The 144,179-nt window shown below is 45.7% G+C and overlaps 3 protein-coding genes across 4 annotated transcripts; 1 reads left to right on the plus strand and 2 right to left on the minus strand.

Annotated features, from left to right (window-relative positions):
- Nucleotides 1–8,781: 8,781 nt before the first annotated feature.
- LOC128056853 (N-acetyllactosaminide alpha-1,3-galactosyltransferase-like) lies at nt 8,782–25,970 on the minus strand. The gene is made up of 5 exons (XM_052649671.1): nt 25,891–25,970; nt 24,150–24,182; nt 21,487–21,540; nt 13,738–13,875; nt 8,782–9,475 (listed from the first exon to the last, which is right to left on the minus strand). The coding sequence occupies exons 1-5, from the start codon at nt 25,968–25,970 to the stop codon at nt 8,782–8,784; spliced, it is 999 nt and encodes a 332-aa protein (XP_052505631.1).
- A 4,560-nt stretch (nt 25,971–30,530) lies between these two features.
- LOC128056502 (calcium load-activated calcium channel-like) lies at nt 30,531–31,344 on the plus strand. The gene has a single exon (XM_052649280.1). It carries the CDS (start codon nt 30,571–30,573, stop codon nt 31,135–31,137), a length of 567 nt encoding a protein of 188 aa, XP_052505240.1. The 5' UTR covers nt 30,531–30,570; the 3' UTR covers nt 31,138–31,344.
- An 11,403-nt stretch (nt 31,345–42,747) lies between these two features.
- Nucleotides 42,748–115,435, minus strand: GGTA1 (glycoprotein alpha-galactosyltransferase 1 (inactive)). 2 transcript variants are annotated; one of them, XM_052648480.1, is made up of 8 exons: nt 115,401–115,435; nt 77,372–77,487; nt 65,341–65,429; nt 58,296–58,331; nt 56,595–56,660; nt 55,943–56,035; nt 49,556–49,693; nt 42,748–45,221 (listed from the first exon to the last, which is right to left on the minus strand). In XM_052648480.1, exons 3-8 carry the CDS (start codon nt 65,418–65,420, stop codon nt 44,528–44,530), a joined length of 1,107 nt encoding a protein of 368 aa, XP_052504440.1. In that variant the 5' UTR covers nt 65,421–65,429; nt 77,372–77,487; nt 115,401–115,435; the 3' UTR covers nt 42,748–44,527. The 2 variants fall into 2 exon arrangements, with proteins under 2 accessions (XP_052504440.1, XP_052504441.1); XM_052648481.1 differs by lacking the exon at nt 65,341–65,429.
- Nucleotides 115,436–144,179: the final 28,744 nt, after the last annotated feature.

Raw genomic sequence — 144,179 nt, forward strand, 5'->3', positions numbered from 1 at the left:
GACGTTGTACAAGAGGCAGTGATCAAGGCCATTTCTGACAGGGAAACAGGCAGGAAGGCTAGGGGGGCCCCAAGTGGAGGAAATGGGCTGCGATTGTCAGACTTTTTAAATTTCTCTCATAAGCAAAAGAAGGAAACAAACTACAAGTGTCAGACTTTTTTCCCTTCTCTATACAAAATTAAAAGGTTTGTTTTAAAATTCTGTTTTGCTATGATAACACCTGGTTCCACCCGAAATTAACTTTTCTCAAACCTTGAGCTAACCAATGAGTTTTTCTTCAGTTTAGTTCAGTTCAGTTGCTCAGTTGTGTCCAACTCTTTGTGACCCCATGGACTGCAGCACACCAGGACTCCCTGTCAATCACCAACTCCCAGAGTTTACCCACTCATGTCCATCGTGTCGGTGATGCCATTAACCATCTCATCCTCTGTTGTCCCCTTCTTCTCTTGCCCTCAATCTTTCCCAACATCAGGGTCTTTTCCAATGAGTCAGTTCTTCACATCACGTGGCCAAAGTATTGGAGTTTCAGCTTCAGTATCAGTCCTGTCAATGAACACTCAGGACTGATCTCCTTTAGGATGAACTGGTTGGATCTCCTTGCAGTCCAAGGGACTCTCAAGAGTCTTCTCCAACACCACAGTTCAAAACCATCAATTCTTCATTGCTCAGCTTTCTTAATAGTCCAACTCTCACATCCATACATGACCACTGGAAAAACCATAGCCTTGACTAGATGGACCTTTCTTGGCAAAGTAATGTCTCTGCTCTTTAATATGCTGTCCAGGTTGGTCATAACTTTCCTTCCTAGGAATAAGCATCTTTTAACTTCATGGCTGCAGTGACCATCTTCAGTGATTTTGGAGCCCCCCAAAATAAAGTCTGCCACTGTTTCTACTGTTTCCCAATCTATTTCCCATGAAGTGATGGAACTGGATGCCATGATCTTAGTTATCTGAATTGTTGAGCTTTAAGCCAACTTTTTCACTCTCCACCTTCACTTTTATCAAGAGGCTCTTTAGTTCCTCTTCACTTTCTTCCATAAGGATGGTGTCATCTACATATCTGAGTTTATTGATATTTCTCCCAGCAATCTTAATTCTAGTTTGTTCTTCATCCAGCTCAGCAGTTCTCATGATGTACTCTGCGTATAAGTTAAATAAACAGGGTCACAATATACAGCCTTGACATACTCCTTTTCCTGTGTGGAACCAGTCTGTTATTCCATGTCCAGTTCTAACTGTTGCTTCTTGACCTGCATACAGATTTCTCAGGAGGCAGGTCAGGTGGTCTGGTATTCCCATCTCTTTCAGAATTTTCCACAGTTTATTGTGATCCACACAGTCAAAGGCTTTGGCATAATCAATAATGCAGAAATAGATGTTTTCTGGAATTCTCTAGCTTTTTTGATGATCCAGCGGATGTTGGCAATTTGATCTCTGGTTCCTCTGCTTTTCTAAAACCAGCTTGAACATCTGGAAGTTCACCATTCACATATTGCTGAAGCCTGGCTTGGAGACTTTTGAACATTACTCTGCTAGTGTGTAAGATGAGTGCAATTGTGAGGTAGTTTGAGCATTCTTTGGCATTGCCTTTCTTAGGGATTGGAATGAAAACTGACCATTTCCAGTCCTGTGGCCACTGCTGAGTTTTCCAAATTTGCTGGCATATTGAGTGCCACTTTCATCTTTCACAGCATCATCTTTCAGAATTTGAAATAACTCAACTGGAATTCCATCACCTCCACCAGCTTAGGTCATAGTGATGCTTCCTAAGGCCCACTTGACTTCACATTCCAGGATGTCTGGCTCTAGGTGAGTGTGAGTGATCCAATCATTGTGGTTATCTGGGTCATGAATGCCTTTTTTTGTACAGTTCTTCTGTGTATTCTTGCCACCTCTTCTTAATATCTTCTGCTTCTGTAAGGTCCATACCATTCTGTCCTTTATTGAGACCATCTTTGCATGAAATGTTCCCTTGGTTTCTCTAATTTTCTTGAAGAGATCTCTAGTCTTTCCCATTCTATTGTTTTCCTCTATTTCTTTGCACTGATAACTGAGGAAGGCTTTCTTATCTCTCCTTGCTATTCTTTGGAGCTCTGCATTCAGATGCTTATATCTTTCCTTTTCTCCTTTGCTTTCACTTCTCTTCTTTTCACAGCTCTTTGTAAGGCCTCCTCAGACAGCCATTGTGTTTTTTTGCATTTCCTTTTCTTGGGGATGGTCTTGATCCCTGTCTCTGGTACAGTGTCACGAACCTCCATCCATAGTTCATCAGGCACTCTGTCTATAAGATCTAGTCCCTTAAATCTATTTCTCACTTCCACTGTATAATCATAAGGGATTTCATTTAGGTCATACTTGAATGGTCTAGTGGTTTTCCCTACTTTCTTCAATTTAAGTCTGAATTGCCAATAAGGAGTTCACTATCTGAGCCACAGTCAGCTCCCGGTCTTGTTTTTGCTGACTGTATAGAGCTTCTCCATCTTTGGCTGCAAAGAATATAATCAATCTGATTTTGGTGTTGGCCGTCTGGTGATGTCCATGTGTAGAGTCTTCCCTTGTGTTGTTGGAAGAGGGTATTTTCTATGACCAGTGCGTTCTCTTGGAAAACTCTATTAGCCTTTTGCCTGCTTCATTCTGTACTCTAAGGCCAAATTTGCCAGCTACTCCAGGTGTTTCTTGACTTCCTACTTTTGTGTTCCATTCCCCTATGATGAAAAGACATCTGTTTTTGGTGTTAGTTCTAAAAGGTCTTGTAGGTCTTCATAGAACCGTTCAACTTCAGCTTCTTCAGCTATACTGATCAGGGCATAGATTTGGATTATCGTGATATTGAATGGTTTGCCTTGGAAATGAACAGAGATCATTCTGTCATTTTTGAGATTCCATCCAAGTGCTGCATTTTGAACTCTTTTGTTGACTATGACGTTGGATCATCAAAAGAGCAAGAGAGTTCGAGATAAACATCTACTTCACTTTTATTGACTGTGCCAAAGCCTTTGACTGTGTAGATTACAACAAGCTGTGGAACATTCTGAAAGAGATGGGAATACTAGACCACCCTACCTGCCTCCTGAGAAATCTGTATGCAGCTCAAGAAGCAACAGTTAGAACTAGACATGGAACAACAGGCTGGTTCCATATTGGGAAAGGAGTACATTAAGGCTGTGTATTGTCACCCTGCTTTTTTAACTTATATGCAGAGTACACAGTGAGAAATGCTGGACTGGATGAAGCAAAAGCTGGAATCGAGATTTCTGGGAGAAATATCAACAAACTCAGATATGCAGATAACAGCACCCTTATGGCAGAAAGTGAAGAACTAAAGAGCTTCTTAATGAAAGTGAAAGAGGAGAGTGAAAAAGTTGGCTTAAAACTCAACATTCAAAAAACTAAGATCATGGCATCTGGTCCCATCACGTCATGGCAAATAGATGGAGAAACAATGGAAACAGTGACAGACTTAATTTTGGGGGGCTCCAAAATCACTGCAGATGATGACTGCAGCAATGAAATTAAAAGAAGCTTGCTTCTTGGAAGAAAAGCTATGACCAACCTAAATACCATATTAAAAAACAGATACATTACTTTGCCAACATAGGTCCATCTAGTCAAAGCTATGGTTTTTTCAGTAGTCATGTATGGATGTGAGAGTTGGACTATAAAGAAAGCTGAGCACCGAAGAATTGATGCTTTTGAGCTGTGGTGTTGGAGAAAACTCTTTAGAGTCCCTTGGACTGCGAGGAGATCCAACCAGTCCATCCTACAGGAATTCAGTCCTGAATATTCATTGGAAGGACTCATGCTGAATTGGAAATTCCAGTATTTTGGCCACCTGATTCGAAGAACTGACTCACTGGAAAAGACCCTGAAGCTAGGAAAGATTGAGGGCTGGAGGAGAAGGGGACAACAGAGGATGAGATGATTGGATAGCATCACCGACTCAATCAATGGACATGAGTTTGAGCAAGCTCTGGGAGTTGGTGATGGACAGGGATGCCTGGCATGGTGCAGTCCATGGGGTGACAAAGAGTCGGACATGACTGAGCAACTGAAATGAACTGAACTGAGCTGAGGGCACAAAGAGGGGCTTCCCTGGTGGCTCAGTGGTAAAGAATCCGTGGCCAATGCATGAGACCCATGTTTGATCCCTGGGTTGCGAAGATCCCCCTGAAAATGAAATGGCAACCCACTCCAGTATTCTTGCCTAGGAAATCCCATGGACAGAGGGGCCTGGCAGGCTACAGTCCATGGAGTTGCAGAGTTGAACATGACTTAGCGACTGAAAAAAGTTAAGGAAGGAATGAGGGCATAAAGAAGGCGTGTTTCCACCAGGAAACATAGTGATGGTCCTGTTGAATTGGAATCGGACGCTTTTTTCTGAACTTTTTATCTTTCCATCATGCTGAGTCAACAGCCAGAGAAGGGGTCTGGGTAGGGCTACTGATAACAATTATCAAAATAAAAAAGATTTCAACTACATGATAGTAGAAGGAGGACTGTATTCAGAACTTAAGGTGTTCCCTTGGAGCTTCTTATTAGACAGTCTTTATGAGAAAACAAAGGTCCGTCTAGCCAAGGCTATGGCTTTTCCAGTGGTCATGTATGCATGTGAGAGTTGGACTGTGAAGCAGGCTGAGCCCCGAAGAATCGATGCTTTTGAACTGTGGTGTTAGAGAAGACTCTTGAGAGTCCCTTGGACTGCAAGGAGATCCAACCAGTCCATTCTGAAGGAGATCAGCCCTGGGTGTTCATTGGAAGGACTGATGCTAAAGCTGAAACTCCAGTACTTTGGCCACCTCATGAGAAGAGTTGACTCACTGGAAAAGACTCTGATGCTGGGAGGGACTGGGGGCAGGAGGAGAAGGGGACAACGGAGGATGAGATGGCTGGATGGCATCACGGACTCGATGGACGTGAGTCTGAGTGAACTCCGGGAGATGGTGATGGACAGGGAGGCCTGGCGTGCTGCGATTCATGGGGTTGCAAAGAGTCGGACACGACTGAGCGACTGAACTGAACTGATGAGAAAACCAGCAATCCAGTAAAGACCCACTAAAGAGTCAGATACCAGACAACAAAGGTATAACGCCACCGCACTAGATAAAGAACCATATATAGATGAGCTTCTAACAGAGGGCAAGGTACATAAAATCAGTGATTGAAGGAAGAAATGATAAATGTGAATTTGACTCTGTAACCAGCTATAAAAATGAAGACTGCCGCAGGCCTGCACATTTTTCTTATATTTATATTACAAATAGAAACTTAATATATATAGTTATATACAGGTGTATGTCTTTATATGTTAACCAAAGGAAATGTCAATCCACTCCAATAGTGGGAAATTTCATGGACAGAGAAGACTGGTGGGCTACAGTCCATGGAGTTGCAAAGAGTCAGACATGACTGAGTGATTAGCACACGCACAATTATTTTCCCTATTTCTTTCCTCTACAATTTCTTTCTTAATGAGGAGTGGTTATTTTTTTTCTTTCCAATTTACATCAGAGTTCATCAAACTATGAAGAGTCATGTACCATTCTGAGGGAGGAGAACTCATATTATCTTGGGTTCTTGAACATGGGGAGGGAAATAATGTCAGATGGTAATTTGTGTTTCACCTTTTTGAGAAGAAAGTGATTCTTTACTTGTACAATAGTTAGTTGAATTCTGCAAAGTGGAAACATAAAGTTGTTTTATGAGAGTTAGGTATGGGGGGAAGAATGAGAATGGCCGTTTCACGGCAGAATGGGTGGGTGGTGGTAGCCATTTGTCTGCCAGCTGTTGGGTCTTTCATTTTTCTCATCTGCCCAGTGCAGCATATTTCCAGACTCTGTTACCTCTGATTATTGTATAGCAACAGAAAATGGAAAACAGTGGCAGAAGAGAGCAAGGTAGAAGGGAAAAGCCCATGTGTGTGTGTGTGTGTGTGTGTGTGTGTGTCTGGTCTCTGTCTTTCTCTGTCTCCTTTGGGTGGCATCTCTAGCAGTGACTAAAAATCCTCTTTGTTGTTTCATCTCATGCCAGGCAGCTCATGTTAGGTTCTAACACTTTCTGGACATCCTACAATTTTTTTCCTCAGTCCCAAGAGGGCTGCTGTCTTCATTGAATGAATGTATACATATAATTTAAAAGTCTACAAATAATAAATGCTGGAGAGGGGTAGAGGAAAAGGAACCCTCCTATACTTTTGATGGAGATGTAAGTTGTTGCAACAGCTATGGAGAACAGTATGGAAGGTCTTTAAGAAACTGAAAATAGAGTTATATGATCCAGTAATCCCACTCATGGGCATATATCTGGAGAAAACTCTAATTCGTAAAGATACATGCACCCAGTATTCATAGTAGCACTATTTCCAATAGTTAAAACATGGAAAAAACCTAAGTAAGTGTCAATCGACAGAATGGATAAAGAAGATGCATATATACATATATATCTCATTTTGTCCTCAACTCTTAATCACTTACATATGTCCAATCCCTTGCGTTAAATTCCCATTGTTTGAAATACCTGGAACAGTAGTTCTATTTTCCTAAATGCATTTAAGCCACTTCAGTCATGTCTGACTCTGTGCGACCCCACAGACGGCAGCCCACCAGGCTCCCCCGTCCCTGGGATTCTCCAGGCAAGAACACTGGAGTGGGTTGCCATTTCCTTCTCCAATGCATGAAAGTGAAAAGTGAAAGTGAAGTCGCTCAGTCGTGTCCAACTCTTAGCGACCCCATGGACTGCAGCCCACCAGGCTCCTCCATCCATGGGATTCTCCAGGCAGGAGTACTGGAGTGGGGTGCCATCGCCTTCTCCGATTTTCCTAACTAGACCCTGACAATTGAGAAAACGTGTATGCATGCATGCATGTGTGCATTTTGTGATATGTTAATTTATATAAAATAGTGTATAAGCATATATGCATAGGCACACATACATGTGTGTATATATTCATGTGGTGGGTATATAAATGCATATAAAGGAAATATTGAGTGATAGCTTTTTTAATATAAATTTATTTATTTTAATTGGAGGCTAATTACTTTACAATATTGTATTGGTTTCACCATACATTGACATGAATCTGCCACTGGTGTACACGTGTTCCCCATTTTGAGTTTATTTTTGTGTATGGTGTTAGAAAGTGTTCTAGTTTCATTCTTTTGCAAGTGGTTGACCAGTTTTCCCAGCACCACTGTTAAAGAGACTGTCTTTTCTCCATTATCTCTCTCTGGCAGGGGATGGGCCAGTCAGCAGCCAGCTAGCTCTGGTCAGTCCTTTGTTAGCTGTGAGCGGGGCTGGCGGTGTTTTAGTTTAGGGCTTTTCGCGGGGTAACTATTTCCGCAGTCTGGTTTGTTAGTTAGTTCCCTCAGACTGCTCTCAGGGCATTCAGGCCCAGTCCTCACTCTAAGCAATGCAGCCCGCGCCTCCCTGCCCAGCCCCTGCTTGCTAGTGGCAGATGCAGGCGTCTGCACTGTTTCTCCGCTGGGAGTTACCACTGGGCATGTAATCTGTAGCTTTTAATTATTTATTTATTTTCCCTCCCGGTTGTATTGCCCTTTGAGGTTCCAAGGCTCGCCACAGACTCGCCAGTGAGAGTGTTTCCTGGTGTTTGGAAACTTCTCTCCTTTTTAAGTCTCCCTTCCCTGAATGGATCTCCATTCCTACCTCTTTTGTCTCTCTTTTTATCTTTTATATTTTTTCCTACTTCCTTTTGAAGACAATGGGCTGCTTTTCTGGGTGCCTGATGTCCTCTGCCAGCATTCAGAGGTTGTTTTGTGGAATTTACTCAGCGTTCAAATGTTCTTTTGATGAATTTGTGGGGGAGAAAGTGGTCTCCCCATCCTGTTCCTCCACCATCTTAGGACCACCCCCCCAAGTGATAGGTTTTCAAAGGGAGAGTATAGGAAGACTTTCAGTTTTCTCTCTATATTTAAAATTTCCTTATTATTTTTTACAACAGATAACTTTGTAGTTTTAAAACACATTTTGAACTTATGGCCGCAGGTGGGAAGGAAGGGCAGAAGGGATAGTTAGGGAATTTGGGATGCACATGTACACTCTGTTATATTAAATATAGATAAGCAAAAATGACCTACTGTATGGCACATGGAACTCTGCTCAATGTTATGTGGGAGCCTGGATGGGAGGGGAGTTTGGGAGGGAATGGATACATCTATTTGTATGACTGAGTCCCTTCACTGTTCACCTGAAACTATCACAACATTGTTAATAGGCTACACCCCCAATACAAATTAAAAAGTTAAAAAGAAAAAAAAAAACAGTTCTTTTTGAATAACCCGGTTTTCTAGTAACTGTCTGCCCATCTGGTGGCAGCTTTAATGTCCTCAAAATTTTACATAGAGAGTAGATTAGTATAGTTGCACCGATTTCCCTTATCCATACCCCTAGATTATCCCTTTCCTTAAGCAATGTAAGAAATATATATCTAGCTGGATCAGTGAAAATATTTCAGATTTCATTTTCTCCTGACAGATTCTATTTTGTCCAATGTGATCCAAAAAAAATACTTCCTCAAAATTCACACGAGATATGAGAACACTATATTTCCATCTGATGTCAATATATTCCTTCTGTTACTGCTATACCCTATGCTATATGATTCAAAGAGAAAGGTGATGAAAAGTATGAATATAATTGTGTTGGTGAGTTTGTCATTCTATTAGTGATTATTTTTATGGTGCTAAAATTTGTCAAGTACTAATTTTTTAAAGACAAGACCAAATGATGCTTTTAAATTCAGCAACACAAAGAAAGGACTATAAAATTACACTGACTGTCTAAGAAAATCATAGTTTTTAAAAGCCCAATAGAGTTTGAAAGTGCCATTCTTAATACTATTAGGTCCAGACTGATCCCAGCAGTATTCTGGTGACAAGATTTTAGTGGGTTTATGGAGGAAAAAATACTTGTTCAAGTGACTTTCATCATGCCACACTGCCTCAATGTTATTTTTCTTGTCATTCATGATTCCTCTGAAGCACTCCCTAGCAATATTGAGAACCTGAACGGGAGTACCGCCAAATACAGCAGCATGGTAATAAAAGTCCCCCTTACCAATAGGTATATATGCTTCTGATAATTGACTCCTCTCATAAGGTAACTCTGTAGGACTCGTCTTATACCAATGAGCGTGTAACTGACCTACTGATTCCCCCAGAGTCTCCAGTCCATATTTTTGTACAAAGATTTGATCCACATCCATGCAGAAGAGGAAGTCAACTTCATATTGGATGTGATCCGCAACGTGTTCACTGATGGTCTTCATGCGCATCATACTGATGTCTTGCCATCTCTTCTCTTGCTTTATTTCAAAAATTTTCAGCATTCGGAGGGGAGCCAGATCTACCCAGGGCACCTTAGAGAAGTCATCTATGAGGACGTAAATGATGACTTTCTGGCCAACCATAAAATATTTATCAGCTGAGTTTATAAATGTGTGCAAATAACGGTCAACGTATCTGTGAAGTAAATAAGAAGCAATTAAGTTCATTTTCTTGTATGTTAGTGAAACACATACTATTTAAATTACACTTACTATAGTTTTATCGAAAAATGCTACTAAGGAAGCAAACATTAGATATGCTTCTTGAGTTGTATTTAAGTAGTGTAAAAGTGAAATTGTCTGCCTTTCCTCTCCCTGGTGAGGTTTTATGGATCAGAGGAGAAAAGAGGAATTTCTCACAAGAGGGAATGAAACTTGGTGAGATCAGAAACCTGAACCGTGCCCAGCACAAAACAAAAGCCTGAATTTTCAGGGTTATCAGAGCAGTTGGGACTTGCTTTAGAGGTTGTAGGCAGGAAAGGTCATAGGTCATTGCAAGAGCAGTTACTGATGCCTGTGGCTTACTTAGAGTAGTTAGTTATGCATAAAAAGTCAGAGGCGACACACTTTGTGTCTGCTGTCAGCACTGGTTTCTTATTTTGCCCTATGCCCTTTAATATGGTGCTAAGATTGCTGGGCTGAAGGTAAACTTTCTCATTTCCAATCTCTCCAGCCAGTTAAGGATTCTTGTAGTAATAAATGGCCTCAGGTAAATTCAAAAAAGAAAAGGTAATACATGTGACTAGTTCAAATGATGCTTATATATATGATCACTAGAAATAAGTTCTGGATATTGATCAGAGTCTTAAGAAATACGACAGATGGAGTCAGGAGAAAACTCTAGTTTGGAGTATCTAAAATTATTAGGTACATTATGAAAAAATATCACTTAAAATATTATATTGAGCTGGAAGCTAGCAACTCAAATCCAAAGTCCATATTTATCCATATTTATTTTACGGTTAGTGCTTTTGTGTCATACTTCAGGAATCTTTGCCCCCTCAAAGTAGTGAAAATACTCTCCTATATGTTTTTCTAGTCACTTTCTTGTTTTATCTTTCATATTTAAGTCTATTATCCATTTGAGTTAATTTTTGTCTATGCTGTGATATGGGGCTGTTTTGTGTCAGTCTCTGCCTATTGATAGTGATGTTATCAGCTAGGAGTGCCTGGGGGCACTCACTGGAGTCCCTACTACTTGTGGTAAGAGATCCCTACTTCCCACCAGACATCACCAGAGCCTACATTATGGCTGGACCAGTCTTTGTCATTCTTATTATAATCTCAAGGAGCACCTCAACAGCAACCATAGGGAACTTTGAGAAAATAAGCTTTATTAATCACAAATCCTAGAGGATACGTGGCATGCCTGGGGCCACACGGTGAGGTCAAAAGTTGGAGGTGGTGGGAGAGAGAGAAAGAGAGAGAAACACAAAGGCCCTAGGGTTCTGCCTTTACTGGGTTGAGGGTGGGGTGCCTAGGGTTTTGCAAGTTCACTCTGTTGACAAATTTTAAACGTAAAAGCGGAAGTTAAAGCAAGGGAGGGGAAAAATGGGGTCATGCAAGTGGTCATTTATGTAGATCAGATCACTCAGGACTTTCTAAAAGGAAGATTTCATGGGTATGGGGACTTGGCTCTTTATCTAGTTGTTTAGCTAGTAAGCAATATTTCTATTTGAGATGGATGTCTTTAAAGTGGATATCTCAGGGGATTCCCTGGTGGTCCAGTGGTTACGACTCTGCCCTTTTATGGCACAGGGCCCAAGTTTTCTCCCTGGTCAGGGAACTAAGATCCCACAAGCTGTACATTGTGGCCAATGAATAAATAAATAAAATGGATGTCTCAGCAATCAATCAAAAGCTTAATATCAGGCGTTTAGAATTTTAAAAAAAACTTACTGTCGCTACAGTGGCAAACATTTTTTCCCCCAATTTTTAAAATATTTTCTGTGTTGAAATGCTATTAGACTTCCTACCCTGGATCTTAGCAAGGCCTGCTTCCCAGTTGGTGCTAGTGGTAAAGAACCTGCCTGCCAATACAGGAGACTTAAGAGATGTTGGTTCAGTCCCTGGATTGGGAAGATCCCCTGGAGAAAGAAAAGGCAACCCACTCCAGTATTCTTGCCTGGAAAATCCCATGGACAGAGAACCCTGGCAGGCTACAGTCCATAGGTTCGCAAAGAATCAGACACGACTGAAGCTTAGCATAGCATTAGATTTACAGAAAAGTTGCAGATATATTACAGAGTTCCCACATATGCTCTACCCACCTTCCCCTAATAGTAATATATTATATAACCATAGTACATTTGTCAAAACTAGGAAATTATCAGTGGTAAACGACTATTAGCTAAACCACAGATTTTATGTGATTTTCACCAGCTTCTTCCCTAATGACCTTTTCGGTTTCCAGGATCCAATCCAGAACACACTGCATTCAGTCACTAGTCTCTTCTAGTCTCCCTAGTCTCTTCCACGCTGTCAATTTCTCTTCTTGTTAGTCATGACCCTGACCGTGTATTTTGTAAAATGGCCTTCAGTTTGTGTTTCTCTGATTTTTTTCTTCAGTTCAGTTCAGTTGCTCAGTCGTGTCCGACTATTTGCGACCCCATGAATCGCAGCACGCCAGGCCTCCCTGTCCATCACCAACTCCCAGAGTTCACTCATAAGCAGTCAGACTTATCAGTCTTTTCCTTTATGATTAGTAGTTTCTATGTCTTGATTAATAAATCCTTTTCTATCCTGAGTTCGTGAAGATACAGTTTTTCTTTTAACTATTGGTCTTCAAACTACCTAGTAATTGATGTTTGTATGTTTGTACATGATATGCTATAAAGGTACAATTTAAGTTTTCCTGTGTTGACATTTTCTCCAACATCATTTATGGAAGTCTTTCCCTACAGGTCTCTACAGTGCTATTGCCAATAAACAGGAAGTCTTTAATATTTGCATGGCATTTTTCTGTTTTATTTTATTGGCTTAATTGTTCATTCCTGTAGCAGATATTCATGTTGAAATTTTCCATATAGATACTTTAAATCTATCCTCCTAGTTTCAGTCCCACCTATACTCCTAATTTCAGAGGAAATTGATGCCATTTATTCCTGAGCTTTCAGAGGTTCTTTAAAACAGAGTCAGGGTTTCATGGTGAGGTTACTGAAGCTGTGGTTTCAGTGCCCCTTCCCTTATACAGTACCCTTTTAAGACCCTGCGTTCTATTCAGGAGGGTGAAGGAAGGAACCAGAAACTCCATCTGTGTCCTGAAGGTAGAAGTACTGCCCCAGAATAGGGTCACTCCCCGGGATCTTGTTACAGATCCTGGGGCAGCAACTTGAAGAGACCACAGTGAGTCTCGGGAGGAGGTCATGGGAAACTTCTTCAGTAAGGAGTCTTCCCTTCCTCCTCCCTTTCTTCCTCTTTCTGTTTTCTTTTAATTAAACAATAAATTACTACCAATATTTAACAGCAAGTTGCTATAAAGCTGATAACTTTACCATTTTAATGAGTGATAAGTATTGTTCAACTTAATACTTTTTTGTACTCTTTTTGGTATGATTTTGATATCAAGGCAGAATTTGCTTCATAAAATGATTTGGGATGTGTTCCTTTCTAGTCTCTTTTCTGAAAAAGATTGTGTAGAATTGATGTTAATTTTTCTTTAAGTATTCGGTAGAATTCTCTGATGAAACTATCTGCGCCTGAGGACTTTGAAAGTGAAAGTCCTTTCTTTGTGACCCCATGGACTATATATAGTCCATGGAATTCTCCAGGCCAGAATACTGGAGTGGGTAGTTGTTCCCTTCCCAAAGGGACTATCCCAACCCAGGGATCAAACCCAGGTCTCCTGCATTGCAAGCAGATTCTTTACTAGCTGAGCCACCAGGGAAGCCCCTTTGGGAGTTTTTAAAATTATACATTCTATTTCCTCAATAGATATAGGGTTATTCAAATGATCTGTTTCATGTTGGGTGAATTGTGGTTGTTTGTGCTTTATACGATCCGTGTCCTCTAAGTTGTCAGATATGTAGAGAATGTTATACTGTTTCCTGATTATCCTTTTAAAGTCTACAAGGTCTGAGGTGATATACCCTGTTTCTTTCCCAATATTTATAATTTGCATTATTTTTTTTTCTTGGCTAGTCTTCCTGGGTGATTATGGATTTTATTGAGGTTTTCTTTTTCCCCAAAGAACCACATTTTTGTTTCATTGATTTTTCTCTAAGACTTTTCTGTTTTCAATTTCATGGATTTCTGCTCTCACCTTTATTACTTCCTTATTTCTGCTTTCTTTGGCTTTATTTTGTTCTACTTTTTCTAAATTCTTGAGGTAGATTATTGATAATCTCCCATTTTCTAAAATAAAACACCTGAATATAAAGGTCATTCAGCAATACCTACCTTCCCACAGCAAACACAGTCAACCCCACAGTAATTTTATGACTTGCGTAATAATTTTCCAGCACCACTTCATCATAAGTGCCATGCCACACAACTGGAGCTGCCCAGCTGGTAGTTACGTTTGAGCGATTTATGGCACTGTAAGGAAGATATAAGAATTATGAGCAAAATACTTTTAATAAAATTGTAGTAGATATTGCTAATGTATAAAGCCTATGTCTGATTGCAGTATTTCCTTATTTCTAACCCAGAGCCTTGATGGCATGATAAACAGAAGAAACAGTTTATCAGAAATGACTCAGTTCAGTTCAGTTCAGTCGCTCAGTTGTGTCCGACTCTTTGCGATCTCATGAACCGCAGCACGCCAGGCCTTCCTGTCCATCACCAACTCCCAGAGTTCACCCAAACTCATGTCCATTGAGTCGGTGATGCCATCCAATCACATTACCCTCTGTCGTCCCCTTCTCCTTCTGCCCTCAGTCTTTTCCAGCATCAGGGTCTTTTCAAATGAGTCAGCTCTTCGTATCAGGTGGCCAAAGTATTGGAGTTTCTTCAACATCAGTCCTTCCAATGAACACCCAGGACTGATCTCCTTCAGAATGGACTGGTTGGATCTCCTTGCAGTCCAAGGGACTCTCAAGAGTCTTCTCCAACACCACAGTTCAAAACCATCAATTCTTTGGTGCTCAGCTTTCTTCACAGTCCAACTCTCACGTCCACACATGACTACTGGAAAAACCATAGCCTTGACTAGATGGACCTATGTTAACAAAGTAATGTCTCTGCTTTTTAATATGCTGTCTAAGTTGGTCATAACTTTCCTTCCAAGGGGTAAGCACCTTTTAATTTCATGGCTGAATCATTAGGGTGAGATCATTACAAAAGTACATGTACTGATTATATTATTGTTCCAACATCTTTGAGGATGCATAGTTGAAATATCACGCAAAGTCTAAAGTAACAATTTCTCTTACAGTTGGACAAGATCTACCGTCTTAAGCTATGGACACTGATTCTTTTCAGAAGCACTATTTTAAAACGCAAACTTCCCAGTTTTCATAATCTGAAATGCTGCCAGTGTTAACATTGTTGCATACTATCAGAATCAACTTTGTCAGAACTTTGGAAGATAGCCAAATATTTAGAGCAACCAAGCAAATGTTATCTCAAAAAGAAAAAAAAAAAAAAAGACTCAATATGGTAGGACTAGAAAACCTTTGAGGTATTCTAACCTAGCCTTGCACCAATGCTCTTCCTAGTATAACAGTGGCATTGAAAAGACAAAACCATACTATGTTCTCAGTGTGGGTATCTGACTCAGTGGGGAGAAGAGTGGATCTAATTCCCAGCGATTGTGTTTATCTTTTTAAGCTACCTGAGAGTTCCTTGAAGGATTGACTCATAGTGCTTTTTTTCTTGTACTTAACATTCTCTGAGAATTGAAGGGGAGGGTATTCCTTGAAAAAAAGTTGTAAAAGAACAAGCCCCTTTCACCTGAAACAAAAGATTTCAGTTAAACACTAGATATGCTGAAAGCCTGGGGAGGAAACATTTGAAAGACAGTTCTTTGGGAAGTAAGGGCTTTGACAAGATCCCATGCGTCAATCAGACACACACAGAACGAGGAACTGAGGAATCCATGCACACGTTCAGGGCAGAACGAACATTCAGGAAAGACCTGTGAAGATCCTAGGCTTTCACCTCCGACAGATATTTAGGCTCAGGGCACACAAGAAGTGAAAGCTAAGGCAGAGTTATAAGCGACTGGGCTGTGTTGAAGGCGGGCGCAAACACAGAGCCAGTCTTTAAAGAATGTAAGTGTCTTCTTCTCTTTGTTTTGTTTTCCTCTCTTTTCTGTTTTTTTCCTTCTCCTTCTCCTCCTCCTCCTTCATTTTCTCTTCCTCCTCCTTCTCCCCTCTAACACCTCCCTCTCTCAGGTTTTAGGCACTTATAGGAAATCTCTGTCAAACAACTTGCTGGCTACAACCTAAGGGTAGCTCAGAGACTTCTGGGACCAAACAAGAAAAAGAATACAGTCTTTTAAAAAATAGTTTAGAAAAGCCACTAAGCAAACAACCATAAGAAAAGAAAGATCTCATATTAATAGCCTCACCTTCCACCTTAAAGGGAAAAAGGGGGGAAACTAGAAAAAAAGGGAAAAACAAGACCAAACAAACAACCAAGAGCAAATAAGAACAACAAACTCTGAGAAGGCAAAAGTATCTGATTTTCAGAGAAACTATATTATAATACTCAAAATGTCTAGTTTTTAACCAAAATTTAAGAGTTATCCAAATAAAGAAGAATGTACAGCCCATTCACAGGAAAACAAATAAATGAGAACTGTCCAGACATTGACTGAGTTTTTCTAAAAAGACTTTAAGTCCACCTTTTAATATATGCTTAACATGCTAAATGGCAACCCACTCCAGTATTCTTGCCTGGAGAATCCCACGGACGGAGGAGCTTGGTGGGCTATAGTCCACAGGGTTGCAGAGAGTCGGACGCGACTGAGCGACTTCACTTTCAACGTGCTAAAGGAAGCCACGGACAGAGAACTAAAGAAAACCAGAAGAACATTGTCTTAACAAATAGAGAATATTAAAGATACAAATTATAAAAACAAATGAAATAGAAATACTGAAGTTGAGACGTGTATAGCTGAAAGGAAAAAATTCACTTTAGGATGTCAACAGAAGATTTGAGCAGGCAAAAGAACAAATCAGACACACACAGAACACTTTATCCAACGACAGAGTACATGTCCTTCTCAAACACACATGGAATACTCTCCAGGATAAATCTCATCTTAGACCATAAGACAAGGCTCAATCACCTTATAGTGACTGGAAACATACAAACTATCTTTTCCAAGGATACTGGAATGAAATGAGAAATCAGTAACAGAAATAAGTCTAGAACATTCATAAACACCTGGAAATTAAACAACCCACCTAGACAACCAATGTGCCAAAGGAAAAAAATCATAAGGGAAAAAAACAAAAACAAAAAACTCCAAAATCATGAGGAAATTAGAAAAGAAATTGAGATAAATCAAAATGAAGGTATAACATGCTAACCCTTATGGGAGACAGTGAAAATCAGTACTCAGAGGGAAATGTATGGCTGTAAACATCCATGTTTTAAAAAAGAAAGATCTCATATTAGTCACCACACATTCCACCTTAAGGGGAAAAAAGGGGGAAACTGGGAAAAAAAAAAAGGGAAAAACAAAACTAAAGGCAACAGAAAGAAGAAATAATAAAGACTGGCTCAGAGAGAACTGAATAGAGAAAAAAAATGACAGAATCAATGAAGCCAAAAGTCAATTCTTTGCAAAGATTAATGAAACTGGCATACCTTTAATTAAACTGACCAGGAGAAAATCAGAGATGACTCAAATTATTAAAATCAAGAACAGAAATGGGGACATTTTTATAGACCTTATAGATGAAATGGATAAATTTCTAGAAAGACACAAACTACTAAAACTGGTTCAAGAAGAACTAGAAAATCTTAGAGACCTATAACAAATAAAGGTAATTGAAGATCTGCTAACAAAGAAAGACCAGGATCAGATGGTTTAACTGCTGAATTCTACCAAACACTTCAAGAATTAACCCCAATTACATTCTCAAAGTCTTCCAAAGAAATAGAACTTTCTAACTCATTCTGTGAGGCCAATATTACTTTGATGTCAAAGCCAGACAAAGACATCTCAAGATCAACATCATTAGTCATTACAGAAATGTAAATCAGAACTATAATAAGATATTTCACATACACTAGAATGGCCATAACATAACACACACCCCCAGCAAAACAAAAAATAGCAGGTGTTGGAAAGGATGCAGAGAAACTGAAACACTCATACATTGTTGATGGGAACATAAAATGATGTAACCGTGTGGAAAAGAGTTTGGTGGTTTCTCAAAAAGTTTAATTTAGGATTACCATGTACCCAGTAAACCCACTTATGGATATATACCCAAGGAAACTGAAAGTATGATTTAAAATGAAAACTTGTGCATGAATGTTTATAGCACCATTACTTATAATAGCCCCAAAGTGGAAACAACCTAATATCCATTTACTGGTGAATGGATGTGTGGTGTATCCATACCATGGAATATTATTCAGCTATGAAAAGGAATGAAATACTGATATATGCTACAATATAGATGAATCTTTAAAACATGCAAAGCAAAAGAGACACAGATGTATAGACCAGTCTTTTGGACTCTGTGGGAGAGGGAGAGGGTGGGATGATTTGGGAGAATGGCATTGAAACACGTATAATATCATATAAGAAATGAATCACCAGTCTAGGTTTGATGCAGGATACAGGATGCTTGGGGCTGGTGCAGTGGGTTGACCCAGAGAGATGATACAGGGAGGGAGGTGGGAGGCAGGGTTCAGGATTGGGAATACGTGTACACCCGTGGCAGATCCATGTTGATGTATGGCAAAATCAATACAATATTGTAAAGTAAAAAAAAATAATAATAAAATCTGGAAAATAAATAAATAAAACATGCAAAGTGAAAGAAGTCAGACATTAAAAAAATAACAAAACATACTATGCTCCCTTCATAGGAAATGTCCAGAAGAGTCAAGTCCAGAGAGATGGAAAGCAGATTTGTGTTTGTCAAGGAGCAGGGAATGAGAAGTTACTTCTTAATGGGCAGAGCTTCTTTTTTTCTATGATGAAGATATTCTGGAATTAGATAGCTAGAGCTGTACATTTCTAAAGGACTTATTTACTCAAGTTTTTGGTGGCGCTAGGTCCTGGTTGCTGCACAGGCGTTTCTCTAGTTGAGCAGGGGCTGCTCTTCATTGTGGTGCATGGGCTTCTCATTGAGTGGCTTCCCTTGCTGTGGAGCACAGGCTCCAGGCTCTGCGGGCTTCAGTAGTTGCAGCATGCGGGCTCAGTAGTTTTGGCCCATGGGCTTAGCTGCTCTGCAGCGTGTGGAGTCTTTGTGCATCAGGGATTAAGCAAGTTCCCTTGCATTGCAAGACATATTCTTAACTACTGGACCACCGGGAAAGCCCCAAATTGTACATTTTTAAACAATTAAAATAGTGAATTTTATATTATGTGTATTCAAATCTATAAAAAAAAAAAAAGACAATCCATTGTGTGGGATAAAGAGAAGAGATATAAACAGGCAGTTTACAAAAGTGAATGTCTAAGTGGCCAATATTCATATGAAAATGTGTTCAGCTTTAATGATCATCAATGAAAAAAATGAAAAATGCAATAGGAGTTGACATGCAGCAAGAGAAAGATTCCATTAGCTGTTTCAGAGCTTGTTATGGACTGAATGTCTCCTCCAGATTCATGTGTTGAAGGTGTAACCCCAGTCTGAATATTTGGAGATAGGGCCTTTAGAGAAGTAATTAAGGTTAAACGGGACTTCCCCGGTGGCTCAGATGGTAAAGAGCCTGACTACAATGCAGGAGGCCTGGGTTTGATACCTGGGTCGGAAAGACCCCCTGGAGAAGAGAAAGGCAACCCACTCCAGTATTCTTGCCTGGAGAATTCCATGGGCAGAGGAGCCTGGTGGGCTACAGTCCATGGAATCGCAAAGAGTCAGACACGACTGAGCAACTAACAGGTTAAGGTTAAATGAGGTCATAAGAACAGGGCCAAAGCCAACAGGGCTGGTGTCCTTATAAGAGTAAGAGACACCCGGGAGGTGTACACAGAGAAAAAGCCTTGTGAGGACACAGCAAGGAGACAGGCAGCTGCAAGTCAAGAAGAGAGACCTCAGAAGCAACCAAACTTGCCAACACCTTGATCTTCTATTTCCAGCCTTCAGAAACAGGAGAAAATAAATCTCTGCTGTTTAAACACACACACACCCCGCCAAAGAAAAAGGAATGGAGATCGAAACTTAAAAGTAGCCCACTGAGGCCAGTTCATTCTAAAGGAGATCAGTCCTGGGTGTTCTTTGGAAGGACTGATGCTAAAGCTGAAACTCCAGTACTTTGGCCACCTCATGTGAAGAGCTGACTCATTGGAAAAGACTCTGATGCTGGGAGGGACTGGGGGCAGGAGGAGAAGAGGATGACAGAGGATGAGATGGCTGGATGGCATCACTGACTCGATGGACATGAGTCTGAGTGAACTCCGGGAGCTGGTGATGGACAGGGAGGCCTGGCATGCTGCAATTCATGGGGTCGCAAAGAGTCGGACACGACTGAGCGACTGGACTGAACTGAACTGATTTGGAATCTACTTAAATGATTATATGGTTTTGTCCTTTTTTCACCTGTTGTGATTGATCAGTACCTTGAATTATGAGGCTATAACTTACCTGTCTTATTAGGGGGATGCTGTATCAGTTATTAAGCTATTGTCTTTCAAAGTTAAACCCACCACAGTATACCCTGCTTTATTATGTTGAGCTGGGACACTGCAAATCACATTTCTCCTTTGCCAATGGGCACCCTGGTAGGCTCTACTAATAGAGGGCATTGGAGGAAAATTACAAGTTTGGAGGAAGAAGAAACTTGCTCTTTTCTGTTTCCTGTGGGCTTCTTGTCTGCATCCTGTTCCTGCAAGTCCCATTCCAGGAATGCATCTTTACCACAGCAATAGCAGTTCTTTTCCTGAGCAATTGAATCCAACTTTCAGTTTTTGCAACACGTGCAGAACCAGTCTCGCCGTGCTCCTCCTTAGAAGGGCTGGTTCTCTGCCCCAAGAGGCATCCCTGGAGCTGAGAGGCACCCACACCAGGTAAGCAACAGCGGAGTTTAAGCCCTGTGAGATTTGTCTCTAAGTTTTTAAGGTGTAATAATTCCAGTCCCTTCCTTTTCTTTCTTCAGAACCAGGGAAAATAATTACTTCCTATAGCTGTTCCCTCTGTGACACCTTAGAGCTGTATTTTCCATTTTTCAGGTTACCTAGTTAACGACTTTATGGCTGTCCATGGGTGCTAAGTTGTTTTAGAAGTGTCTGACTCTTTGTGACTCCATAGCCTGCCAGGCTCCTCTGTTCATGGGATTCTCCAGGCAAGAATACTGGGGTGTCATGCCCTCCTTCAGGGGATCTTCCCAACCCAGGGATCAAACTGACATCTCTGAGGTCTCCTGCATTGGCAGGTTCTTCCGCTAGCATCACCTGGGAAGCCCCTTAACGACTATATGGTAATCAGCAATTCTTTATACTTAAAACTCTGTTTAAATAGCTGGTATGCTTTGTATGATCTGATTAGATCAGACAAATGTAGTGATATTGTGGGAGGATGAGTCATGGATCATTATCCAGTAACTGGATGTCTCCTTTCAAAGTTTTAATTGAGACAGGTCCTCAGATCTACAGCATCAAGGTGAAAGACTGGTGCATAGAGTAAGAAGATGGAGGCAGAGAGCCCAGAAGAAAGCTGTTGTATTAAAGCACGAAGTGCACAGACAGCCCACCCACATGATCTGGGCTTTGGTTCTCTCATTGGTGAAATGAGGAGAAACAATCAAACGATCTCAAATGTACCCTTACATCTGGTGACTCTCTGTCATTCTAGGGTGCTTTGTGTTTCTATCATCTAAATTCTCATTCACAGAGGACATAGGTCCTAATGTCCATTTCCAGTTGATCTCGGCTACTGCTTATTTTTTTAAATAACCATCAAAGATCTATCTGCTCTCCAGCATTTGGAATGCCAGTCACAGTATTTTTGCCATCTGTTAATTCCTATTGAGCAATCTACAGATTAATCTCACATGTATTAGATCTGAAATTCTTACTTGGGAAAAAACCAGTCTGATAGCTTTAATTCTTCTGTTTGAGTATTCACAGACCTATTAGGAAAAATAATGCAAAGAGTCATATAATATAGAGAGAGTTTGAGATGTATTATCAAATGTAAAATGCAAAATAAGCATGAAGCAGAAAATTAATAATGAACTTTGATGGTTGTGGCATGGAAAAATCATGATTTCCACCCTGAGCGTAATTCTCTGTGCTTCCCAGGAGTCTATCTGTTCCCACAAGTTCTCATTCTCATCTTCTAATTCACAGAGAAAATGGCAATTATCAGACGGAAGCTCCCTCAACTTTCTGCAACCTCATCCCCAAATTTACCTGTAGTGACTTCTACCCCAATGAGAATATATTCCTTTTTTTTTACCTAAGGTTGCCCTTAAATATCCGATCTGCTCAGCGGCCCTGATGCGATCATTATTCTCAGAAGGATTTTTCTTAAGTTCTCTGTTTGCTCAACTGACAATCTTCTGGGCATTTTTCTGTGGCTTCAAGTTCTTATATATAATGATACTTCTCCCATAAATTTAGTATACCCAACTGTGTTCTGAAGTCTTCTACTTGAATTTTGCACAGATGCTACCAAAGGAAGACGTTCAAAGTCATCATCTTTGCCCCAAAGTAGGTCCTCTTCCTATGTCGCCATAGCTCACTGAATCTGCTTGGATTTGCACGGCAGAAACAGGAGCGTCATTCTCCACTCAGAGCCCCTCTGAATCCCAACATCAAACCCACCATTAAACCCGGATGGTTTTACCTCCAAAACATCTCAAATCCATCCCCTATCTCCATTCCCTGCTAGCATATGACTTCAGGTCAGCATCGTTCCTTGTCTGGGCTACTACCAAAGCCTCCTCATTGGCCTCACTGTTCAGTTTTTAAAAGTTCGTGTACCTTTGAAAAGGTACACAAATGGAAAGAGCACGATATAATGAACCTTCCTTCATATTTCTATCCATGTAATTAGCGATGCGCTGCCCTCTGCTTATCCCTGCATTTTCCCTTTTCAACTGATTCACATTCTATTTCTTGGAGAATGAAATGGTAAACCACTCCAGTACTCTTGCCTGGAGAATCCCATGGACTGAGAAGCCTGGTAGGCTGCAGTCCACAGGGTCACAGAGTCGGACACGACTGAGCGACTTCACCTTCACCCATGCTCTATTTCCACTCTGCTTCCAATAACATGTTTCTGAAGCTCCAATGTTACCAATCATTATTCTATTTAACAATGTCCACTGTCCTAAGGATCATGTCCATATTCCTTATAGAGCCATGATATTCTGCATGATCTGACGCTTCACACTGTTCCACCCACCTCTCCTACCTAGCCCCACATTGACAGTTTTTCAGACTCACTGGCCTTTTGTTAGTCCCTTAAACACGCCACAGGTTCCACCAGCTAATTCCCACATAGCATTTAGGTCTCATTTAAATATCCCTTCTTAAGGGGAGTATTCCCTAATTTGCCAGATACATTTAGATTTCTTTCATTAATACTTATTGAATACTTTCCTAAGTATTATCTAATTCAATCCACTCCTATGAAATAAACTGAAGCACAACTTTTATTATCTTGTCCATAGTCACATAGTAGGTGAAAAGACCAGCAATTGTGCCTGAGCCCTTGCTTTTCCTCTTTCATAAAAGCTCTATGGCACTCTTGCTAAGACACCCTGGGAGAGCTGATTCTGGACTGAGATAAGGGGATTAGACAGCTGTGGAGCTGAGTCATATGTCACGAGATTGTTTTTGTGCCTATGTACACAGACGGGAGTAACTGCAATGTTGGAATGTGGCCGAGATGTGACATTCTACCAGGCACCGCTTCCATCAATAACAATGCCTTGGATGATAAGTATTACTATGCTACAGCTATAGACTCCTGATGCTAAGGAGAGCTAATATTAATAAGAGGATGATTGTTAGGTTGTATTGCACTGAATACATTTTGGCAGAAAGCATTTTAATCCATTCTTTCTCGCAGCATCTGCTGTAGCAGGCTTTCCTTGAATGTTCCCACCTTTGCCTGGGATTTTCCTGCCTTTTTCAGGTGATGGAGAGTTCCGATGCCCTGGTCTTAGTGGGGATGTTGCAATCGTGGAACCATGAGAGAGACAAGGACCCTAAAGGCAACAAGCAACACAAAGGAAAGTTGCTTTCACTTCACTATGTGTGTTTCCGTGAGCACAGGGAGAAGTAGAGGAACACCTGATGATACTGAATCTTGGACAAACTTTGAGGAAGCTTCCTCTCTGCACACACTCTGATGGCATGGTTTTTCGGGTGGTGTGTGATTCATACCTGGGGGTCTTTTAGCCAATACTCAACTCCCATGCGTTTCCCCAGAGCTTTAAAAGATCCAGGGTTCCTGTAGGCTGGCTTCTGGCTTCTGTAACACGCTTCCTCTAACCAGGTCTCACTCCTCTATCAGAGATAGCACCCTGCCAGACTGCTCTTTCTTTGACTCCTGGTACTCCGACCTTAAACAAATATCTCCACTTGTAAATACCTTAATTTGTAAAGTTGCTTGGGTTTGCCCTGCCTTTTGGTTTACCCTGCCAAGGACTTGCAGATAGTCCACTGCCCTCCAACTGATTTAGTCTTCAAAGAAGAAGTCATTGCCTATTTGTGGATAAAGACTTACCAGCACTGATAGATCCTCTGTACTTTCTTTGTGCTTAGAATAAATGAAAAGCATTGTATTAATTTCAAACTTATATAAAGGGTTTCCACATTTAATATAATTAGAGTTATTTCCCTGGGACTTCCCTGGTGGCTCAGCGGTAAAGAATCTGCCTGCAATGCAGGAGACGTAGGTTCAGTCCCTGGGTTGGGAAGATCCCCTGGAGGAGGGAATGGCTACCCACTCCAGTATTCTTGTCTGGAGAATTCCATGAACAGAGAAGCCTGGCAGGCCATAGTCCATGGGGTCGCAAAGTGTAGGACATGACTGAAGCAACTTAGCAAGCAAACAGAGTTCAGTTCAGTCCAGTCGCTCAGTCATGTCCAACTCTTTGCGACTCCATGAACCACAGCACGCCAGGCCTCCCTGTCCATCACCAATTCCCGCAGTTCACCCAAACTCATGTCCATTGAGTTGGTGATGCCATCCAACCATCTCGTCCTCTGTTGTCCCCTTCTCCTTCTGCCCTTAATCTTTCCCAGCATCAGGGTCTTTTCAAATGAGTCAGCTCTTCGCATCAGGTGGCCAAAGTATTGGAGTTTCAGCTTCAACATCAGTCCTACCAATGAACACCCAGGACTTATATCCCTATAAACCTATTCATTTTATTACCTAATTTTGTTATCTAATAGTACCAAATATTTAATGAAAATGTAATGTTATATATGAAATATTTGCCTACCCCTCAAATTCGTATGTTGAAGCCCCTAACTTCTAAGGTGATGGCATTAGGAGGTAGGGCTTTTGGGGGTGATTAGATCATGAGGATGGAGCCCTCATGAATGCGATTGGTGCCCTTGGAAAAGAGACCCCATGGCAGAGACTTTTCTGCTCCTGAAGGACACATTGGGAAGAGCTGTGTATGAACTAGAAAGTGTGTCCTCAACAGACACCAAATCTGTTGGTGCCTTGATCCTGGACTTCTCAACCTCCAGAACTGTGAGAAATTTCTGTAGTTCATAAGCCAACCAGTCTATGGAATTTTGTTAAAGTAGCTTAAAATAGACTAAGACACACAGTAGGTGCCAAATACATTGTTGGTTATAGAGATACAGGAATGAACACGATAAAAATCATTACAATCATGACTGCATGCTACATCGGAAAAAAACAAGTAATTATTCGAGATACAAATGACAGAGAAGTTTACTTAATAACATTTAAACAATGGCATTTGTGGGAATTCCCTGATGGTCCAACGGTTAGGACTCTTCTTTCACTGCCAAAAGCCATGCAGCACAGCCAAAGAAACCAAGCAAAAGAAAAAACAATGAAATTTCCTAATTTCCAATGAACGCTCTCCACTTGCTCAAATATGTGGAGGACAAATACCACACCTAATGTGAGAAGTCACCAATACTAGGGACTTTTTTTTTAATGCCACCCATGTAAAAATGGCAGTTTACAACATGTACTAACATTACACTGTCATTAATTACATGGTAACTGTCTTGGTAGCTTCACATTGCTTCTCCGAGTACATATGGACTTACAGAAATTACATTACCTTTGATCACGTTAGAAAGAAAGAACTTTTATGCTGAAGCCTATGTTTATGCTAATATATTTGGATATAATGGGGCATATTTGGATCAATATATTTGGAGGATGATTCAATCAGGGGGAAAATTTATCACCTTTCTGAATACCCTAGATCCTTTACCAACATGAGAATAAAATATCATTAATTTTTTAAAGTTACCTGAAATGGTACATTCTCTGAAAGGTCCACAGAAACAATAAAAATAATAACAATTGAATTGTTTTCCTTTGGTATCTCATTCTTTCCTGGGAATAAAGAGAAACAGATGAAACTAGATTAAATAAAGCAGAATGCACAGAGTATGCTGTGCTGACTCCTACTTCTCCATGACTGAAACTGTAATAAATGAAGTGATACACATTGGTTGGGGTGGTGTAAGGCACCTCTGATCCTTGGATATCTCCCCGTATGAAAATGTAAAGTCAGTAGAAACACAATTTGAGCTAGCTTCCCAAAGACTTAGGACATTAGCTGGCCTAAGCTGGCCTTAATACAAGAGATCTTAAAACTTCACATCTTTTCTGACGTACAAAGGGTTCTTTTCCTACAGAAATGAAAAATATAAAAGCCACTTCCAAGCCTAACTCACAGGGTGGGTGTCAGAGAAAGGGACTGTTATGAAAATACTTAATTGGACTCTAAAAAGTTGTATAGTTATGAAGGAATTAATTATTTTAATTAAACAGTATTATGAAGATCATTCTAAGAAAGGTGATAGGATCAGTAACAGCATAAAATATATGCTCTTTCTCGAAAGTATTTGAATATAAAATTGATTCAGATCACTGGCTGGTGGTTAAACTATCATTTTTAGATTATTTGTATACTGACCTTGGAATTTGAGCCAAGTTTACAAAACTCCTTTGTGATACTTAATCTAAGGAATATGAAATCCTCTGTGTACAGAAAAGGAACTTGATATGACTCAATGGTTGACATTAAGGACAAACTCTTACCTTTTGTTTCACAAAGATTACATAGGAATTTTATACAGCTCTTCTCAGAGACAATGTTTATGGTATAGTGGTTTGGGGATTCAGGTAGCGAATCCTAAGAGAGTAGACAGTTCTCAGGCAGAACATTTTGAGATCTTTGAAAAATCGTGAATCAGATAACCAAGTATTGGTTCTGTGATGCCCACCAGTTTGTGTGTTTATTATTTCAGTCTCCTGTGATTGATGATGTCATCAAATTCTCTCTTGATGATGAAAGAATTAGACATTGTTGCTCTAACAATTCATATGCCAGTAGCTTCTCTTTGTCATTACCAGGGGACTAGCTTTTGTCCAACTAAAAAAACATGACTTAAGTTTCTTTCTTTCCTTGGGGATTTTTTAAAGGTTCATAATACAGTTTTAACTGGTGTATAATTTAAACAAAGTAAAACACATGCAATGTAAGTGTACAGTTCATTGGATTTGTAACAAATGTACATGTGTATGTAAAAACTTCTTTAAGAACATCTCCATAACCCCAAAACGTTTCCTGTGCCCCATGGAGTTACTACCTTCCCACACCCAGGAAACCAGTTTTCCGATTCTATTACCATAGCTGAGCTAGTCCTGCTCTAAAACTTCACGTAAATAGAATGGTACTGATTCACTTGTTGTATTTGGCTTTTCTCACTCCAAATTTTGCAACTCATCACTGTTATTGTGTGTATTTCACACCATGCAAAAAGTTAATTCAACATGAATTACAGATCTAAGCATAAAAGCCAAAGTAACAAGTTTTCTAAAAAGATATTTTGTTTATTTTTATTGGAGGCTAATTACTTTACAATACTGTAGCGGTTTCTGCCATACATTGACATGAATCAGCCATGATGTACATGTGTCCCCCCATCGTGAACCCCTGTCTCCCCTCCCTCCCCATCCCATCCCTCAGGGTTGTCCCAGGGCACCGGCTTTGAGTGCCCTGTTTCATGCATTGAACTTGGACTGGTCATCTATTTCACATATGGTAATAGACATGTTTCAATGCTATTCTCTCAAATCATCCCACCTTCACCTTCTCCCACAGAGTCCAAAAGTCTGTTCTCTACATCTGTGTCTCTTTTGCTGTCTCGCATATAGGGTTATTGTTACCATCTTTCTAAATTCCATATATGCATTAATATACTGTATTGGTGTTTTTCTTTCTGACTTACTTCACTCTGTATAATAGGCTCCAGTTTCATCTACCTCATTAGAACTGGTTCGAATGCATTCTTTCAATGGCTGAATAATATTCCACTGTGTACATGTACCACAGACTTCTTATCCATTCATCTGCCGATAGACATCTAGGTTGCTTCCATGTCCTAGCTATTGTAAACAGTGCTGCGATGAACATTGGGGTACACGTGTCTTTCTATTCTGGTTTCCTCGGTGTGTATGCCCAGCAGTGGGATTGCTGGGTCATAAGGCAGTTCTATTTTCAGTTTTTTAAGGTATCTCCCACACTGTTCTCCATAGTGGCTGTACTAGTTTGCATTCCCACCAACAATGTAAGAGGGTTCCCTTTTCCCCACACCCTCTCCAGCATTTATTGTTTGTAGATTTTTTGATAGCAGCCATTCTGACTGGCATGAGAGGTACCTCATTGTGGTTTTGATTTGCATTTCTCTGATATGAGTGATGTTGAACATCTTTTCCTGTGTTTGTTAGCCATCTGTATGTCTTCTTTGGAGAAATGTCTGTTTAGTTCTTTGGTCCATTTTTTGATTGGGTCATTTAATTTTCTGATATTGAGCTGCATGAGCTGCTTGTACATTTTTGAGATTAATTCTTTGTCAGTTGCTTCATTTGCTATTTTCTCCCATTCTGAAGGCTGTCTTTTCACCTTGCTTATAGTTTCCTTCGTTGTGCAAAAGCTTTTAAGTTTAATTAGGTCCCATTTGTTTATTTTTGCTTTTATTTCCATTACTCTCAGAGGTGGGTCATAGAGGATCCTGCTGTGATTTATGTCAGAGAGTATTTTGCTTTTAGAGAAAAGCATAGGAGAATATCTTTGTAATTTGGGGGTAGATAAATGTCCCTTAGGTGACAGAAAACAACAGCTGAAAAAATGATAAAGTATACTTCATCAAAGTTAGAAAATCTTTAGCTCATCATAATATACCATTCAAAAAAAGAATAAGGAAGCCATTATTGTTCACCAATGGTTTACAATTACCTGAAATAATACAAACAGGATTCAGGGCTTCCCTGGTGGCTCAGATGGGAAAGAATCTGCCTGCAATGTGGGAGACCCAGATTCACTCCCTGCATTGGGAAGATCCCCTGGAGAAGGGAATGGCTGCCCACTCCCCTATTCTTGCCTGGGAAATCCCATGGACAGAGGATCCTGGAGGGCTACAGTCCATGGGATCTCAAAGAGTTGGACACAACTGAGTGACTAACACTTGGTAAATTGATGCTTTTGAATTGTGGTGCTGGAGAAGACTCCTGAGAGTCCCTTGGACAGCAAGGAGATCAAACAAGTCAATCCTAAAGGAAGTCAATCCTGAATTTTCATTGGAAGGACTGATGCTGAAGCTAAAGTTTCAATATTTTGGCCACTTGATACAAAGAGTTAACTCATTGGAAAAGACCCTGATGCTGGGAAAGCTTGAAGGCAAAAAGAGAAGAGGGGGGCAGAGGATGAGATGCTTTGATGGCATCACCTACTCAATGGACATAAATTTGAGCAAATTCCAGGAGATAGTGAAGGACAGGGAAGCCTGGCATGATGCAGTTCATGGGGTCACAAAGAGTTGGACATGACTGAGCAACTAACACTTTCACTTTATACATGATTCATATACAAAATAAAAGCTGTATCAATGTTAGAGATTTTCTGTTGATTTCAGTTCTTCCTAGAAGAAAAAAAGAAGGTGGTGAAGGAGGATAACTTAGTTAAATTAGTGCAGAATTAGAATCTCTTTTGGATCACAACTGAATACGTTATACCAGACTAATGCTCCCATATATTATATAATAGTCATATGCTCTGGGTTAAATTTAAAGAAAAAGTTAAATAAAATTATCAGTGTCTGAAGGTAAATGAGAAAGACTGAAAATATGCCAGTCCTTGAAGGGAGGGAAGTATATTGGGTAAAATTCACATTTATACAGCTTTTCATCTGAGGTTATCCCTCAATTCACATAGAGCTAAGTGGCTAGAACTCAATAGAAAGACTTGAAGAGTCAGAGGATAGAGTTGTTAAGGAGGCTGAAAAGCGTAGGGAAATCCCAGAAAAACGGATACACAGAATGAGGTACCCCAAAGTTGGCATAGAAACTCTTACCAAAACCTTGGATGACAATTTAATTGTCCATGCATAGGAAAGACTTCAGTTTCCCCAGGAGATAGCAACATTTACAAGGCTATAAAAATTGAGTAATTTCAACTGATGCCTCCTGCAATAGAAATAGGTTTCGGACTTTAGGTCCAGATCAGTTAACTAACTGTCCAAACCAAAATCATCACTCTACAGAGGGAAATAACAGATCCAGAATTTCTACATGCCATCCATAATGCCAGATAGGAATATGTGACACATACTGACAAGAAATGAACCCCAATATAACTCAAACATTGGAAATGGTAAATAAGGACTTTAAAGCAGCTTTTATTAAAAAAAAAAAATGTTTGAGCATTTAATGGACAGCTTGTTCAAAATGAGTGAACAGGTAGGAATCAGCAAATGAATGAAAGCAATTAAAAACTAGAACTTTAAAAGTACTATATTTGAGCAGAGTCAGTGTGTTACTCCGCGGTCCTGAAATCTAGGAAAGTCGTTTTCGCTTCGCTTTCCCTGGCTGTCAAGGGCTTCCCCCCTGGAGGGTGGGAGTGCAGAGAGTGAACCGACGCGAGATGAGCACGATGTTCGCAGACACGCTGCTCATCGTTTTTATCTCCGTGTGCACGGCTCTGCTTGCCGAAGGTATAACTTGGGTCCTAGTGTACAGGACAGACAAGTACAAGAGACTGAAGGCAGAAGTGGAAAAACAGAGTAAAAAATTGGAAAAGAAGAAGGAAACAATAACAGAGTCAGCTGGTCGACAACAAAAAAAGAAAATCGAGCGGCAAGAAGAGAAACTGAAGAATAACAACAGAGATCTGTCAATGGTTCGAATGAAATCCATGTTTGCAATTGACTTTTGTTTTACTGCCTTAATGGGAATGTTTAATTCCATATTTGATGGCAGAGTGGTGGCAAAGCTCCCTTTCACCCCCCTGTCCTATATCCAAGGACTGTCTCTCCGAAATCTGCTTGGGGATGACACCACAGACTGTTCCTTCATCTTCCTGTATATTCTCTGTACCATGTCAATTCGACAGAACATCCAGAAGATTCTTGGCCTTGCCCCTTCGCGAGCTGCCACCAAGCAGGCAGGTGGATTTCTTGGCCCTCCACCTCCTTCTGGGAAGTTTTCTTGAAATCAAGAAGAACCCTATATTTCTGTCATTCTTTTCAGATATTCAAATCAGACCCAGCAACTATTTTACAGCAAGAGCCATAGGCAGCCTTAGCACTTGGGCTAATTTCTAGATTTGAGTTATTTTTAGGCTTTTGGGGGGGTATAATTTGAATAAGAACGGTACCTAACAAACGTGATGGTGCTTTTGGTTACAGACTAATTTTTTTTTAAACAAGTGTGTTGATTAAATAAGCCCAGGTGATGTTTATGTAATGAGAAACAAATTTGTATTTTGCTTACATTAATATTTCTGTGGGGTCAGCTTTCAAGTATGTGCCATGTGCCGTGTATCGTGGAAGTTGGCTCTCCATGGGCATTTTGAGATCTGGAAGAAAAATTTAGTTTATATGACTCTTAATTGAAACTATATATTGTGTTTTGTTTTGTTTTTTAAGCCGAATACATGACCTGAGATCTAATAAAAGAGGCTAGAATTTTACTTATTTCATTTAAAAAAAAAAAAAGTACTATATTTGAAATAAAAATGTTAGCGGGTGGACTTACAAAGAAATTAGACACTGTGGAAGGAAAGGTCAATGAAATGAAAGGTAGATCAATGTTAATCACCCATTGTGACAAAGAGAGGAAATTAAAATTTACTTACAGTTAAACTGTATTCAGAAGTTATCTTCACTACTCACATAGGGAAGTTTCTCTTTTTGTGAGAACCTCTCCAAGATGGGGGCCATCGGGAGGCAGGTAAGAAGGTGGCGGTGGTGGAACCAGGGGATGCGATGCTCTTTAGTTGGACAAATAGGGTGGTGAGGCATGAATCAGTATAAAAATGTTATGAAACCTATTTTAAAGCCCATCTCCATTCAGGAATTGTTTCAGATGGCTTACAATTAAGAAGGTGCGGTTGCAATAAACAGGGAAACGATATAAGAAGAACACACAAGAACAGACAGAGACATTTATTTAGTCACTCAGGCAGGGATTTTCCCGTGACATTGTTCATCCAGTCACTACATGAGAATAAATGTTTTACCTTTATTTTTATTTACATTTAAAGTGAAGTACTGATAGGGAGGGACCTAACTTCTGTCGTTTGGCTGTCTGCTTGCTATATGCCTTATAGCTTTCTTTGTGTCCCTTACTTCCTGCATTACTGTCATCCTTTGTGTCTAGTTGATTTTTCCATAGTGAAGTATTTGAGATTATTTCTCATTTCCTCTTGTTTGCATTCTATAGCCATTGTCTTTGTGGTAATCTTGGGGTTTGCATGTAACATCCTGAAGTAATAGCACTCAAATTAGAATTTATACCAGCTTGACTTCATAAACACACCAAAGTCGAGTCTGACTCTTTGCAACCCCATGGACTGTAGAAGTTGCTCTATCCATGGGATTCTCCAGGCAAGAATACTGGAGTGGGTAGCCATTCCCTTCTCCAGGGGATCCTCCTGACCCAGGGACTGAACCCCAGTCTCCTGCATTGCAGGCAGATTGTTTCCCATCTGAGCCACCAGGGAAGCCCAGACACATCAAAACTCTGTTCCTTTTCAGCTCTGTCCCCACCCCTTGTGGCAGCTGATGTCATGAAATTACACACCTTTATACACTGCATGCCCCAAAACATAAACTAATAATTCTTTTAAATTTATTAGTCTCTTAAAGTATGTAGAAAACAAAATTTGGAGTTACAAACCAAAGTTATAATAATAATAATAGTTTTTAGACAGGTAATTTAAAAATATATGTATATGTATTTATCTGTCTCTTTAATAATGTAGAAAACAAACAAAAGTTATAAAAATACTAGTTTTAGACAGGTAATTTTAAAATATATATATGCATGTGTATGTCTCTTTAACAATGTAGAAAACAGAAAGTGGAGTTACAAGCAGCTGTTATAATACTAGCTTTTATAATCGCCCATATGTATACTTTTATGCAATCTTTTATTTCTCCATGTAGGTTTGGGTAACTGGCTAACGTCCTTTCATTTCAACCTGCAAGACTCCCTTTTGGCTTCCAAAGCTTCTAATGAAAAATCTGCCAATAATCTTATTGAGGTTCTGTCATATGTGATGAATCACTTCTCTCTTGCTTCTTTCAAGATTTTCCCCTTGTCGTCCAAAAGTTTGATTATCATGTGTCTTGGTGTGGGTCACTTTGAGCCCCTCTTACTTGGAGTGTATTGAGCTTCTTGGATGTTTATAGTTATGTCTTTCATCAAACTTGGGAGAGTTTCAGGTGTTATTTTTTCAAATACGTTCTCCTCTCCTGCTGGGGCTCTTCCAATGCATATATTGCTCAGCTTGCTAGTATCCCACACGTCTCCTAAGCTCTGTACACTTTTATGCAATCTTTTTTCTTTCAGTTTCTCAGACACAATAATTTCCACAGTCCTATTTTCAAGTTCATGGATTCTTTTTTCTACTTCCTCAAACCTGTCTTTGAATCCCTCTAGCAGATTTTTTATTTCTGTTGGTGTAATTTTCAGCTCCTGGATTACTTTTTGGTTTATTTTTAGATCTTCTCTCTATTGACATTTCCATTTTGTTCATACTTCATTTTTAAATTTTTCCACCTCTTCCTTTAGTTCTTTGGGCATCTTTGACAGTTATTTTAGAGTCTTTATCTAGGATATTTTCCATCAAGTCTTTTTTTTTATTTTTAGGAACAGTTGGTATTTGTTTTTTCCTTTGAATGGTCCACACTTTCCTGTTTGCTTGCATGACTTATGATTTTTTTTCTGTTGTTACTGAAAACTGGACATTTGAATCAAATCCTGTGGTAACTCTGGAGAGCAGATCATCCTCTTTCCGCTGCAGTTTGCTGTTTTTTGTTACAGCTTTCAATTATTATTTTTGCTCTTTTTGATTGTTGTAGGCTGTCTCTGTGTTAAGAATCAGTCTAACTTATAAACGTAAGGTCTTTGAAGTCTTTTCTGAGCCTTTCCCTGGGTATTCATGGTCACTTACTAATTTCCCTTTATATGTATTGTTTTTGAATGTCCTTGTCTTTAATATCTAGAACCAATGGGAGAAAAAGAAAACACAATGAAGGGAGAGGTGATAGTTGTGGACCCTTTAAGGTCCCCTGGAAGTCACTTCAGCTGGAGGGGGAGGGACTTGCAGCAATGATGGGAAGCACATCATTGTTTGCCTCTCTGCACCTCTGTGATCAGAAGCAATCAGAGCACAGACACCCAATATTTGGAAGACAGGGTCCTTTTTGCCCACCCTGGCTTCCGCAAGCTGTGAGTAAGTCACTCCAGGAACACATGCACAACGGTCTGTCCAATGGCTGGGAGAAGGGCATGAGTGGCTGCTATGTGCCAAGAGCTGAAATCCATTGCAATTAACCTTAATCTGGGCTTCCCTGGTGGCTCAGTGGTAAAGAATCTGCTTGTCAATCCTGGAGACTCGGGTTCAATCTCTTGGTTGAGAAGATCCCCTGGAGAAGGAAATGGCAACCCACTCCAGTATCTTGCCTGGGAAATCCCATGGACAGAGGAGCTTGGCAGGCTACCGTCCATGCGTTACAAGAGTTAGACACAACTTAGTGACTAAACCACTATCACCAACAACCTTAATTTACCATTCAAGCCCTCCCCTGGAAGACGCAAGCATTCAATACAATCCAGGGTTCCAAAACAGTTACCCTAGAAAATTCTGCCAGTCTAGGTGGAGGGACAGCTTCCCAGTGCTTCACGAAGCTCTTGAAAGTCCCAGTACCCACCCATACCAACTGAATCAGGATTCCTGGGGTTGGAACCAAGCATCAGTATTAGCTCTCCAGGTAATTCCAGAAAGCAACCAAGTTTGAGAACCAGAATGCAGCTGTAAGTCTCCTACTACCAAAGAGAGACATAACTCCTATGTCATACTTCGAATTTTGGAGGCAGTGTTCCCACGCATAAGGGTATCCAGCAATCTCCCGCTTGTCTGATAAGTGTAAAAGCAGTGAGCTTCCACTAGGACCTCAGACAGGAGAAAGCACGCCAGCTGGTCCATGATTCAGACAGTTGCCCTGCCACTGGACTCTTATGACCTTTAAATTTTACACATTTAAAAGGGTCTGAAGCAAACTGGGATGATGGATGAAGACTGTTGTTAGCCTTGATAGAAGACTTACCAGCAGAGGCCATCTGAATTCTGGAGTAAAGAAATGTCCTCTTGAGCAGGTAACCATCATTCCCTCCTTTTATTTTTATTTTTTCCTTCTCTGGAAAGATAGGAGTTACTGTAATGTTTCCCCCTCTTCCTTCCTTGTCTTTTACTGCTAATTCTCATGTGACCTAAATTTACTATTTATTTTAAAGATTGCAGAACAGTCAGATGGGCTTTCTAAGGAACCAAAGGTAAAATGGTTATTACCTGGAGACAGTAGACTCTGAGAAGCTTGGCCCTCTGATGTTAGCTGTGGATTCTGCGGTCTACTCGTCTCATCCCTGGTGGCTCAGATGGTAAAGAATCTGCCTGGAATGCAAGACACCCAGGTTCAATCCCTGGGTCTGGAAGATCACCTGGAGAGGCTACCCATGCCAGTATTCTTGCCTGGAGAATTCCATGGACAGAGGAGCCTAGCAGACTACAGTCCACGGGGGTTGCAAAGAGTCGGACATGACTGAGTGACTAACATTTCCACTTTCTGAGGTCGATTAGGTGAGGGAGGCTGTGCTAGAATTGTGCATAATGGCTTTGAATCCTGGTAGCAGGGAATAGTTTAGATATCTGGAAAGAACTGATTGACAGCCAGACGGCTATAAGTAAATGTCGTAGATACTTTTAGTGACATCATCGCAGCTCACAACAGCATGTCCTTCTCTGAGAACCACCCCAGAGAGCAATCTATCCTCCAGTAAACCTGTTCCAAGGTGCAGCTGCTGAAACCATGAATGGATGCTATGCCATTTGGCTTTTCTTTTCCAGGAATTTAGAGTTTTGAAGGAAGAAACCTTGAGTCTGGAGATAGTTGGAGCTTGGTCGTATCTGCAGACCTTTAGGGGAAGTTCACAGTTTTCAACTCTTGAGGCCCTTGTACTTCCCTGGCTCTTGCTTATGGCCTGATTGTAGTGACGTGCTAGTAAATTTTTACACAATCCTTAAAACACACACACACGGAAATGGAAAGGAAGAGGATGAAACCCTGATTTCTAGTGTTTGCTGATTTCCATGGTGCAAATAGTCCCACTGTGGCCGATATCAAGCAACCACATGAAGTTACTGAACAGGGAGTAGGGAAGTATTGCACTCAGCAGGTTCTGACAAGCAGGTATGAACCGGCCTCAGTGTACTACTATCTGGCTGTCAACTATCCCTTGTATTCAGTAGAACTCTCCAGTAGCCTCCCAGGAACCTCCCTTTGGCATTTACACAACTCAAGGGGAATGTCAGTCCTTTGCAATGAAAATATCTTTAAAACACCTAGCTCGCATAACCTCCTTTTATTCTGAACAGTTTTGTTGTTATTGTTGTTCTTCAGTTGCTAAGTCGTGTCCCACTCTCTGTGACCCCGTGGACTGCAGCATGCCAGGCTTCCCTGTCCTTCACTATCTCCTGGAATCTGCTCAAATTCATGTCCATTGAGTTGGTGATACCATCCAACCATCTCATCCTCTGCTGCCCTCTTCTCCTCCTGCCTTCAGTCTTTCCCAGCATCAAGGTCTTTTCCAGTGAGTTGGCTCTTCACATCAAGTGGCCAAAGTATTGGAACTTCAGCTTCAGCATCAGTCCGTCCAGTGAATACTCAGGGTTGACTTCCTTTGGGACTGACTGGTTTGATCTCCTTTCTGTCCAAGGGACTCTCGAGTCTTCTCCAACACCACAATTCAAAAGCATCAATTTACTAAAAGTGTGTTCTAACGTTGGCTGATTTTTCACAGCCACATACTTTAAATATTTATAGCGATCTTCATTTCTATGCAAAATTCATATACATTTCTACAAATATGCAGTTCTCTCCAGGTTCAGAAAAGAATGTTTTTAATCATCTTTAGTGTTTTCATCAGCAGCAGTTGCCTAGGATTAAGTATTGTCTTTGGAAATTCCTGCCCTCTGGTGTCCAGTATGGGGAACTACTTTCGTCTTAGCTGTGAATGTTCAGTTCAGGTCAGTTCAGTTGCTCAGTCCTGTCCAACTCTTTGCGACCCCATGAATCGCAGCATGCCAGGCCTCCCTGTCCATCACCATCTCCCGGAGTTCACTCAGAGTCGCGTCCATCGAGTCCGTGATGCCATCCAGCCATCTCATCCTCTGTCGTCCCCTTCTCCTCCTGCCCCCAATCCCTCCCAGAATCAGAGTCTTTTCCAATGAGTCAACTCTTCGCATGAGGTGGCCGAAGTACTGAAGCTTCAGCTTTAGCATCATTCCTTCCAAAGAAATCCCAGGGCTGATCTCCTTCAGAATGGACTGGTTGGATCTCCTTGCAGTCCAAGGGACTCTCAAGAGTCTTCTCCAACACCACAGTTCAAAAGCATCAATTCTTCAGAGCTCAGCCTTCTTCACAGTCCAACTCTCACATCCATACATGACCACAGGAAAAACCATAGCCTTGACTAGACGGACCTTAGTCAGCAAAGTAATGTCTCTACTTTTGAATATGCTATCTAGGTTGGTCATAACTTTTCTTCCAAGGAGTAAACATCTTTTAATTTCATGGCTGCAGTCACCATCTGCAGTGATTTTGGAGCCCCCCAAAATAAAGTCTGACACTGTTTCCACTGTTTCCCCATCTATTTCCCATGAAGTGATGGGACCGGATGCCATGATCTTCGTTTCTGAATGTTGAGCTTTAAGCCAACTTTTTCACTCTCCACTTTCACTTTCATCAAGAGGCTTTTTAGTTCTTCACCTTCTGCCATAAGGGTGGTATCATCTGCATATCTGAGGTTATTGATATTTCTCCTGGCAATCTTGATTCCAGCTTGTGTTTCTTCCAGTCCAGCATTTCTCATGATGTACTCTGCATATAAGTTAAATAATGTCAACGTTCACTCTTGCCATCTCTTGTTTGACCACTTCCAATTTGCCTTGATTCATGGACCTGACATTCCAGGTTCCTATGCAATACTGCTCTTTACAGCATCAGACCTTTCTTCTATCACCAGTCACATCCACAGCTGGGTATTGTTTTTGCTTTGGCTCCATCCCTTCATTCTTTCTGGAGTTATTTCTCCACTCATCTCCAGTAGCGTGTTGGGCACCTACTGACCTGGGGAGTTCCTCTTTCAGTATCCTATCATTTTGCCTTTTCATACTGTTCATGGGGTTCTCAAGGCAAGAATACTGAAGTGGTTTGCCATTCCCTTCTCCGGTGGACCACATTCTGTCAGACCTCTCCACCATGACCCGCCAGTCTTGGGTTGCCCGGCGGGTATGGCTTAGTTTCATTGAGTTAGACAAGGCTGTGGTCCCAGTGTGATTAGATTGACTAGTTTTCTGTGATTATGGTTTCAGTGTGTCGGCCCTCTGATGCCCTCTTGCAGCACCTACCATCTTACTTGGATTTCTTTTACCTTGGGCATGGGGTATCTCTTCACGGCTGCTCCAGCAAAGTGCAGCTGCTGCTCTTTACCTTGGACGAGGGGTACCTTCTCACCGTCGCCCTTCCTGACCTTCAACGTGGGATAGCTCCTCTAGGCCCTCCTGCGCCCGCGCAGCCTGGCACTCTCGGCCGCTGCCCCTGACCTCGGACATGGGGTAACTCCTCTTGGCCGCCGCCCTTCGGGCATGGTGTCCTCCCAGCTTCTGCCCCTGACCTCAGACCTGGGGTAGCTCCTCTCGGCCGCGCTTAGTGCGCTGGTCGCAGCCAGCTGTGAATGTTACCAAGAACTAAGAACAGATGAATTGGAAGCTTTTGGTACCGATCAGGGAATATTCCCTGGGTATAGACAGGTGGGTATTGTGCATATTGGCTCCCCATGTTTCTTTCTTAATGAAGTTCAAGGGAATTTAACACCAGATTTTTCCAGCTCATCAGGATTGACATTTTGAGTTAGATAATGCTTTGTTGTGAGGGCTGCCCTGTGCACTGTAAGGATGTTGAGGAGCATCCCTGGCCTCTGACCACTATATGTGCATAGCAACCCTCCTCCTACAAATTGTACAACCAATAAGATCTTAAGACATTGCCAAATATCCCAGGAGTTGGTGCAGCAGTGGGTGTGTGTGTGCAGCAGTGGTGGTGATTGTGCAAAATCATCCTGCTTGAGAACCGCTGTTCTACTCTGATGGAGGAAGTTTGTCCCCTGCATCACTGACCTCGAGCAACACTGAACCCAGAGCTGCAGGTTACAGCCTGAAGCTCTAAAAGAAATAATTCCAGGTACCAGATAGAAAGGGCTTCTCCAGTGGCTCAGATGGTAAATAATCTGCCTGCAGTGCAGACCAGGGTTTGATCCCTGAGTCAGGAAGATCCCCTGGAGAAAGGAATGGCTACCCACTCCAGTATTCTTGCCTGGAGAATGCCATGGACAGAGGAGCCTGCTGGGCTACAGTCCATGGGGTCACAAAGAGTTGGAGAATTGGACACGACAGAGAGACTATCACCTCTCACTCTGACCAGGTAGAAAGGCATCTACTTTGTAGTAGGACACAGAGTCCACAATCAAAAACATTTTTCTTGATTGCAAAAAACCACTTCTTATGAGGCATGACGCGAGTGGAGGTGATGATTCATTTATTCATCCATCTAATAGACACTCTTTTAGCAGTGCCTATGAGCCAGGTGATGTAATGGGTGCTGGAGCTCACGGAAAGGCAGACTCTAAGGAACTAATAATGCTAGAAGGGTTCGTTCAATGGGGATATTTTTAGTTCTAAGAGAAACCAGATTCCAAGTGTCTTAATGATGGGACTTTGTTGGCTCACACATTCAAGAGCCCACAGGCCACGCAGGCTTTAGATAAGGCTGGAGGCCCTGGCCCAGGGCTGTCATGGAGGACTGCGGTTCCTTCAGTGTCTCTGCTCCTAGGATCCTGTTGTCAATTTCATCCTAAGGTTGACCTACCTTGTGGTCCCCAAAAGTGTTGCATGCATGCTAAGTCGCTTCAGTCGTGTACAGCTCTATATGACTTTGTGGACTGTAGCCCACTGGGCTCCTCTGTCCTTGGGATTCTCCAGGGAAGAATACTGGAGTGGGTTGCCATTTCCTCCTCCAGGGGATCTTCCCAACCCAGGGGTCAAACCCGCGTCTCTTATGTTTACTTGCATTGGTAGGCGGGTTCTTTACCACTAGCGCCACCTGGGAAGCCAGACGTGTTAGCAGCTTCTAATGTCATCAGTATCATCCTAATGCATCCACATTTCCAGTAAAAGGCCTGAGATTCAACTTGATTGGACTAGTTTAGATCATCTGCCCCCCTGGGGAGTGGGGGGAGGGAAAATGTTGATTAGCTTAGTCTGGGTCACTTGGCCCAACCATGGCATTAGTTGCCATGGAAACCACATAGACTCTACGAAGGAGATAAAGCGAGAAAGAAAGGCACAGATGCTGGGCAAATGTGCAGCTCCCAACCAGCCAAAGCCTTTTCAAGCTCTTTGCTGCTTTTCACACAGGCTCTCCTATGAGATTTCATCCAGGGTCTCCCTAAAAGCCTCAGAATAGTCCTCCGTGCTTCGTACCTGCTGTTCCTCCCTCCAAAACCTCATTCCATTTCCACTTCTCAGTGATCCCTTTCTCTTCTCTCAGTGCTTAATTCAGAAGCAGCCCCTCTGAAACTGTTTCCACCTCCCAGACCTTCTCTCCTCTGCACCCCCTCAGCCCTTGAACTTCCCTGAGCCTCGTATCACTCAGGTTTTGTTTGACTGCTTTCCAGCCAGGCTCCAGGATGAGTTTAGACCATCCATCTGTGAAGTTTGAGTCTACTAAGTTCTCTTTCTTTAATGCTAGTACAAGAATTGAGAGTTCTTGGTGGTGATTCCTTGATGCCCTCGGTTTCAAAAACAAAATGGTTAAAGTGTGTGTGTGTGTGTGTGTGTGTGTGAGTGTGTGTGTTTGAAAGAGAAAGACTTGAGCTGTGGAAAGAACAAAGGATTTAGAGTCAGACAGTGCTGGGTTTGAATTCCTGAGACTTGAACAGTAGATCCCCACTTACCCTAGCTTTCTCTCTTTAAAAGGTATGCATCATTTATTATGTATTCATGCCTTCTATGGTGTTTCACACTTGTGAGTATGCTACATGCCTGTGTTATTCATGTACATAAGGTACATTTAATAAATGGTGATTTAATAGATTCCTAGAACTGTCAATATTGCCACTGCTATCAGTAAATTACATGGTGACTTTGGCTGAGAGGAAAAAATGAGTCGTTACAAGACAGACAAGCGATGACAGCCCCTTCCAGCCTTAGAGCAGCTTTTCTCTCCAGCTTCCTGGGACCCCCAGAGTGAAAGAAGAAGGCATGGCTGTCCCTTTCACCTGCCCCTTCACCCAGCTTTGCCCTCCAAGGCAAAATGCCTTGGCATAACAGCTTCTGTGTGCCCATGGGGCTTATAGTGGTCCTGCAGGCACAAGCTAAAGTTAAGAATGATCACAGTCTTTTATTTATTTTTACATGATACATTTAAACTAATTTAATGCCCTTGGGGCAGGTTTCGGTGTCCCAGGTGGCACTGGTGGTAAGGAACCTGCCTGTCAGTGAAGGAGATGGAAGAGACGTGGGTTCATTCTCTGGGTTGGGAAAATCCCCTGGAGGAGGGCATGGCAACTCACTCCAGTATTCTTGCCAGGAGAATCTCATGGACAGAGGAATCTGGCAGGCTAGTCCCCAGGGTCACAAAAAGCTGGACACAACTGAAGCAACTTAACACGCATGCACGCGTGGGGCAGGTTTAGTGCAGAAAAAGCGGGAAGTGGTGTGAGCCTAGGAGCACACCTGGTTTCTAAAATATTAATTCTTACGGCAAAAATTCCCCTTTATTAGATTCTTCCATATGGCCCTCTGTGTGTGGGGGGCCACTTGAGGAGCCTAAAGTGGCTCAACACATTTATCCTTGTCAGCTTCTCTGATGTGAGCTACAGCTCAGATGCCTTCTGTGTGATTTAACCTTTCTGAACCTCACTTTGCTCATCTGCAAAATGGCAATAAGTCTCTACTATGAGGGAATCATGCCCTCTTGTATATCCCACGCACCACACTACATCAGCCTGCTCTACTTTGACTTTGTATTCATAACAAACACACCCACCCAGTCATGCTAGAAATTCAGCAAGTCTGTCTTGGGGCTCCCTTGGCCAGATATATTCCCCAGAGGTCAGGACTAGTAACCACCAGAAATGGTTATGGCATGGTTTTCTCCCTTTGCCCTCTTGCCCACCCTGAACTTCACGGGCAAGCCGAATCCTACTGGCACTTAATTACTTCAGTGCATCACTTTGGGAAGCTCTACATGAGCAGGCGTTGTTATAAACATTAGCAAATCTCAGCCATGCCCTTTCTATCTTTGTACATATATTTTTTTAGAAGGACCCAATGACTTTTTGAAGTCTAAGTATTTAAAATTCTGTTACTGACAGTCCTGAACATCTTTGAGAGAAAATGCACAATCCATGACAAAGACCAGAATATACTGAGAAAATAATTTATTTAATTGTAAATCAGGAATTTTATTTTAGCTTTTCAACATTGAACTATTGATTTTTGAGTTTGTCCATTTGGATTTTAAATTTAAGTGAATTAAAAAAAAAATCAAGATCCTTTCAAAAGGAAACTTCATTCCTTTTCTCTGATCTTTGAAGAAACGTCATTTCTTTGCTTTCAGACTTAAACCATGAACTCTCCCTAGTCCAGAATGGATCCCCCCAAAACTTGAATTATACAGAAGCAAGAGTCCTAACTGACCTTTGATCTCGCTTTTCTTCTACAAGCCCAATTCTTCAGGATTTTTGTTGGTTTTCTTTTGTTTTACTGGGTTGTAAAAAATTTTGGCAAGAACGGAAGAGTAGGAGGCACAGTAAAACAGTCGAGAAAATGAAGGTTTCATTTAATCAAAGACGCCCACACTGCTGAGCATCAAGCCGGGGAGGCGGCTCTTTAAGTCAATCGCTTGAAAATGTAAAGCAACGACATAAACTGGAACACGAGCAAAATATAAACATGCCTGCAGATATAAATGTTGCCTCCTTTCTCCCTTTACACTGACTTGCTTAACTTTAAATAATATATAAAATTTCATAGCTTCTCTCACAGAAAGGAACTGAATGGTAAGGTGTTCAGTCACAAGGACTGGATCTCCCATCGCCACCCCTCTACTTTTGACATAAAATCAGCTAACCATTTTATTAAACACATCTGGTTGTTATACTTCAGTAGTGCAGATGGGGCAAGGGGAAACAAGAGGTTCCTTGATGTCAGCCCTGCAACGTGGGGCTTGCTGGGCTGAGGATTAGGGCAGATGGTGGCAGGAGTTTCTGACAACTGACTGTCATGAAGCCCAGGTCAGGGAAATGGAACCCCTGGCAATTCTCTCCAGTCCCCTGCAGGATTCTGTTTCCTCGGACACCACCCACTTCCTCTGGCCAAGGATCTGAACACTCAAGTTCCAGAGTCCAGCATACTGAATATGACTTGGCCAAAACAAGAAGCATCTTACAAGACAACACTGCTCTGGCCGTCATAATGGCTGAGTTCACTGGCAACCACCCACACTGCCTGGATCCGTGCTGTATTTATATGCCAGCCGCATGCCCTGTGCCCCTCAGAGAAGGCAATGCCCCACAGGGATCAGCTCCCTGTCTTTCTACTCTCTCTTTGCTTATTTCATGGCCAACTTACTTGGAGACTTTGTTTTCATTTTGTGCTGAGCACCCACTGACTCACTCAGATTGCCTGTGACTCCCAACATCTTCACCATATATCCTGGGAATCTTGACTAGTCCTGGCACAGAAGCCAATATCTTGATAAGGAAAGGACATTGACTAAACCATCTGAGGATCGCCAAGGTAGACTATGTCCTACTAAGAGTTCTCCTGCTGCAAAAGCAACTCTGTGTTGCTTCAGACCCAGCAGAGACAAGAAGACACTGAAATCAAGAGGACAGCCCCTCACAATCGTTCTCTTGTTGCCAAACACTTCCCTTCTCTCCAGTAAGTTAATTGGCACGTGTAGAATGTTTCTGGCTTTTGTCTATGACAATTTTTTTCTTTTTTGGTTCAACTGATAGTGTATCCATTCCCCTCCCCCACAACTGAGAATAGGTAAGAAATCACTGGGAATTTACATCCGATTACCACAGGTTCATTCTCCCGTATTACAAGGCTCAAAGTTACAAGGAGAAATAATATGTACTTGCTGTGTTGGTCTTTTGTTAGTATTTTTTAAGTTAAAATTAAGTGTTACTTTTCTGAGGAAGTAGCCAGAATAATACTCTCTCAAATTCAAAAATGTACTGGCACAAAGTCACACGTTATTTCTAACCACGTTATACTCTTTTGTCTGCCAAGACATCTTGACAAGCTTAATATCCGCAGGCAGGCCTATATGATAATCCCAGCAGTATTCCGGGGATAAGATTTTAGTGGGTTTGTTGAGAAGGAAATACTTGTTTAGATGGCTCTCATCATGCCATTGGGCTTCTATGTCATTTTTCTTGTCCTTGAGGATTCCTTTGAAGCATTCCTGGGTGATGTTAAGGACCTGAGTGGGTGTTCCCCCAAAAATGGCTGCGTGGTAATAAAAATCCCCTTCGCCAAACGGAATGTATGCTGCAGACTCCTTGCGCCTCTCGTAGGTGAACTCATCGGGGTCTGCCTTGTACCACCAGGCCTGTAGCTGGGCCACCGACTCACCCAGGGTCTCCACCCCGAACTCGTCTTGGAAGACCTGGTCCACGTCCATGCAGAAGAGGAAGTCAACCTCACGCTGGATGTGGGCCACGATGTGCTCCCCGATGGTCTTCATACGCACCATGCTGACATCCTGCCACCTCCTCTCAGGCTTGACCTCAAACACTTTGAAGGAGCGCAGAGGGCCCAGCTCTATCAAAGGCATCCTGGAGATGTCGTCCACCATGACGTAAAAGATGACTCGGTGGCCAACCATGAAGTGCTTATTAGCAGACGTTAAGAACTCCTCCAAGTAATGCTCAATGTATCTGAAACAAAGAAGAATGGGATAAACGTAACCTCTGGCATTTCTGCAGGCTTCTCCGGTGGGTCAGTGGTAAAGACTCAGCCTGCAATGCAGGAGACGAGGGAGACGCAATTCGAACACTGGGAAGATCCCCTGGAGGAGGAAATGGAAACCCACTCCAGTACTCTTGCCTGAAAAATTCCATGGGTGGAGGAGCCTGGCAGGCTACAGTCCATAGGGGTCTCAAAGAGTCGGACATGACTGAGCGAGTGAACATACACACTGGGATTTGCTGTACTATTATTTCTGGCCGCTCTCCACCACAAAGTCACTCAACTTTGAGGAGATAAAGTGACTTACCTGATGATTCTGAAAGGTGACCGGGCAGGCCAGCCCCTCCTCTCTCACTCTTGGAAGCCAGTCAGGTGGAGAGAACATGTATTCTCAACTGCTCTGGGCCCTGCAGTGTAGCTAAATGATACAGGCCCTTCTCCAACATCCAGACACCTGCAGTTTCTCGTGCTATGGATGAAGGATGCCTACGTCTTTCTAATTCTGTGGTTCAACATCAGGAGGCCCAGGGCCTTCAGTTTTATAACCCATATTCTTTAATATCAGCTTTCACGGCAGTGAAGATGATCATCACTACCATCTACCTTATTTATCCCTTTGTCTTATTTATCAGTTGGTTCAGACTCTGGGTAGGCGAAAGCGTGCTAGTCCTTTTTTTTGTACTGTTTTATTGAGATATAATTGACATATAGCATAGTTTAAGGTGTGCCAAGTGTTGATTTGGTATATTCATATATTATAAAAGGGCTTCCCAGATGGCTCAGTGGGTAGAGAATCTGCCTGTGATGCAAGAGACGCAGGAGATGCGGGTTTGACACCTGGATCAGGAAGATCCCCTGGAGGAGGGCATGGCAATCTGCCCCAGTATTCCTGCCTGGAAAATACCATGGACAGAGCAGCCTGGTGGGCTACAGTCCATACAGTCACAAAGAGTCAGACATGACTGAAGTGGCTGAGCATGAAGCACACATATATCACAAAATTACCACCACTGTAGCATTAGTTCGGAGAAGGCAATGGCACCCCACTCCAGTACTCTTGCCTGGAAAATCCCATGGACAGAGGAGCCTGGTAGGCTGCAGTCCATGGGGTCGCTAAGAGTCAGACATGACTGAGCGACTTCACTTTCTCTTTTCACCTTCATGCATTGGAGAAGGAAATGGCAACCCACTCCAGTGTTCTTGCCTGGGAAATCCCAGGGACGGGGGAGCCTGGTGGGCTGCTGTCTATGGGGTCGCACAGAGTCGGACACAACTGAAGCGACTTAGCAGCAGCAGTAGCATTAGTTAACACCTTCATTGCATCACATAATCATCATTTCTGTTTTGGGGAGAAGATTTGAGATTTATTATCTGAATAACTTTATGAATATAGAAAACAATATTATTAACAATAACCACAATGCTTTACATCAGATCCCCAGAACTTGCTCCTTTTATAACTGGAAGGTTGTACCCTGTGATCAACATCAGGGGGCGCTAATTCTCAGGCATCTCTCAGAAACCCCAACATCCACTCCAATGTTATCCTGCCCTACCAGATGAAAGGGTGACACGCCTCTTAGGTCCTTTGGGGATGCCTTAAGACTAAGCATCTCCACTCTCTTCTCCTTCTCTGGGACCCAGAGAATGGGTTATGGGGGACATGAATATCCTTCTACATTATACATTCACTTTAAGAGTTTTCCAGTGGTTACCCCAAACACCAATACATTATCCAGCTACCACCATTATAAGACCCATCCAAATACCAGAGCAAACACCCTCTGATTTAAACTTATTTTAAACTATCTCATTTCCTTTTCTAAAAAAAGTTCACTCTTAGTTGTGTGTATTCTATGGGTTTTGACAAATATATAATGACAAGTATTTTTCACTATGTATGATATCATACAGAGTATTTTCACTGCCCTAAAAATTCTGTATTCTGCCCATTCATCCGTTCCCCTTTGCCGACCCTTGGCAACTACTGATCTTTTTACTGTCTCCATAGTTTTGCCTTCTCCAGAATGTTACAAGGTTGGAATCTGACAGCAGGCAGTCTTTTCAGATTGGTTTCTTTTACTTAATAATATGCATTTAAGGTTCCTCTATCTCTTCCATGGCTTGATAGATTTTGTGTTTTTTGCACTGATAATATATTCTACCACCTGACGTGCCACAACAGTTTATTAATCCATTCACCTACTAAAGGACATCTTAGTTATGTCCAAGTTTTAGAAACTATGAATAATGCTGCATTTAAACATCTGTATGTAAGTTTTTGTGTGGCTATAAAGTTTCAGCTTTTTTTGGTGAATACCAAGGATGCAGTTGCTAGGCTGTATGATAAGAATATGTTCAGCTTTCTTCCAAAGCGGCTGAACCATCTTGCCTTTTCGCCAGCAGTGAATCAGAGTTCTGCTTGCTCCATATTTTTGCCAGCAGTTTGTGTTGTCAGTGTTTTGGACTTAGGTCCTTCTAATAGATGTGGTATTTTAGCTATTTACTTATTCATTCAAAAAACATGTTCATGTCTTTTGTGAGCCAAACTACACACTTATCACGTGACAGCATGGGGATGATAGAGAAGGAAAGGGGGAGTTGGCTTAACACAACTTGCATCACCCCCAGACTCATGCTCAGCAGATGTGGACTAAGTTTAATTTACTGATCACACTCACGGCCAGTTATGACATTTTATGAGTAATAATAACTGGCATTTGTTTTTGCTCCTTAGTTGCAGTTTGGATTCCCGTTCGTTTCTACAAAAATAAACTGTGGTTTTAATATTGGTCTCTGGAAAAACCCCGGGGTTTACAGTAGAATATATCTGAGCAATATGAAGAGGGACTTTGCCATGGCTCTGAAAAAAAAATCTATTGTGCCCTGAAGCTTGGGAGACAATCCTAGGGGGAGGGGAGGGGGCCCTTGTGGGGTTTAACATTATTTAGAGATGAAAGCATTGCAATTGGCTCCGGGCACTGTTATTTGAAAACAAACCAAACATCACACCTCGTAAAAGTCCAGATCCACTCTTGGGAGGATTTATTGCTGCAGAGTACAAGCAGTCCCCTCCTGCCCCCAAGAGGAGAGCTCAGGGTGTACAATTTACTGTTTGGTTCTGTGAAGCTGCGAATACGAGGGTGAAGCCATCGTGGAACCGCAGGCCACATTCTGTTCTTTGTGGAAACATCAGGAGTAAATCAGTCTACAGGGTGGCTGGCTCGTCCCCTCTCATACCAAAGGATGAGGTGAGCTAGGCATCTGCTCCAGACTCCTAACAGTACAGATTCTTCCAGTAAAAATGTCAAAATTCCAGAGTCACCCTTCTCCATCAGAGATGCCCCTGGGATCAGCACAGGTGGTGACATCAGGACTTGACCAGTAGGATGAGGGCGATGGCTTCTGGGCTCTGGGCTGGGGACGGTCTTGGGAGTGAAGACGCACAGATCCTCACTCAGATCCACCCGGGCCTTCACCGCTCTCTGTACAAGCGAGCAGTCAACTTCCATGTGATGCTCGGAAAAGATACAGATGGGAAGGCCCGTGGGGGGGGGTTGCAGGGAGGAGGCTAATAGGAAAAGTACACCTTTGCTTTCGTTTTGATAAAGAAAAAAAAAAATCACCGAAGGAACAAAACGGGTTATATTTTAAACTATTATCACAGCTCCGACTTTTAAGTAAGAATGATTGCGGTTTGGGGAGAAATGTCATTCTAAACAAGGAAATGGAAGCAGAAACAGGAACCCATCCAACCTCCAGAAGAAGTAGTTCTGGCTGGCCAGATCTCCGGGGGCCAAAGCCTCTAGGAGGAGAAGGGCAGAGGCAGCTGCGGAAGCCCGGGGAGAGTGGTCAGCCAGGCTGACGTGGGGAAGCTCCGCGCTTAGTCACTTCTGTCCTTGGTTCTCAGTTGGGGTCTTGAGCGTGTGGGAGAAACAATGACACACGATCGGGCTGTCTAATAGCTGGCATTTTTGGAATTCCCAGAGAGGGCCGTGGAGGTCAGAGTGGAGGCGGCGCTGGGTGTGCTGGAAACTCCAGGCCCAGTGAGTGTGGCAGACACTCTAACCTGCAACCGAGGCCTCGCTCAGGTGGGAAGCTGTCCACTCCCATCCACTGTCTTGTTCTCAGGCTCTTGGGGCCTCAGCAAAAAGGAGCCTGAAACAGTCCTATCGCTCCATTCTCCTGTCTAATGATTCAGACACATCCAGGAACAGCCTCCGTGAGCCCAGGGAGCCCCTCACCAACCTTCTGACAGTGGGACAAAGGAAAAGTCAAGGTTATTTTTATTAGCGACACCTACCTTCCGACGGCGAAAACCGTCAGGCCGACGGTAATTTTCTGCTTGGCGTAGTAATTGTCTAAGACGGCTCGGTTGTAAGTGCCTTCCCACACCACGGGCGCCTTCCAATCTGTCATAGTCACAACCTCGGGGCGTTTACTGGTGACAAAACAGAGTCCATGAGTCAGGATGGCCTTGCTAAGGTGGGGCAGAGACATCTGATGGAAAACGGCTCAGCCGTGGCTAGTGGTAACCATCCTTGAATCCTGATGGGAGTTTAACCCCAACAGTCGGCTGGCGGTGAGACATCTGCGGCATCTTCTGGGTGAGGAACAGGAGACGGTGGCCCAGGTGCCTGGGGGCTGCCTTAGCGGGGGCCCTAGGGGGGTCTTACCTGTACAGCTCATGCCCTCTGTCCCCCTTTCCTGCCTCCCCTATCCTCATCTTCCTTCAATACCCACTCCCATCTCCCCAGCCCCTTCCTAAGCTGCCAGTGGCATTTTTAGACCTTATTTATCCCAATGGGTGCCATCTGACCCAGAGAAAGCCCTGATGCTTGACCCAGGGGGACAAGACAGGGACATCAGAGCTGAAAGAGGAAGTAGCTGTTTCAATCTGCCTTTTGCCAGAAAGGAATTTTTGGTTGTAACCTGGGTATAGGACTAAGGGGTTTCTGGTGTTATTGTTCATTTGACATACAAGGAGCAGACAGTCACTAAGAAAGGATCCTGCAGGCTCACAGTAGCCAGGGATGAAACACGGGGACCCTGGCTGTCACCTCTCTCAGATCATGTTTCCTCCTTACAAAGCTGGGGGTGGGGGAGGGGGGGTTCTGTGCACTCAGCACACTTGAAAGGGACTTGGCAAAGCCAACACAAACACAGGAAGCAATGTAAGAGCGAAGACAAACCAACCAACTATAAAGAGTAAATGTAGAAAGGTTGAGCAGCGGCTGGGGCCCAGGCTAAGGCGGGAATGGGGTGGGGGGGACTCAGCTCCAACCCCATTTGGGTTTGCAAGAGACTGCCCTTCCCAGGCGGGAAGTGGAGACTGAAGCACAGTCATTTAGAGCAACCCCTGTCACACAAGGGCCTCGCCATGTGCCTGCACTTCAGCCACTGCAGGGAGAGGCCCAGTGACTGGGGCAAAGTCTTGGTGGCCCCATCGGGCCCCTGCTGACTGTGTGCAAGTGGCCTTGGTGAGGCTATCGAAGAGATGTTGGCAAATAGATCAGCCCACTGAGAACTCCTCTCTCCCTCACACATGGGTGGAGAGTGGGTTTTCACAACACTGCCCCTCCGCCATGGATGAAGCTAAGTTTTTCCAGGGAGGCTGGGCAAGGCCAGGTCACCTCCTCCTCACCCCAGCCCCCAAGAGACACTCGTCCACACCTCCTGTCCTTCCACCACCAAGCTCTGCGGTCCTCCTGTTCTAGAACCAACCAGGCCCTCCCACCCACTCCCGGTGCTCCGCGGCAGGCCTGCTTCCCTCCACACACAGGAGTCTCCTCCAGAGATGGGGAGGGACAGTGCCGGGCAGGCCCTCCCCGCCGGGTCTCGTCTCAAACCCCACAGCCCAGCTCTACCTGCACCCCCCGGGTGTGCCAGTGGCGTGGCGGCCCTGGACAGCTGCTCCCGGTTTCCCCTCAATTGCGAAAGCAGCTACTTTGGGATCTGCACCGGCCTGCGTGAGACACTTTCACACACACACACACTTTCTCAGGTAGTCCTTGCAAAAGCCCTGTCATGTATTATGTTCTTTGTACAGATAAGAAAACCAAGGCTCAGAAAAGCTTGTTGACTTGTCCAAGGCCAAACAGCTAATGGGGGTGTAACTAATGTACCCTGGATACTTCCTATGGAACAAGCCACAGTACCCAGGGCTTCACCCTTCAGAGGAAGCTGCTATTTTGATTCCTGTTTTATCCAAGAGGAAACTGCAGCTCAGAACAGTTAAATAACTTGTTGGAGGTCACAGAGCAGCTAAGGAGCCAAGCTGGAATCCGAACCCAGACAATCTGACTCAGTAAGTCCATGCTCCGAACCACTGCATCTATTGCCCATTTATTTACTTGCTAGGCTAACGAACTGGGGTTAAAAACCAGGGTTCTCATCATTTCCACTCAACTTAGATACTTCAGCATTTTTATCAGTACAGATGAGAAATGAGCTTTTGTATTTTGTTTTTAAAAGCTTATGGGATGCTTTTAGTCACATAAAACCCCCAGCTTTGTTAAATGACCAGGTTTCAAACCAGAAAAATCACACACACACAAACACAGGCTTATCATTCTATAACCACTATTTCTGAATGTAAACCCCATTGCCGTCCTTAGTGAAGCCCGTCAGGGATCTCTTAGCCGTTCTGACCCAACCCATTAGCTAAGCCATGGAGCTGCATGTGAGCTGAACATGTGGTGAGAAGGTAATATTTTTAAGAAAGAGAAGAGGAAGGGGTGGAGGAAAAGGAGGAAAGGGTGGTATTCTTATTTAACGCTTCCAGACATCGGGGCTCAATCCTTGGCTTTCATTCTTTCACTGAATACTCAAAACTACCTTCTAGAGTGGGTGCTGTCACCACCCTCATTTCACAAATAAACTAGGCAGTTGGAGAGTAGGAGACGGGAACTACCACCTAACCAACAGGAGGGGTCAGACCAAGGCACTGAATTCCTCCAGGCACTTCTGCTAAGTCCTTGCTCCCTGTCAGGCCCCGTGCTGAGCTTCAAGATCAGCGGAATGAGACCTGCCTACCCCTTAAGGGTCTCAGAGTCCTGACAGGGGGCCAGCCTGCCACCTGCCACTCTTCCACTGCATGATCACTCAGTTCTACACCTTCTAGAAAGGACTGAGTCAAGACACCAGTGTCCAGTTTGGTTACTTGATGGGGAAGATTCCTCTGAGCAAGGGAAAAAATACATATATATAGTAATATTAAAAATTAATGTTTCATTAAAAATTAAAATTTTCTATTTCCCAGCTGTTAATTATTAAATCCCACTGGCCATTCCCACACATCAGCGACCCTGACTAGGAAGCCAGATGACAGGCTGAAAAGGCAGGCCAAGGGGAGGATGAGGGGGTGGGAGGATGCTTGAGATCAGCTTCCTGGATGAACCCCTCCCACCCCACCCCGGAAAAACAAAAAAAGAAGTGACAGCAGGCAAGCAACACATGTGTAAGACCAAAAGATGTCCAAGGTCACCAAGATGGGGCTCTAGAAGGAGGAAAAAGTACCAGGAAAGATGGAAAACTGCCCAAATGCCTTCTTTCCAAGCAGCACATCTGCTGTGTTACCTCCGCTTGTCAGGTTCCCCAAGTACAGGCCAAAGGTTTCCCACAACACAGAAGGGCCTCCATAACCCAAACATACACCTACCTAGGTATCTGGTAGCATTTATATCTTACATACTTATTTATGGGCTTCCCAGGTGGCATCATTGGAAAGAATCTGCCTGCCATGCAGGAAATGCAGATTAGATCCCTGGGATGGGAAAACCCCCTGGAGGAGAAAATGGCAACCCATTCCAGTATTCTTGCCTGGAAAACTCCATGGACAGAAGAGCCTGGCAGGCTACAGTCCATGGGGTCACGGAGGCAGACTTGACTGAGCATGTGCATATACTTCTTAGTGGGAACACTGTGGTCCCCAGGGGCTGGGCAGAGGAAGGATTAAAATTCTATGAATCAGGCAGCAGTTCACGAAAGATGTAGCATGCATACAGCATGTTCTTCACTGGACTCCTTCCAGGCAGCAGGACAAAGACAAGAGCTGTGGGGTGGCGAGAAGGAGATGACGTAGGAAGAATTCTGGAGGAAGAATTAACAGAACATGCTAATGGATTAGACTGTAGGATGGATGAAGGAAAGAGCGAAGGATGAATTGGAGAGGTCTCCTGGACTCTGACTTAAATAGGAATGAAAAGAACGGGGGTGGGGTGAATCAAAAACTCTTTGAGACACACAGTTAGACATAAGCAGGGGCTCAGAGAAAACCTTTGGACTTAAGATGTAAATGCGGGAGTCATTCTCCCATGGATGGTATCTAACGCCACGGAAATGGATGAGAGCATGTTGGAAGATAGTATAAAGAAAAGAGATGAGGATACTGGACTCAACCTCCAGAAGCTAATATTTGAGGCTTGGGAAGAGGGTAGGGCCCCGTTAAAGAGACTGAGAAAGTAGGAGGGAAATGAAGAGAATGTGATGATATGAGGCTAAGAGATATTGATATAAAAAATGTATCTACAATATACTTAACATGCTTCTGGTAATTTACAGAAAAGGATACATTTCTATAAATATGTCATCTGTGAATTCAGTTATTCATCTTTCATTCATTTATGCAAGAAATATATTTTAGTGCCCTTAGAAGGCTTAGATTTGGTGCCGCTACAAATTAATATTCTTTAAATATCTGCTCATCATTCATTTGGAGGGCAATGGAGAGAGTGACAGCTGCTGGCTGTGATGTTTCTCTTCTCTGACCGGAGGAATGCAGCCCCGGCCCCCGCCTCCAGGTCCCACTCAGCAAAGCAGAAGTACCACAGTGAAAGTCTACCACCCTCCTTTGAAGCAAGCTTGGCAACTATATCACTAGCTCATCTAGCTGGTCATTGTGAGGGCTCTCACCCACCTCACACACACACATATATACCTAAGGGGCTTATCAAACCACAGTGCTTCCATATTCTTACATTTCCAGGAATGGTTTAGCATCCCATAGATGGCCACCCTGTTGTCCAGCTCCTTAAATGATACTTTGCGGGGAGGGAGCAAAATTCCCATCCTTTGACACTGGCATGGATGCTTTGTCCCAAAATAAGAGAACTTGCCAGAACACATTCAGTCTTTGCAGAACCAAGATGCCTCATGCTGCAGTAGCTGCTGTTCTCCCCTGATCCTCCTCCTACCTCTACGGCCACTCCTGCTCCTCTTAGGACTTCTCTCCCTCCACTGGCCCTCTAAATGCTGACGTCAGACATCGACCTGGTGCCTCATCCGGGCCTGCAGATCCCATTGCCCTCTGTAGGCTGAAGGCTCCTCTTCCTACATCTCCACCACCTATCTTCTGCCACACTTAGGGCCACTGCTACAGACTGAAAATTCATGTGTTGAAACCTAAGGGGTGGAGCCTTAGGGAGAGGATTAGGTCATGAGGCTGGAGCCCTCATCAATGGGATTAGTGCCCTTAGAAAAGAGACCCCTGAGAGTTCCCTTTCCCCTTCTATCACATGAGAACAAGGTGAGAACACCATCATGAATATACTAGGAAGTGGGTCCTCATCTGGGGCCTTGATCTTGGACCACACCCCCCAGCCTCCAGAACTGTAGGAAATACATATTTGTTGTTTATAAGCCATCCAGTCTATGGTATTTTGTTATAGCCTGAACGACTAAGATAGGCACCCTGTGAATCTCTGTCCAGTTGCCCCACAAGTTGCTTAATCCATACGCATCCCTAGTTGAGCTCATCGCCCCTCCCCTTCCCCAGTGCTAGACCCTTTCCTGGTCAATGGCACCACCACCCACTGGTCCCTCAGGACTCATGGTCATCCTGGACATGACCTCCCTACTCCCCAAACCACAGCCTTCTAAGTCAGGTTGCTCACAGCTCCTTAATCAATCTTGGCGAACACTAGTTACACGTCTAGAGCCTCGACAGGACCGTGAACTTCTTGAATATAACCATGCTGATTGATTTTTGCTGTCTCCTATACCTAACACAATGCCTAGTACAGAATTTCTTACCATGATTCACAGTAATAAATACATTTCATATCAAAAACACACGCACATACACATATATATTGAAGCAAAAATCCACTTAACAATACCTATCCTTCCTCAGGTGATGCCCTCTGATTTTCTATTGACTTCAATTTTTAAAAGGCTGCTTTTAACCCATTCAGCTAGTTTCTGAACACATTAACGGATAGTAACCAGTAGTGTGTAAAACACCAGCTAGCGTATCATGAGCGTTTGATAAACATTTGTTGTATGCTTGTTTAAAGAATGTATGCATGGCCCTATGAGCTTCTGTAACATCACTGCCATTTTACAGACAAGCTATCTGAATCTCAGGATTTTCTTGCTCTGACTCTAGCTTTGTAACTTTCCACAGTACCCTGTGGCCTATGAGACCCCCTTCCAGCCCCAGTATTTTGTCATTCTTCTGCTGCCATTGGCTGACTGCTGTCAGAATCATTGTAGTTATTGCTCAAACAAGTAAGTCAAGACAACCAGCCTCTCAAGTTTCTCATCTAATCTGGTGTAAAGGTCTAATAGATGCTAAGCCTCTGTCCCTCTAGTCAGGGCTGTTCTCCACGGCACTGTTGCCTCCATAGCCCCTGCCCCTTTATGCTGAGCTAAGGATTTACTGGAAATAGGGCGACACTTCTTTTCTTACAATGGGTTGAACCAGTCCGATAGCTTAAGCTTGCTTTCGTCTTCCTTTCTTTGTTCCTTTTCTTCGTCTACGTCTTCATCTTCTTCGTGGTAACTGCGGGTCATACATACAAAGGGAAAAATAAGCTGAGGAAGGCAAGGAGGCTGACTATGGTATCAGGATGGTGGCTGAGGACCTTATGAAAATGGGTTCCAAGGCAGAGAACACGTGCACCAAGTGAATGTCTGGAGAAAGGTTCATAATACTAAACGTTTATTCATAAAGACCTACTTTTGTTGAAATGGTGCAGTACTCAGCTTGCTTATTATCCTTGCAGGTCAGCACAGTTAGCAATTTAATGACCCAACAACCATCAGGTTATTTCAAGAGGAGGGAAAACTAATAAAACAGTCCTCATAAAAACATTTTAGTTTATGATAGGCTTTCCTACAATCCCAACTTTAGCCTGAACTTCATTCACCCTCAACTTAAATGGGGAAAAAATAAAAACAAGACCGCCAAACTTAATGGCCCAGTCCCAACCATGAAATAGAGGCCTTGTGTGTTTCCAATAAGCCAGAAATACGAATGACTGAGGTCATGGCTGTGAAACCATTCTATCTGCACTCTATAGTATTGGGTGGATAAACGAATCACTATGCGACCGCCTTACCCATTGTTAAACCATCTCGGAAACCACCAGCCCTTCTGAATGCTGCTGCCACTGACTTCTGGGTTTCTAAGAAATGAGAAAAAATGACAAACATTTTTAGAAAACGAGGCAGTCCCAAACGGGGGGATTTCCAAACTCTTTTTATGGTATGTCATTTAAAATTTTGTTTAAAAAATCGCTCATTTGTAAAATGAACACAAGTGACGCGGCTGTAGCTGAACGCGAGAGGACGCACCTGACGCCACCTGGATCTCCCTTCCCGTGGGCAGCCCCTGGCACACAGCCCATCCAGGGGCCCCTCACAGGGAGAGAAGGAGAAAAATGGAACGACAAAGTGGGGGGGGACACTAATCCATAAATCTGCATCTTGGGTCTGCTGCTTACTAGCTGGGTGACTGTGAGAGGACATTTTCCCCTCTCTGAATCTTGAATTTTCTCCTCTGAAAAGTCAGAGATAATAACAACAACAACGATAAGAAACCTACCATGAGGGTGGCTTTGAAGCCTAAATATAAGTGGCACACACAAAAGAGCTTCCTAAGATGAAAATGACTGTAGCCAGTTGTAGTCTTTAAACAAAATGGTTCACATTTCCAAGAATGATCTCTTTGGCTAAACGAGGAGAATCTGAGTTGCTACAAGGGTCAGCAGTGACAGACGCAGGAAATCGGAGGGTCTGTAAACCAGAAAGAAGCTCAACCAACTGTAATTAGAAGCCACTTTCACCACGCACATACTGACGTGTCCACACTCCCTGTGAGAGCCTCTCCAGGGTGGGGACCTTCCAAAAGAGGGAAAAGAAGGGGAAGCCAGGAAACAATACCCTTCAGTTGGACAAATAAGGTGGTGAGGTATGAACAGCATAATAAAAAAGAAACATGCTTTAAAACCCATCTCTTCAAGAAGTGCTTGAAGTAGTTTATGATTAAGAAGGTATGGTTATAATAAACAGGGGGAAAATACAAGAATAAAAATGAAGCAAGAGGAAACAAACATTTTAATCACTCAGTAGGTATGTTCACTTGACCTTGATCATCTGAGCCACTCTGGGAGAATAAAAATTTTACCTTAATTTTTGTAACTGAGATGCTGGTTGACTGGGTTTGAGCAAATTGCCAAAGTCATATGACATGTAAGCATAAAAGCCAAGATTTAATACCAGGGGAGAAATTATTTCAAAAATGAAGGTCAAGGAAAGTTCAAGCAGTTGAACATAACACTTTGCTCTGAGCTTCCTGGCAACCAAGCCAAAGATTGAAAAATCAAGGCTTGCAGAGTCCTCGAGACCAATAATAACAATACTACTACACCACACACTAGTTCATCAGGAGACCCAAACTTTTTTCCTGATCCTTTATCACAGTGAAATTTCTTGCAAGGGTCTTTATACAACATGTGGTGGGTAGCATAATGGACAATATCTACCCTGATTTTTTTTTTTATAAGCAAGGCAGGAATGTTCTCCAAACAAGACTACTTGAAGAGATAGATATTTGATGAAAAGCAAGGACAAAACATGAGTCATGGCTCTAGAGAGACAAGACTAAGGGGTTGGAGGAATACAGTCCAGACTCCTGAGACCCTTCCCCTCCACCTGTGTCCAGAGCTGTGTCACCACCTGCCACGTTAAGAATGGACTGCAGGGGAGCCAAAGCAGGCAAGGGGAGAATCCCATAGAAACCTAGAATTAAAAGCACTTACCTTGATGGGTTTATCCAGAACAAAGAGCCGTCTGGGCTAAAAGCAAATGAGAAATAAAAATGTATCATATTACTTTTAATTCGGAAAAGCTATTTTGCAGCCATTATCACTGAAGCCCTGGGTCAAATTGAGAGCTTGGGTTTTGGCTACTTCCAGGTTTCCATTCATTCCACATGCTAGCAAAGTAATGCAGAAAATTCTCCAAACTAGGCTTCAACAGTAAGTGAACTAAGAACTTCCAGATGTTCAAGCTGGATTTAGAAAAGGCAGAGGAATCAGAGATCAAATTGCCAACATCTGTTGGATCATAGAAAAAGCAAGAGAGTTCCAGAAAAACAGCTACTTCTGCCTCACTGACTATGCTAAAGCCTTTAACTGTGTGGATCACAACATACTGTGGAAAATTCTGAAAGAGATACAAATACCAGACCATCTGACCTGCCTCCTGAGAAATCTGTATGCAGGTCAAGAAGCAACAGTTAGAACCAGACATGGAACAATGGACTGGCTCAAAATTGGTAAAGGATTATGGCAAGACTGTATATTGTCACCCTGCTTATTTAACTTAAATGCAGAGCACATCATGAGAAATGCTGGGCTGGAGGAAGCACAAGCTGGAATCAAGATTGCTGGGAGAAATATCAATAACCTCAGATATGCAGATGACACCACTCTTATGGCAGAAAGTGAAGAGAAACTAAAGAACCTTTTGATGAAGGTGAAGGAGGACAGTGAAAAAGCTGGCTTAAAACTCAACATTCAAAAAAATAAGGTCATGGCATCCAATCCCATCACTTCATGGCAAATAGATGGGGAAACAATGGAAATAGTGACAGACTTTATTTTCTTGGGCTCCAAAATCACTGCAGATGGTGACCACAGCCTACTCCTTGGAAGAAAAGGTATAACAAACCTAGACAATGTATTAAAAAGCAGAGACATTACTTTCCCAACAAAGGTCCATCTAGTCAAAGCTATGGTTTTCCAGTAGTCATGTATGGATGAGAGACTTGGACCATAAAGAATGCTGAGCGCCAAAGAATTGATGCTTTTGAACTGTGGTGTTGGAGAAGACTCTTGAGAGTCCCTTGGACTGCAAGGAGACCCAACCAGTCCATCCTAAAGGAAATCAATCCTTATTCATTGGAAGGACTGATGCTGAAACTGAAGCTCCAATACTTTGGCCACCTGATGCAAACAACTGACTCACTGGAAAAGACCCCGATACTGGGAAAGATTGAAGGCAGGAGGAGAAGGGGACGACAGAGGGTAAGATGGTTGGATGGCATTACAGACTCAACGGACATGAGTTTGAGCAAACTCTGGGAGATAGTGATAGGGAAGCCTGGAGTGCTGCAGTCCATGGAATTGCAAAGAGCCAGATACGACTGAGCAACTGAACAAGAACGAGGCTCCTACCTTCCTTTGAGATAAAACCAATGACACCAAGGGACTTGGATCACTTCTGGATTACCCAGAACAAGCAGTGGCAGAAGATCTCTGGAGAACCTCAACTCTTAGCTTAAAAATAAAAGATGGCATCTCTCCATCGGCCACAGTGGCTTCACTGAGGGAGAGGCGCTCCCCAGCTGGCTCCCCTCTTGACTCCTAGTGGGGAGCATCATGGCCCATCCCTTGCCCAGGATCTATCTTCCCCCAGAAAACCAATGACTGCCGAGCTGGCACCCTACCACCTCAGAGCCTCCTCAAAGGGGGAGCAGCCTCAAAGGGCATTTCTAAAGCTAACAAAGGCAGTAAAACCACCTGCAGGCATTTACAAGACTGGACCAGTGCCTATCTGACTCCTCTAGCAGACCACCTCCCTCCAGTCCACAAGTACTTGCTGAGCCTGTGCCACATGCCTAGCGCTGGGGACACAGTGCTGTCTGAGACAGAGTCCCTGTACATCCTTGTGGCAGAAACAAGCTAGTGGGGAGGGCAGACCCTATATCACACAGCTACGGGACTTCGAACTCCAAGGAGAGATGTTAAAAAAAAAAGAAGAAGAAGAAGGAGAAAAGTAACTAGGAGCACTTAACAGGAAGACCTGGAAGGCTTCCCAGAGGAGGGGATAATGTTTTAGCTGAGTTCTGAAGGATGACTATAAGTCCAGGGGAAGAGAAATTTTAAAGAGTGTCTCTTGGAGACCAAAAATATATACGCAAAGGCCCTGAAAAAGGAAGGAGGCATTTAAATGTGCAAGGAAATAAATGGACAAGTAACCGGAGGTCCCCTCGCTGTAGCCTGCTGTGGATTTTGCCCTTGAAGAGTTTTAGGCAGGAGTGGGACAGAGTCATCTCTGTAGGCAGTTAAGAGAGTAAATGGGGTGACTATGCAGGAGGTGTTGGCAGCGGTCCAGGCCCAGGTCAAGGCAGCCAAAGAGATGGAGAGAGCGGAGTGCACTGACTTGAGAGATATTTTGGGGGCAAAGGGATAAGACTTGTCGTACTGGATTCTTCCACCGTTCTGTGCATGGAAGCTGTGCCCAATGGTTAAATCTTTCTTGCTTCCTTCTCCCCGTGAACAAAAGGGATAGAGCCTGGTAGAAAGAGTTCTGGACCTGGGCTCAGGCACCTGCCCTGGCTCTGCACCTGTCTGGCCCTAGCTGCCCTCATCACTGAAAAAAAATATAAATGACTAATACTTGTTTCAGACTCTGCCTTCTGCCCCTGCTGGGAGTCCATATCTCTTAATCAGAGTGAAATGCTTGCCCTCTTTCTACCTACAGTTACCCCTCTGAGCTCAACACTTGTGGATCAAGTTCTAATATCTCTTGTTTCTAAATCTGTTTATTAATCTGACAATATTCATAACAGCTAATACTTGGCCAGGGACTGTTCTAAGCAATTGACATGTATTAGCTCATTAAATCCTCACAACAATCAATGAAGGAGGTTCTATGCTTCCTTGGAGGCACCTAGGCATTAAGTGGTTTTGTCTAAGACTGGATTGCTAGAAGAAACAGTACTTGAACCTGGGGAATCTTAACTCCAGGCCCGACAAGAGGGGGTTAGGAAGAAGGGAAAGAGGAGGGGGAGGGCCCTCTGCAAACTAGGACTCAGACCCCCACCAGGCGCTCAGGACATCATTTTGTAGAGTCAGACTTGCCATCTTGTTCCATCTTTTAAATTTGCCATCTTGCCCTTTTCACCCTCCCCTCCCAGAGGCCTGTGACATTTCAGGTCCCAGCAACACCCACCTTGCAGAGCATGACATTTAACACATATTCATCCTTCAAGGCACAGTTCAAATGCCCCCTCTCCTGTGGTATAATCTGAGTATAGTGACTGCCACATAGTAGCTGCTCAATAAATATTTGTGAATGAATGCCTCTCCCCCCGCAAAAAAACAGATCGCTAAGTCTAACATAATCTTTGCCTCCTTGAACTCTCATGGTTCCTTTTCTCTCCCTCTGATATCCTTCCTTCGCTTTGCACTGTTGGTATTGATGTACACATCTGCTTGCTCCATCTAGAGTTTAACCTTCTGAGGGTAGGAATTCCCTGGGCTTCACACTGTACCCCTCACAGCACTTGGCGTGAACAACCAGCTCAAGAAGGGGCCCTGGACAACGAATCAGATCTGAGCTCCAATTAGAACTTGGACATAAATTCACCACTAAGTCATTTCACCTATTTGGTCTCCATTTTCTCACTTGAAAAATGAGAACCCTCAACCGAAGGAAGGGTTGTATCATGGGTCAAGCTATATATTCTGACAGCCTCAGACCTAAATCTTCCTGAAAATGTGACCTTGAACATTCACGTTTAACACTGTGGAGACTCGGTGTGCCCCATCTAGACACACAGACTATGCAGACAATGCTTAGCTTGCAGGGCTATTTTAAGAACTGGAGGGAATGCCTAGTGCAGTTCCTGGCACATTCAAACGCTCAATAACTAGTAGGTACTATCATCAAAATCACCCTCACCATCATTATTTTATCATAAACATTTAAAGTTTCTTCCATCTCTAAAATTCTAAGATTTTTTTTTTTTTTAATCCAACCTCAAATCAAACCCTGTCCTGGATGACATTCTTTCAGGATGCTCTATCGGTAACAGTCTCTCTTTACTTAGCAGTTGACGTGTTTGATTGAGCTACTTTAAAATCCTTTTTAGCTAAAGTGCTGCCCACCTGTCTAAGGTTAGTGCCCTCAGCTCACCTCACACCATCACAAGGCCAATTCTCAGGGTGGCAAAGAATCTGCTGCCTTTTAAACCTCTTGCAGACGTTCAAATAGATTCCCCACATTGAAGAAAGATGTGGCTGCAGTCTGGGTGCCAGACTGTGGCCCTGAAGAGCAGCCAGAAGGTGCTCTAGTTACTGTGTAGAGACAGTGCACCCAGCATGGCAAAATAAACCCTCTTTATGGGAGCCCAGTGCCAATATGCACATTTGGGCCTTTGGCTCCCATATTTTAATTTTGTGAAGTACCCAAAATTTGGAAGTGTGACTCTGGCTGCAATTCAAAACGCCAAGGTTATCCAATCAAGCATTCAGAGCTCGAATGCTCTCAAGGTTACCTACACAAGTAGCTCAGCTCAGGGCAAGACCCCAAAGGACGCTCGCTCTTCTGTTGGATTCTTCCAACTGCTGGAGCTCTTCCTTCTATTTGCCAAATCTTACCTCTGAGCAGATGATGAGAATGGTGGTGATGGTGGTGATAGCAGCGAACGTTCTCTGAGGGCACTGCCCTAAGTGCTCTATACACAATAACTTATTTAATCCAACAACCCTACAAAATCAGGTACTACCATTATGCCCATTTTAAACAACAGGGAAACTTCTTGAAAACCAAGGAACAGAGTGGTGAAGTAACTTGCCCAAAGTCATAGAGGAGGCAAGTCACGGCACAGGACCAGCCCCAGGCAGCCTAGTTCCAGACTCCAGCCAGGATACTTCCTCCGCCCTCAACAAAAGGGAGCCCCAGGGTCCCTGCATCCAACACTGAGTCACCTTTTCTTCGGACTAAGTACCCATGGTTTCCTTCAATTTGAAAGACCTGGTTTGTAGACCCCTTTAACATGGTCACTCTCTAGCTTGTCCTGTTTCTTTTAAAATGAGTTGTTCAGAATGAAACAATAATACTCCAGAACTGGTTAGGTCACCCTGGGGAAAAACAGCTCCAGAGTCCAGAGATTCCTCCTTCCACTGATGTACCTGAAGGTACAGATCCTTTATAAACAGCCAGGACAGTCCTACCAGCCCATCAAATCTTAGAATTTAAGAACTGAAAGCAACATTCTAATGTTTATAGCATATTCAAAAGCAGAGACATTACTTTGCCAACAAAGGTCCGTCTAGTCAAGGCTATGGTTTTTCCAGTGGTCATATATGGATGTGAGAGTTGGACTATGAAGAAGGCTGAGCACCGAAGAATTGATGCTTTTGAACTGTGGTGTTGGAGAAGACTCTTGAGAGTCCCTTGGACTGCAAGGAGATCCAACCAATCCATTCTAAAGGAGATCAGCCCTGGGTGTTCTTTGGAAGGAATGATGCTAAAGCTGAAACTCCAATACTTTGGCCACCTCATGCAAAGAGTTGACTCATTGGAAAAGACTCTGATGCTGGGAGGGATTGGGGGCAGGAGGAAAAGGGGACGACAGAGGATGAGATGGCTGGATGGCATCACCGACTCGATGGACACGAGTTTGAGTGAACTCTAGGAGTTGGTGATAGACAGGGAGGCCTGGCGTGCTGCAATTCTTGGGGTCGCAAAGAGTCGGACACGACTGAACGACCGAACTGAACTGAACTGAATGTTTATCCAGGCCATCATTTTGAACTTGGGAACCTACTAAGACCATGAAGATATCAATGGTGACAAGACAGTGCTCCTGGCCCAGAGTTGTTGTACGGTGGCCTTATTTATTTATTTGAATTTATTTCTAATTGGAGGATAATTACAATATTGTGTTGGTTTCTGCCATACATAAACATGAATCAGTCATAGGTATACATATGTCCCCTCCCTCTTAAACCTCCCTCCCACCACCCATCCCATCACACCCCTCTAAATCGTCACAGAGCATTGGATTTGATCTCCCTGAGGCATCCAGCAAATTCCCACTGGCTCTCTATTTTACATATGGCAATATATATTTTTCAATGCTGTTCTCTCAGTTCATTGCACCCTCTCCTTCCCTCACTGTATCCACAAGCCTATTCTTTGCGTCTGCATCTCCTTTGCTGCTCTGCAGATAGTTTCATCTGCACCATCTTTCCAGATTCCATATAAAAGCGTTACTATATAACACTTGTTTCTCTCTTTCTGACTTATTTCACTATGTATAACAGGCTCTAGGTTCATCCACCTCTAGGTGTAAGGTGGCGTTTTTGAAAGAAAGGCTGAACTGTACTGATGACTCTTAAAGTCAAAACCATTGTGCATTTTTGTAGCTGCCTGGGGAGACTTCTTTCTGTGAGAAGCCTCTCCAGCTGGAACCTCCAAGGCATTATATTTTCTCAAAACACATGAAGCAGCTCAAATATTTGAGGTGAATCCACTGATGAATTTGAAAACTCAGAAATATTTCATTCATTTTGTTTTCCAGAGTTAAAAAAAAAAAAACAGACAAAGCACTCAAAAGTTTAGCCAGGTACAAATGAATCACCAGCAACTCAAAGTGTATTTTGCAGCAAAAGTCAACAACTTTGAGTTGTTCCTTTGAACTTTGCAAATATTTTAGGACTGCAAAAATCAGGGTGAATTTCTCGTGGAATTCCTGTCTATTTCTTAATGCAATTTCCATATCTGGTCATATTTTAATATGACATTTTGGTCTTAATAAGACCTTACTGTTTCTGGCTCTAGCCTGCCCAGAACTGCAAAGCTATATAAAAATTGAGATATTAGGAACATGGCAGGAAGAAAGATAATTAATTCCTTAGAAAGTGCTTGAAGCTCTAATGATTTTAAAGAGAGTCATTAAAGTCTAGGGCTCAGGGAAACAGGAAGGAAGAAGTCCTAATTTCAATTCAACCTGGTGACTTGGCTGATGGAGACGTTCATTAACATCACTTTATCATGTTCCATAATTACCTGTGGATATATTCCCAAAACACAACAATGACAGTTGAGACAACCAGCATTGACAGAATCACTTTTCCTTTGACATTCATTATTTTCTCCTGGGAAAAGAAAAGAAGAGGGGGGGGGGAAATAGATTAAATATATTAAGAGTGGGATATGATTTTTTTCAAAAATTATTTCTACCTATGTCCTTTCTAAAAGGAAAAGGTGATGAATATTTAACAAGTGCTAAGGCGCATGTTCTGGGCTTCCCCAGGGGCTCAGCAGTGAAGAATCTGCCTGCAATGCAGGAGATGCAAGTTCGATCCCTGGATGGAGAAGACCCCCTGAAGGAGGGCACGGCAACCCACTCCAGTACTCTTGCCTAGAGAATTCCATGGACAGAAGTGTCTGGTGGGCAACAGTCCATAGCGTCGCAAAGAGTTGGACATGACTGAAGCAACTGAGCAGGCACGCGTGCAAGGAGAAGGTTCTACCTTAAATTGCATGGGTCTGCAACGGCAAATAGCCAATTCAATGAACTGATGGGGCTGCCTGAGTTGCGAAAGATGCTAAGGCCACTTTGAGGCTGAGGGAAAGTATCCTGACTGATCACAAGATCCACCATAGACATGGGAGAGGGTTTATTCATTTTTATTGCAGTACAGTTACTCTAAAATGTTATATTAGTTTTCACTATATGCCGGGAGCCAGTGTGAGGAATCCCGCCTGTGACAAGGTCATGAGCAAGGAAGCTGACATACCCAAGGCGTGCTCAGACTTCAGGGACCCCTCTGGAAATTCCTAAGCATGTACCCCAACAAAAATCTGCCGGCTTTTGTGCTCTGCTTTTCCACTCTGCTGACATTTTCTGGAAAAAGTCAATTCAGGGCTTTAGTCTTCTGCATTTGAAAGAGTGTTTCAATCCAAAAACCCCTCTGATGGCTTTCTAGCCTGCCTGCAGGACTCATACAGCTGCACGTGTGATTGTTTGAGGCCTCCTGACCGCAGGAGGCACAGGAAGCTTAAAACGTCCTAGGAATGCAGGGGCTTCCGAGGAGTCAAAATCTTTAGAATAGGACTGATTAAAGGTTTCATTTGTTGAGTCAATGCTTGCTGCCAAATTTTCATATCCTTTATTTTTAGATATAGTTGGTATATAGAAAAACAAGTAGTAGACCTTGTATTAGCAACATTAGATCTTTGAGTTAAGCACCTTCTTTGTTATATCCCACTGCACCTTTGTTCTATAGAGATGTAACTTTAATGCTTTAAGGAGATGCAGATTAAAGAAAAACACTTCAGGGGAAACAAAATTAACATTCATTAAGGAAGAGAGCCAAAAGGTGTTAACAAGCCTCTTGGCCAGAAGATAATATAAATCACCTGAGACCTTTTGTATACAAAATGATGTATAGAAAGAGTCTGGGCTGCGAACGCTACATAATTTTGTGTTACCCATTGATCTCCATATTTTATCAAAAGTATAAAAGGCCTTCTGAACAATAAAGGATTGGACCAGTTTCTCGGACTAGTCTCTGGGCCTGGTTTCTTGGGAATCTGGCTCCCCCCCGTGTCTTTCTCTCTTCTTCTCTCCCTTTCCCTCTCTCTGCTCTTTTCTTTAATTTCAGGCTGAATCTCCACCTGGGGCGCGGAGGCTCACCAGGTCTACTTATTTGCCCTGGCTGTTAAGACCCAGGCGAAAGGGAGCTTAAGGCGAGGCACCCTTAGATATTCAAGCGAGCGCCAGTGGCCCAACGTAGATGGTGCAAATTCCTTGTCTGGAATTTTATTGGCCTTCCACGTAAACCAAGCTATTCAGCCCTTTTCTTCCACTTAATCTTCCTACTACACTACAGTTTCTTAATCTAATCTTATATTAATAAATAAACAAGTCTTTCCACGCCAACGCCGTCCACCCTTCGAATTCCCTGGATCCACCGGGGCTGGACCCCGGCAACTATACAGTAAAGTAAATCAGCTATACATATACACATATCCCCTCATTTTTAGATTTCCTTCCCAGCTGCTGCTACTGCTAAGTCACTTCAGTCGTGTCCGACTCTGTGTGACCCCATAGACGGCAGCCCATCAGGCTCCCCCGTCCCTGGGATTCTCCAGGCAAGAACACTGGAGTGGGTTGCCATTTCCCTTCTCCAATGCATGAAAGGGAAAAGTGAACGTGAAGTCGCTCAGTCGTGTCTGACTCTTAGCGACCCCATGGACTGCAGCCTACCAGGCTCCTCCATCCATGGGATTTTCCAGGCAAGGTTACTGGAGTGGGGTGCCGTTGCCTTCTCCGCCTTCCCAGTTAGGTCATCACAGAGCACTGAGTACAGTTCCTTGTGCTATACAGAAGGTTCTCATTAGTCATCAGGTTCTCATTAGTTATCTATTTAATACACAGCAGGATCAGTATGTGAATACCAATCTCTCAATTCATCCCATCTCGCCCCTCCCCAACTTGATAACCTTAAATTTGTTCTCTACATCTGTGACTATTTCTACTTTGCAAACAAGTTCATCTGTACCATTTTTCTAGAGTGAGGGTTGAGCTAATGGTTCCCATGGTTGCTGGCCTCCTCTGACTTGATAGCACTAACTCTCGGCATGTGACCTTGGGGAATGATCAATTCAATGGCTCTGCTGCCTCTGATATCCTACTACGTGCTCTGCCATTCAGAGCGGAAAGCATGCTGGTCTTTTACAATTGAGACCCAACCATTTCCCAGGTGGCCTTTCCCTCCCATACCCACACAGCTGGCACATAGTAGGTACATAAATATTTCTTCATTGCTGCATGAAATTGTGATCCAAGGGGGAAGGGGTGCTGGGTAGAGAATTACAGCTTGGGAAGTACTTTGATTTGGGTGGTTGGGGAAGGGCTCACTGGGCAGATGATTTTAAAGCTTCCCATGGGGTGAAGATAGGATGGAAAAGAAAGTCCCATGAGAAGGGATGAGACTATTTCAGAAATAGCATCTATACCAGGCTGATTAGAGAAAAAGCTTCCTGTGTTTGGGAAAACAAAAGCAAAAAACGTGGACAAGAAAAAAATAGTGCAGCTGTCCCACCTGAGTGAAAGAGGCGGGGTGGTGGTGGTGATGGCCAGGAGTCAGAGGGCGGGCAAGGGCAGTCAGAGGCTGGAAGGGCATGGAAAGAGGGTGGGGACCCACAAAAGCATCTGAAGCTGGAGAGTCACCCGCCCCATCTTCATTCAGAGAGACCCATCTGGGCACTGGGTGTGGGGAGCGGATAAAACGACAAGCTAGACCATTCTAATTGCAACAGGGGAGATGGACTGGAGACTTCCCTGGTGGTCCAGTGGTTAAGAATCTGCCTGCCGATGCAGGGGACAAGGGTTCAATCCCTAGTCTGGGATGATCCCACATACCAGGTGCTCTGAAGCCCTCAAGCCAAAACTACTGTTGAGCCTATGTGCTACAACCACTGAAGCACCACACGCTCAGAGCCTGTGATCCGCAACAAAAGAAGCCATCGCAATGAGAAGTCTGCCCACCACAACCAGAGAAAGCCCTTGCCTAGCAACAAAGAGCCAGGGCAACCAAAATTAAATACATGAAATTCTTTAATAAAGAGATGGGCTGGCTCAATGGTTGATTGCATTCAAAACGTACTTTAGAGAGAGAATTGATAGGATTTGGCTGGTAATTTAGCCATTAGGGAGGAAGGAAGAAATAAGGTTTCTGCTTAAGCAGGTAGGTTGTAGAATTTAGTCAGATTGGTTGGAGGAATTAGGCTTGGAGCAAAATGATGATGAGTTCCCTCTTGGATGCGTGAATTTCAAGGAGCGTGTGAACACCTGAATGGAGACTCACAGGCAAGCAGAACTCAACTCTGCAGTTCATCAGAGAAATGTGGGCAGGCCGTGCAATTGGGGGAGTGTCCATAGACCAAGGATGATATTTAACGTGAAGGGAATAAATTCAATTACCAAGGAGATAATGGAGAGAGACAAAAGGGAAGGAGGGCCCCGGGCTGAAGCTTAAAGATGCCGACACTCGAAGGTAGGATAGAGAAGGGGGCGAGAAGGAGAGGACCAGCAGGTGGAGGAACCGTGAGAGTAGACAGCAGGGAGCCAGTGCCATGGCCTTGGTGAAACCACCTGTGGAGAAAATGACTGCCAACATGGAGTCAGTCAGGCTCTCCTGTCCCACCCTCTCACAGCCTCTCACCTTGTGCTCTGTAAACAACAATACTGCTGACCTTGGTAGCACTGGGCCTTTGCACCTACTTGGCCATGGGCCACTTTTGTCTGTCTTAGTTTATCGGTAGTCTTTGAAGACTTGCTGCTGCCGCTGGGAGAGAATAAACATGTCTGTAGTCCCTCCGGCTCCTTGAGTCTTCTTCCAGCTTCCCTGGTTGTGCTTTATCTACCCTGGGTCCAGTGAACCATGTGAGTGGCAAGACATCACTCCCTACCCCTAACCACCAGCGTAGTCCCCTTTCCTTCCTCCAGCTCCCCCATCACTCTGCTCATGTTGCCGCACATATCACCTCGGGAGGCGGCTCACGTGGCAACAACCACATTTGGCTCCATCGCCTCTGATCATTCCTGTGAGCTTCCTGAGGGCGAAAGGGATGTCTTCTTATTTAACCCTGAATCCTCTGTGCCCTCAAAGAGCCAGAAGAGGCCATCACCTAGTGAGTGTGTGAAATAAAGTGAGAAAGCACCAAGATGGTCCTTCATGGAACAGGTTATTCTCTAACTCTTTTCAAAGAGGGTTCTGAAATGATTCCTGGCTTGGATCTCCTGTGCTCCATCACCTTTATTATTATTTTCTTTTTCCTCCCTACTTTTTAAACAACTTTTTGGCCTCACTGAGTGGTATGTGGGATCTTAGTTCCCTGACCAGGGATAGAACCTGCACCCACCCCTTGCATTGGAAGAGCGGAGTCTTAATCACTGGACCGCCAGGGATAGTCCCTTCATCACTTTTATTATTAAATCCAGTTAAAGAAGAGGAAGTGTGGGGTTACCAGCCATGACATTTCTTGCTTAGAAAGTGAGCTCTGTTTGGAAATGGAAAAGCCAGGGCTGAACTCAAGGTCATAACTCACCCTCCTGCTTTCAGATACAACTGTGACCAGTGGTGTTCCACAGACCATGAGAAGATTGACCTGCTGGGCCACAGGGACACCTCAGTTTGAGCTTCTTCCTTGTGAATACCTCGTGAGCTGGTACACAGAGCCCGGGACCCAAGGCAAAGTTACAAAATGCAGAGGAATGCTTGCAACTCATCCTGGCTGCTGGGAAAAGCCACTTGATTTCTATGTCAATACCATGAGCATTGCGTGCAAGGAAAGGCCAGGGTTTGGAAACAAACAGGTCTGGACTGAGACTGTGGCCACCCTGCTCTACTGCTGTGGTCCCTCCCAGAGAAGTGTGGATGGTGATTAGAACACAGGAGTTTGGGAGTGAAGTAGGGATTTGAGACATACGTAGCAGCTTCTCAGACACTCATCTGACTCCAGCAAGCTCTGAAAACTGAAAGCCTGTTTATAATTCAATTGACATCCAGGCCCTAACTGATGTGAGGCTATTTATAATCTTTATCCCTCTCAGTGAGGCTGTTTAAATGTTCCTTTGTATAAATATTGATGTATTTTGTTACGTGCTGCTGCTGCTGCATTGGGACATTACATAAAATATGATAAATACTCTGCATACAAAAAAAAATTCTGAATTCCAACATATTTGGCCCTAAGGGATTCAGAAAAGGGACACTTGGACTTGTAATGGACCACATTAGATGGGTTTCCTCGTCTTTAAAATGGGGATAAAAATGGTGCTGGTTGCAAGAGATGGCCTCTGTAAAATGTTTAGCATTGTGCCTGGCATCCTGTAAATGCTCAAAATTTGCCAGTTCTTCTTACTGGTGTCCATAAAACGGGCTGTTGGGAGGATCCAGTGAAGAAAGCAAAGTGCCTGATACTCAGCAAAAGCTCAAAACATATTTGAGAGAAAAGAATAAGGGTTTTGGAATAAGAACATGCTAAACAATAAATGCAAATTGATGCAAATTAGGGGCTCTGAAGGTCTATCCATCTGTTCTGTGCTGCAGCCTGATTAAGAGCTCTTTGGAAAGGCCAGGCGACTTTGATTTTCTTTGATCAAGCCCCAGCCATCTGAAGCTTTATCAACCCCACCTGCTGAGGATCAAACACAAATTTTCTCGCAGTGTAAGAAACGTTAAACAAACAACTCTCGTCGTAGAGAACACTGACACGTACATCAGGGACACGCCCTCATCCCCTCTCCAAATGCAGGTGTTTGATTTTTTTAAACTCAGAAATTAGCCCCAGAGACAACTCTTGAAGCCCATTTTTAATATTTTTCTTATTTTTTAAATTTTGGCTGCTCTGGGTCTTCCTTGTAGAGTGCAGGCTTAGTTGTCCAGCAGCTTGTGGGGCCGGCCTTAGGTCCTGGACCAGGGATCAACCATCAACCCCTGCATTGGAAGGGATTCTTAACCTGCAGATTCTTAACCACCAGACCACCAGGGAAGTCCCTTGGAGCCCATTTCTTTCTGGATCCTATAAATGACTTGAATCTGCTGACTTTTTGCTGTGGTCAGGTGTCACTCTTGTTAAAAGACTCACAGTTGGAAGCTGCCCAAATGAGTCAATCTCGAGTCCTTCAGCAAAGCACTGGCGACAGAAGGGTTGGCAGGGAGACCAGTGGGTCTTTGAAAACATTTTCATTTTTCTCTCTGGATATGATGAGGCATTTGGCAGGCAATATGATCTAAAATCCCTTCACTGATGTGTTTGTCTCAGAATTTTCAAAACTGCGTCATTCTTAAGACTGGTAGTTGACTATCTTACCCACCAAGTAGGAAATGTGGGCTTGCTTCTAAATAGCCCATTTGAGGGGTAGAGCATAGAATTAGGCCCTGTGTGTGCTCAGTAGCGTCTGATTCTTTGTGACCCTATAGGCGGTAGCACAGCCAGGCTCCTCTGTCCATGGGATTCTCCAGGTAAGAATACTGGAGTGGGTTGCCATGCCCTCCTCCAGGGGATCTTCTCAAACCAGGGACTGAACCCGTGACCCCTGCATTGCACCCTTTCCTTGTTGCTCAGATGGTAAAGAGCCCACCTACAATGCAGGAGACCAGGGTTCGATCCGTGGGTAGGGAAGACCCTCTGGAAGAGAGCATGGCAACCCACTCCAGTATTCTTGCCTGGAGAATCCCATGGACAGAAAAGCCTGGTGGGCTACAGTCAGTGGGGTAGCATACAGTTGGACACGACTGAGCAACTAACACAAACCTCCCCTGCATTGTAGGCAGACTCTTTACCACTGAGCCACCCGGGAAGCCCCTGAATTAGGCCCTACAGGTACTAACACCCTGTCTTACATGGGAGAGTGTGACTAGCTGAGTCACCTGGCCCCACCCCTCAGAGGATCTGGTTAGCCCAGCCAGGCCCAGTTCCACCTGAGCCCTCCCAGCATCTCTCAGCCCTCTTGTCAATGGTGTTTGCGATTTCTCTCTGAATCCAACCTACCACCCACACGGGCTGCTCCTGGACCACTCCCAGAACTCAGCCCTTACCGTGGCTTCCAAATAAAACCACCTGCACTCCTGGAATATGTGCAGATGGTGCTAAAAACCCCAGTGCATTTCGCAAGGCAGGGTCACACTGTCATTTCTCCACCTTCCTTACCCCCTTCCCCTGCCTCCTTTTCCGCTTCTGTTTCCCTGGAGTGTCACACTTTTCCATGAGGCCCATAAATTAATTCTTCCACACAGATGATACACACACCCAAGGCTTGAAAGAATCTCATCATTCCACCCCATCTGGTATAAGTTCAGGTATTCCTTTCCAGCAAAACTCCTCTCTGAAGGGAAGTCTAGTGGCCCCTTGTTTTCCCCATCTCACATCAGGGGGAGAGGTGAGCATCTCAGCTTGAATCACTGGGCACTCAGAAGCCCTGGAAAAGCCATTATCTGGGGCAGAGCAGGGGGAAAGCAGTGCCTTCCCGCAGGCTAAATCCTCCTCTCTGCCTGTGATTCGTCCCCCCCGTCCCTGGAACCCATCCCATCCTGCAACCTAGAGCCGCAGTCACTTCTGGACCACTGCATGGGGTCAAGAGACTCAAAACGATACGTGTCAGACAGTGACAAGTGTTGCAAACGAAACAAAGCAGGTGAGGGGGTGGGCAGTGGGGTGGGAGAGAGGGCCAGGAACTGACTATTAGTCACCCTTCGGGAAACTTCCTATCATTCATCTTCCACATCCTCCATCGTAACATTTAGATCCAGCGTTCCGGGCAGAAATGAGTCTGGCAGCTAAGGCTGTGCAGCCCTTGACGCACACCCCAGGCAAGTTCTCTGGCTCTGAGCCTCTGTTTACACAGACAAAATGGAGCTTCAAATACGCCCCCCTCTAGGGTTCTTGAAAGGACAAAAAGAGGCCATGTTTACACAGCACGTTGTGCTGGTGGGCAGTAAATGCTCCACAAATGACAGTCGAAATGAGGACGCTGCTTTTTTTAGGGGAAAGAGTCAGAAACACGTGGCTCCATCAGAGACTGCAGGACCCAGAAGGGTCACAGGCGAGCCCTCCCTGCCCGCTGACTGATGTGCTAGTCAGCTCCACTCCCCACTGCCCCCAGCTCAGGGTCCCGCGGACATCACGTTTGCCCCATGGCTTACAATGGGGAAGAGAAGAAGAGGAGGCTCAAATGGCACCCCCAGCAGCCACATGAAGTGGCTTTGTGAACTGAGTCATGGTTTCTCTGGCCTCAGTCTCCCCATCCTTGAAACAAGTCCTGTGGACTTAACTTTCCACCACAGTCTTTCTGATTGACCTGGGACCTGGTGAGAAATCAGCCAGAGGGCTGGAAGTCTCATTGCCGAGGGCAGGTTCACTCAGCCACACCAAACTCATGTTTCTGCAATAGCCCCAGTTTCCTGGAAGTGATGATCACGAGAGAAGACTGCCAACCAAGTCATGTTGAGTCCACAGGTCAACTGACCTGGAAACTTAAGAAACCTCCATGTCAGGCCCCCTTGGCAAACTGGGCCTGCTCTCCCGTTGGGGTGGGGAGTGGTTAAGGCTCAAATGCTTCCCGGAGACGAGGTGCAGCCCTGTCTGGAGGAATCACACCAGTCCTGGGGCTGCAGGTGGGGCCTGGGGCCTGACCCCACTCCCTGCAGACCCAACCTGCCCCAGGTGGGCCTTGCTGAGCTCCCAGGAGCTTCCCACTGTGATCCAGAGAAGGAGCTGAACTAACTGCTGTTCTGCTCCCCACTTGGGGGTCTCAGGGGTCACGGTAATCCAGAGTTCACAGCTACCTGGTGCCCATATTCCCCCAACACAGCCTTACCACCCCATCCAGGATGGAAGAGCTGAGTTCTCTGGAGCTCTGGCTGGAGTCACCTGAGCAGGAAACTGCCAAGCGATTCACAGCCATGGCATCACCAATAACAAGCTGTGAAGCCAAAAGAAACTATTCTAAACTCGAGGTAATAAAACGCAACCTTTGACTTAACCATGCTAGAGGCAAAACTCCAGTACTCTTGCCTGGAAAATCCCATGGACGGAGGAGCCTGGTGGGCTGCAGTCCATGAGGTCGCTGAGAGTCGGCATGACTGAGCAGCTTCACTTTCACCTTTCTCTTTCATGCATTGGAGAAGGAAATGGCAACCCAGTCCAGTGTTCTTGCCTGGAGAATCCCAGGGACAGGGGAGCCTGGTGGGCTGCCGTCTATGGGGTCGCACAGAGTCAGATACAACCAAAGCGACTTAGCAGCAGCAGCAGAGGCAAAAACTGATTTGTCTTCTTTTTGTCTCAATTTAAAATGATATTACAAAGTCAGCAAAGAGACAGTCCAAGAGTTTGCAGCCAAAATATAACAGGTGCATCGGACAGCTGAGTAATACTAATCATTTTTATATTATCTTCACACTTTATTACAATGTTATTTTCTGGACTTTTTCCTACGGAGAGCATTTGTCAGTTTTTGTTACATGTTCGGATGTCTCCTCCTTTCCTAAATACGGCCAGCCTTCCATACCCATGGGTTTCATCCGCAGATTCAACCAACCACGGATCAAAAACACTAAAAAACAAAAAATTCCAGGAAAGCTTCAAAAAGCAAAACTCGAATTTGCTGCGTGCAGGCAACTATTTACATAGCATTTACACCGTACTAGGTATTCTAAGTAATCTTGAGGTGATTAAAAGTAAATGGGAAGATGTATGTGGGTTGTATGTAAATACCATACCATGTTATGTAAGGGACTTGAGTGTCCCTGGATTTTGGTATCTGCGAGGGTCTCAGAACCAATCCCCAGTGGATACCAAGGGATGGCGGCATTTACTTCCACTTTGCATTCTTTTTCCTAAAGTGAGCCTGGAAATGAAATAAGCTTCTGGCCCTGCAACACTTGGATGCCCCTCAACTGAACCAGGCCAGGGCCTGGGCTAAACGCTTTACCAGCAGTCTCTCAGGGAAGCCTCATAATGACCCCGTTAAGTCACTCTAGTATTATCCTCATTTTATAGACATGAAAATGGAGGCTCAGAAAGGTTAAGTGACTTGCCCAGTGTCACACAGCATAAAGCAGTGGGGCCAGGATTCAGGTCCAGAAAGCTGGCCTCCAGGCCTCATCCTTTTATCTCTTTTGTCCTCAGCAGACATGCAGGCTTACCCACAGATGCAGCAGCCAGGTCTCTTAGCCACATCCTTTCGTTTTCCCTTTCATGGTTGCATGAGTGGGTACATGCATGCTAAGTTGCTTCAGTGTCCAACTCTTGTGACCTTATAGACTGTAGCCCACCAGGTTCTTCTGTCCATGGGATTCTCCAGACAAGAATACTGGAGCGGGAAGCTGTGCCCTCCTCCATGGGATCTTCCTGACCCAGGAAGATGGCTCCTGCCTCTCTTACGTTTCCTGCATTGGCAGGTGGGTTCTTCACCACTAATACCACCTGGGAAGCCTGCCTTTCACAGTTATCACTAAGCAACTGGCCCAAAACTAGCCCATCACAGGCTTCCTTGGACCAGCTGGTGCGCCTAGTCGGTTTAATGCCCCTGTCACCTCCAGGTGCCTCCTGTGTACCTGGCATTTGAGCCTTCCTTACTCACTCCATCCTGTTCATCCCTCATCCTGGTCAGCACAGCAGCTTTATAGCTGAGGAAACTGAGATTATAGCCTTTCACAAAGGCTGAGATCGCTGGGCTTACCCTCAAGGGGGTGATGGGGGGATGCTGTGTTTGAAAAGCAGACCCTCTGCCCTCCTGGCCCAGCTCCTGGCAGGGAGGTGGTGCTGGGGGTGAGGACAGAGTTCTGCTTTTACTCTAAAATCTCTCTGAACTGGTGGGCATTAGGGAGAGATGCTCCGTGTTAGAAGAAACATGGTATAATTTGTGGGGGGAAAAAAAGGCACATGGAAGTCTGTTTCCAGTTATGTTTTTCATTATAAGGGTCAAAGTAAACGCAGACAGAGGAAACTAAGAGACAAGCCTCAGACTAAATATACGACTAGCTGTTGCTCCAGTCACCACAGGCGGAACAACCTGTTTTTGCAGGGATTCTCACAATGCCCTTTCTAGAATCCCCTTCAGGAAATCTGAAGCCTGGGTCCAGCCAGCTTTTCCTTGCTGCCTGACCCAGGAATCATTGTGCAAGAGTTTTCCCAGGAGAAATAAGGCGAAGTAAATGAAGGGTCAGTGCTGCCCCGAGAGGGCTCTGCATGCACCCACAGGGCAAGCCCTCCTACCCCTGCATTGGCACTTTGAGTCCCAGAAAAACCCCAGGCTGCAGCCCCACCCTGTGAGGTCCTGCCAGGGGCAGCAAACTCCAGCAGAGCTTCCAGGGACTGAGCCAGGATCCCGCCAGCACCCACTTCTAGATCCAACGCCGGGAGAGGAGGACTTTGTTGTCTTCCAGAACGACTGGAGGATTCCAGCAAGAAGTCAGGGGGAGAGCAGGGCTCCTCCCCTGGGAGTGTCCACGCTGCAGCCGGCTCACCATACCCCCAGGGACCCCAACCCAGCAGAGGTAGACCATTCCACCGTGTCACATACCTCATTGTCCGCTTCTCTCCTCCCAGAGTAAAAGGCAAAAGTACCAAGTTCTATTGAGCTCCGTTTTGCAGAAGGAGGCAGGGCTGGGAGGAAGCGAAGGTGCAGCGTTCTGACTCCTGTCAAAAGAATAAGCAGCTGTTTCAGGAAGAGGGGTGGGCGGATCCTGTAGCCGTCAGGGGCTTTGTTCCTTGCTGATCCTGGGAAGTGGGCTGTTTATCAGGCCTGTTGACTCAGAGCTGCATGCCAAAGGCAGAGACGTTCCTCTCTCGGTGCCCAGGAAGGGCCCAGCCTCCCTCACCAAGCGAAACTACAGGTCCAAACTCGGCCTGGCGTTGGAGGAAGGAAAGCCACCACCCTCAGGACAGACAGCAGCGTCACCCACTCCTGGGCGAAAACAAGAACCATTCTGAACCCAAACAACCCAAGTGACAACCACCAGGAACAGCTGGTGGAGAACTAAAAAAGAAAAAAAAACAAAAATGCAGAGGGGTGGCTGAAGGAGTCCTCAAGACTCCTAGCTGAAAGGCCACCCAAACGCCCCTCCACATGGAGCCTCTCCCCCACATCCTGTAAGCTTTCCGTTTGTCTGAACACTATTTTAATAGAAACTACTGAGATCTCCCGCATCATGAGCTGAGCTTTAGGAACTTTAAAAAGGTCACTGAGGCCCAGCCCTGCTCTTTGACTGAATAATGCTTAACCCTTCCAACACCCCCCTCCTGATCCCGAAATAGAATTATCCAAATGGAAGGGACCTCACAGCGGTCCTTTCAACAATTTTCAAATGTTGCATAGCTAAAGCTTTTTTATTTTTAAGAAAAACAAAACAATAATCACATGTTGTCATTCTCAAAATCCTACTATGTAAAACAGGACACAGGAGGCTTTGGCTGATGCAGAGAAATGAAGCTTAAAACCCTCCTACCCATCCCTTCCAAGTGGACTCAGATACCTCCTTGGGAGTACAGACTGGGAATCCAGACAGACTATGGAAAGGGGAACAAAACCCGACAGAGGCCAAGGACTACCCACCCCAGCCTCCAACGCAGGCCTGCCTAATTCAGCCTCTTCCTCCTGTTTTCCAGAGGAAATTTCAAGAGGTGTGACAAGAGCTAGCCCACCACAGTCTGCAGGTCTAGAAGTCCTGCTTAACTACTTGTTTAAATCCTTCCTGCTGGCATCTACTACAACCAAGCCAACCACCTCTTACGAGCCTATCATTCCACCCCAAGTTCGTACCCTCAAAGAAAGTGCACATCAGCTCACCCCGAGACGTGGACTAGAACATTCAGAGCGCGTGGAAAACTGGAAACGACCCCACTGCCCACTATCGGACAGATCAGGTGTGACCAAGTGTGGGCGTCCATGTACATCAGGGAGAAGGAACATGCTGCAGCCACTGACATCACCAGGATGCAGCTCCCACACACACAGCACTGAGTGAAAGAAGCTCTGGACGGATTCCATTTGTTTACCATTCAGAGGTGAAATCAAGCCTTGGTGCTAAAAGTCAGAGCCGGGGTGGGCGAGACTAGGAAGGGGCCCCGAGGGAGTTCCCAGGGGGTTGGTCAAGTCATTTCTTGAGCCAGGTAGTGGTAACACAGGTGTGTGTCCACTTTGTGAAATTCAACACAAACGTGCCTTTTCTGTGTATATATGAAGAGCAAATATGAACAGAAACCTTCCTGCTGGAAACTGCCTTCGCTTGGGCGTTCTGGCTTCCCCTGACTCTGGCTCGCAGGACATAGGGTCCTGGGTAGACCTGCAGTTTCCTTCTCTGGGGTTCAACACCCCAATTCTGAGCACCATGGAGCACCTCTCTACAGGCTCAGAGAAAGTTTGCGGTTGTAAATGATTCAGGCATCTGGACCGTGGTCAGTGGACAAAGGAAAGGGGGACAGCGTTTAGAGGCTAAGGAGCTGGGCCAAGACAGATCAGTTCTTCCGGCAAGCAGCCCCCGATCACACGGTCTCCCCTTTTACTGTTTACAAAACAGCCTCTCCCTTTATCTCGGTGGGTCCTCAGGCTCACCCACCCCGTGGTCAGGAAAGGCAGAGAGGCTCTGAGACCTCCGTGACTTACTCAAGGTAACCAGCTGGTGGGTCTTTGCTGCCCTTCCTCCTGAGCTGCCTCCGGGAGGACTCTCTCCAGGTTATGGAATCAGAGTCTCCAGGTGGGTTATCTACAGAGCATATAAAACTGGAAGGCAGAAGATTCATCTTCCAGGAGATCCAACAGGATCTTTCTTTTTCCCTAAAGCAACCTGAGGCTAAGGACTCTCGAAACAATGGAACGCATACCTGTGGTCATTCTTTAATTGGGAGGCAGGAAACTAGAGCAAGTAAGCCTCAGGCCATGTCGCTCCACTGATCAAAGGAGGCCAGAGGCTGTCCAGGTAAGAGCCTGGAACCATTCCCAGCCAGGCTGACTAATCTCATCACTCAGTAAATCACTAAGGCCCCTTCCAACCCTGATAGTCCAGGGCCTGTCAGATGACAGCCAGCATTGAGTGACTGTCTCTCGGCCACACCCCGAGTCAAAGGATCACAGGGGCTCAAAGCTGCGGCCAATGTAAATAGGTGCAGCCCAGGCGTGAGGTGCCCTAGCTTCACATCCCAGACCCCTTTCAGCTGGGAAACACGAAAGTCCAGATCCCCACCCTGCTTACCTCTGTGGGAGCACGAGGATTAAGTGTTCCCGGGAAAGCTTGCTATAGACACAAAGGGCACAAGCTATTGCTATTTGTTTAACCCTAAATGTGTTCCGGGCAGTTATAAAAGACATTCTTGGTGATGCTTGTGACTGATGGAACAATCTGGTTGGTTTCCTCTTCTGTGTGTTGGAGATAATCACAGTCCCCACTTCTCAAGGTGGGCGAGGCGCTTCCAGCGTGGTGGTTCTGAATGTGGACTCTGGGTCCAGGCTGCCTGGGTTTGAGTCCCCCTGTATGCTGTGCAATCCTGGGCAATTTACTTAACTTCTGTGTTTCTACAGCTGTAAGATAGGGATAATAGCAGTTGGGTGGTAGCCGGCACATATAAAGGTAGAGACGTGCATATTACCCATTATTGCAAGAATTAAGGAACTACTCCTTGGAAAGCGCTTGAGGTTCTCAACCGCCCACAGACTCTAGTGTTCAATTAATCCAAGGTTGCTGCTCCCACAGCTTTACATCAGATAAAAATGTTGACCAAGTAGCCCGGCGGGTGGGAGAAAGGTAGGGGAGGAGAGGTTCTGGCCCAATGTCCCATTATCATCAAGTATTGCCATACACCTGTGAGCATCAGCGCTGAAATGGTCCTGGCGGAAGCCCACACAATAAATAACTGCAATCAGGAGGGTTTGTACCTGCAAGTCTACTTCCTTGAGAAGAGCTGGCAAAAATGAAATCACGATGACTCTTTCCAAGCAACACCAAGCCAACCTTCTTGAGATCTGCCTCCATCCCACCTAACTCCAGGACAGATGCCACTGAAGCCATGCTAGAGCCCGCCCTCTTCCTCTACAAGCTTCCATCATGAGCCTCAGCCTTCTCCCCTGGCACCAGGAAGTCCTTCTGTGAAGCTAACCTCAGTTCTTCATGCTGTAGGTCAGACGCTTTCTAGAGAAGGGAGATGCTGGCTTTGTTGACAGCTTGGAAGATGGGAGGAGCTCCCACCGAGGGGCAAGGTCCAGGTACTGATGGCAGCCTGGGTTTGAGCTGCCGACAAAGAGGAAATCCCCTCCCCCTCCACCCTCCCTCAGTTCTCACCGCTTCCTCAGGCTGATGACCCCAGAGGGAAGTGAAAAAGCAACACCTGATCATTCTTATCACAATCTGGCAATGGGTGCGAGGGGGTGCCCTCCCCCCGACCCCCCTAGAAATTCTCATCCCTCCCTGAGCAGAGAGTCTTGAAGCCAAGTAGGACAGCACCATTCCTCAGAGCCGAACCGCTTCCTGAACAGGTGAAGACTTCAGCAGCCCTCAAGGTCAAAAAGTCACGCCCTGTTTAGAGCTCATGGTAGAGCTCTACAAATACCCAGATAGCTTTCACACAACCCTAGAGGAAAGTAGGGTAAAGATCACAGTCCCAAGTTGTAAGGAAGGAAACTAAAGTAAAATAAGAATCTCACAGAATTGTGTGGTCTGAGTCATCAACCCTGAAATGGAAGACAAGCTTGAGGTTTTTCCATAATTTCATCGCACCTCAAATTCTTATATCCCTGGTGGTGGTGAAGCCAGACCAAGCTGGGGATGTTAATGGATCCCCATTAGAATGAGGCAGAGGCTGTGAACCTAATATCACTGGAACCCAAGAGCTATTGGGGTGCAGGGGTGGCTTGTCTTCCATCTTGGTCTCTTCTGGGTTTTCCCAGTACCTGGATCAGCACCTGGTACCTATCACCCAGTACCTGGCACCTATTAGAGGCTCAATAGATATTTGCTGAATGAATGCTGAGTGGAAGCCAGGGTGACGGAAGTGTGTGACTTTGACTGGGTAGAATGCAATAGGAAACAATGGGGTCTGCAGAAAACTGGGGAACTTCTGCCCTAATCAGATCAAAATCAAATTTTCAAAATAGAGAAAAAATAATGGGACTTCCCTGGTGCTCCAGGGGTTAGAACTCCATACTTCCACTGCAGGGGGCCTGGGTCCAACGCCTGGCTGGGGAACTAAGCTCCTGCAAGCTGCCGAGTGTGGCCAAAAATAAAAAATAAATAAAAAGAGAAAAAACAAACCCTGCATCTAAACAGAACTTCTGATTCCGGAATGTGATGTATTGGCCATGAGGACTCCTTTTTTAAGGAAAATCATTTTGTACCAGAAGCTAAAAGTACTGCTTGAACCCTTTCTCTGCCATCACCAGACTGTGTGACATAGACGTGTCCAGCTTCCTTCTCTGTGCCTCTGTTTTCTCATCTGTGGAGTACAGGTCCTCCCAGTCCAACTCTGCCTTGCCTGGGCCTGAGTCTGGGGTACAGCTCTGAATTGGGCTCCTATAGAAATCTGACTGGGGCAATCTCAGAAGGCTTCATCGAGGAGGTGATGTGACTGGCCCTTTTCAGATGGACATCTCCTGCCTCCTAGGGACGTGGTGAGTCAACATGAACAGGCTCTTTCTTGTGCATTCCTCTCTTTCTTGTCACTAAAGAGAGGCTGGAAAACTAAGCTGCGGGGGGAGGCAGGCAGCCCAACCCTTCAGGATGTGTAAATCCTCTTCTGCTCAAGACCTGTTCTCCCAGGGTCCTGGGGTCATCTTATGAAAGACTAGCTCCGGCTTTTGGAGGAGGTGGGGGCTGAGGGGAAGGTGGCTAGGATGCCAGAGGATTGCTAGCCCACTCAGGAGCCCCACTGAACCCTCCCAAGGTGAGGGCCCAAACAAACCAGTGAAAGAAAAAACAGAGCACAGTTCTGGCCCTGAAACAGAGAAGAGAGAAAAGCAGAAGTGGGGGAAATAGCTTTTGAGAGAGGAGACTCGGAATCTGGTAGGGCCCCAGAGAAGTCTCTCCCACCCTGGCTCACTGCAAGGCCAGGTGAGAACTAAAGCAGTCATGAAGATAAGGAGGATGCTCAGGCCCGCCCCTACCCAGCCCCACCCTGGAAACATTTCTTTCCCAAGAGCTTGTGCAAGGGGGTGGTTTGCAGTGAAGAGAGTTTTTTAAAAACTGAGGTCAATACCAATAATACAAGCAGAGAAAAGAAAGCCCAGGAAAGTGCTTTATAAATCCAGTGACATGGTTCCACAGGCCATGTGGCCCCAGGCACATTCTTTGTCCCTATCGGGGCCTCACACCCTGTGTGGGCGCTGACAAAGCTGAGGCTGAACTTTCCCAGGATCCTGTGGCTCCTTGGCGGGGACCCACGTGGGCTTGGTGGCTGTGGAAGGCCTGTTCTCACTTGCTCTGCAAAGCTGGCTGATGAACGCGCAGCCTTCAGAGCAGAGAGCTCAATGCCACCTCCTCTGAGATCCACTTCCTGGCCAAGGCTGACTCTCTCTCCTGAATTCCCTCTGCCCTTGTATGGCCTGCTTGGAGCAGGTTGGTGTGTGTGTGTGTGTGTGTGTGTGTGATCTTACCTTCCATGTGCAAGTTCTCAAGGGCAGCAGGGAGCTCTGCTTTGACCCAAGGTCCCTGCTGGTCCTCGCACAGGGTCTGGTACAGAGGAGGGCCTGACGATGGGTGGGCTCATGGACAGATAGACAGATGGTCAGCATACAAGCTTCCTAGGGCTTCCGTAAGACCATACCACAGACCGCGTGGGTTAACACAACAGAAGTTTATTCTCTCACAGTTTTAGAGGCCAGAAGTCCAAAGTCAAGGTGTCGGCAGAGTTGGTTCTTTCTGAAGGTTATGAGGGAGAATCCATCATGCCTAACTCGCAGCTTCTGGTAGCAGTCACTGGCATTTCTTGTGTCTTGTTGTTCAGCTGCTAAGTCGTGTCCAACTCTTTGTGACTGTAGCACACCAGGCTCTTCTGTCCTCCACTGTCTCCCAGAGTTTGCTCAAATTCATGTCCACTGAGTCGGTGATGCTATCTAATCTCATCTCATCCTCTGTCACCCCTTCTCCTATTGCACTTCAGTCTTTCCCAGCATCAGGGTCTTTTCCAGTGAATCAGCTTTTCACATCAGGTGGCAAAGATACGGAGCTTCAGCTTCAGCAACAATCCTTCCAATGAATATTTGGGGCTGATTTCCTTTAGGACTGACTGGTTGGATCTCCTTGCAGTCCATGGGACTCTCGAGAGTCTTCTACAGCGCCGCCGTTTGAAAGCATCCTGGTGTCTACGCTGTGTCCATTCCTGCATGGTTATGGAGCCACAGAGTGTTCTTCACGTGCGTCTGCGTCGTGTCCAAGTTTCCTTCTTCTTATAAGGGCACTGGTCATTGGATTGGAGCCCACCCAAATCCAGGATGACCTCATCTGAATTTGAGTCATCTACAAAGAATCTGTTTCCAAAAAAAACTCATAGCCATAGGCACTTGGGGTTAGGACTTGAACACATCTTTTTGGAAGACTCGACTCTATCCACTAGAGACAGTTACCTAAATAGTTATTGGTTGGGAGCCTGTAAACACTAGCAGAACCACCCTTGGAGGCGGAAACCCCCGTACATAATTACAGAGTTGAAAGCAACAGTTGGAGGTGGGCGGGGAGGTGGAGGTGGTCTTTAGAAAGAGGAAAGTAGACAGAATCCTTAGAGCATCTCTGTTTGAACAGGATTGTAGGAAGAAGAGAAATGCCACCCTGGGACAGGCTCTGTGGGATGCCCCAGAAAGATGCTACAGGCCTGTCAGTATTCAGCTCTAGGCATCACTGAGATGTGAGTGGATAAGATCACCTTGCGAGGGGAAGGATGTGAAAGAAGAGCTTCCCGGGGCAGCTGGCATCAAGAACACATGGATGCTTGGAGCTGGGCACCGAATTGCAGTGGCTCAAGGAATGAACCTCAGGTGAGGGAGTGATGTCAGTGAGTGCAAGGACCTCTCGCCAGCAGCTTGCCTTGGGAAGGGCTGGAGAGAGGGTCCAATTAGAAGGGCCATGGAGAAAAAGGGAAATACTCATGAGTACACTGCTGACCCTGAAAAACTCGTGATGAGACAGAGACAAGGGGAGAAGGGTTGGAAGATTCATAGGAGGGAAAGGACGGGTACCAAAGATCAGCTCTGCAAGGAGGATGCGGGACTGTAGGGCACACGGGGGCACCAAGGCAGGCAGAAGGTGCTTCCCCTGTGCAAAAAGTGCAGAAACAGAATGGGTGGGCTGGTGATCCGGTGCAGGGGGTTGGGGGGGAGTGGGCGGCAAAGTGGGAAGTTGAGAAGCCCCAATCCAGAATAGCTGAAGTGTGGAGGATGAAGGAGGCAGAATGGGGGTGGGGTGGGGGCAGAGAAGCTGGAGGGCCGAGCTGAATCTCATCACCACCAGCCTCCAACCTGAGGAACCTGCATTTCCTCCTGAAGGTACTAGGGAATCCTTGAATGCTGTTAGGCAAACAGAGCTACAACGGTTCACTTTTTAGAAGACTTTTTCGGCTGAAGGATGAGGGTCAGTGGGAGAAGTTAAATCTCCAGGCGGGGAGCTCAGGCAGGAGGTGGCTGGCCAATGTCCAGGGGGAATGTGGAGACCTAATGCCACGGGGAGAGCTGGGAGATGAGAAAGAAGCGGCATCTTGAGACCTTGGGTTATAAGAACTGAATTCTCTTTCAAAATTTGTTTCAATGTCACGTTCTTGGAGCGACGAGATGGTCCTGCATTTTAGATTACTTTCCCTTTGTAGGTAACTTATTTTTCCTTTAAATTTCTTTCTTCCTTGACCAGAACGTCAACTCTACTGGCAGATACATCTGTATGTTTTATACCAATAAGGAACTGTCTATTATAGCACCTGGCACTCAGTACAACTTTGTAGGCTGAAACAAAGGCATGCCTTTGAAACCAGGCATGCCTGGTATAGGGCTTGGCCCCTAAGTGTTCAATACATATTAACTATGGTAATAATAATAAGAATGTGTGTATATGTTAGTCACTCGGTCTTGTCAGATGCTTTGCGACCCTATGGACTGTAGCCCACAAACCTCCTCTGCCCATGGAATTCTGTAGACAAGAATACTAGAGTGAGTTGCCATGCCTTTCTCCAGGGGATCTTCCCAAACCAAGGGATAGAACCTGGGTCTCCTGCACTGCAGGCAGATTCTTTACTGTCTGAGCCACCAGGGAAGCCCCAGTAACAAGAATAACAGTGAGCCATGGGATGAAGGGAGTGAGACGAGTCTAGTTCAGTGTGACTCAGTGTGGCTAGAATAAGCAGCAGCCTCGGCATCACCTGGCAGCTTGTTAGAAATGTGGAGCGTCACGTCCACTCAGCTCTAACCAAGCAGGATGCCCAGGGTGGGGCCCAGGAATTTGTCTGCAGGTGATCCGGAAACCCAGCTAGTCCCCAGGTTTCTGGCTGGTACAGATCAGACAGTTGATTGAAAAATGGAGAGGAGGGGTTGGAAGGAGGGGGCATTGGTGCTCGGTTCTAGAAGCACTGAGTTTGAAGAACCTGCCAAAGCCAGCTCAGTAACATTGTTATAGAGAGAGAGCCTGGGCAGAGCCCAATTTGGGAGCTGCCAGCGTGCAGGCAAGAGCCAGCAGGTCTGCTGTGCACCAAGGGAAGGGAGCGCTGAGTGACAGCGGGGAGTCCTGAAGGGGCATGTGAATGGGCACAGCCCTGAAACCTGAGGGGCAGAGCCAAGAGGCAGGACAGCCAGGCACCAAAGCTGTGGGGAATGCTGGAGAAGCCACATCTGAATTTTCAGCTCAGCACCACCCACTGACACCCCTGTGACTGCCTCTGGCCCCACGTGCCCCTGGAAGAGGGAAGGTCATGTTCCCCTGGCAAGGGTGCTGCTGTCTCAGAATCCCATGGAGTGGGGCAAATGGAATGGTGGCAATAGACAGACAGGGGTCCGATTCTAAGCAACTCCTTGGGTTTGCCTCAGCGTCCCCCCCACCACCACCACTAACCCTCCCCATTAGATGAAAAGGTAGGAGCTGTGTCTCCCTGACTCTGCATTGCCTGCCAGCTCCGGGGGCTCATGGCACCCTCGTGTCCAGCCACAGACTCTGGGCGAAGAACCCCCGGATGGGCGCAGCTGGTGTATCCAGAGTATGTGATGAGGCTCCAGAGACCAGAGCCAGAGGGGAGAGCACAGCCTTGGATGGAGGGAGGGGTGCCCTGGGGCCAACAGGTGTGCCGAGTCCCAAGCTCTACCAGGCTCCCATCGGAACAGCTGAGTGCTCAAGTCCCAAGGAAGCCGCCTCCTCTCTCTCAGCCAAGATGGGAGGCCCTGGAACCAGCAAGGGGCCGATGCATGAGAAAAAGAGAAAACCGTCAGGGGCCTCTGCCTATTTCCTGTTCTCCCTCCTAGAGGCAGATCCCCCCTTCTTAAAGGGCCAGTCCCCACCAGTCCCAGGCTGCTCGTCCCGTGTGCTCCCCTCGCTGGCTGACAGCACGGTCTTCCAAGTGACATGGACAGGGACGTAAACAAGTCACTCTTCTCAGCTTTCCTCTCCCCCATGCCCTGCTAACCCAGCCTCTCTCCCAAAGGTGGTCACACCATTTACAGCATCCATGCCCGACTGCCTCTGCTCGAAGACTTCCAGTGATGAGAAGGCTTCACCACCAACCCGAGTAGTCTGGTCCGTCTCTGGACTGTTCTGATTGATTCTAAGACACATCTTTTCAGTAGAAGTGAGTCCTCGTTCCCAGAATCTTATTATTAGTAATTAAAACTGCCTTTCATTTACACATACTATCTCATTGAATCCTATTTTCATAAGTGTTAGTTGCTCAATCGTGTCCTACTCTTTGCAGCCCCGTGGACTGTAGCCTGCCAGGCTCCTCTGTCATGGGATTCTCCAGGCAAGAATACTAGAGTGGGTTGCCATGCCCTTCTCCAGGGGATCTTCCTGACCTGGGATCAAACCAGGGTCTTCCACATGGCAGGCAACTGTCTGAGCCACCAGGGAAGCCCCGCAATCAGTAAAGAGCCCTCTGTTTCCCAGACAGGGAATCCAAAGCTCAGAGTCAAGTAATATGGCAAGATCGTAGAATCAGTAAGTTCCACCTGCCTCGCCACTCAACCTAACAGCTCCTCACAGACAGGGCCCCTGACTCTTCCCTCTGCAAGCCGAACATCATCTCCCCTGGCACACTTCAGGAAAGCCATGCCCACTAGCATTTACAGCATCATCAGCAAATGCTTGAAAGGCAAGTACTTAGTCCTGAGACTGTTGGGGCTGGGCTGGGCACAGACTAAACGGCATCCACTCCCTGCACTTGTTAAGTGCAAGTCTGGCGGGAGGGACACGTGTGCCCACAAACGCCCAATGCTCTCTGCAGACCTCAGCTCCTGCCGCTGTGTTAACCAGGCAGGGGCTAGCACAGGGCCAGAGCTGCAGAGGTGTCCCGGGGGTAAGTCACTGCTCCACCTGCCCCATCTCCTGGTCTCCTGTTCTATTTTACCACCCTCCTATTTTTACCACCTGGTCTCTACCTTTTCACAGCCACCCACCCTCCCAACCTGGTGTGGGTAGTTTCCCAGAGCCTGTAAGATCAAGATGCTTTCCCTACCACAGTTCTGATCTGCACGTGTTGTGAACAAGTAACAGGTCATCATTTTCATGCCCCGTTCACTCTCAAAGGTGTGCAGGTTTGGAGGATAAATCACAGGGTCGTTTTACGTAAAAACAGCTCAATAAAAGAAAAAGGGTTCAATGAAGTCCCCTCGGACCCTTTAGGATCCAAGGCTTGTGTTGACTATCAACCCGTGCCTTAGGTTAGCCTCTCCAGCAGCCAAACTCTTTCCTGTAGCTATTTTTGCAATCCAGGAGGTGGCACAAGCCCAGTCTCTCCCCAACCCCACCCTACCCCCCTCTAGCCTGGGGCTAGAATCATCTCAGCTTGCCATGCTTCGCCTATGTAGGCCAGGAAGTATTAAGAGTCTAAGAATTTACCAGAAAATCCTAAGGTTGCTTTGTCTTGGGCTTGCCCCACACACACTAGATTTTTTTTCTTACAGTAAGTTGACTTGAGCGTAAAAACCTGTCCAAGAATTAATCTGTAGTGACGAGGTTCCAGGAACCCTAGTGAGAAGTTAAACAACTACAAAATCAAGAAAATCTCTTAACGGAGCCCATAGCAGAGATGACTTTTTTTCTGCCTGTTCTTGGAATGAGCCAGGCCTGAGCTTAAATTCCAGCTGCCCCTCACCCCCCAACTTTCTTGCTGTGTGGCCCTGAATAAGTCACATCACTTTCTGAGCCTCAATTTGCTCGTCTATAAAAATAGGGATAATAATTTACTACTCCTTAAGTCGTTAAAAGGTGAAGAATAACATCTGTAAAGTTCCTGGTACCTCGTAGTACTTAGAAAAAGGCAACGTGTATTATTATTAATATCATGAACAGACAAGCACTGTTCCTATCTCATCATAGTAGCAGGAGGCAGTATAACATAGTGGTTAGAGCCTGCACTTGAATGAGCCTGGTCTGAGCATTGACTAAATATGTCACCCTGGGCAAGTCATTTGACCTCCTGGGACTTGGTTTCTCTCCTCTGTAAATGAGAATGTCTCTCTTTTTGTTGTTGCTGTTTAGTTGCTAACTTGTGTCCAACTCGTAGTGACTCCATGGACTGCAACACACCAGGCTTCCCTGTCCTTCACTATCTCCCAGAGTTTGCTCAAATTCATGTTCATTGACTTGGTGACGCTATCTAACCATCTTATTCTCTGCTGGCCTCTTCTTTTGCCTTCAGTCTTTCCCAGCATCAGGGTCTTTTCCAATGAGTCGGCTCTTTGCATCAGGTGGCCAAAGTACTGGAGCTACAGCTTCAGCATCAGTCTTTCCAGGGAATACTCAGGATTGATTTCCTTTAGGATTGACTGATTTATCTCCTTGCAATCCAAGTGTCAACTACAAATTGGCACTTATCAAGAGCACTGCCAACCACTGAGCAACAAAGGCGTTTGCCATCTGCCTCTAGGGAAATGGAACCCCATGCAGCTATAGCTGTTGACCTGCAACAGCCCCTGAGGGGGTTCAGGGTGGAGTGAGGCACCCTCTGCTCCAGGGAATCTGGTGGGATAGGTCTCTAGGTAACTGTACGTTTTTATGAACAGATTTTATGATCTCAATCCTTGCATCTCCTCATATCTAGAGAAGCATTAAATCCCTTCATGGTGACATCAGATCCTCATGACTAGCAAAAAACCTTTTGTAAAATGAGTGCTTAATGGTATTGAACTCCGCCTTCACCAAAACCTTACCTATTGACCTTCCCCCACTGCCGCTTTGGAGCAGTCTCTCAGGACTATCTGAGGTGCTGCTCCCCGAGCTGCAGTCCTCATTTTGCCCCAAATAAAACTTAACTTGCAGCTTTCAAGTTGTGCATCTTTTTTAGTCGACACAAGGGACTCTCAAGAGTTTTCAGCACCACCGTTCGAAAGCATCAGTTCTTCAGAGCTCAGCCAGCCTTCTTTATGTGAAAGCCTTCCAACTTTCACATCCATACATGACTACTGGAAAAACGTAGTTTTGACTATATGGACCTTTGCTGGCAAAGTGATATCTCTTCTTTTTAATGCGCCATCTAGGTTTGTCATAACTTTCCTTTCAAGGACCAAGCATCTTTTAATTTCGTGGCTGTGGTCACTGTCCGCAGTGATTTTGGAGCCCAAGAAAATAAAATCTGTCACTGTTTCCACTCTTTCCTCTTCTATTTGCCATGAAGTGACATGAGGATGCCATGATCTTAGTTTTTTGAATGTCGAGTTTTAAGCCAGCTTTGTCACCCTTTCACCCTCATATAGAGGCTCTTTCTTTGGTATTGCCTTTCTTTGGGATTGGAATGAAAACTGACCTTTTCCAGTCCTGTGGCCACTGCTGAGTGTTCCATATTTGCTGGCATGTTGAGAGCAGCACTTTCACAGCATCATCTTTTAGGAGTGGAAATAGCTCAACTGGAATTCCATCATCTCCATTAGCTTTGTTTGTCATGATGCTTCCTAAGCCCCACATGACTTTGAATTCCAGGATGTCTGGCTCTAGGTTGGTGATCACACCATTGTGATTATCTGGGTCATGAAGATCTTTTTTGTATAGTTCTTAGAAGTTAAAGTTCATAGAAGTTAAAAAAGCAGGGTAACAATATACAGCCTTGACATACTCCTTTCCCAATTTTGAACCAGTCCGTTGTTCCATGTTCAGTTCTAACTGTTGCTTCTTGACTTTTATACAAGTTTCTCAGGAGACAGGTATGGTGGTCTGGTATTCCCATCTCTTTAAGAATTTTTCAGTTTGTTGTGATCCACACAGTCAAAGGCTTTAGCGTAGTTAATGGAGAAGGCAATGGCACCCCACTCCAGTACTCTTGCCTGGAAAATCCCATGGACGCAGGAGCCTGGTAGGCTGCAGTCCATGGGGTCGCCAAGAGTCGGACACAACTGAGTGACTTCACTTTCACTTTTCCCTTTCATACATTGGAGAAGGAAATGGCAACCCACTCCAGTGTTCTTGCTTCGAGAATCCCAGGGACGGGGGAGCCTGGTAGGCTGCCATCTATGGGGTCGCACAGAGTCGGACACGACTGAAGTGACTTAGCAGCAACAGCAGCAGCAATGAAGCAGGAGTGGATGTTTGTTTTTTCTATGATCCAGTGAATGTTGGCAATTTGATCTCCAGTTCCTCTGCCTTTTCTAAATCCTGCTTGTTCTTGGTTCATGTATTGTTGAGGCCTGGCTTGAAGGACTTTGAGCTTTTACCTTGCTAGCATGTGAAATAAGCGCAACTGTATGGTAGTCTGAACATTCTTTGGCATTGACTTTCTTTTGACATTTTCAGTCCTGTGGCCAATGCCGAGTTTTTCAAATTTGCAGGCATATGGAGTGCAGCAATTTAACAGCATCATCTTTTAGGATTTTAAATAGCTCAGCTGGAATTCCATTACCTCCACTAGCTTTGTTCATAGTAATGCTTCCTTACTTGACTTCACAATCCTGGATGTCTGGCTCTAGGTGAGTGACCACACCATTGTGGTTATCCTGGTCATTAAGACCTTTCTTGTACAGTTCTTCTGTGTATTCTTGCCACCACTTCTTAATCTCTTCTGCTTCTGTTAGGTCCTTACCATTTCTGTCCTTTATCGTGCCCATCCTTTCATGAAATTGTCTCTCTCTTAGACCATAATAAATGAGATAGTGTACATCACATCACCGACTCAATGGACATGAGTCTGAGCAAACTCTGGGAGACAGTGAAGGACAGGGAAGCCTGGTGGGCTACAGTCCATAGAGTCGCAAAGAGTTGGACACAACTGAGCGACTAACACACAACACTGGCACCTACCAAGTGCCAGGCACTGTCCAGGCTACAAGATTGACAAGGATTAGCCAATAAGGCCTCTCTCTCATAGAGCTCAGTGTAGTGGGAAGTCGAAGTCTCCTGCAGCCACATACATCCTGCAACCAAGGTGAGTGTCCCATGGCAGCAATGAGTCACTCCCTTCCTCTGGGCTCCATGCACATTGGGAGGATTCAGAGAGGAGTCTTACCTGCCTCCTCGTCCATGCGGCTACAGGAAGACCCTCACCACCCAGCACCACTCTCCTCTCAAGTCTGGTCTGAGGCTTCTGAGCCACTTCAATTTACAGATGAGAAAACTGAGGCACCAAGGCAGGGAAATAACTTATCAGGGCCCACTCAGCAACGAAATGGGAAAGCTGCAGCTGGTACTCAGGTATCTGGCATCTCTCCAGGAGGAGACGCCTCTTAACCATAGCACAGGAAATCAAGCACTCAGGGAAGGGGCTGAGGGCTTCAGTCGACGGTCTTCTTCTAGAGTTTCCTTATTTATGTCCAAGAAAAACCCCAAATCCTCTTCCAGGGATAGCCACATCTCTGTCCTTCCCTCCCCCTTCTACCCGCACTGCTCTTGAACGATTTTGGATGCCACGAAGGGACATAGAAATGTCACTGGCAGGACTTCCCTGGTGGTCCAGTGGTTAAGAACGTGCCTTGCAATGCAGGGGACACAAGTTCGATCCCTGGTTGGGGAACTAAGATCCCACGTGCCGCAACTACTGTCCCACATGACACGTCGGTCGAACTAAGACCTGACGCAGCCAAAAAACAAATAAACAAACAAATAAAAGAAATGCCACTGGAAAAAGGTAAGCATCGGGGATGCACTGGAGATAAGTGAGGCAGTCAATTCAGAAAGAACATCCCTCTCATACACATCAAATAGCTCAGAAATGGAGCAAAAACACCTGAATGTACACTCCACTTACAGAACACATGTAGTTCCGAGATGAAGAACGTGGTTTGCAAACCCTGGTTCAACACTTGCTGCCTCTGCCTTCCCTACACATTGAGCACCTGGAACTCCCAGCAGGCATCACCTGCCTCTTCATGGCTGCTCTTTTTCATGAGGAGCTGCTTTTTTTCCCACCCTAGAGAGGCTGGCAGTTGCCTGTGCCCCTTTGTTCCTCTGCTTCACACTTGAGCCTGAGACGCGCCTTGGGGTTTTTCCTCTCTGGTTGTGGTTTCCTAGCACTCACAAAGGAGAGCTGACAGCCTGCTCTATCTGTACCACCAGCCTGGTTATCTCAGCTTGGAGAGTTGATTTAGCACCCTAGGTAAAGAAAGGAGTAACGTGCCTAGGGTACTCACTAATTCTGTTCTACAAAATATTTCCTACTACTCTCCATCTTCATGGTAGGCTTTCATTTCCTGGTCCCCTTGTGGCTGAGTAGGGCCACGTGACTAGTCTGAGCAGTAAGATGCGAGCTGGCCCAAGCATTTATTGCCAGTGGAAGACCCTCAAGGGCTCTCTTTCTGTGTGCCATGAAGTACATTCAAGGAGGGAACTGCTCCATCAGCCTGGTTCCTTGAATGAAGAGCACAGCCCCTGGCTGACTCAAGATGCTCACAATAACTAGAGTAAGAAAGAAAGCTTTAGGGAATTCCCTGGCAGTCCAGAAGTTAGGACTCCATGCTCTCACTGCTGAGGGCCCGGGTTCAATCTCTAGTTTGGGGAACTAAGATCCCACAAACTGAGAGGTCTAGCCAAAAAAAAAAAAAAAACAAACCCTACCTTTACGGATTTAGTCCCTAAGATTCAGGGGTTGTTTGTTACTGCAGCATAACATACTCCATCCTGACTGATACACTCCCCATCTCACACAGAGTAGGATATCTCCTACTCTTCCCTATAAAATCTTTATCCTCCTCATCAGTGAGAGCCTTACATGACCAAAGGAAAATGAAGCAGAGATAAGAGTGTTCCTCAGTGTCCTGTAGAAATTTTTTCCTCCTTAGGTCTCAAAGATGGGTGCAGATTCAGCTAGATTTGAAAGGAATGAGAAGGAAGTTCAGAGCATTATCTTCTATGGCTTCCCTTTGCTATGGAATAGGAAGCTAGGTCACTCCTATGAACGTGTCAGGCTTGCAGCGTGACAGCCACCCAGGTTAGGAGCAGATGCCTTGGGCACCAAGAGAGGACACTGGCCAGGAATGAGGACACAGGGTGCCAAGCAGCTCTGCAACCCTGCTGGGGTTGTAACCGAGCCAGCCACACCAGCCCAGGGACAATGGGAGGGATGGCAACTTGCCTGATCCCTCGCCAGTTAGGAACAGACTGTTCCAGACCAGGGGTGGGGAGAGTTGGCTAGAAAGACAAGGAGGGGCATATGGTTCAAGGCAACAAAGATGTGTGATTTAACTGGCTGATCATGGGAGGGAAGGAGGTGACATCCACCGCATCCTTATGGATCCTACTGGTACTCCCATTTTACAGGGAGGGAAACTGAGGCTCAGGAAGGTGCTATCTCTTGCTCAAGCTCAGTCAGCTAGGGATCAGAACCAGAACTCATCCAGGTCTAGCTGACCCAAAAGCTTAGCCACCGCCCAGTGCTCTTTCAGCCAGAAACCATTTCCTTCTCTCTGCGTCCACCTTGGCCCCTTCTCGGGCTTGTCTTCTGCACCTTTACTTCTACCTTTAATTACTTATATAGAATTATAGATATCCCAGTCCAGAGTGTGAGGTACTGAAGAGTAGGAGTCTGTACTTTATATAATAATAAAACAATAACAAAGCAGGAGCAGCAGCAAATGCTACTATTTATTGAATGCTGGGCTGGGTTCTTAGCACTTTATATTCATTATTCAATTCTTGCTAAGCTCTCTGAGAGGCAGGTACTGGAATCACCCCCAATTACCGATGAGGAAGCATCTCAGTTTGGTTGAACTGAAATTCAACCCCTAACATTAATATTTTAACAGATGCCAAAGGAGTCCATGAAAGAGCACAATAATGGCTAACAACCCCTGCAGAGGCAGAAGCCAGGTTTCCAGAGGCTGGGTTCTGTCCCAGCTTATCCCTCAGAACCCAGAGTTCCTGGCTGGGATGGGGTAAAGGACCAGAATACCATCTTCACACAACAGCGGGGAGTGAACAGAAGCTGCTATCCCATCCACACAGCGTAAATACATAAACATCACAACTCCTTTGATTTCAGTGCTGTGAGCCCGTGTATAACATTTCTCATAATAAGCAACGCACCTGTTTTCCCAATTAAAAAACACTATTTTAGCATCCAGCATGCTAATTAGAAAAGCATCAGTTGTTGATCACAAATTAGGATAACAGGAGGGCTTGGAGCAACCACCTCTGGATAGCAGGCTGGCTGTCCCTCCCCACCCCCCGCCCCACCCCGACAGTCCCTATTAGTCTTGCTTTCTTAGCTTCTGAGCACTGGCTTGGTCCAAGTGGCAGTCACATAATATCTGCTGAAGTTTTATACTTTGTGAAACTTCATGAAACTCAATTTTACTTGCAGTGCCAGGCATCCAGGCATGCACACTGAATCACCAGCAAGGCGGAGCTCTCTGGATTTCAGAAAACCTGGGCTATCATGGGAGGCAGCAGCAAGGTAGAGGAGCCAATGCTCTCTGCTCAGGCCAGACAGCTAACTGCCCTCCCAGGCAGCTGGCCAGTGCCAAGCTGAGCCCAGGACACACCTGATGGGCTGTATGACCTTCCATAAATTGCAGACTTTATCTGGGCTGCAACTTTTTTTTTATCCTCTAAATATGGGGCTGTACTAGATCTAAGTCCAGCCAATAAGCAATCACAAAGCATCCCCATCTATGCCTGGTACCGTGGGGCACGCAGAGATTATAAAAACTCCCTAAGGAGCTTACATTGTAGTCAGGGAGCCAGGCCTGGAAGCAAAAACATACGATAGGAAGAAAAAAATGTGAGTGGCTGAGTGAGAATGAAGCCCCCTGTTATGTTCTGGGGATGTCAGAGGAAGGAAGCCGTTGCAGCCAGGCTTCATAGAGGAAGGGGCTACGTTTGAACTGGGCCTCAGAGGGTGAGTAGGAGTGCGGTGGGTGGGGAAGGGCTTTCGGGTTGACAGGCTGAATATGCAAACACAGGCGCTACAATGGGAAGCCTCCCCTCGACAGAGCCCAGTGTGGACTGTGGAGCTGGGGTCCCTGTCCCGGTCTCACCACGCGCCTATGCTTTGCAGTCCAGAAGCAAGAGTCCTGGGAATCTGTATTTTTAACAAGCTCCCTAAGTGACGCTGCCATGCGTGCAGTAGGTGTTACAGGTTGAGAAAATGTATGAATGAATGAATGAATGAATTTTTAAAAATGAACTTGACCTCAAGCAAGTCCCTTCTTCTCGCAAGATGTCCACTCTTTGTTAAAATAAAAATGCTGGTTCGGTCTGGTGGTTTTTAAACTGAGTTCCAGAAAATAAAACAGAATCTCCCCTCCAAAGTCCCTCAGAGACAGAGAAGAGCTGGGGGAACTGAGAGAGCAGGACTCTGAGTCCCAACCACCTTTCTGTTGATCAGCTCTCCTTTTATCTCTTTGCTATTGTAGTAAAGCTTTCTTGGCGACAAAGAACTTTTAAAAACACTGAACTGGATGATCCCCAAGAATCCTCAAGGAGAAATTTAAAAATTTCTTGAGGGCAGACACTTATCTTTGGCGAGTATTTCTGGGACAAGTACGAACAAAACATAAGGCTGTTTACCAGAAGCAAGTTATTTACTTTCTCATCATAGTTCAAAATCTTTTCCTGTGGCCCAGAAATCAATGAGTGGAGAGAAAGGAAATGTGGTATAACAACGCAAACTTGAGGAATAGTTAATAAAACAGAAAATTAAGTGAGAAAGTCAGGCACAAAATTGCACATAGGGCTTCCCAGGTGGCTCAGTGGCAAAAAAAAAAATCTACCTGCCAATGCAGGAGACACCAGTTCGATCCCTGATCCGGGAAGATCCCACTTGTAGGGGGGCAACCAAGACCATGTGCTAAGACTATTGAGCCTGAGCTCTAGAGCCTGGGAACCACAACTTTGGTTTGTGTGTGGCAAATACTGACGCCCAAGTGCCCTAGAGCCTGTGCTCCACAACAAGAGAAGCCACCTCAATGAGAAGCCCGAGTACCGCAGCTAAAGAGTACCCCCCACTTGCTGCAACTAGGAAAAAATCCATGCAGCAACAAAGATCCAGCACAGCCCAAAAGTAAATAAATAAAATTATTTTTAAAAAATTGCACATAGAGTTTGATTTTTATCTTGGATCTTATACATCAGAGTTACCGGACATGTAGGACATTTCCTCAAAAAATTAAACACAGAATTACAATATGATTCAGCTATCCTACTTCTGGCGATAGACCCAGAAGAACTGAAAGCAGGGACTCAGAGAAATATTGGTACACTGATGTTCAAGCAGCATTATTCACAAAAGCTAAAAAGATGAAGACAACTCAGATATCCATCCACAAGTGAATGGACGAAGAAATGCGGTCCAGACACACAGTGGAATGCTATTTGGCCTCAAAAGGGAATGAAATTCCGACACATGCTTCAACCTGGATAAACCTTGAAAACATTATGCTAAGTGAAATAAGCCAGACACAAAAGGACCCATATTGTGTAATTTTACTTAGCTGAGGTACCTAGAGTAGCTGAATTCATAGACACAGAAAGTAGAATAGTGATTACCATGCGCTGCAAAGGCTTCTCTGGTGGCTCATTCAGTAAAGAATCTGCCTGCAAGGCAGGAGACCTGGGTTCGATCCCTGGGTTGGGAAGATCCCCTGCAGAAGGAAATGGCTACCCACTCCAGTATTCTGGCCCGGAGACTACAAAAAGAGAGGAGCCTGGCAGGATACAGTCCATGGGGTTGTAAAGAGTTGGACACGACTGAATGACTTTCACTTTTACATGCTGCAAGGAGTTGGTGGTGGTAGTTTAGTTTACTGGAGTGGCTTGCCATTTCCTTCTCCAGGGGATCTTCCCAACCCAGGAATCGAACCCACTTCTCCTGCACTGCAGGAGGATTCTTTATCCCTAAACCACCAGGGAAACCTGCAAGGAGTTAGAAATGGGAAATTATTTGCTCAGTTGGTACAGGGCTTCTGTTTGGGATGATGGAAAAGTTCTAGAGACTGGTGAAGCAAATGTACTTAGTGCTACTGAACTGCACACTCACATCATGTTAAAACAGTTTATGTTATATTTTACAGCAAGAACAAAACAACGCCTAGTGTCACGTGGTCATAGCGGTAAATTCTGTGTGATGAGATTGTGGTAGTGTGATCCCTTTATTCTTTCCACTTCTCTACATTTTTCAAATGCTCTACAATGAGAATACATTACTCTTAAAACCAAACCAAAAGCTATTTAAATAAATCTAGTGGTTCTCTGATACTTTCCGAAAATGCATTGCTGTCTTTTATGTAAATGCAAGCAATATTTTCTGTGCTTAATTAATAAAAGGAGCCAAGTTCAAATATGTCATCCAAAGAATACCCCAAGCTGCTCAGTCAAATAAATGACGGGCAGAGTGGTCCACCTTCCTGAGACTAGTTGTTCTCATCTATATTTAAATAAATTTCAAATGAAAACAGAACCAAAACAAATCTTCTAACGAGCCTCCCAAGAAGCTGTCTGGCTTGGAAAAGCTCAAACGCACACTGGAGAGAGAAAGAAAAATGGGGAACAGCCAGTGTTTTTTTAGGACATTAACTCACTGCAGCTGGGAAAGTGACTTTGTCAGTGAATTTCTATCCCTTCTGTTCTGCAAAACGTTCTTGTGTAGAATGAATTCAGAATCGAGAAGAGGTTCACCATTTGGATTCACTACAAATCCACTTCCTCCAGCACCTCCCCCCTCCACTCCAGATAAATGTTGAACAAAGATTTAAAGACTATCGGTTTAGAAGGGCAGCCAGTGTGTCTGCCTGCCAGGGGTGCCCTCTGCCCTGGGCCGCACGGGTCCACTTTCCTGGCGCCTGGACCCTCTGCTTAGGGCTGTCTCAAGGGCAGACAGACCAGAAGGTAGCTGCCAAGGTGAGCAGGCTGGGGCTGCCCTCGCCCCTCACCACCCCCACCACCCCCGCCCCCGAGTGGCCCCTCCGCAGCCATGTGAGCTCAGGCAGGATCCTTCTGAGAGATTCGGTGTCCTTCCCAAGCCCAGGAGCAGAAGAGCTCCCCCCTTGCAAGACTGCTGGGAGGAGTAACGGCACTGCCTGTTTAAGTGTCTATTGAGATGATGGATGTATAGTATTAATAGGCTCCCAAGTTTCCTCTTTATCTCCTAGAAGCTCACTGTCCAAGATTCATTTTGTCTTGATGGGACGCTGGTACCATATACGGTTAATGCTGACTGGTGGGTTATAGGATTACAGTCAAACAACGGAGTGGAGAGAGGCCCCTTCAGACTCCGGGCCCAGGGCTGACCTAGGAAGAGACGCAGGTCGGGAGCTGGCAGTTCCTGGCTGTTTCCCACACTGACCAGCCAGCAAGGAGTCCTTTCACGGGAAGGGCTTCATCATTTTACAGATGAAGAAACAGGGGCTCTGAGGGGCTAACTGTCTTAGTCAAGGTCCCATGGTTCAAAAACTGCCCATTTTAGGGTTTTCTAAAATTCCCTCATCATGAAGGGGTGGGTCCTTGTCATTTCAGCTCTGCCACTAACTCATTTGTTTAGTTAGTTGTTTATCTTCTGCCTCTTTCCCTCAAAAAAGTTAGAGAGAATTTGGGGGCATGGAGGGGAGAGAAAGATTCTTGGGGTTGCTTAGCTGGATCGGTTTCCAGTCTCTGGGCTTCGGCTTTTTCGTGTACAAAACGAGGGGCTTCCTGCCTCAGGGCCTTTGCACGTGCTCTTTCCTCTGCCTGGGACACCTTTCCCCACCTCCCTCACACCCATTCACCCCCGCCCTACATGTCCTTTAGGTCTCAGCTACAAACGTACTTTCTAAGGGAAAAGTCTTATTCTCCATGTCGCTTCCTGTTTTTTTCTCTTGAGGGCAGTGACCCCTCTTTGGACACAAATGCATGATTATTGGATTAATATCTGCCTGCCCACCAGATGGAAAGTTCCTAGTTAATCAGCATTGGGTAAGAGGTGACATTCAAAGGTATTCATTGTATGTTGATTCAAAAAATGAGTTCTCCTCAGTGTTCTGCCTGCAGCCAGTTCTAGAATCTTAAGAAAGCACTCTAAAAAGATTTGGGGGGGGGGGGGGGAAGAGTGGATATAGGGACCTCCCTGGTGGCCCAGTGGTTAAGAATCTGCCTTCCAATGCAAGGGATGCAGGTTTGATCCCTGGTTAGGGAACTAAGATCCCATATGTTGTTTAGTCACTAAGTTGTGTCCAACTCTTTGCAACCCCATGGACTATAGCCCACCAGGCTCCCCTGTCCATGGAATTTTCCAGGCAAAAATACTGGAGCGGCTTGCTATTTGCTTCTCCAGGGGATCTTTCTGACCCAAGGATCAAACCTGTGTCTCTTGCACTGGCAGGCATATTCTTTATCACTGAGCCACGTGAGAAGCCCCCAAGATCTTACATACCTTGGGGCAACTAAGTCCACGTGCTGCATACTACAGAGTCGGTGGGCTCTGGAGCCTGTGCCCCATAATTAGAGAGTGGAAACCAAGACCTGACACAGCCATAAGAAATTCTTTTTTAAAAAGAGTGACTATATGTATAACTGATTCACTTTGCTATACAGCAGAAACTAACACAACATTGTAAATCAACTATAATCCAATGAAAATTAATTTAAAAAAATATTTTCTTGAGTGGCGCAAATTTTCAACAATAAAGTAATTGTTAAATATACTATGAAACATTTAGATCAAATTGCCAACATCCGTTGGATCCCAGAAAAAACATCTATTTCTGTTCCACTGACTATACTAATGCCTTTGACTATGTGGATCACAACAAACCGGAAAATTCTTAAAGAGATGAGAATACCAGACCACCTTACTTGCCTCCTGAGAAACCTGTAGGCAGGTCAAGAAGCAACAGTTAGAACCGGACATGGAACAACAGACTGGTTCAAAATTGGGAAAGGAAGTACAGCAAGGCTGTTATCCTGATTATTTAACTTCTGTGCAGAGAACATCACGCGAAACGCCAGACTGGATAAATCACAAGTTGGAATCAAGATCACTGGCTGAAATATCATCAACCTCAGATATGCAGATGATACCACCCTAATGGCAAAAAGCGAAGAGGAACTAGAGTCTCATGGTGAAGGTGAAAGAGGAGTGAGAAAGCTGCATTCAAAAAACTAAGATCATGGCATCCGGTCCCATCACTTCATGGCAAATACAAGGGGAAAAAATGAAAACAGAAGCAGACTTTATTTTCATGGTCTCCAAAACCACTTTGGACAGTAACTGCAGCCATAAAGTTAAAAGATGATTGCTCCTTGGAAGGAACGCTATGACCAACCTAGACAGCGTATTATAAAGCAGAGATGTCACTTTGCTTACAAAGGTCCGTTTAGCCAAAGCTCTTTTCCCAATAGTCATGTATAGATGTGAGAGTTGGACCAAAAAGAAGGCTGAGTGCTCAAGAACTGATGCTTTTGAACTGTGGTGTTGGACAAGACTCTTGAGAGTCCTTTGGAAGGCAAAGAGCTCAAATCAGTCAATCCTAAAGGAAATCAACCCTGAATATTCATTAGAAGAACTGATGCTGAAGCACCTGATGTGAAGAGTTGACTCCTTGGAAAAGACCCTGATGCTGAGAAAGACTGAGTAGGAGAAGGGGGCGACAGAGGATGAGATGGCTGGATGGCATCACCGACTGAATGGAAATGAATTTTGAGTAAACTCCAGGAGTTAGCGAAGGACAGGGAAGCCTGGTGTGCTGCAGTCCATGGGGTCGCAAACAGTCGGACACACTTATGGAGTGAACAACAACAAATACAGTAAAGCATTATACGATTAAAAACAAAAAGAGTACTCTCCCATTCCTGCCCACATCCACCCCAGCCTCAGCTTCTCAACTGAGCAACCGAGGGAGGTGAACCAAGGCACTGATTAGATCTCTGCCAGCTCACACACTCTATGATTGTATCATCTCAAAAAGAACAGAAAGAAAAGAAAAAAAAAAAAACCTAAACCAACCAAACCCTAAGACCAAAACCAAAACCCAGGGTGATCCCAGAGCCCTCTGTGACTTCCGCCAGGTTCTTCCATTTGGGGGGCCTTGGTGTCCCTGTCTACAAGAATGAAACATTTAGACACAATGTTGCAACAATTCTCCCATCCAACAATTCAAATTCCCGAAAGGAAGGCCCTGTCCTCCCCTTGCCCTTCCTCAGGGCTCTGCCACAACCCAGGCTCACAAACAGGAAATGTGACATCCAGGCACGGGTGGGCCACTTGTTTCTCTACAGCCTGGAGGGGCTGGCAAGGGAGCCAAGAGTTTCTGAGCTTTTCCAGCTAAATCCTGGACTCTGTACCCAAGACCTCCCTCAAGCAGTGTAGGTGGAGGGGCACTGCTGGGATCTGGCTGGACCTCCCAGGCCCTGAGTGACCTGAGAGAAGCCTCCACCCCTCTCTGAGCCTGGGTCTCTCCACCTGTTGAGCAACAGGCCTGGACTGGGGACTCTGCCAGCTCCCGGCTCGCTCTGCGGTCTTCTTTCTGAAGACAGTGTGCAGCTTTGAGGAAGGGCGCCGTCATCTTGCCCGTATCTGAGTCTCAAATCTCTCCCTTACCATGTGGCCCTGGGAAATCGCTGAATCTTTCTGTGCTTCATTTCCTCACTTATAAACCGGGTTTCTGGGTGATGAAAAGGCAGGGCTCCTGTAAAGCTCCAAGACCAGCATCTGGAGTGAGTGAGTGAGTGTTCAGTAAGCGTGAGCCGTTACTGTTTGGTGATGTCTCTGGCTTCTGAATTGCTCCTCCTTCCAGTTAGCCTTCTGGAGAAGGAGGAAGCTGAGCCCTGAGAGCCCCACTGGCCCTGCAGTGCGTGCCCAAGTCCTGGCCCTCAGGAAAAGCAAATCCGAATCTCAGTGTGAGCCAAGCATGGTACAAACACAGAACTATGCAAAAGACAACAACAACAACAAAACCCTACGATGCTGCCCCAAAGCAGACGGACTGGGAGATGAGCTGCTCCATGGGGTTGCTGGCACTCAAGGAGGCTGCACCCAGAGTCAGTAGTTGGGGGGTGGGCCCATCCCCAGCTTGCCCTGGGGGATGGGGGACAACCTGAGGGAAGTGGGGGTTGGTGGTGAGATGCAGCAGAAGATACAGCCTTGGTTTATCTCTGTTCCTACTTCTGCCCAGAGCCTTCCAGGGAAGAGGAGGCTGGATTCAGTCAGATCAGCCCCGAGGGAAACAGACCACAGAGAAGAGACAGGCAGACTCCCTAGACAGCAATGGGTGGCCTCTTCCCTGGGGACAGGGAGGTGTGCTCCTCACAGGGAGAGTCCCAAACCCTGTCCAGCCTCACCTGCAAAAGGAAAAGAGAAGTGAAAGTCGCTCAGTCGTGTCCGACTCTTTGCAACCCCATGGACTATACAGTCTGTGGAATTCTCTAGGCCAGAATACTGGAGTGGGTAGCTTTTCCCTTCTGGGGATCTTCCCAACCCAGGAACTGAAGCCAGGTCTCCCGCACTGCAGGCGGATTCTTTACTCGCTGAGCCACAAGAGAAGCCCAAGAATACTGGAGTGGGTAGCCTATCCCTTCTCCAGGGCATATTCCCAACCTAGGAATCGAACCGGGGTCTCCTGCAGGCGGATTTTCCTGATAGCTCAGTTGGTAAAAAAAAAATCCACCTGCAAAAGGAGGAGACTCAAATATCTGTTTTCACCAGCCGCTGAGAGTCTCAAAGTGTGGCTGCAGATGGATGCAACCGGCCTCCAACTCTCTGCTGCCCCTGAACTGGCAGGGCCTGGCTAGCACTCTCTGGCTGCACAGCCCAGGAGGTTGGGCTGGGGCCAGTCATGGCCGCTCAAGAGAAGCCACACTGCACTCAGTGTGAAAAACTATCCTCAGAAGAAAAGAATAAAACCGACGGTCCTAAGAACCAGTGCACTGGCTTTCACCCTTGCGGATGCTCAGCTAAGAATCCCTGTTGGGCTGCACTGTGGGTAAGGGATGCCTTTATCAGGTTTAGACCTTTTAGAGCTGAAGGGAACCCTGGGGGTCTCTGCTCCAGCTCTTTTCTTTTATAGATAAAGAGGCTCAAGGAAAGATGCACCCTTTGGGGATCAACATATACACACTATTATATATAAGATGGGCCTTCCCTGGTGGCTCAGATAGTGAAGAATCTGCCTGCAATGCAGGAGACCTGGATTCAGTCCCTGGGTTGGGAAGACCCCCTGGAGAAGGGAATGGCACTACAGTATTCCTGCCTGGAGAACTTCATGGATAAGAGGAACCTGGCAGGCTCCCAGTCCATGGAGTTGCAAAGAGTCAGACACAACTGAGCAACTAACACACACACACATTTGAAACATCCAATAACGACCTACTGAATAGCACAGGGAACTCTATGCAGTATCTTTTAATAACCTACAAGGGAAAAGAATTTGAATATATATGTATAATATACTGAATCTACTTGCTGTACAGCTGAAACTAACACAACACTGTAAAACTACACTCCAGTTTTTTTTTTAAGATGCACTTTGTAGCAGAGGCAAGATTTGACCCCTTGAAGGCTTCTAGCCCTGTCTCTGCTCGTGCATTTGATCCATGGCTATTGAAGGGCAGCTGCACGCATGCGGTGTTCTCAGCACTGGGGATTCAGAGATGAACCACCCAAGAAGGCCTTTGTTCTCACAGAGCTCACATTCTAGTTGGTAAACAAATAAACAAATCACTAATAATTAACAAGTCATTAAAGACATAGTTCCAGGTGGGGACAAGGATAATAAAGCAAATAGAAGGCTGGCATGTCAGAGACTGCCTCGGGGTAGGGGAAACATGTTTCAGGGGACGATCTATTTTCACTGGGTCCTCTAGGGTCCCCAAGGACCTCTGCAGCCAGCAGCACGCTGGAGCTGGCTCATGCAAGAGCCAGTCGTTAAATTTTCAGGAACTTGGCGAGCAAGTTGTTAAACACAGTCACTACAAAAAATTAAATTCTATAAACTCAAGACTAAATGAAATGTAGTCAGATCAAAGGTAGTCATCAAAACTCATCACTTCCTAATTGTTTCCCTACAGGCTATACTCAAGGTTATTCATACCTACTGTATCTAGATGCGGTGGAGAATACGCTATAGCACCATGCTCCCCACTCACGGCGGGAATATTTCTACTATGGAAACTGGCAAACGCGACATATCAGGGTCTCTGTTGTTGCTGTTTCGGCCCATCATATGGCTTGCAGGATCTTGCCTCCCCAACCAGGGATCAAACGCGTGCCCCTACAGCGGGAGTGCAGAATCCTAACCACTGGCCTGCCAGGGAAGTCCCTGAGCTTTCATTTCTCAGCTGGTCATGAAACATTTACGGGCACACCATGACCTCCAGCTCTAATCCTGGCCTTCCGTGTTTGTGGGAGTCTGTTTCTCCAGGGAGAGAGTGTGGCAATGTAACCCAATTCTCCCGGGGCTGTATGTGGGGGCGGTGCCTCCAGTCCTGAGGCAATCAACTTCCCTCTTCCTTTTTTAAGGCTTCCACAGTGAGGAAGCTAATCCAGGATCTTCAAACAGATCTGTCAGTCCCAGAAGAAAATTGTTCTCTTCAACAGTAGTATTTAAGGAGGGCCCGTAGGATGGTGATTCATTCCTTCCTTTGTTTGTTTATTTATTTGACACATTAAATCTTATCATAAGTCTATTGTGAACGTAAAAATTTAAAGGAACACCCTGCAGAGAACCTGTTTGTATAAATGTGTGTGGTCACTTCTTAATTCCTCTAGATTTTCATATGTTGAGTATCTTCCTTCGGGAATATAACTGCGCTGGTTAACAGCAGAATGAAGTTACTATCACTTCTACTAATAATAATGGTAACAGTAGTTGCCACTCACTAGCACCACGTCCGGAGAAGGCAATGGTACCCCACTCCAGTACTCTCGCCTGGAAAATCCTGTGGACGGAGGAGCCTGCTAAGAGTCGGACACGACTGAAGTGACTTAGCAGCAGCAGCAGCAGCAGCAGCAGCAGCACCACATCAGGCACTAAACACATAGATTATCTCGCAACTCCACGTCGACCCATTTTACACATGGGAACGCTGAGGCTCAGGGGCTTCATAACTTGACCAAGGCCAAGCTGCCCCTCTGAAAGCTCCCCAGAACACTTTTCCCTCTGGTAGCTATGGCCCTGTGACTCTGCTTAGACATGTAGGATTCCATGGCACTACTGGACCCCAATCCTTGGCAGCTTGGGAGCATTTTGTGACTTCTCAGCTTATCATCAGGACCCTTCTTCCTCCATCAGAATGGAATGACCTAGACCCTCCACCGGCCATTCATCTGGACTTGGAATGCAGGAGAGTGACCTCAGCATGGTCACTTAGTAGCTTTGTGTCCTAAAGAAGAAGCACCGAGGCTCAGATGCCACTGAAATGTCACAGAGGCTCCAGTGGCAGCAAAAACCACAATTAGCTCCTGTTGGGAGACCCTAAGTGTGCTGTCTGTTGCCCAACTTCTACTAGTTCTGGGCAGCTTGCTTTTCCAGCTTCCCCAGCGATACCATGAAGAACAGCAAAAAAATCCTTCCAACACACACGCCTCCTCTGCCTCAGTGAGCTAGAAGCTTCATCCCTTGCTTGCAGCCACGGATTCTCCTGTGTTTCTCAATACATCAGCCTCAAACATTCAGGGAGCTTTTTCATGCCAGGGAATGAATTCCTAAGCACTCAATTAATTTGCACACACCCCCCTCTGCACAGCTCTGGCTAACATGTGAAAATAGTTTGCCATACAAAACGCCAACATACAGACAAGTGTAGATCAAGCTAGAGCATCCAGACCCCGTCCCTGCTCTCTGGGGGCCATGTTCCCCTTAAAGCAAACCTCACCGTTGATTTTGTGAACTGTCTTGTCTTTCCCTGCAAATGCCAGGCAAGTTCCCCTTGGGGACAGCTGGCTGGCCACTTGAGGACTCGTGGGTTCCCTGACAGAGGAAAAAGGACAGCTGTGCTTCTGCACATAGCTGCTGCCAAATACAACGTCACCCCGCTGGGCAGCTGACCCCACTCGGTGCCCCTCCAGACACCAGGGCCGTCTGGATTCGGGAACAGCCCTGGAGAAGATGAGGATGACTGTTTCTCAGGGCCTCCTACCTTTGCCCGAAACACTTCCCTCTTCAGCCTCCGAATCTTGCAGGCCACAGTTGGAAGGTCACTTCCTCTGGGAAGCCCTTCCTGATCACTTGCCCTGACAGGTACAGACCCGTGCCCCCCGCCCGGCCCCCCTTGCCTCCCGTGCTTCTCCGTCATGGCTCCCTCTGTGCAGCTGGCTATTTAATGACTGTCTCCCAAGCTGACTTCCATCTCTGCAGGGAAGCAGCAGGGGGACTGTACCTCTCTATCCACTGCCAATCTCAGGTGTGTCTAGCAGAGATGCTGAGTGCATTCTGGATGCTCTGACCAGGAGTAAATGAAGATCTGGCGGCCCGATGAATGTTGGATAAGATCTGATTCAAAGCATGAATCTTGGCAAGAGGTGCATCATTCAGAACCACAGCTCCTGGTACTCAAATTCACAGGTGGGAAGCTCAAAGCTTGGGATCTCTCTGTACACCTCAGCAGCTACTTCTCCCTGGCACATTTTTAGTTTGAAATGTTCATTTCCTGTGGGTTTGGACTTGTCTGCCTTTTGTTTAACAGCAGATAGTGCTCAAAAGCAAGTTTCCTGGATCACAGCCTCAAACCATTTTGTTAACAAGGAAACTGAGGCTCCGGCAGTCTCCACGGCCTGTGGGGCGAGATCAGCTCACTTTCAGCTCAGAGCTCTTTTCAGTGACCCCACCCCCACCCACCTTGGCCACCCACCAGTTGGAAGTTCACTTCCTCCAGGAAGCCCTTCCTGATCACTTGCCCTGACAAACCCCTGCCCCATGTGGCCAAGACCAGGGCATGTTAAAGTAAGGCTCTGAAAGATAAGACACCCAGACTGGGATGGAGTTGGGAACTTTCTTTAAGAACTAATCACAAGACCTGGCCTATCTCTCCACCCTCTTCCAGCAGCTACTTTGCACTCGGGCTAATTCCGGGCTGGGCAACGCTAGGCAGGAGCCCTCTCTTGGGCTGGGAATGGATCTGCTCCCCAGCCCGTGTCTTCCCCTTTCTTTAGAATCACCTTCACTTCCCCTGCCCACAGCCCACCAGGATCTCCAAGTCAAACTATGTTTGGAGTGAGGACTGGGCTTTCATGCCTCAGTTCTTTCACTTCATTCTTGAGAAACTTTGGCCAAAAGATCAAAACTCTAAGCCTCAGTTTCCCCACACATAAAATGGGAGGATAATTCCTGCTTTGCCAGCTTCACAGGGCTTTCGTGAGCCTCAAGCAAGGTGGATATACGACCTCACTTATCTAACTGGCCAGGAAGAACAACGCTATAGTATTTTTCCATTCCCACCAGGGTCCTGCAGTCAACCCACAACCAGCTGACCCCTTCCAGGGTCCAGTCCTCTACTTAGCCTTTCAGCCATGCAACCCTCTTGACCATATCCTTCTAGACATCCTCTCTCCCTCTGCCTTCCCACATGTGCCCCCTCTGTCTCAGCTCACTCACTCTCCAGTTAGGACCCAGTCCGGGGAGCAACTCCATGCTTTATCCTGCCGTTCACATCTGCTCACCACACACCCGAGACACACCCTGCAGGAAGCATATGCCCTTACACCCAGATCCCTGGAGAACCCCTGCATGCAGTTTCCCCGCGGACACAACACGTAAACACGCAACCTCAGGTCCCCACCCCGCTGCCCTCGCCACCTCTCCTTTAGGAAACTCTATCTGGCGACGAAGTTGGAGCACGGTGCCAGCAAGAGCCGCAGCCAGGTCTGACCAGAGGTAGCCGAGGGTCTGGCGCCTCCACCCCCCATTGCAACAAGCTGAGCAGACCAGCTCTTTGTCTGGAGATTTCTATGACATACTTTTACTTCCTCTTTTTAGAAACTGCAAGGAATTTTATAAATAATTCTGGGTTCAGTACACTAAATGATGACCCTCTTGCCTTCAGTCCGTGGTCCAAATCTACATTACTCTTTGATTTCCCAGTCTGACCTACCTGGCCTCCCTCTTGCAGGAGCGAGCATGAAGCTTTTTATCAGCAGAGCTTTTCAGCCCAGGCTCAGAGGGGAAGTATTTTGTTCTAGGTCTGACAGGCAGTAGAGGCGCAGACTCAGTCAGTGGAGGCCACTCTCAGCCAGCAGGGTGAGCCAGGCAAAGAGCACTGTGGTCACGTGCACGGTGGGTTCCAGCAGTTCATGGTCAAGGAGGGGAGAAATATGACATGTGACCAAATGTATCAGAGTGTGCACTGCAGGATGTCCAGAGATCCATGTGGGGAAGTGCCTAATTCACGGCGGGGGGCAAGAAGCAGAATGAAGAGACTGGCATCTTAGAGATGATTAAGCTGGGTCTTGAAGGATGAGCAGGAGTCTGTAAGTAGGTTTTTAGGGGAGGAGGGAATGGTTTTCTAAGCAGAGGAAGCAGAATAGGGAAAAGCCCAGAGGTCCCAAACCAGGAGTGGGTTTCAGGAATTACAGTAGTTCCCTGAGGCTGGAGCAGAAGTTCCAAGAGGTAGGGTGGTGAGGATGATGAGAGCTTCTGAAAGTAGTTCATGCAAGACCTTGCATATCACGCAGAGGACTATGTGCTGTATACGGACAGCAGAGGGGAGCCTTGGAAAGATGGACAATGCTAGTCATCTGGTGTCTAGAAAGAGGACTTGGGTTGCTGGGAGAGGGTATGAGGAGGGTGCCAGTTTAGAGCAGAGAACAGGGAGTGCCCGGCAGCAGGGCTTTCAATTAAAGAGGGTTGCATGCCAACTCAGCAGGGGCAGTTGGGTTGGAAGTAAAGGGACTCTTGCAGAACTGGAGAAGAGGTGGGATTACCTGAACTATATTAGATTGTAGGGGCTGTGAGAGAATGGTGGTGTCCAGACAGAGGGATATGAAGACTTGAAAGGCCATTGCCACGCTTGAGAAAAGGGGACCAATGGAGGCAAAGCGCAGTGGTGCAATGGCGATGAGTCTGGAGACTTAAAGTCAGGTGCAGATCTGTTTGAAGGGGTTTCTGATAAATATATGCGGTCAGGTGGATTGCTGGTCCCAAGCATCCATTCTGGACCAATAGGCAGAGCATATATCTCCATCCCATTGACTCTAGACGTGGTCACATGACTGTCTTTGACCAATGGAATATGGATAGAAGCAATCACATGCCAGTGCAGCAACTTTGAGAAACATCACATCATCTCTTTCTTCCTCCAGCTCTCACCATAAACTAATACATATCAGGTAGAAGCAGCAACTTCAGCCTGGGCTCTGGGAGGAGAGGATACACAGAGCAGACATTCTGCCTGGCTGGAAGCCAGTGCAAGTCTACAAAACCATGTAGTCTTGACTGCCCTCCAGCTGACATGTAGCATGAGTGATAAAGAAACCTTTGTGGTCATAAACTAAGAGGCAGTGATGGGGGGGATGTTTGTTATGCAGCATCAACTGCAGCCAAAGCTGATATATGCTATATATATGAGACAAGGAGGGAACAGACGGTGAAGAAGCTCACATGTCATGATCAGGAGCTGTGCACATGGAGGGTCAACAGAATTTTGTAGTTGATGAAACTTCTCCATCTTTTTCAAAGCCAACCCTCCTCACTCCTTCCTACTCCTCCCAGTACCTCACTCTATCAGCCATCCCTTCCCTCTCCTGGACTGAATCCTTCCCCTGAGCTTATATTTCACTTGTCTTTTCCATCTAAAATCCTTTTCTTCACCCTGTCTGCCTTCAACTATAGCTCAATCGCTCCCCTGACTTTCTCAAACAAACTTCCTCAAAGAGTTGATTCTACTCACCATCTCCACTTCTTTCTCTATCACCTACCAGCAATCTAGCTTACCTGCCCTCCACTCCACCAAAATTACTCACAGTATGTTCCAGTAATCTCCTAATTGCTCAATGCCATCCAGAGATCAAATTGCCAACATCCGCTGGATCATCAAAAAAGCAAGAGAGTTCCAGAAAAGCATCTATTTCTGCTTTATTGACTATGCCAAAGCCTTAGACTGTGTGGATCACAATAAACTGTGGAAAATTCTGAAAGAGATGGCTTTGAGATCCAAAGAGATCCAAACCACCTGACCTGCCTCTTGAGAAACCTGTATGCAGGTCAGGAAGCAACAGTTAGAACTGGCCATGAAACAACAGACTGGTTTCAAATAGGAAAAGGAGTGCGTCAAGGCTATATATTGTCACTCCTCTTATTTGACTTATATGCAGAGTACATCATGAGAAACGCTGGACTGGAGGAAGCATAAGCTGGAATCAAGATTGCCAGGAGAAATATCAATCACCTCAGATATGCAGATGACACCACCCTTATGGCAGAAAGTGAAGAAGAACTAAAGAGCCTCTTGATGAAAGTGAAAAAGGAGAGTGAAAAATTTAGCTTAAAGCTCAACATTCAGAAAACAAAGATCATGGCATCCAGTCCCATCACTTCATGGCAAATAGATGGGGAAACAGTGGCTGACTTTATTTTTCTGGGCTCCAAAATCACTGCAGATGGTGACTGCAGCCATGAAATTAAAAGATGCTTACTCCTTGGAAGGAAAGTGATGACCAAACTAGACAGCATATTAAAAAGCAGAGATATTACTTTGCCAACAAAAGTCTGTCTAGTCAAGGCTATGGTTTTTCCAGTGGTCATGTATGGATGTGAGAGTTGGACTGTGAAGAAGGCAGAGCGCCGAAGAATTGATGCTTTTGATCTGTGGTGTTGGAGAACACTCTTGAGAGTCCCTTGGACCGCAAGGAGATCCAACCAGTCCATCCTAAAGGAGATCAGCCCTGGGTTTTCACTGGAAGGACTGATGCTAAAGCTGAAACTCCAATACTTTGGCCACCTGATGCAAACAGCTGACTCATTTGAAAAGACCCTGATGCTGGGAAAGATTGAGGGCAGGAGGAGAAGGGGATGACAGAGAATGAGATGGTTGGATGGCATCACCAAATCAATGGACATGGGTTTGGATGGACTCTGGGAGTTGGTGATGGACAGGGAGGCCTGGCGTGCTACGGTTCATGGGGTCACAAAGAGTCAGACAGGACTGAACAACTGAACTGAACTGATCGAGTCCTTATCTTCCGAGATTGTTCCACAACAGTTAGCTTGGAACTAAATTCAGTATCTCGTTGCTCAACCTCAGACATTCCTCTTTCTGTATTCTCTTAGCTAGTAGCACAATTATTCATTTAGTGATCCCTGACAGAAAGCCAAAAGGAGATAATGAATTCTGTTCTGGAGTTGTTCAGTCTGCATTGCCTTTGGGACATCCAAGAAGAGATACCCAAAGGGCAGTTAAACATGTGAACTGGGGGCTTATAATAGAGATCTGAACTGGAGATAAAGATGATTGTTACAGAGCTAGCACTTAAAGCCACGAGCATGAGTCAACTTGCCTATTTACAGAGTACAAGGACCAGATCTTTAAATCTCCACTCTGACATGAGAGAGCTCTTTCCTGAGCCCATAAATTCCTATTCCTAAAATCACAATTCCAGCCACCATTTGGTCCCTTCCCTCAGGAGTCATGCCTCCCAATGGCCTCCACTGTGCTGCTGTTTTTCAGTCGCTAAGCCGTGTCGGACTCTTTGCAGTTCCAGGGACTGTAGCTCACCAGGCTCCTCTGTCCTTCACTACCTCCCCAAGTTTGCTCAGATTCATGGCCATTGAGTCAGTGATGCTAACCAACCATCTCATCCTCTGCTGGCCCCTTTTCCTTTTGCCTTCAGTCTTTCTTAACATCAGGGTCTTTTCCAGTGAGTTGGCTCTTCGCATCTTATTTCATATTCTTCACCCTGATCATGTTGTGTTCTCCAAGAACTCTTAAAATTCTATCATAAGAATAGAAGGTATAAAATACTACTTACTATCCAGGCACTAAAAAAGGCTAAAACAAAAAAGATGGACAATACCATATCTTGACAAGGACGTGGAATAATTACATCTTATGCTTTGCTGTGGGAATGTAAAATGGTACCCTTTATGATCCCACAATTTCACTCCTAAATGATAACAAATGACCACAAAAGACTTCTTGAAGAAATAATAGCCCAAACTGGAAATAACTCAAATATCCATCAACAGGAGAATAAATATGCAACGATGGTATATCCATAAAATGGAATACTATTCAGCATTAAAAAGGAACAAACCACTCATATACACAACAACTTGGGTGAATCTAACAAACACTGTGCCAAATGAAATAAGCCAGACATGAAAAAGACACACAGTACAATTCCATTTATGTGATGTTCCAGAGCAGGCAAAATTAATCAGTGATGAAGAAAATCACCAACTGGTTGCTTGGAAGGGTGGAAGGAAAATTCACTACAAATGGGATCCTTCTGCTGCTGTTGCTGCTAAATTGCTTCAGTCATGTCCGACTCTGTGCGACCCCATAGACAGCAGTCCACCAGGCTCCGCCATCCCTGGGTAATTCATATCTCATATCTCATTTTGGGTGATGGTTACATGAGTACAAACAACTGTCAAAACGTGGTAAACCTAGCACTTACAAACTGTGAATTTAATTGTATGAAAATTATACTTTAGTTAAAACTTAGCAAAAGAAAATAACTGCAAAGTATCTAGAAAATAAAAACTAAAATAACGAGAATATATAGGGCAGAAAAGGTGGCTCAGCGGGAAAGAAGTTCGATCACTGGGTCAGGAAGATCCCCTGGAGGAGGAAATGGCAACCCACTCCAGTATTTTTGCCTGGAGAATCCCATGGACAGGGGAGCATGGCAGGATGCCGTCCATGGGGTCGCAAAAGAGTCCAATTCGATTTAGTGATTGAGTGTCCACAAATGCACAGGGCAGAAAACATTCAGTTAAAATACAAGTATATTTATGCTATGAATGCACCTATGTAAATGTCAGCCCCCTCCCTTAACCTAGTCCCCCTTCAGTCTTTCTCCCCGCACCCTTGCCTCAATCTCCATGACAACTGCCCATTAATAAGTTTCTAGCCATCCTGAGAGATGATGCAATGCAAAGAGCAGAAGCCTTAGAGACAGAGCTGCTTTCAAATCCCAGCCGCAATTTAGGAACTGAGTGCCCACCAGCAAGTTACTTGGTCTCTCAGCCTACATTGCCTCAACGATAAAGTCGGTTGATACCTGTTAGGCTGGGCAAAGCAAGCTGCAGTGTGCTGATTAGTTTCTGGAGAACCTAATTCTTTTGACCTCTGCCTGTGAAACCAAACTGTATGTGAAAGGCTTGTTGAAGGCCTGGAAAACTTAGCGAAGGAGACTCCTGGGCTGTTTCTCCCCTGAGGGTAGAGAGCTGGCCCTGGGGGTCCTGGTGTTAGGGTCTGGGTGGGCCGATGCTAAAAGCTCAGAGCCACCAGTAACGGGAAAAGGTGTTCCTGACCAATGACTAAGGACACAGGTTTCCTGGCAAGGCTTGGCCACTGGTGGGTCTTGCCCAAATCACTTTGCACACCTCTAGACTCAGTTGCTACACCAAAAGGGGCCAGATCAGACTGGATCTGAAGAATCTGATACTGAAAACAGCCTCCAGGGTTTCCCAGTATCTAGAGGAGGCAAAGACAGACTTGAACTGGTTCTGTCTGAAAGACGGAAGGGAAAGATCAGCGCCCTGCCGCCCAGGCTCCCCTCCCCCACCATGGTGCCCCTTGAGCCAGGCCTCTAGGCCTCTCAGGGGCAAAGTTTGAAATCCCCCTAACCAGATGAACCCGAGGGACGTCTCCAGCGCTAGCTCGTTCAGTCATTGTGCACCTGTTCCATGTAACAATAACTAAGAATCTGCACCTGCCCCCTCCCCCCTCAACGTGGTAAGGAAGGCAAGGAAGACCCAGAAATGACTCCCAGGAAGGAAGAAAGAACTTCGTGTAGCCCAAGAGGTGCAGAAGGACGACAGAACACCCACAACCTTCCCCCAGGTACACGCGACCCCCCACCCACCCCAGCCCCTCTGCCCTTGGCATTTCCTCACTCACAGCTGTCTCTATTTCGTGGTCTCGGGAACGGAGGCTCTCCCTGGGAAAGGGTTTCCCAGCTAGGAAGCAGCTGGGCCAGATGCTCCCCGCCCCACCTCCGGCCCCTTGAGACCCACCCATTTCTAAGTAAACGGAGGAGGCCACGAGGCCTGCAGAGGAGGAGCGCAAACGACAAGCAAAGCCATCCACGCCGCCGCAGGGGCTCGGGTCTCGCCTCCGCAGAGAGGAGCGCGCTGGCTGACAAACCTCCGCGTCTAACTCCCTCCCCTCCCCGGCCCGCGGGAAGAATGGGGATCTCAAGTCGCTCTGCTTTCTCTCTTTGCGTGCTGACATTTTTTTCCACTTTACTGTTTCTTGGACGCCTTTCAAGAGTTTGTGCAATCATTCTGTTTAGCTGCTTTTCTGCCATTTTCAAACGCAGGGTGGTGTCCCTTTGGAGTGGGAACGTGGTGGTCTGAAGACTTGAAGGGCCCCGATCGCCTCCCATCACCCCGACGCCTCCGGCCTCGTAGCTGCCAAAGTTACTACGTTTGAAACTTTCCCCGTGCTGGGTGTTGGGCTTGGTCCTCGGCTTTCTGAGCTCCCCGACCTCTCCCTCTCGGCGCCCCCGGCTCTGAGAGGTTCCTGCGCCCCTCCTTCGCCCTCCCAGGAGCCCCCTTCCCGGAGGGATCCTCTTCCCACCCTGTCCAGGGCGAGGGCGCCCCTTCCCTCCTCCTGCCCCGTAGATGGGTCAGAGCCCTCCCTCCTTCCGAGACTTCCTCGGTGGTCCCGCCCTGCGCCCCCTGAGCCTGCCTTCTCCCGCCTCCACCCCCCCACCCCCGGACCCCGTGGGAAGCCCTGCCCGCAGCCCTTCAAGAGGCCCGAGTCCGGAAGGCTGGGCAGAGGCTGCGACGGGGACGGGATGGGACAGAGACCGGGTCAGAGTTGGGCACCGCGGGAGCGATCAGAACAAAAGCGGGGACACGGGCAGGGCAGCAACAGGGCAGGGCCGGCGCGGCGGCCCGTCCTCGTCGCGCCGCCCCGTCCTCGTCGCGCCGCCCCCACCCGGCTCCAGCCCCCCGGGGGCTGGCGGGCTCAGGGGGCTGGGGCGGCGCCTCGTGGGACCCACCTGATCTGCAGAAGCTGGGCGCGCTGGGGGCTGGCCGGAGCCTCGGCTCCCCGGCGGCGTCCTCGGCTGCCGGAACAGTCGGCTCGCTGCCTCCCCCCGAGCCCCGCGGGGCGTGCCGGGGCGGGGTGTGCCGCCTGCGCTCCCGTCGGCCGGCCGCCGGGCTCTCCTCCGGGGAGGCGGGCAGGGGCGCGAGGGAGCCGGCGGGCGCTGGGCAGCGGGCGGCACGCTCCCAGCTCCGCCCGGCCCCCGGTGTTTGTGCAGAGCGGGTCCCGCCCCGGACACGGCCGCTGGGAGGCCCCGCGCGCTAGTGCGCGAGTGCCGGTGCGCGTGTGTGTCTGGTGGCAGGGCGGCGCAGGGGGATGTTTGTTTCATTTTCACTCAGGCAGAAAAAAGCCTGAAACCAGCAAAAAAAGAAAAGACAATCCCTGGTGAGGGTGGCTGGGCCTCTTTGCCTTCTTGGGCCTGCGCGTGGTGGGGCTGGCCGTGGGGCGGGGGCGGAGGGGGTACCCGGAGCATCGGAGGGTGGGGTGGGGTCTGTCACCCAGGACCGCGGGGAGGGGCCCCGAAGCCCTGGCGCCCCGCCAGACACGAGGGAAGAGGAGAGCCTGGGAGGTCTGATCCACTGTTTGTTTCCTGGGGAAGGAAGGGTGCAGATGACAGCGACAGGCCGGCAGCCGGGAGCCACTCTCGCTGGAGCCCCCAAACATCCTGAGCTCTGCATGAGAGGGGCTGGTCACTGGGCACCTAGCGCCGGCCCTGCCAGGGTTTGTTCCCAGACTTAGTAGTCTTCGGGCCCAGAGTTCCTCAAACAGAATTCTGCACAGGCCCTGTGGTTCTCCACTAGAATTATTTTAGAACGGAACTAGAAAACAAATTAAAAAAAAAAAAATCTATTTCAAAGTTTGTGCTTCTGAGCCCAGCGTGACTACATTTCATTTCTGGTGAGTTGATGTAGGCACATCCGGCTGACTTAGTGCTGGTAGCCACAACAATTATCTCACTTCTTGGGCTCCAGACCATATATTTTGCTGCTGCAAAACACAGAATTTTATTTGGCGGGGATCATTTGCCTTTGAACTTCAACTTCAGGGGCTAAGAAATTAGCTTCTTAAATATTTTAACGAGTTGAAACTGTAATTTGACACCATGAAAATGGCACAGAGCCTGGGTATGATGCATCATTTTAATTGTTTCATGCTAATGAGAAAAGAACAGAGCCCTGATCAAATATTTGAAGGGTATAAGAGGCTGCAGGAGGTCAAGTGACTTCTGGAAACCTGGGAGGATGGAGGTTCCTGATGATTCTGAAACCTTTTACCTCAGATTGGGACTCAAACCCAGCCAAAACCCTGCTTGGGACTTGAACCCACATGGCTGGGACTCAAACCCAGTCAAAACTCTCAGGTTTCAGGACCTAATGAAGCTCAGGTTCTTGATGTCTCATCACAGAAAGAATTCAGTGAGAGACAAAGTCATAGGTAAGAAGTGGATTTATTCAGATATAGAAAGCATCACACTCCAGAGAGTGTGGGCCATTGCAGAGGGCAAACTGGGCCACGAAATTTGGTGTGTTTCATTTTTATAGGCTGGGTAATTTCATATGCTAATAAGTGAGGGGATTATTCCAACTATTTGGGGGAAGGGGTGAGAGTTCCAGGATTTGGGCCATCGTGCCCACTCCTTGGCCTTTTAACAGTGCTTTGGAACTGCCATGGCACCTCTGGGTGTGTCATTTCACTTGCTGATTGAGGATTAAGTTATCATCTTTGGTTCCATTTGGTTCTAATCGGTTTATGTTGTATCCTTGGACTATGTCATTCTCTCAAAAGTTGTGCCCTGACCCTTTCCCTCTTGTTACAGTTCCTGCAGAGTAAATGGGTGGGAGAATTGAATCATCAACCCCACATGGCTGCTCAGGAAGGAGGTGTTCCATGACAATCAGCACAATACATCCTTTGCAAAAGCACAAACCGCTCCATTATTGTCTTGGGTGAACTCACTTGCAATAGTTCATTAGTGGTGAGTATCACAGTAAATATACGAATGATGTTATACTAAGTGCATCATTCCCCATGTTTTCATTGTTGCATCTAAGGATGCATTGTTTCAATTGTTCAGTCCATCAAACTGGACAATAAATGAGTTTTTTTTAAGAAAACTATGACAGTAATTCAAGTGGCTCAAATGATAGCTCATCATGATCAAAATCAAAAGACCAGGACACAGGAAATAGAACATGTAAAAACATCACTCTGCTATTATACTCAATGCAAAAGGTTTGATTTCAGCAACACATCACCAGTCACATTAATTTAATGTTGTTATTGTGGATTTTATTGGTTTTGAGGTTGCGTTTGTATCTACTTAGAAATGTTGTTTTGGTTTTATGGTTGGTTTATAGAGTTTGAGCATGACAGCTTCCTGGTTAATTTTAGGTTTATACCTATTTCAGTAACAATAAAATAATTTAAGTCAATACTATGGATCTGGATTTGTTTGTTTTGGGAAGACCTATCTAGTTCTTCCTTGGTGGCTCAGCAGTAATCTGCCTGCAATCTTGGAGACTCGGGTTTGATTCCAGGGTCAGGAAGATCCCTTGGAGGAGGGCATGGCAACCCACTCCAGTATTCTTCCCTGGAGAATCCCATGAACAGAGGCACCTGGTGGTCTATGGTCCATAGGGTCACAAAGAGTCAGACATGACTAAAGCAACTGAGCAAGTATGCACAAACATATAGCTCTCAAAATCTAACTGGCAGCTCTACTGACTGAATGGCTGCTCTGTAAAACACCTTCAAGATTACATACATTAGCTTTGGGTTAAGACTTCTAGGTTTAAGGTCTTAGATGAGTCATTCTTCCTGTCTGAGACTACTTTGTGTCATATGCTGAAAGGGAATAAGGTGACTAGTTCATGGTAGAGGCAAAATCAAAATGGGATAATGTTGGGGAAAGGGCTTTGGAATCACATGAGTGTGAGGCTGAATATTGACAGAGGGGAAGGATGAGGCAGATAAGCACAGGTAGCTCTGATGACTTGCCAGGCATTGCTCCAGGTGCCTCTCACATACTTCAGCTCATGTCATCCTCTGTGCATGCTAATCCCATCCCCCAATTTTCAGAAAAGAAAGCTGAAGCAGAGGCAAGTTAGGTAACTTTTGTTCCCCACCTCTCTAGGTCTAACCAAAATGCTCTGCATCCAGAAGGCCTTCCTCATTCTTTTAACAAATACTTACTGGGACCTCGGTGTCTGTCAGCCCCTGATCTTCAAGCTGAGGATATCAAGGTAAACATGTAGCATTGTAGCCCTGGGGGATGGCTGCAGCCCAGACATTAAACCAAGAAGATCCACCCAATGAATGATTTGGGGACCTTTGTGATCAGGGCTCTGAGGGATAACTACAGGTTGCAGGGGACCCTGAGACCAGAAGAAGGAGGAATTCACCAGGTGAAGACTTAGGGGAGAGCCAAATCTCTCTTTGACCCAAGCAGAGCCAAAGTCTTTAGGGAGGAGGAGAAAGAGCCATGAGTGTGTGCTGGAAAGCTTCAGCATCACAAAGATAGCCATTTTCTGCAAATCAACCTATATGATCAAAACAAATCCCAGCAGAGTTTTGCGGAACTTGGCAAGCCGCTCTTAAAACCTGAATGGAGGAGCAAAGGGCCAGGTGTAACCAAGACAGTCTTGACTAAACAGGGAGGTGAGACATGGGCTGTTGTTCAGCCAGATATCAAGACACACCATGAAACTCTAACAGCATAGGGTTGGTGCCAGGATGGATTACTGGACTAAGGAAACGAAATAAGGAGCCTACGAAGAGTTTCCACAAGCATGTGGACACTCAGTGTAGGCCAGAAATGGGGCTACAGATCAGCGGAGGAAGAATAGACTTCAGAGAGTATTGCTGAACCCAAAAGAATTGGAAACAGGTGGGCAAACAAAACCTTGCACGGGCATGCTCATAGCATCACTATTTATAACAGCAGAAAAGCGGAAACAATCCAAGTGTCCTTCAAGTAGTGACTGGATAAAGAAAACCTGGTACATCCATACAGTGGAATATTATTTGGCATAAAAAGGAATGAAATACCAATTCATGTTACCATGTGGATGAACCTTGAAAACATGCTAAGTGAAAGAAACCAGACACAAAAGGTCATATATTGTATGACTCAACTTTATGGAAATATCCAAAATAGACAAATTCATAGAGACAGAAAGCAGATAAATGGTTACCAGGGGCTGGGGGAGGGAGTTTGGGAGTGACTGCCAAGTGGGTACTTGGTTTCCTCTCGGGCTGATGAAGAACACTGTGGAAATAGACAGTGCCAAGGGTTCCACAGCACAGTGAATGCATTAAATGGCCTGAACTGTGCACTTCAACACGGCTTACCCATTTTGAATGTGAATTTTATGTTATGACCTTTATCACTATTTTAAAAAGTGTTTCTGAGCAATCCATATGAAAAGTAAAATTAGATTCCTAACACACACATGCACACACACATGTGTGTGTGTGCACATACATGCCACAGATCACATGGGTAACTGACCTAAAGGAAAGAGAAACTAAAACCTTCAGAGGAAAATATCATTATTACTCCAGAATAGGTAAGTGTTTATTTAAACACACACACACAGAGCACTGACCTTAAAGAAAAATATAAATAAATTTGACTACATCAAAATACAAATACAACACATACTGGAAAGATGCCACATGAATTAATGGGCAAACTGCAAAATGTTTGCAAGGTAGAAAACAAAAAAGGATTGATATCTTGAGTCTGCAGGAACGCCTGCAAATAAACAGAAAAAAAAAACACATCTTCTTCTTCTATTTTTACACCTGGCTAAGGACCTGAGTGAAATGTCACTGGGTCAGAGTTCACAGGTGTCCCCTTCATAGCACTTATCATAACTGTAGGACAAAACTTTCTGTGTAGCTACAAGCCCCATCAGTCCATTTCAGTTGATGGGAAATTGTCTGTTCAAGGCTTTTGTGGGAAAGAGCTTATCAGCAGGGGCATGCTGGGAGTGAGCGGGAGGGGGCAGGGGGAAGACCAGGGTCTGCAGAGTTTGATGAGCCAGACCCACAGACATCCCGGCTCAAAGAAATGCGAAACTTTCCCGGAACCAGAGACACACAGGGCCCTGGAGCCCCAGGAGATGGCCAGCCGTGCCCTTCAATTTACAGATGAGGAAATGAGTTTCGGACTACGGGGGAGTGACTTCCTCAAAATTACCTACTAGAACTTTTCAGAGCTGGGTTTCATTCTTTCTTCTCTCACGTGTTCCTCAGGCCCCAGAAAGGAGGGGAAACTCTCAGGGCCAAAAGGGGAAAGTGTTCAACAGCACCTTCCAGAAATAGTCAAGTTAGGAGAAGCAGGTGAGGCTGAGTACTGAGGCCTGGAGGAAGTGTGGGTGCAGAAGGGCAGCTGGGGGGATGAGAACAGGAAGGAGAGGAGCTCACGCAAAGGACAGAGGCTAGGACAGGCAAGGTCCTGTCCACCGGCCCGAGGCTAAGGGGCCATGGCGGAGACCAAGAATTTGCCTTTTATCCTGTCCACAGAAGGGAGCCTCTGGAGTGATCGTCCCTGGGGACCGAGAAAGGCAGGACGGAGTTTGCCTTGGAGGGATTAGTCCCACCCCTGCTATCACTGTCACTAAAAAGTAAAGTCACACGGGAAGGAAGGAGGGAGGAGTCAAAAAGGAAGGAGGGCAGGAAAGAAAGAAGGAAGGAAGGGAGGGAAGGAGGAATTAAGGGAAACAGAACTTGCCACCCGACCCCACCCCCACTCCAGCCTCCCCACCCCCAGCGTCCAGTGGTTAAATCTCTATGCTCCCAGTACAGGGGGCAGGAGTTTGATCCCTGGGTCGGGAAGCTAAGATCCCATATGCCGCGTGGCATGGCCAATAAAATAAAATAAAATGGTGGAGCATTTATGTGAACAAAGTTCTCTTCTTATCAAACAAAACAATTAAAAAAATACACCACCCCAAAAATACGTCACTTTGGCATAAAGACTATTTGGATCTGAAGGTAATTGGGAAGCAGCAGACACAGGAAAAACTCTCTGCTACCACTTCCCCCCCTTACCTTTCTGCCTAAAAGCAGGGCATAAATTTCCCTTCATAATGGTGACATAAATTCTCCTTGTGAAGATCCACCTCCCCCACCTCCAACCCCCACGCATACCAGGAGAAGGACAGCAACCTTTATCACCAGCGATCAGGTGAGTCTGCATAAACGAAACAACCTGACTCAAATAACACTTATCTTCCATTAGCTTCCTCCAGATATATACCTTCCCACAATTTACCACCCCTAGTAGCCCCAACTCCTTTACTTTGTCTAGTCACTTCTCCACCATTTATTATCCTTTGATAAAATGATGGATAAGACCTCAGGTCTAATCCCTTCTTTGGGTTTTCACTTTTATTTTTCCTGTGAAGCCCCCTCATATATAAAAATATTAGCATCAATAAAGGAACACATGCCTTTTTCTCCAGTTAATCCGTCTTTGTCAGTTTCATTTGCAGGCTGCATTAACAGAAAGGAAGAGGGTAAAGGAACAGTGCCTTCCTCCCCTACCGAGGCAAGGAAGTGGGGAGAGGGAGGGAGAGAAGGAAGGAAGAAAAGGCTTTCTGACTTGAGACTGGCATCAGATAATTGCTTTCCTTCCAGTTGGACAATAAATAAGATGGGAGGAATTGACAAGCCCAGGAGACCAGAGGCTGACTTGGCTCCTTAAAGGCCCATCAGCTTCTCCATCCTTTATTGAACCAGGGAAATGCTATTAAAATCATCATCTCCAGGCAAGGATATATCCTTTTTACTTGGTTTGGCACTTGGAAGTCATTTGTTTTCTAATGATGTTTTCTAATGATGTTAAATTCCACCTCTGGCATTTACATATATCTAATTTCAAAAGGCAGAAACAGGGAGAAGGCCAAGTTTTTTAAGGCTCTTGGGTTCTTTTTTGAAAACTGTCAGTGCTTCCAGGGCCAAAGAATTCTACCAGTTGAAATAAAATTTTATTTTCGCAACCAAAACTAATAAAGCTACATTCCACCGTGTTAAAAGTGTGTTCCTCTCAACTTTCAAAAAAGCTCAAAGAAATAATCCACTTAAACCCTTGTATATTTCAGGATTGTTATTCCCTGAGAATATCTTCTCTATTTTTCAAATTAAGCACATAAATAAAATAAAAATGCAACTTAAAAACGCTAATGTCCTGGGTCTTCTTAAGAGTTTGAATGAATGTTATGTTCTGGGCATTAGAAAAAAAAATGTGTAATAGAACCAGCCTGGGATCAGCTCTGGTTCAGTTTTTGTTCCTGAAATTCCACAAGCCAGGTGACCTTGAGGGGAAAAAGAATCACTTAAATTTTCTGTCCTATACTTATCTATTCTTCTATAGATAGCTATCTATAAAATGGAGATAATTATCTCTGCCTCCCAGGGGTATGTTAGAATAAAAAGTGACATATGTTCACATAAAAGAGGTTCTAAATATAGTAAGGCACCGAATAAATGTGAGCTCCTATGGTCAATTATATAAAGTTATTCTTCGAATTTTTGAGTCACTAAACCCAGTGGGCATGAGGTCCCCCCCACTAAGTCATGCTGATTCCCTCTGCTCCCCTCCTCACCCTGCAGATCTCAGCTCAGGCACAACCTGGCTCCCTGGTCACCACTCTTCCTGGGCCCCCGAAGGCTCCAGCCACCGTCTCCTCTGTGCTGTCCCTCAAACAGGTCACGTACAATCCACACCTGGGCATTTGTACCTGCTGTTCCGTCTGCCTCAGATGTTCCCTGACCCAGTGCTTATTGTAAGCACATACTTCCTCACTTGCTCAGTCGTGTCTGACTCTTTGCGACCCCATGGACTACAGCATGCCAGGCTTCCCTGTCCTTCACTATCTCCCAGAGTTTGCTCAAACTCTTGTCCATTGAGTCGGTGATGCCATCCAGCCATCTCATCCTCTGTCTTCCCCTTCTCCTCTCACCTTCAATCTTTCCCAGCATCGGGATCTTTTCCAATGAGTCAGTTCTTCGCATCAGATAGCCAAAGGATTGGAGCTTCTGCTTCAGCATCAGTCTTTCCAATGAATATTTAGGATTGATTTCCTTTAAGATGGACTGGTTGGATCTCCTTGCAGTCCAAGGGACTCTCAAGAGTCTTCTCCAACACCACAATTCAAAAGCATCAATGTATGTAGTTTTTAGATTTTTTAAAATTAAAAACCCTTCTTTAGATAAGAAAGTTGATTCAGATCTGTCTCCATCGGTCCTGGCTTCTGACCTGTGGGCTATCAAGCCAGGCGCTGGGAGCCTGGTCTGTTTCTCTGCTTTGCAGCACTGTCAGGAGGCGCCTGCCCTGCTCCGTGCCTGGCTCTGGCTGCCGCATCAGGCAGCTTCATGCTTCACCTTCATGCCCCCAGGCTCACTGGCCGGGAGGCGCCTACATGAAAAGTCCACTCCACCCTATTTTTAGAGGCAGGAGTCACAGCCGGGAGGACTCCAAGTTACCAGTGGCTGCCCCAGTAAAGAGAGAAGGTCCTGAATTCTAAAAAAAAAACCTGGGTGGCCATCTTGGCTTGACCATTACTAGCTGGGATCTTTGATCAGGAGGAGGCAGCCCTTCCCAGGATCAGTCTCCATATCTGGGTAAGCAGGAAGCCTCCTCCCAGGAGCCAATGAGATGAGGTATGTGAGGCACCTGTCCCTGTATGACAGCTGCGATGGTTATCAGGACACAGGAATGAACCTCAGATGGTGGAATGTCAGAAATTGAAAGCAACTGGGAATAAACAGGGGCAGGGGGATGGGCATCTTGGGTCATCTCAAATCATTGCCATAGGCAAAACCAAGCTACCCAAGTGTCCAGTCCTGTGTCTCTTTTTGTACAGAAAGCAGAAGGTGGGGTGAGGAGGAGATGACCTCCATTTTCTGTTTTTTTGGCCATGCCACATGACATGTGGGATCCTAGTTCCCCAACCAGAAATCAAACCCGTGCCCCTGCAGTGGAAGCATGGAGTGTTAACCCTGGACTTCCTGGGAAGCCCCTCATTTTTAATACTTACTATGGCAGCGGGTCTCTCCCCACACTGTACACAGCATGTGCTGGGGTCCTGGACACAGCTGACCACGGGTCATTTCTAGAGGCTGTCAATACTCAAAGACAGCCTGCGGTTGACTGTAACTGTGACTTTTTCTCTCTGTATTGAGACTCTCCATTTCAGAGAGCCCTGGCTTGGTTGAGCGTCAGCATTGGAGCTCTCCCCAAAGGAGACTATTGCTGTGTGACCTGGGGAGGGCCCCTCCCCTGGGCTCCAGATGCCCTATCTGTACAGTGACCCCAGAGAGTGGATGGGTCTCCCCAGGCTCTCTTTGCTCTGGCATCCTGCCTGTGCAGCATTTGAGTCAAGACACCTCTTCTCTGAGCTTACCAGGCATCGTTACTGTGTGACCTTGAGCAAGTGATGTCACCTTTCTGTGCCTTAGCTGCCTCATGGACAAAGTGAAAATAATAATTTACTTAAGAGTGTAGAACAGAGCCTGGCATGAGTAGGTACTGTGTGTGAGTCAATACCCTCATCACTACCAGTAATTCCATCATAATCATCACCCATCACCGTCATCACCATCACCATCATTATCAATACCATCATTATCACAACCTTCATCATCATTGCCACCACCACCATCATCTTTATCATCCAGCCATTAGACTGTGAGTTGGTGTGGCTGGTGTGAGGAAAATTGCTCAGAACAGGATACAGAGACCTGGGTACAAGTCTGTGCTTAAGCAAGTTTCTATCTCTTCCCTAGCCTCAAGACTTTCTTCCTAAGGAGAGGGAATTGGGTCTGATAGTTAGGGTAAAGGGTGCAGCCCGTGGCCAAAGACTAGATCCTTTCCTTGTCCCTCTAGCTTTAAAACCAAATTCTTCAAGTTCTGGGTTCCAGGACAGATTTTAATCTTCCTTCCCACTCAGCACCCGCCTCCTCTGAGATCATCAGCATCTGGCCCTACCCTCAGCTAAAGGCAGTCAGGTTGATCTGAGCAAAAGAAAAAGGGTGGATTGTGTCCATAAACAGAGGAATGGATAAATAAGATGTAAATATATAAAATGGAATCTCGTGTAGCCATAAAAGAGAATGAAATAATTCTATTTGCAGTAACATGGATAGACCTAGAGATGGTCAAGGCTTCCCGGGTGGCTCAGATGGTAAAGAGTCTGCCCGCAATGTGGGAGACCTGGGTTCAATCCCTGAGTCGGGAAGATCCCCTGGAGAAGGAAATGACAATCCGCTCCAGTGTTCTTGCCTGGAAAATGCCATGGATGGAGGAGTCCGGCGGGCTACAGTCCATGGGGTTGCAAAGAGTCGGACACGACTGAGTGACTAACACTTTCTTTCAGAGATGATCAAACTAAGTGAAGTAAGTCAGACACAGAAAGCCCAATATTATATCATATTACTTAGATGTGGGGTCTAAAACACTACACTCATGAATTCATTTACAAAAGAGAAACAGACATACAGACACAGAAAACAAGTTTATGGTTGCCAAAGAGGAAAGAGGGTGGGAAGGGAAGAATCAGGAGCACAGGGTTAACAGATACATACTGCTATATATAGAATAGATAAGCCATCAGGATTTACTGTAGAGCACAGGGAACTATACTGTTCGTTATCTTGCAATAACCATTGTATAATGGACAGGAATCTGAAAATATATGGATATATAACTGAGTCACCTTGCTGTACACATGAAACGAGCAGAATATTGTAAATTAACTGTCCTTCAATTTAAAACAGAGAGAAAGAAAGAAAAAGCACTGGAGCAACACAAGGGAAGAAAGAAATCCAGGCCCACAAGATTTTCATGTTGCATTTCTTACAACTGTAACAGGGTTGTAGCCACCCATCTCCTGCAAAAAATAAGAGATGGACTTTGGGAAGGGGACTTCCCAGGTGGCATTAGTGGTAAAGAATCTGCCTGCCAATGCAGGAGACTCGGGAGACTCGGCTTCGATCCTTGGGCAGGGAAGAGCCCTTGGAGGAGGAAATGGCACCCCACTCCAGTATTCTTGCCTAGGGAATCCCTTGAACAGGGGAGACTGGTGGGCTCCAGTCCATGAGGTCACAAAGAGTTGGATGTGTCTGAGCGACTGAGCTTACACACAGACTTTGGGAGAAGAGGGAAGGAGGGGAGAGATGAAGGGGGAGAAGAGCAGGAGTGGGAAAAAGGATGGGGGAGGGGGAGGCGGGGAGAGAACACCGAGGCAAGATGTTTCAAGAAACTACACCGCTTGGCATTTTCACTCTCTGAGAAATCAGACTGTGTGTGGTCAGTTATATCTCAGTAAAGCTGGGGGGAGGGAAATGGTTGTGTGTATTTGTTATCTATGGCATGTACATGTGTGTGTCTGTCTTTGTGTGTGTGTGTGTGTGTGTGTGTGGAGATACGTGAACGTGTATCCGTGTGTCCATGTACCTGCATGTCTAGACAAATCGGTGTGTGTGCGTGTGTGTGTGTGTGTACTTGAGTATGTGTGTGTGTGTGTAGATACTTGAACGTGTATCCGTGTGTCCACATACCTGCATGTCTAGACGAATCAGCATGTGTGTGTGTGTGTGTGTGTGTGTGTGTGTGCGCGCGCATGCGCGCGCTCAGTAGTTTAGCCATGTGGGTGGGCGCTCAGTAGTTTAGCCATGTCCAACTCTTTGCTACTCCATCACTATAGCCTGCCGGGCTCTGTTCATGGGATTTCCCAGGCAAGAATGCTGGAGTGGGTTGCCATTTCCTCCTCCAAGGGATCTTCCCTGCCCAGGGACTAAACCTGCATCTCTGGCATCTCACATATTGGCAGGTGGATTATTTACCACTGATATCCACTGCACAAGGAGTATCTGATCACTGAAAGAATATGCTCTAGAGTACGTGTGACTCCTTGAGTGACCCTGATAGTCACATGCATGTGTGGCTATGTGTACATTTCTGTTCTTCTGAATGTGCACCTGTGATGGGGGTGAGGTGGGGAGGCATATTGGTATCTGGATGTGGGTTGTAACTTTGTGTCTGCACATGTAAGTGTGCGAGTGTGTGTTTCAGTGCGTGCGGCTGCAGGGCTGAGTGTGAGGAAGTGGGTGCTTGTGGGTGGCCATGAGCCTGCCTACAAGCGAGGTGCCTGAAAAGGCATCTTGGTGTTCAACTGTGTGTGGTGTGTGTATGCTTGTGTGCTGTGGGTGGGTGTGCACCTAGGTGTCCATGTGTGAAGGAAGCCTGGTAGCCCTGGGCTTGATTTCTCTCCTTGCAGTCAGGAAATGCCTGTGGTTCACACAGTCAGTCAGTCCCCTTCGCACTTCAGTGGGGGCTCAGGCAGGCTTTTATTAGCAGCTCTCACTCACCAGACCATGTTGACTTCCTTTGTGGGAACCAGAAGGAGTGAGTTTGCAAGAGCCCTACTGAGACTGGTTGACACCTTGATGCTGAGTATTTGGGGTGGGAGCTCCTTTCTTTCCAGGTTCTGGGGGCTCCCAGATCCCCCACCGGCCAGACCCTCCCCCAGCCAGAGGAGCCTCGGCCTTGGGAGCAGGATTGTTTAAAGGACAAGAGATTTGGAGGCAGACACCCTAGATTCAAGGTCTACTTCCACTCTTGGAATAACTAGGCTTTGGACAAGCTGCTGAAACTTTGGAAGGTTCCACTTCCTTGGCAACACGATAGGATATCAAGGTCAAGCACTTCCCGTTCCAATGACCATGAACATGTACAGTGGAGGTTTCCGGAGTCCACCCAGGTCTCCTTCACGCCCACTGGTGCACTTGGCTTTTTAAAAAAATTATTTTTAAAATCATATTTAAGTGTATGTCATCCATTATTCTTTTCCCTTTTGTTTAAAAAACTGTATATTTTGTCCACACCAAACGGCATGTGGGATCCTATTTCCCTAACCGGAGATCCAACCCAGACCCCCTGCATTGACAACACAGAGTCTTAACTACTGACCACTGGGAAAATCCCAGGATTGGCTTCTAAAGTCTAGCTGCCTTCTTATCCTCGGCCAAATGGAAGTTGTTTGCTTGGGAGGTCAGGTCCCTCTCAGAGAACCCAGCAACCAATGACTCCTGACTGGTCTGGGTTATAGAAAGTCAGCCCTCTTGTTGGAAGATGATACAGTTCATGCTTCAGAGATCCCCAAATTCAGTTCAGTTCAGTTCAGTTCAATGCAGTTGCTCAGTCGTGTCTGACTCTTTGCGACCCATGAATCGCAGCACGCCAGGCCTCCCTGTCCATCACCATCTCCCGGAGTTCACTCAGACTCACGTCCATCGAGTCCGTGATGCCATCCAGCCATCTCATCCTCTGTTGTCCCCTTTTCCTCCTGCCCCCAATCCCTCCCAGCATCAGAGTCTTTTCCAATGAGGCAACTCTTTGCATGAGGTGGCCAAAGTACTGGAGTTTCAGCTTTAGCATCATTCCTTCCAAAGAAACCCCAGGGCTGATCTCCTTCAGAATGGACTGGTTGGATCTCCTTGCAGTCCAAGGGACCCTCAAGAGTCTTCTCCAACACCACAGTTCAAAAGCATCAATTCTTCGGCGCTCAGCCTTCTTCACAGTCCAACTCTCACATCCATACATGACTACTGGAAAAACCATAGCCTTGACTAGAGGGACCTTAGTCGGCAAAGTAATGTCTCTGCTTTTGAATATGCTATCTAGGTTGGTCATAACTTTTCTTCCAAGGAGTAAGTGTCTTTTAATTTCATGGCTACAGTCACCATCTGCAGTGATTTTGGAGCCCCCAAAAATAAAGTCTGACACTGTTTCCACTGTTTCCCCATCTATTTCCCATGAAGTGATGGGACTGGATGCCATGATCTTCGTTTTCTGAATGTTGAGCTTTAAGCCAACTTTTTCACTCTCTTCTTTCACTTTCATCAAGAGGCTTTTTAGTTCTTCTTCACTTTCTGCCATAAGGGTGGTGTCATCTGCATATCTGAGGTTATCGATACTTCTCCTGGCAGTCTTGATTCCAGCTTGTGCTTCTTGCAGCCCAGCGTTTCTCATGATGTACTCTACATATAAGTTAAATAAGCAGGGTGATAATATGCAGCCTTGATGTACTCCTTTTCCTATTTGGAACCAGTCTGAGGGGACAGGTTAAATCAGCAGCCAAGACCACATCCTTTCATTACTTTCTTTCTCTGCCCGAACTGTGTTCCTCAACACAACCCCACCCTTCCACCCGTGCTTTTCCTGAGAACATGCCTCTAATAAATCAAGTTTTCAAGAAGCCCCTCCCAGGCTCTGCTTCTAGGAAACCCAACTGAGAACATCAGAACAGCATTTTTATACACACAGTAATCCCATGGGTTGGGGTGTAATTATTATCATCCCGTTCTTAAGATGAGAAAATGAATCATGGAGAGGAAAATGATATGTTTTCATAGTTTAAAAAGTGAATTAGGAGGCTTCCCAGGTGGCACAGTGGTTAAGAATCCACCTGCCAATATAGGAGATGCAAAAGACGTGGGTTCAGTCCCTGGATTGGGAAGACTGCCCTGGAGAAGGAAATGGCAACCCATTCCAGTATTCTTGCCTGGAAAATTGCATGGACAGGGCTTGCTGGGCTACAGTCCACAGGGTCGAAAAGAGTCTTGACTGAGCACAGCACTACACCAATCATAAAATAAATGCTTAGACTTGAATATCGCAACTATAAAGGGAGATTAAAAAGTGAATTAGATTTGAGCCAGATGTCAGTGTGGGTCTCTCAGACAATCGCCAGCCAGCCACTTCATCATGGGTTCCTCAGGTCTCAAGATTCTTGGGGTCAAAGGTGATCTGAAAGCTCATCTGGTACATGCATCTCCTGCTTAACTCCTCTCTACACATATGTACCCTCCAGACAAACATCCAGTTGTACTTGAATGCTCCTGATGATGGAGGCCTCACTCTCTCAAATGAAGCGTCTTCTATTTTTAGAGGGCACAGGTCTTGATCCCCTTTCCTTCATTCAGCAAATACTCTTTAAGTACCTACTGTGTGCCAGGCACTACATGAAGATCCAAGGATGCAGTGACTGAGTGAAAGCCAGCTCACTTCCTGCTCTCATGGAGCTTATGTACTGGTGGGAAAGAAAACCAAGGAGAAACGACTGCAGAAAAAAAATGTCTAAAAGATGCTGGAACAGAGGTGTAGGATGTGAGAAGGGTCTGGGGTGCCCTTGAGGGCTTCTGGTGGGGAAATCCGGATGTGTGTCAGGAGGACAGAGAACACTTTCCTGAAGGTGTGATGACCTAGCTTGTTAGTGAGTCCAAGCTTGCTCTGCTCACTGCATGACAGGCCAAATAATCCAAGAAGAAGTGTTGAGGCAAGGAGTATGACTTTATTTGGAAAGCCAGTTGACCAAGAAGATGGAAGACTAATTTGTCAAAGTAACCATCTCATCTGGGTCTGGATTTCAGGTTCTTTTATAGAGCCAGAGAGAGAAGTTTCTCATTACTTCTCTAAAGTCAAAAGGCAGAATGGAGAGGGAAACGCAGTGAAGAAGTAAAGTAAAAAGGGTTTTTCATCTTGCAAAACATCTCTGGGAAGGGCCAGCCTTTGGAAAGGGGTGTGTTCATCTCTTCATTTTTTGTAGCCATTCACAGGTGAGCAGGGTCAGATTATCTCTCTGTGAGCTGGACAAAGGCACTTTAGTTTAACAGCCAGGCAGAGCGGTAGGGTGCTCTGAGTCAGCTATGTATGATTGTAATAACAAAAGCAACGAAAAGTGAATCAAAGAAACAGTTCTAGCATGGAATCAGAATTGACTTCTCTGCAACAAGCTGGCTTCTGAAGGATGAGTAGAAAGTAACAGAGGGAAGAGAGAGGGAAGAGTGTTACAGGAGGGAACAGCGTAATCAAAGGCTGAGTTGACAAGAAGAACAGCACACATGTGGCCTGAAAGGGAGCCAATGAAATAGGTCAGAAGATGGGGATGGGGTGTGGCCTCTAGAGCAGAGGAGGCCTAGTGGGGTTGGGCAGAGCCTTCCCTGATGGTTCAGATGGTAAGAGTCTGCCTGTAATGCAGGAGACATGGATTCAATCCCTAGGTGAGGAAGATCCCCTATAGAAGGAACTTCTACCCTCTCCAGTATTCTTGCCTGGAGAATTCCATGAGCAGAGAAGCCTAACAGGCTATAGTCCAAGGGGTCACAAAGAGTCAGACATGACTAAGCAAGCAACTTTCTTTCACTCCTCATTCATAGGGTTCTTCAGGCAAGAATACTGGAGCAGGTTGCCATTTCCTTCTCCAGTGGATCACGTTTTGTCAGAACTCTTCACTATGACCCATTCGTCTTGGGTGGTCCTGCGCAGCATGGCACATAGCTTCATTGAGTTACACAAGCCCCTTCGCCAAGACAAGGCTGTGATTCATGAAGGGAATCACGAAGCAGAAGCTCTAATACTTTGGCTGTCTGATGCAAAGAGCTGGCTCATTGGAAAAAACCCTGATGATAGGAAAGATTGAAGGCAAAAGGAGAAGGACGCGGTAGAGGATGAGATTGTTAGATAGCGTCACCGACTCGAAGGATATGGATTTAAGCAATCTCTAGGAGATAGTGGAGAACAGGGGAGCCTAGTGTGCTGCAGTCCATGAGGTTATCAGCTACAAACTGGCACTTGTCAAGAGCACTTGCTGGCGACTGAACAATGGCAGGGGCATTTGCCATCTGCCTGTTTCTGCGCTCCAGGGAAACTGGTGGAACAGGTCTTTAGAGAGTTGGATATTTTCAGGAACTGATTTCATGATCCCAATCCTTGCATCTCCTCATATCCAGAAAGTGAAAGCGAAAGTGAAGTCACTCAGTCGTGTCTGACTCTTTGCGACCCCATGGACTGCAGCCCGCCAGGCTCCTCTGTCCATGGGATTCTCCAGGCAAGAACACTGGAGTGAGTTGCCATTTCCTTCTCCAGGGGATCTTCCCAACCCAGGGATCGAACCCGGGTCTCCTGCATTGCAGGCAGATGCTTTATCCTCTGAGCCACCAGGAAGCCATATCCAGAAAAGCACTTGTCAACTCCAAATTGGCACCTGCTGAGAGCTTTGCCAGTGACTGAACATCAGGGGCCTTTGCCATCTGCCTTTCGGGAGACTGAATCCCCTGCTGCTGTAGCTGTTGACCTTCAACAGCCCCTGAGGAAGTGTAGCGAGATGCTCTGTGTTCCAGGGAATCTGGTGGGACAGGTCTTTAGATAGTTGGATGTTTTAGGAACAGATTTTATTATTTCAATCCTTAAATCTCCTCGTATCTAAGAGGCACTAAATTCCTTCGTGGTGACGTCACATCTTCCTAACTAGCAGAAACCCTTTTGTAAAAGGAGTGCTTAATGGTATTGAACTGCCTCTTCACCAAAATCTTTTTTTCAAGATTCTTTATGTATTTTATTTTATTTATTTTTTTTTACTTTACAATACTGTATTGGTTTTGCCATACATTGACATGAATCCACCCCAGGTGTACATGAGTTCCCAACCCTGAACCCCCCTCCATCACCAAAATCTTATATATTGATTTTACCCCACTGCCTCTTTGGAGCAATCTCTCAGAGCGATCTCCCAGGCTGCAGGTCTCATTTTGCCCCAATTAAAACTTAACTTGCATCTTTTTAGTCGACAGGGTCACAAAGAGTCGCACAAAGCTTAGTGACTGAACAGTAACTTCCCATTCAGATTATCAGTCGTCTCCTCCAGTTCTTCTCTTGACAAAATGCCTCCTTTCCAACTGGTTGCGACATCCCTGCTCCCACTGGAATTCATCTGCAGGCTCCGACAAGCCCCCTGCAGGCTCTCCTCGACACCTGTATGTGACTCAGACTGCAGGCATTTCAGGATTGCAAAGAGACACACAAAGGAATGGTTTTTGCCACAAGTTGCATCAAAGACCAGGGTCTCTTCAACAGCCTGAAGGCAACCAGGGTGACATGGGGACCTTAAAACAGACAAGCAAGTTTTCAGGAGTCAGAAGAACCCACCTGGGAAGTCTGGAGTTCTCCTGTTAACAGAGACACACCCAAGGCCTGAGTTTTAATTCACCCACCTTGGAGTCCTCCCGGGCCTGAAGCTGGTGGGAGGACACAGCTGTTGAGGCCGCAGGGGAAGGAGGCTCTTTGGAGGTGAGAGGAACCAGGAAACCGCCCCGCTCCCCATCCGCCCCACCTGCTCTGCTTTCCCCCAGCCCCCACCTCCTGCCTTCTCACTGCCCGGGGGTAAAACACAGACTCCAGAGCCTCTGACTCCACCCCTGTCTGCTGCAAGGGCCCTGGAGTATGCAGTACAACAAGGTGTGGAAGCAGGATACTGGCCTCCTTGGGACCTCCCTGGTGGGCCCAGTGGTTAAGAATCCACCTTGCACCGCAGGGGACGTGGGTTCAATCCCTGGTCTGGGAACAAATGTCCCACATGCCTCGGAGCAGCTAAGCCTGTGCACTGAAACGCAAGGTCCTACATGCTGTAACGAAGATCCTGTGTGCCACAGCTAAGACCCGATGCAGCGTAATTAATTAATTACTAAGAATAAGTGAAGTCCCTCAGTCGTGTCCGACTCTTTGTGACCCCATGGACTGTAGGCCACCAGGCTCCTCCGTCCATGGGATTCTCCAGGCAAGAATACTGGAGTGGGTTGCCATTTCCTTCTCCAGGGAATCTTCCCAAACCAGGGATCGAACCCGGCAGACACTTTAACCTCTGAGCCACCAGGGAAGCCCAATTACTAAGAACAGCAAGCAGTAATACCAGCGCCTGAGGACATCCAGGTCGGAATCCCAGAAACTGTGAGTGTGTTACATTATGTGGCAAAGGGAGTGGAGGCAGTGGATGGAATTAAAGTTGCTAATCAGCTGATCTTAAAAATCAGATGTAAAAATTCTAGATTATCTGGGTGAGTCCAAGACAAGAATATTTAAAAGTGGGTGATGGAGGCAGAAGAGGTCTAGGAATGAAGGAGAGGTTGGGGTGATGCGATGCCAGGATTCAAACCCTCATCTCTGCTCTGAGGGTAGAAGAAACCATAAGTCGAGGGACGCTGACAGCCTCTGGAGCTGGAAAGTCAGGGAGACGGACTGTCCCCGAGAGCTTCAGGAAAGCCGTACAGCCTCGCCGATGCCATGAACTTAATCCAGGGAGACCCGTGTCAGACTGCGGACATCAGAACCATAGGATAATAGATGTGTCTGTGTTTGAAGTCACTATGTGTTTGATGGTTGTAACAAACAACCCTCCAGAGGTTTCCCTGGAGGTCCAGCAGTTAACCTTCCAATTACAAGGACTGTGGATTCAATTCCTGGTCAGGGAGCTAAGACCCCACATGCCTTGTGGCCAAAAAACCAACACATAAAACAGGAGCAAATTTGTAACAAGTTCAATAAAGAGTTTTGTTGGGAAAGAAGCTACAAAGAGCTTCTGAGATTTAGGTAGCAGACCAACATCTCATTATTCTGATACAAGTTTATTCTGACTAGTGGATGAGTCAAAGTAACTGCTAGTTCCCTCAAGTGCCCTGTAATTCTTTAAGAAAAATAGCTAAACCTTAAAAAAATATTCAATTGAGTTTAGAAAATGATCCATAACAAAAAAATCTCAAAAAAAAAAAAAAAAAGAAAAGAAAAAGAAATGAACCCACGAGGGTCCCTGTAAGCTTGTGCAGTGTCCAGCCCACCTAGGCGATGGCAACCTATGTCTCCAGCCCAGGCATGGGCAGGACTGGGGAAAGAGGCCTCTAGTTTTGAAGAAGCACTGATCCAGGGTCCCTGAATGGACATGTATCTGTCCCAGGAGTACTTGCATCCTATAAGGGCCATGTCCCCACCAGTTCAGTACAGTCGCTCAGTCCTGTCCGACTCTTTGTGACCCCATGAACTGCAGCACACCAGGCTTCCCTGTCCATCACCAACTCCAGAGTTTACACAAACTCATGTCCATTGAGTTGGTGATGCCATCCAACCATCTCATCCTATGTCATCCCCTTCTCCTCCTGCCTTCCATCTTTCCCAGCATCAGGGTCTTTTCAGATGAGTCTCAGTTCAATGCATCAAGTGGCCAAAGTAGCTTCAGCTTCAGCATCAGTCCTTCAAATGAATATTCAGGACTGATTTCCTTTAGGATGGACTGGTTGGATCTCCTTTCAGTCCAAGGGACTCTCAAGAGTCTTCCCAAAACACCACAGTTCCATCAATTCTTTGGCACTCAGCTTTCTTTATAGTCCAACTCTCACATCCATACATGACTACTGGAAAAGCCATAGCTTTGACTAGATGAACCTTTGTTGGCAAAGTAATGTCTCTGCTTTTTAATATGCTGTCTAGGTTGGTCATAGCTTTTCTTCCAGGAGCAAGCATCTTTTAATTTCATGGCGGCAGTCATCATTTGCAGTGAATTTGGAGCCTCAAAACATAAAGTCTATCAGTGTTTCCATTGTTTCCCCATCTATTTGCCATGCAGTGATGGGACCAGATGCCATGACCTTAGTTTTCTGAATGCTGAGTTTTAAGACAACTTTTTCACTCTTCTCTTTCACCTTCATCAAGAGGTTCTTTAGTTCCTCTTCACCTTCTGACATAAGGATGGTGTCATCTGCCTGTCATCTCCCGGCAGTCTTGATTCCAGCTTGTGCTTCGTCCAGCCTGGCATTTCACAAGATGTACCCTGAATATAAGTTAAATAAGCATGGTGACAATATATAGCCTTGATGTACTCCTTTCCCAATTTGGAACCAGTCTGCTGTTCCATGTTCAGTTCTAACTGTTGCTTCTTGACCTGCATGCAGATTTCTCAGGAGGCAGGTTAGGTGGTCCAGTATTCCCATCTCTTGAAGAATTTTCCACAGTTTGTTGTGATCCACACAGTCAAAGGCTTTGGCATAGTCAATAAAGACGCTTACTCCTTGGAAGAAAAGTTATGACCAACCTAGATAGTATATTTAAAAGCAGAGACATTACTTTGCTGACTAAGGTCTGTCTAGTCAAGGCTATGGTTTTTCCTGTGGTCATGTATGGATGTGAGAATTGGACTGTGAAGAAAGCTGAGCGCTGAAGAATTGATGCTTTTGAACTGTGGTGTTGAAGAAGACTCTTGAGAGTCCCTTGAGCTGCAAGGAGATCCAACCTGTCCATTCTGAAGGAGATCAACCCTGGGATTTCTTTGGAAGGAATGATGCTGAAGCTGAAACTCCAGTACTTTGGCCACCTCATGTGAAGAGTTGCCTCATTGGAAAAGACTCTGATGCTGGGAGGGATTGGGGGCAGGAGGAGAAGGGGATGACAGAGGATGAGATGGCTGGATGGCATCACGGACTCGATGGACGTGAGTCTGAGTGAACTCCGGGAGATGGTGATGGACAGGGAGGCCTGGCGTGCTGCGATTCATGGGGTTGCAAAGAGTCAGACACGACTGAGCGACTGAACTGAACTGAGACGTTTTTCTGGAACTCTCTTGTTTTTTTGATGATCCAATGGATGTTGGCAATACGATCTCTGCTTCCTCTGCCTTTTCTAAACCCAGCTTGAACATCTGGAAGTTCACAGTTCACATACTGTTGAAACCTGGCTTGGAGAATTTTGAGCATTACTTTGCTAGCATGTGAAAGGAGTGCAATTGTGTGATAGTTTGAGCATTCTTTGGCATTGCCTTTCTTTGGGAATGAAATAAAAACTGACCTTTTCCAGTCCTGTGGCCACTGCTGAGTTTTCCAAATTTGCTGACATATTAAGGGCAGTACTTTAACAGCATCATCTTTTAGGATTTGAAATAGCTCAACCAGATTTCCGTCTCCTCCTCTAGCTTTGTTTGTAGTGATGCTTCCTAAGGTCCACTTGACTTTGCATTCCAGGATGTCTGGCTCTAGGTGAGTGATCACACCATTGTGGTTATTTGGGTCATGAACATCTTTTTTGTATAGTTCTTCTGTGTATTCTTGCCAATTCTTCTTAATATCTTCTGCTTTTGTTAAGTCCACACCATTTCTGTCCTTTATTGTGCCCATCTTTACATGAAATATTCCCTTGGTATCTCTAATTTTCTTGAAGAGATCTCTAGTCTTTCCCATTTTGTTGTTTCCCTCTATTTCTTTGCATTAACAGCCGAGCCAGGCTTTCTTATCTCTCCTTGCTATTCTTTGGGACTCTGCATTCAAATGGGTATGTCTTTCCTTTTCTCCTTTGCCTTTCAGTTCTCTTCTTTTCTCAGCTATTTGTAAGCCCTATTCAAACAACCATTTTGCCCTTTTGCATTTCTTTTTATTGGGGATGGTCTTGATCACCACCTGCTGTACAATGTCACAAACCTCCATCCGTAGTTCTTCAGGCACTCTGTCTATCAGATCTAATCCCTTGAATTTATTTCTCACTTCCATTGTATAATCTTAAGGGATTTGATTTAGGTCATACCTGAATGGTCTGGTGGTTTTCCCTACTTTCTTCAATTTAAGTCTGAATTTAACAATAAGGTGTTCATCATCTGAGCCACAGTCAGCTCCCAGTCTTGTTTTTGCTGACTCTAGAGCTTCTCCATCTTTGGCTGCGAAGAATATAATCAATCTGATTTCAGTATTGACCATCTGGTGATGTCCATGTGTAGAGTCTTCTGTTGTGTTGTTGGAAGAGGGTGTTTGCTGTGACCAGTGTGTTCTCTTAGCAAAACTCTGTTAGCCTTTGACCTGCTTTGTTTTGTACTCCAGGGCCAAATTTGCCTGTTACTCCAGGTATCTCTTGACTTACTTTTGCATTCTATTTCCCTATAATGAAAAGGACATCGTTTTGGGGTGTTAGTTCTAGAAGATCTTGTAGGTGTTCATAGAACCGTTCAACTTCAGCTTCTTTAGCATTGCTGGTTGTTAATGCTGGTAGATACTGATCATGGTATTGCCCTGAATTTTCAGAGATGCAGTGGTGGAGAAGCAACAGCCCCATTTTTACAGAGATTCTAGGCAGGAGAAACAGATCCCTGGTCAGGGAACTAAGATCCCATGTGCCACAGGGCAACTAGGCCCTCTCACTGCAACTACTGAGCCTATGTTCTCTGGAGCCCAAGTGCCACAACCAGAGAGAAGCCCACAGTGCAAGGAAGGATCCCTCAGGACACAGTGAATATCCCACTCACTGCAACTAGGACTGCTGCTGCTGCTAAGTCACTTCAGTCGTGTCCGACTCTGTGTGACCCCATAGACGGCAGCCTACCAGGCTCCCCCGTCCCTGGGATTCTCCAGATTGGATGTAGCAAAAAAAAGGGGGGGGGGGCATGTAGAAGACCAGGGAACATCAGGTTTGGGAAGGGAAGGATTGGTTATTGTTGTTGCTTTAAAAGCATCCCAGCATTTAGTGGCTTAAAAGCACAAGCATTCATTGTCTCACGGTTTCTGGGGTGAGAAAGCCAGGAGCAGCTTAACTGCCTGCCTCTGGCCCAGATCTCTCTGAAGGCTGGACTCACGATGTCATCTGGGGCTGCCATCTCTACTGGGAGATGGCCTGTTAGGTCAATTTCTAAGCTCCCCCAAGGGTTTGCTGGCAGGATTTGATTGCTCACGGGCCACGGGACTGAGGGTCTTGGTTCTTCCCTTCCTGTTGACTGGACGCCTCCCCCAGCTCCTTGTCTTGTGGGCCTCTCCACAGAGCAGCTCACAACACGGCAGCCGGTTTCCCTCCAAGACCAAGAGAATGATAGAAGCCACAGGGGTTTTGTACTCTAATCTTGGACAGAACATCCATCACTTTTTACTTTTTCTATATTCTGCTCATTAGAATCAAGCTCCCAATTTCAGCTCACACTCAAAGGGAGGACTCTGTGAGGAAATGGATATTAGAGGTGGGAATTCTGGGGCGGGGGCGGGGGGGGGGTTCATCTTAGAGGTTGCCTACCACAGCCATCATATCGCTGCTGCTGGGATATTTCTTCAGGATGGAGCTGAGATGGGGTACGAAGAGGGCAATGGGCTCAGCTTGCTGCGTGCAGTCATCTTGGTAAGAGACAGGGCAGACCAGAGTCACAGAGAGGTGACTCCAGGGGGCTGAACACTTGGGTGGATGGTGGTTCCTCCACTGAGACACTCCTTGCCCTGATACCGGCCAAGGCTCCTGGTATCTTCCACCTTCAATGTATAGAGAAGGGAGCTGATTTGTCCAAGCTGGTTGGTGGCAGAGCCAGGGAGAGACTAGAGCTTAGGACCCTTGAGCCATGTTCAGCCGGGACCTGCAGAGCAGTTCATGCCTAAGCGTCCTATGTTGTGGTCAGGAGATAACACAGGCACGTGGAGTATCTTTGCCCCTGTCCCCTGAAACCTCTGACATGGGCACATTGGCCAGAGTGGTCTCTCAATCCCACATCCTGTCTTCACGTTATTGGGACTGGCTCACAGACATGGGGACTATCTTAGACATGAAGGTAGCCTTGGACAGCTCCCCACTCCCTAAAAGTTGTGCAGCTGCATGAGAATACCAGTGAAGGTTCCCAGCCCTTTCCTCTCCTCCTGTCCCCACCCACAGCTCCATATCAACCACCACAGGGGCCTCGCCTATCTGCACAAGCATCCTCAGTTGCTCTAAACCGTGTCCACATATGCTCGCTGCACAGCCATCATGGTCCTAGGCCTGTGCACGCTGGCTAGTGTGGGCTAGTGTGGTCTGCCCTCAGGAGGCAGGCCCCAGGACCTCTGGGTAGAGAATGTCAGGTACCAGGGATGTGGTTCCAAGAAGGGGAAGATGGAAGCTCTGAGAAAGCATGTCCCCTTGGCCCTGGAGACTCCTCACCCCACAAAGAGTAATGGTCAGAGGGGAACCAGAGCACAGGGTGGACTCTACCCCCATCCTAAGAACAGTAAAGATACACAGTCTCACCTTCCTGAAGTTCGTTTATAGCAATTCTTCCCCTCACCCCTTTCCTCACCACTCTGCCTTTCCACCACCACACTTTCCAAACTCCAAATTGCATCCCCATTTTCCCCTTGCGCAGCGTCCCCAGCCAGCCCTGCAGTCTGCCTGCTGCAAGCTTCCAGCCAGAGCTATGGTTCCTCAATTTCCTGCATTTGCACAAGTGAGCAAAAGAGTTTCCACATACTCAGGTGACACTGGATGGTTGAAAAGGACTGAGCGAAGCACAAGTTCTAGAACAAGTCCGACATTCAACTTTGTTTCTGCGTCACTATCAACGTCGATGCCCAGTTGGAAAGAATTCTGTCTAAAACATTTTTTTATTCAATTGCTGCTATTAAAAAAACTGCCAAATATGAAAGGACTAAAAAAAAAAGTTTAAACATATATATATACATGTATATACATATTTGCATAATTCTGAATATAGCCCATGGGGTTTTTGTTTGTTTGTTTTTTGCAAATATTAAACAGACAAAAATATATGTCACATTTTTGTTTTTAAAAACAAAATGTATTTATTTATGTATGTATTTATGTATGTATTTATTTATTTGGACTGTGCTGGGTCTTCACTGCTGCTAGGGGACTTCCTCTAGTTGCAGAGAGTGGGAGCTACTCTCTGGCGGTGGTGTGCGGGCTTCTCTCTGCAGGGGCTTCTCTTGTGGAGCATGGGTCCTAGCGCACTTGGACTTCAGTATTTGCTGCACATGGGTTCAGTAGCTGTGGCTCCCAGGCTCAAGAGCACAGGCTCAGTAATTGTAGCACACAGGCTTAATTGTCCTGAGGCATGTGGGATCTTCCTGGACCAGGGGATGGAGTTTGTGTCACCTGCATTGCAAGGCAGATTCTCAACCACTGGATCACCAGGAAAGCCCAATATATGTTACACTATGAAGTCACAAAGCTTTGCAATGAAGCAAATGTCTGTCCTTCAACCACGTGCATTAGATGCTAGAAGTTGCTGATATTGTCAAGGTCATCTGTGTGCTTCCCTACTCCAGCTCAGGGCTTCCTCCCCACCCGCTGTAATCACTACTTAAAGCAGTGTTTCTGATGCCTTTACTTTTCAAAAATAGTTTTCTCACAGATGTATCCACCCCTAAAGAACATATTCTTTGGTTTAGCTTCATTTTGAAACTTTTATGTACATGGTATCATGTGGCAGGTCTTTTGTGAGTCTTCTTTCCCCTTGGATATTATGTTTCTAAGGCACATCCAGGCTGTGGTTTCCAGTTGTAATTTCTTCATATTCACTGCTTTGTGATACTCTGTTGTGGTGACAGAAACTGGATACATAAATCATATTTTCTTTCTTTTTTGGGGGGGTATATGATTAATAAATCCTCTCTTTGGAAGGTATATGTGTGTGTTCTTCCTCCCTTTTCTGGTGTTGATACCAAAAATAATTTTCAAACTTTTATTTGACTGGTTCATGAGACCCAGAGCTTAGAGTCTGCAGGTTCTCAGCATCCTCCTCATTGAATCACCCACCTCTGCCAGAATCCTGCGGGGCCAGGTACTCACTATTACGTGAAGGGATCTCGCTCTCCAAGGTTCTTCCTTGAGCTGAAGGGGAATCTGCATCTGCATGGCTTTCTTCCATGGGTTCCAGCTCCTCCCACCATCTGAGCTCTGTAGGGAGTTGTGGTCTTCCCCCACCCCTGAAGCGAAGTGAAAGTGTTAATGGATCAGTGTGTCTGAATCTTTGCAGCCCCACGGACTGTAGCCTTCACTGTCCGTGGGATTCTCCAGGCAAGAATACTGGAGTAGGTAGTCATTCCCTTCTCTAGGGGATCTTCCCAACTCAGAGATTGAACCTGGGTCTCCTACATTGCAGGCGGACTCTTTACCGTCTGAGCCACGTATTATATCTCCTTGCCAGGCTCCAAAAATCCTACCAGTTTCCTCCTCCCTAAGAGATTTCCAGTTCTCTACCCATCCGATTACCATCCTTCTACCCACTCCATCCTTATTTTGGTATCATCGAACGTTCCCAGATCTTGCCAACTCTGAATACGAACAACGTCCCCCTAACAGTTGGCCTTCAGTTCTGCAAGTTGGAAACCTACTTGCTCACACAGGAACTCCAGTTCCGAGGAGTGTGATGTGGTCCCTGAGGAGTCAGTCCTGGCTGCCACTCCATGTCACTGCCACGGCCAAGGCTCTCAGAAGTAGACAGTGACTAACGTCAAAGATGACATTGCTGCTAGCTGAGCAGGAGACATCATCTGATACGGCCAGCCCCCCATCCTCTCCAAGGCTCCAAGGCCACCACAATCCAGCCTGTAACACTGCCACCCACACTTCAGGCCTCACCATGCCACCGTGGTTTGTCCTGTGGCTGTAAAGGAGAAAGCGCTTTCCTCTCTGGGCTGCACACTGTCTTGGAACCCCATAGCAGGGCTTCTTGGACACTCACATGTTATGGAGTTTAGAGAGACAGCTCCTGCATTCCCAGGAGGACCAGGAAGATGCTGGCAGTTTTCCACAATGGCCACTAAGGCCCCGTGTCCCCCTCCTTGGCCTTGGGGCTGAGTCTGCTGTGCCACACCAGGTCTCTTGGCCTTTAAATGTTTACTGACTTATCTTTGGCTGTGCGGGCTCTTCACTGCTGTGCCGGCTTTTCTCTAGTTGCGGTGCAAGGGACTACTCGCTATTTGCAGCGTGTGGCTTCTCTTTGCAGCGACTTCCCTTGATGCAGAGCACGGGCCCTCGGCATGCAGGCTCAGGAGTTGTTGCATACAGGC

Source organism: Budorcas taxicolor, chromosome 11 (genome assembly GCF_023091745.1).
Source record: "Budorcas taxicolor isolate Tak-1 chromosome 11, Takin1.1, whole genome shotgun sequence".
Taxonomy (NCBI): Eukaryota; Metazoa; Chordata; class Mammalia; order Artiodactyla; family Bovidae; genus Budorcas; species Budorcas taxicolor.

Bases quoted from the DNA above. Each gene is read 5' to 3' on its own strand.
- LOC128056853 (XM_052649671.1), bottom strand. From the start codon at position 25,970: ATGAGATACCAAAGGAAAACAATTCAATTGTTATTATTTTTATTGTTT. The intron at 24,183-25,890 runs GTAACTTTAAAA...ATTTATTCTAAG, and splicing joins CAGAGAATGTACCATTTCAG to CACAAAGAAAGTACAGAGGA. The intron at 13,876-21,486 runs GTAAGAATTTCA...TCTTCCTTACAG, and splicing joins TCAGACTGGTTTTTTCCCAA to TGCCATAAATCGCTCAAACG.
- LOC128056502 (XM_052649280.1), top strand. From the start codon at position 30,571: ATGAGCACGATGTTCGCAGACACGCTGCTCATCGTTTTTATCTCCGTG.
- GGTA1 (XM_052648480.1), bottom strand. From the start codon at position 65,420: ATGAATGTCAAAGGAAAAGTGATTCTGTCAATGCTGGTTGTCTCAACT. The intron at 56,661-58,295 runs GTAAGTGCTTTT...CTCATTTCTTAG, and splicing joins TTCTGGATAAACCCATCAAG to AAACCCAGAAGTCAGTGGCA. The intron at 49,694-55,942 runs GTAAGAAAAGAA...TTTTGTCACCAG, and splicing joins TCGGACTGGTTCAACCCATT to TAAACGCCCCGAGGTTGTGA.